General features: G+C 49.7%; 3 protein-coding genes and 1 pseudogene across 3 annotated transcripts; 2 read left to right on the top strand and 2 right to left on the bottom strand.

The window, feature by feature from the left end:
- Positions 1–22,135: 22,135 nt before the first annotated feature.
- LOC149325776 (uncharacterized) lies at positions 22,136–27,500 on the top strand (annotated as a pseudogene).
- A 16,658-nt stretch (positions 27,501–44,158) lies between these two features.
- LOC149325777 (uncharacterized) lies at positions 44,159–60,897 on the top strand. The gene is made up of 5 exons (XM_089564378.1): positions 44,159–45,486; positions 53,253–53,350; positions 54,070–54,290; positions 55,122–56,352; positions 60,889–60,897. The coding sequence occupies exons 1-5, from the start codon at positions 45,441–45,443 to the stop codon at positions 60,895–60,897; spliced, it is 1,605 nt and encodes a 534-aa protein (XP_089420504.1). The 5' UTR covers positions 44,159–45,440.
- A 19,361-nt stretch (positions 60,898–80,258) lies between these two features.
- LOC149325778 (uncharacterized) lies at positions 80,259–81,944 on the bottom strand. Its single transcript, XM_089564380.1, has one exon. It carries the CDS (start codon positions 81,942–81,944, stop codon positions 80,259–80,261), a length of 1,686 nt encoding a protein of 561 aa, XP_089420506.1.
- Positions 81,945–110,572: 28,628 nt separating this feature from the next.
- On the bottom strand, positions 110,573–112,070 carry LOC149325779 (uncharacterized). Its single transcript, XM_089563102.1, has one exon. The coding sequence runs from the start codon at positions 112,022–112,024 to the stop codon at positions 111,026–111,028; it is 999 nt and encodes a 332-aa protein (XP_089419228.1). The 5' UTR covers positions 112,025–112,070; the 3' UTR covers positions 110,573–111,025.
- Positions 112,071–144,179: the final 32,109 nt, after the last annotated feature.

A 144,179-nucleotide genomic window follows, 5' to 3' on the forward strand; every position in this document is an offset into this window, starting at 1 on the left:
TTTAAGCGACTCTAAGAGCGCCTTGCAAAGTTTCGCCAAAAACTCGGTAAGCGCGCTCGCAATGCGAATTCTGCGCAACCTGGCTCTAAATCACAACATCAACCTCGTATGGGTTTCGGCTCACGCGGGTAACTCTGGAAACGAGGGGGTCGACCGTCTAGTCCAAGGTTTAACTAACCGGAGGACGGGATACTTCTCGGGAGCGGAAGCCCCCGCCGAGGCACCTCGCTCGTACGTGGAGGTTACACACTCTTATCGCGAGCAAAGATGCACGTATCCCGCCCCTCACCCCGACCTAGACAGGGCGCAAGCCACGACATTCTGACGCCTACAAAAAAAAGGTAATTCTTAACCCCTACCGATTATGTCTAATCACTAACAGTGAATATGACCCTGCATGTCCGCACTCTGGTGACAACACGCACGCTACCAAAGACCATATTTTATGGGAATGTGCTAGGAAACCCCCTCCGACGACACTTTTGCCAGCTCCCTCAGCAGTGAAATGGGGCCGGCTATTGACCACGTCGAGAAACACAACCCCACAAGCCCTTATCAAGCGAGGTCAAGAGGTCGCCCCCGACTGGAGGCCGACCTTTACTCGCCCCAGCACCAACTAATCCCTTCCCCTTTTTGTGGTAGTAAAGTAGTAACCTACAAGGTATTTACTAAGGTAATCGCTGATAGAGTCATGACAACCTTGGACTTTAGTCAACCAATTGATCAGGCAGGCTTTCGTAGGGATACTCGACAATAGATCACATTCACACTATCAATCAGGTGATAGAGAAATGCGCAGAATATAACCAGCCCCTTTATATAGCCTTCATTGATTACGAGAAAGCATTTGACTCAGGGGAAACCTCAGCTGTCATGCAGGCATTGCGGAATCAGGGTGTAGAAGAGTGCTATGTGAAAATATTGGAAGATATTTATAACGATTGGGGTGGAGCGCATTTGCCAGGTTCTCTCAGATCATCAATGGTAGCTTACCAATATCCCTGAAGAGAAAAGTATACAACAGCTGTATCCTACCGGTACTCACCTATGGGGCAGAAACGTGGAGGCTAACAAAAAGGGTTCAGCTTAAGTTAAAGGGGTTGTGAAAAGAAAATGAAGATGCCTGATTTTAATTTTTGCTGCTTCCATAAACATTAGACATGCTAATTCCGAAATATTTCGACTCAATATTGAGTCTGCATTTAATAAAGCCCGTTCGAAATCGCTGCCTTTTTCAGCTCATGAAACGACCATGCGCCGCCGTCGGCTGGCACACGCACTACTCGACTACGTCATTTTAAGATCTTCAGAAACGTAGAGATATCTTCAACTTTCGTTTGCACTAAAATAATAGATTTATCAGAAATTCAGAAAGTGAAACAAGGTTTTCCAATTATTTGCACGCGTAATTGCACTCTGTTAAACTGCAGTGTGTAATCATACATCAATCACTGACCTGGGGCCAGTTTCGGTTTCGGTTCTGGCTTCAGTATCAGCGGCTCGACATAGCCTTGCTTACGTGAACCTATCTAGGTGGTGTTCCTTGACAGCGGTGGTTTGAGTCAGAGAATCGAGCTGAGCAAGGCCAGCCCATCTCGACGACTCTCTCTTTACATGAACTCGATACGAACGAGTCAGCTATCGCGGCGCGCATCGGCTCCGCGCTTCTGTTCTTTGCTGCAGAAAAATATATTCCAGAAGCGTGAAGAGGGTTAGGCATAATTTGCAGATGGGGCTGCGAGTCAACCCACGCCTTGCGATAGAGATGATGACTCTAGTCCACGACCGGGTTCGGAGGTTAACGGTCGGGGCTCCCGCAGGCAGGTGTGTCGCGGTCTCTCGGCATGACTGCTACTTGCCGGGCGCGCGACGTGCCGTTTCGAGCGGCGTAACAACGACTGACAGCAGCTCGCCGCCTGCGCCCAACCGATGTCAATGACAGGCCGCACGCGGCGCGTCGCACTGACAAGGGGCAGAATGCGAGCGCGCAGAGCGCCAGCGTCATAATGACGTGGAGACGCGTTTCTCGGGGCCGGCCTGTCAGCCTGGAATCCGGCCGCAGGCGTCAGAAAAACACGCTAGTATTATTTTTTCACGCTCATAACAAGCACTGGAATAGATGAATGCCAAAAATGAATCATTTTTGAGGATCTTTGGCTGATGCCGAGTTGCTGGCAGTATTCAATTCGGCGATACAAGCAAATTTCATCCAATGACCGCTTTATTTACTGCCTGGTCGCCGCTCGCATAGCTGGCATTTGCTAGCTCCGCTGGCGTCGCGGAAATCGTGCATATCTATTTTATTATGGGACAGGTTCACAGTTAAAGGGGTGACGAGAGTAGTACCTTTTACAGCGCTGACCAGTTCCGAAGCTCCCTCAGCTGCGGTATCGATAGTATCGATGCAAAACCAGGTAGGCTTAGCGACGACCAGGGCCGCCGGCAAGCCTCGATCGCAGCTAGCTTCATCGCCCGGCGCGTCCGCAGGCGGCGTCGTTTCCGAAAGCTCGGCATGCTGCCACTGCTCGAATATAACAGGCAGCCTTTCTGATAGCATGGCGCTGTTCTGTCTTTTCTGGTGCGAATGTGAAATACAGCGGCTGCAGGCCGGCCGGCAAACCTGGATCCCGTCCGCTGGCGTGATAAAAATGAGCTAAATATTTTTCTTCATGTAAATAATAAACTTTGGGAGCAAGAAGTGTGGAAAATAGATCATTTTTGAGGATCGTTGTACAATGCCGAGTTGCTGGTAGAAGCAGCAACTATAATACGAGCAAATTTGTTGCCACAACCGCCGCTCAGCTGCCGCTGCCCGCGGCCGTTGCGGTCCGGCTTGCGCGCCTGGCGTCCGCTATAAAGCTCCGCTGCCGAGCGCACCGCAACAATGACCATATGTTTTGTTGTGAGACGATGCTGTTGACAGTAAAGCGATGCCAAAAGCAGGCATTTTATAATAACCCAGGCTATTTCCGAAGCGCTGTCCACCGCGGCTTCGGTGCGAAACAGGCCTAGCGACGACCAGGGCAGCCAGAGAGCAGTGCAGTTCGTCGCCCGGCGCGCCCGCGTCCAGCGCCGTTGCCGAAAGCGCGCTACGTGGGCAGGATTGCTTTGTGGCCGCCCGAGTACAGCCGGCAGTCTTTCTGATAACATCGCTATTTTGTCTTTTCTGGTGCGAACTTCAGTAGCCAAGCAGCGCGCAGGCGCTGGTATGCGGTGGCAAAGTGTTACACCGGATGTGGGCCGGGCATGAGTCAAGTGGCGCAAAGATGCTTGCCGCTCCGTGTCCCTGCTTGCTGTAGGCGGCAGTTCGCAAGCGGCGACTGGTGCGGCGCGCCGTCCAAGTTTTCGCGCATGTGTCAGCTTGAGAGCTAGCAGACTCCATTCTGAGCAGACGACGGTGCCACATTCGAGTCAATATGCGTGCTGTAACCTCGGTCAACTATGGCTAAGCAGGCCTCGTTAAGCCGCCATGTTGTGTTGACGACAGAAGCCTCTGATTGGCTTCTTAAAATGACGTTTTCTGTGAGTTGAGGGGGACGCGCGCTGGGAAACCGAAATTTAGTTTTTTTCGCTATTCAATCAACACAGACGATAAAACGAACCAAAGTATACTATAGAATGAAGGGTCAGAATTCCAAATACACACGTCGTTCAAAATTTTCGGAAAACGTTTCACGACCCCTTTAAGAACAACGCAGCGAGCTATGGATAGAAAAATGATAGGTGTAACGATAAGAGATCGAAAGCGAGCGGAGTGGGTGAGGGAACAAACGCGGGTTAATGATATCTTAGTTGAAATCAAGAGGAACAAATGGGCTTGGGCAGGGCATGTAATGCGAAGGCAAGATAACCGCTGGTCCTTAAGGGTAACGGAGTAGGTTCCAAGAGAAAGCAAACGTAGCAGGGGACGGCAGAAAGCTAGGTGGGCGGATGAGATTAAGTTGGCGGGTATACAGTGGCGGCAACTGACAAAGGAAAGGGTTAATTGGAGAGACATTGGAGAAGCCTTTGCCCTGCAGTGGGTGTAGTCAGGCTGATGATGATGATGAAAGTAGTAACCACCACCACCATGTTTTCGCTTCATTTGTGCTGCAAATTTTTCTACACTAATTCTAGGTGATAAAGGTGCAGAAAATGCGAAAGGGTCACAGAAAGATGGCCCCGGGCGTCGGGAAATAACCCGTCATTGCGTCCCTCCCAATTGCCACTCGCTCTAAGAAGTCATCTTTCACGCGCAGGGGCTCACTGAGCCTGTGTGAAGGTGGCTTAAAGTCATCTCTACAGACAAATGAAAATTCAAGCTAGCTACGGCAAACACGACAGTAACTTTGCGCAAGATTGACTGCCGCGGTCTGATAGGACGACATCGTGAGTTCCAAAAGGAAACCTAATGCGTACAGTCACCCACAGACTGAACACGAATAACGGAATGCGTGGCCCGGACTGCCGTCAGCGCCCCGAAGAGATAGTCATCGGTGCGGGATAATGCTCCCTGTATGTTTACGGTGGCTGACGACAGCCGGGAGGAAGACCAGAGATAGGTGGGCGTTCAGTACACGCACATACTCCGCACGCGCTGATCTTACGATGCTGTACAATGAACCATGTCACAGCACAAATAAATGAGTGAATAAACGATGCCGTCACGCGCGGCGACTGTAGTGAGTGGGCGAAAATTGGAACCGGAAGTAGCTGGCAGACTATTTTCCCGTGATTACATGCGTTCACTCCAATAACGCCCCTCAACCATTTCGCGCGTTACTCATTCATGAGACATCGTCCGCCCAGCGTCCCGCTCCAGTCGCCATCCCCTCATCAAGCCAGTACAAAGTCGGTGTTCGCGCAGCGCGGGCACGAAGAGGAGCTTCGCGAGGAGGACGCTCAGCTCAAGTCCAGATGTGGTAAGCCGATGGTTCTGTCCAATACACTATTTCATTCTTATGCAGTGTTCTAAAGACAAAAGTAGCTGTTCTCCCACAACTTCGAGATCAAGTACGTTTGCACCCACAACTTTGTTGACGGCTACCTCGTTGTAAACAAACTGAATGCGCATGGAACTGCGATTTCACTACAAAATTACTGTTCCTGCGCTTCAATCACCTTTGGGGCAGTCATTACCAGCGGTATAAGCTGTATTTTATTTCCTAAGCACGCGGCTAATCAAGTAAGGTTCACGCCTCGTATTAATGCCTCGTGTCCTGACCGTTACTAAACCGCTTTCTCATTTTTCGGGGTTCAAAGTTCTCTCCGTAGAAATACTGTATTTCTCAGCGTGTAAGACGCCCTAAGAACCCCAGATTTCATTTTGTTAGTGTTGACTTCCGTGTGCTGTTTACGACTGCAGTCTTAAGCAGCTCGAGGGAGCGTGCGCCGTCGTGCAGTCGGATGTCGCACTCCGGCTCAGATTCGAAAAGCCGCGGGCGTATTGGTCGCGTGGTAGAGCCGCCCACTGACTTAACGCGAATGACGGAACGCATGGCCTGGTCTGAAGTCAGCGGCTCGGAGTGATAGTAATCTGGTGCGAGATAATACTGTCGGTAAGTTTACTGTGGCTGACGATAGCTGGTGCGAACCGCGGCAGCATAGCGCGCAATTTTTGGTACCGGCGAAGAGCAAACTGCAAAGAGCGTTGCGGGTCGTGGAGGCCGTGTCGGCGAGCAAAAACGGCAGAAACGCCCCCGTGACGAACGCGCTGTCCTCGCGGCGATCAGGCAGAATCGAAAAAGCAGTCAAAGCGAGCTGCGCACCAGCTGACGTCAGCCACCGCGAACATACAGAGAGCATTATCCCGCACCGATGACTAACTCTTCGGAGAGCCGACGGCAGTCCGGACCACGCGTTCCGTAATTCGTGTTCAGTCTGTGGTTGACTGTACGTATAGCGTTTGCGGTTTGAACTCATGACCTCGTCAAATTGGACCGCGGAAATCAATCTTGCGCAAAGTTACTGTCGTGTTTGCCGTAGCTGCCTTGAATTTTCAGTTGTCGGTAGAGATGACTTTAAGCCGGCTTCACGCAGGCTCAGTGAGCCCCTGCGCGTGGAAGATGACTTCTTAGAGCGAGTGGCAAGCTGAAGTAGGACTGATGCAATATTTCTATGGGAAAACTTGGCCCTTTCAGATTTTCTGCATCTTCATCACCTAAATTAGTATAGAAAAATTCGCAGCACAAATGAAGCGCAAACGTGGGGGGGTTACAACTTTACTGCCACAAAAGGGAAGGGATTAGTTGCTGCTGGAGCCAGTACAGGTTGGCCTCCAGTCGGGGGCGACCTCTTGACCTTGAGTGATGAGGGATAGTGGGGTTGTTTTTCTTGAACTGACCGAGAACCTGCCCCCATTCGTCTACTGAGGTAGCTGGCAAAAGTGTCGTCGGATGGGGTTTGCTAGCGCATTTTCATAAAATATGGTCTTGGGTAGTGTGCATCCCGCCACCGCAGTGCGTACATACAGGATCATATTCACCGTTAGTGATTAGACATAATCGGTAGGGGCTAAGAATTACTTTTTTTAGGCGTCTGAATGTCGGGGCTTGCGCCCTGTCCAGGTCAGGGTGAGGGGCGGGGTACGTGCATCTTTGCTCGCGATAAGAGTCTGTAACCTCCGCGTACGAACAAGGCGCCTCGGCGGGGGCGTCCGTTCCCGAGATGTATCCCTTCCTCCGGTTGGTTAAACCTTGGGCTAGACAGTCGACTGTCTCTTTTCTGGAGTTAACCGCGTGAGCCGCAACCCATACGAGATTGATGTGATTTAGAGTCCGGTTGCGCAGAATTCGCATTGCGAGCGCGCTTAATTGTTTTCGGCGAAATTTTGAAAGGCGCCCTTAGAGCCGCTTAGCATCGTTTTGGTGCCGTGATCCGCGATGGCCAGTGCAAGAGCTACTTCCTGTCTCGCGTATAGAGCAAGCGTGAAAGGTTGTGGCGATCACGAGGCCGGGCTTTGGAGTGGCCATACATGCCACGTATGTTCAGCTCGTGGTTCGTTCTCGTACTGTTTCACAAGGGCCTGCGCCCCTGCCTTCCTGCGGGCGTCGTGTTTGTCTGGCACCATGTTCTTCGCTACTGCTTTAACAACTAGTTTTTCGGTAATGTCGACAGATAAATGTGATGTTGCACATACCTCCTCAGCAGGGTAGATGTGGAGTTTGTCGTGAACTACGTATTCCGCAGCAGTGCGCGAAATGCGGGTCATTTGTGCCATCTTATGGAGCTTCTCGAGCTTATGGAGCGAGCGTGTGAAAATATTTCCCAACTGCAGCACTTGATCTGAGTTGGCGCATGCCGGCAGGCCAAGGGCCGCGATGTATGCCGTTATAATGATGCTATTATGAGCGTATTCGTCCCTGTAACGCAGGTGCTAGTAAGGTCAGGCGTACGTGATTCGACTTATCATGAACGATTGCATGATCCGGCACAAGTTGGCTTTTCTCATGCCCCTGTGACGGGCGGCAATGCGCCTCACCAGCCCGCGTATCTGGTGCGCCGTTACGCGTAGAGGGAGGATCGCTTCCGTGTTGAGAGTATTCTTCTTAATACACATGCCAAGAACCCTGAGGGGGTATTGGATGGTTGTCAATGTGCAACTCGATAGGTTCCCGAGGGTCGGGTGCTGCCTGTGAGGCTAGTTTTTTCCTGCTAACGAAGTGTTCGGATTTAGCCGGTGAACACGCAAGGCCGTTCCCCTGCACGAAAGAGTGTACCGTGTAGATAGCTCGGTGTAATGACTCTGCAATCTCTCCATCGGATCTGGAGTTGGTTCATATGGTGAGGCCGGCGCATATAGAATGATGTTTATGTGGGATACCATCTAGCAGACGTTGGATGCCACTCATTGTAAGGTTTATGAGAAACGGGGAAACGGGGGGGGGGGGGTGTGTAGAAACGCGGAAACAATATGCCCCATTACCTTTCTTAGACATGTTGTTAGCGAATCGGGCGGAGGCTCCCAATCCCGAGTCTTTTTCCCGGTTTATGAATGAAAATGATTTAAGGGTGCTTCCATTCGTCGGGGTTGCTGCCTTCTGTGCAATATCTGTTGAAGAGGTCCGTAAGTTCCTCTACTGATTTGTCCTCTACGTTGCGGAACATCTTATTGGTGATGCGATCGTCGCCGCCTGCGAGGTGGTGTTAATTTGATTAAGAGCAGCCGCCTCGGCTACGGTAAAAACCTTATCCATGTGAGCGTTATCCAACGCTGAATACCCATCCGGGGTGTGTATATCCGGGGAGGTGTATACGTACTGATTTTATTATGTGATCATGCGCTCTTCATGGCTGCCCTGGAAAGCTTGCGCGATCCTCTGTGGGGTCTTTTGAGATTCGGTCTTAGTTTTCGTAGCATCGAGTAAATGCTTGAGTAGAAACGATGTTCTTATTGCCCAGTTGCTCATTATTGCGGTCGCATATCTGATGCCACTGATTTCGGCTAAGCTCCCACATGTATGCCCCGATATGCAACCCCGAGTCCCTTTTAGAAATTTTAAAAACTGATAGGAATGTTACCTACGGTGGCCTACACGCTTAATAAATAAGGAGATTAGCAGTAATTGCTAAAACGTTAAAAGCCGATTTTAGTTACCAAACCTACTAGTTAGCTCGTTTCAGATGTATTCTGATGCGCTGGACTGCTCGCACTGGTATGCTGAAAAAAGTGCTCTTCTAACTCAAAAACGTATATTTCAAAGTTGCTCAAGTTCTTAGGTGAAACTCCCATTATTATTGTCGTGTTAAGTTCCTTTATCCCATAACTTTCGCGTAATATTTATGGCGACCCACCGGACCGGCTCCGTGGTTTTAACGTTCGGCTGGTGATCTCGCCCGCGGCCCAGTATTTCGATTGATCGAGGCAGAACACATAAACGGCAGTGCATTGTACAATGTAATTTGTAAATAACCGAGCCCTCCTTCACAGCGACCATCGATCATAGCTGATCTGTCCTTCCGGGTCTTTGTAAACCACGCAATTCGCAATGTTTGCAGCCCCTTAGACCGCGGCATCTCAACGAAAAAAAAAATCAAGGACACAAGTTCCGCCTTAAACCTATGATGCGATAGCGTAATAGGTTAATCCCTTATATGCATAAGGTCGATCCGTTTCTATACACTCATAGATGCCTGGAAGTCCTCATACCCCTCTTCGCGCAGTGGTGCAGCGGTTAAGCGATGCGCCACTGGACTGGGATGGCAGGCGCTTCCAGCAGTGGGCCTTGTGCCGCCCAGGTTTGCTCTTCCCGAGCGACCCGTCATTAATTTAAATTCCACGGTGAGCAGCTTACTCACTATCCGATGGGCAGGTTGCGATGACTCGGTGCAAGGTCACGTGACCTTGCGGCCCACGTGCCTCCTATAGATTGCTCTGTGGGCACCACCTGCCAAAGCCATGCTCGTGAGTTTTCGCTCTCAGCGCCGGCAACGCCGACGCCTGATTTTCTTGGTAACGGGGCCTCAGAACTCTCGCGTTACGATAAAAACTGCCTCATGGTGCACTAACGTAGCAGAGCCTGTACTGGCCTTTTTGCCTTTCGCCTCTATCTAAATGCGGTCGTCCCTGCCCGATTTCTCTCGGACGTCCTTGCGACTAGTAGGCAAACACCACAACCATCAACAACATCAAAGTGTCAAAGAAAAAAATAGAAGCGGACCAACGTCAGGAATATCCGCGACGCTACGCCATCAGCTGCAATGCCTCGCTGCTTCGTCACGCAGTGTTTCACCACTGCTGCGACGGCACGGGAGAGACAGGAACTGCCCCGCGAGTGGGCAAGCGGGGCTCCCAAGACCGCACGAGGAAACACACCCAATCATAAGCTCGACATCACAAACATCACTCTCGTTCAGCCATCAGTTGTGATGCCTTGTTGCGATGCAGCACCAGTCTGGTCCTCCCTGCACATAGCATATTTCCGTGCAGTGCACGATATCTGCCCGTTAGTCTTATATGAAATTCGTTTGTAGGGCTCCCTTTTTTGGTGTTAAACGTGCATATAGCACACAGCAGTGATGTCGACCCCACTGTCGAGAATATGTAGGCATATTCTCGGCGAGCGAATAGCGACAAGGCTGAAATAAGAATCTGTGTATTGCGTGTACTTTGCGACTACTTCAATGCCTGTGATCAACTGCTTAGCCACACTTTGGTGAGCGCATTAGAAAGTACTGTGCTGTTAAGCCACTTCACAGAGGGGTAACCCGCTACGGTGCCTCAGTGGTTATCGTGCTCGAGGTGCGGGTTCGATACACGCCATGACGGTGGAATTTCGATGGAGACAAAATGTTAGAGGTCCATGTACTGTGCGATGTCTGTGCACCTTAAAGAAACCCCTGTGGTCTAAACTATCCAGAGCCCTGCACTACGGCGTCCCTTATTCCTTGAGCAAAAAAAATGGCTGTGGTTTATCTGTGGTTAAACCTGGAGCGACGCGATAGCAACAGCTGGTCGAGTGGAACTCGCTCAGTCGAATTGCAAAACCAGTCTTTCACCGCTCAGTTTCGAAGGGCGTTCCTTCTTCATCTTCTTCTTCCCTGGAGGTGGATTCACTCACTCCCCCCTCTCCACTCCACCCCCACTCGGTTTCGCCGGCGCGCCGCGCCACTGGCAGCTGCTCCGCTCAACGTGACCAGCCACGGTGGCCACGGCACCACCACACTGAAGGTTGGACATGCTAGCATAACGTAGTCGCGCGGCGCGCACTAGATGCGTGATTTGACGTCACTTCGCGCATGCCGGGAGGCGTCTACACCGCCGTCGGCGCAGGGGCGAGGTGCCCGGCGCGCACTCCAGCTGTACGCTATGACGTCTCTCCGCACATGCGCACAGGCGGAGTTGCGGTGGTGCCACGGCTCAGCGCGCAGCCACGCTGACCTCGCGAAGCAACTGGCATAGTGTAGCTATCGCTACAAAATACATAGGTAGCACATAGCTGCAAGCGGTTCTTCTATGGTTAGCGCATCTTTATTAGCGCTAACCGAAACATGGCTTAGTGATGTTAGTCCTGATTGTTCGATTTTTGTCAGCCAGACGCATTTTAACATCTTTCGTTGCGACCGACCGTGCCGGAGAGGAGGTGGTGTACTCTTGGCGAAAAGGGATGATTTGGCAACTGTGCCTCTCATGATTAGTTCTTTTCTTGAGTGTACATGAGTTTCTTTTAAGTGTTGTTCTATTGATATAATTATTGGTGTTTTTTATCGTCCTCATAACATAATTAATGGCTTTTCTTATGAATTTGATCGAATTCTGTGTGAAATATGTACGCGTTTCCCTAACTGTACTATACTCATATTTGGAGACTTTAACTTCCCTAGTATAAACTGGTTCACACAATCCGTCACAGCGAGTGAAACTGAAGCTAACATGTTTCTTCAATCATGTCTTGATTTTTCACTAAAGGAACACATTACCAATCCCACACGTCGCACATCGAGTACTGCCAACATTCTAGACTTAATATTAACAATTAATCTCGATATTTGTTCAGACATTATTCAGTTAGAAAACTTCACCAGCACTGCGACGAGGAACAAAGACAGAATAAAGGACAAGGACAAGGGCTACTAACAAGTGAAAGTTTATTTGAAAACAACCGATTATATGCACACAACTGACAACCCAAAGCGCCTGTGCTTCCCGCAAAAAGCACGCAAAGGAAAGTTACGAATCTAGATAGAAAATTTCACTCATGTATGTTTACAGATGGTGCGCTAACGCACGTGTCGCTGTTCTTGTGAATGTGATAGGCTTCACACAACACCCTAGTCAGCTGATCTTGATGTCTAAATTTAATCTTAGCCCTGTTAAGCAGTTAAAAGCATGCTTTTTTATTAGACACCTTGGGCACACCGGGTGTGTTCAGATGACAATCTCTGTAATGAAGGGACAGATTTGATGAAGGAGCACCATTCAAAGAGGTTTTATGCTGGCGTAAGCGTGTATTTATGCATTTCCCGGTTTGCCCAATGTAATTCTCGCCGCATTTAGAAGGTATGTCATATACCACTCCCTCTGCACATGGCACAAACGGTGATTCATGATCCACCTGGCACGCATTTTTTCTTTTGCCTCTTTTTTGCTTCTGTTCCCGGGCTCTTTTGTCAACAATAGCACAAACCTTGCCTAGTTTACTAGGGACCGAAAAGAGCATTTTAACCCCATATGTATTGCCAACCTGCTTAAGCCTATGGGATAACTGATGAATGTAGGGTATTACCGCATACTTCGTTCTATCTTTACCGGAATTTTCCTGTGCTTCATGTCTATCAAACAACTTCATCTTCTTCGGGACCTTGTTGCTAGCAAGCGCTATCACATCTTTGTGGAAGCCGAAGCTGCTGCCTAAAGTATAAATACATGATTTATTAAGTGCACATCCTAAACAAGACACTGCTATGCCGCATTTAACTATTTTCGAATGCCCAGACTGATAATTTAGCAAAGGCTTTTCCGACCGCTGTAGGAAGGACGAACAAACATGATTCACCTTTTTCTCCAATCTAATATCTAAGAATTGCAGCTGATTATCTTCCGGTAATTCATTCCGGTATTCATTTAGATGGCATTTCGGATCATTACGTAATAACAGGACGCATTGCTGGTTCTTTTAACGCAAAGAAAACGACTGTTCAACAAATAAGACGTTACAACAGAGCTAACTATGAAAAAATACATTCCGAATTATAAATTTTTTCCGCCAAGTTCATTAATCAATGTTTATTGCGCACTGTTCAGCAAAACTGAGATTTATTCAAGGGTACTTTTAACAAACTTATCGAAGACCTCGTTCCTCTATTGACATTTAGATGTAGCAGCAGTGCACCATGGTTTACTCAGAAGTTGCGACGTGCGAATAACAAGAAAAAACGATTTTGCCGGCAGGCAGTGAAAAATGGTGTTCTAAGCGCGTTCTAAGTGTTCTAAGGCCAGGGCCAGGCCACTTTCCAAGTGCAAGTCTCTTGCACAAAGTGCTTGGTGCGCCCCCTCACCAGAGACTGCTCTTGTACCAATTTAGGTTTGGTCATCCTCGGGCTCGAAAGCCCTCCCATCGAGCGTGGCGGACTGGCGAACTACTGCCACCCCGATGGTCGTGTGTGGGTCCAACCCACGAACTTCGGAAAGGCGGGGTCGTTACGCCCCGTGGTGCACCTCTGTGATGTGCACCTCTGCCAGACGCCGAAGCGCCCTCGACTTCGGGTAATCCCTTCGCGCCGCACTGCAAGCGGGAGCCCGATTCTATCAACTTTTATTAAGCGTCTTGGATTTGACGCCGGCCCTGCAAGCAGGACCTACCGCCTACGTACCGGCAGTGCGATTGTGGGCTTCATCCCACACCCGTCCGGTCTCACGACGGTACTACTCACAGACTCTCAACGGACGCAAGCGCCAGTTCTGCTTTCGCTTTGCCCTCGCTCTCTTAGCCTACTGAGACGCCCGAAGGCCTCAGCGTTTCCCAGAGATGGCCCTGGTTTCCCGGAGGGGGAACGAGGGCAGACCCCAGCAGCGCTCCCGAGTGGTCTTTGGACACGGGTTACACAGGGATGCCCCTACCCCTGATGACTTTAGTCAGCGGGGATTTCCCTGCAGCGAATCTGCTGGAGACTTAGCCACAGCAGCCTATCCCTAGACTGCCGCAGCGTATGAACTCTCTCGCTTTAAGTCCTGGTATAAGATCACCACAGACCCTTCCCAGGATCAAAGTCCTGGGATGCATTAGCATCGCCTCCTATTTCACTGGATTACAGGAGTACGCAACTACTCCCAGCGTTTCGCCTCAGGACTTTCATCGCCAGTGCCATCACACCCCGCTAGGTAACAGGAGGACGCTATCCTTCCGAGTGTTAGCCGGCCTGGGAGCAACCCTAGTACACCACAGCCCCAATCACAGCTTTTCAACTGCGACCAGGTAGCCAACCCTCCGGTTGACAGCCGACAGCAAGCGGTTGGTAGAATCGGGCTCCCGCTTGCAGTGCGGCGCGAAGGGATTACCCGAAGTCGAGGGTGCTTTGGCGTCTGGCAGGGGTGCACATCACAGAGGTGCACCACGGGGCGTAACGACCCCGCCTTTCCGAAGTTCGTGGGTTGGACCCACACACGACCATCGGGGTGGCAGTAGTTCGCCAGTCCGCCACGCTCGATGGGAGGGCTTTCGAGCCCGAGGATGACCAAACCTAAATTGGTACAAGAGCAATCTCTGGTGAGGGGGCGCACCAAGCACTTTGTGCAAGAGACTTGCACTTGGGAAGTGGCCTGGCCCTGGCCTAGTCTGTGTATGGCTGGGGGAGGCTGTTTTGGCAGGCCGAAAACTTCTTGGAGATGGAGTTTTGTGTTGCATAAGTTCTCTGTCTCTTCAGCCGGGCTCGGTTGGCGTGAGCCTGTAAAGCAAGCCAAAGGCTGGCTGAGGTTGGGTTCCTAAGCGCATGGGTGAACTCTCACCCGATGCGGCCCTATTAAAATAGGGCTAATCTGTGCTCCCTAAAGGGTGTACGGCGCGACACAACACCCCAGTCAATCCAGCCCTGACACGAGGCTGCTAACGTTTGGGTGGGGCTTCGGCTCACCACACATAAGACAGAAGACAGAAGACAGAAGACAGAAGACAGAAGACAGAAGACAGAAGACAGAAGACAGAAGACAGAAGACAGAAGACAGAAGACAGAAGACAGAAGACCCGAGCATCCCGTTGCAGGCAGCTTGGTCCCACGGTTCGCTGAAACACTCGTCGGCCCGCAGAATGGAGGATCCGGACGCCGTATCCCTCCGTCGACGTACAGAACAAGACGACGAGCCTGGACGAAGAAAACGAGAGGGTTACTGGTCATCATCCTAGCAGTGCCGCCGGCATGCCATGAATTCCGACTGAATCAAGTAGCACACCATTAAGAGTATATACGGGAGGATCACTATTAACACGAGAAATGCGCATAAGTTTGCACTTTTCAGGATTCAGTCATATTCCAAGTTTTGCACCATGTTGAGATAGTGTTAAGGTCAGATTGAATCATGTGCTTGTCATTATCCTTTGTTATTTCCCGAAAGAGGACGGAGTCATCGGCAAAAAGATGTAGAGAAGAAGAAAGATTGCTGGGTAAGTCGTTGATGAATATAAGAAAAAGCAGGGGACCCTTGGGGAACCCCGGAAAGAACAGGGTGAACGGAGGAATTAACATTATTGACGGCAACAAATTGCATTCGATGAGGAAGGAAAACTTCGAGCCATTTTAAAATGTTAGTGTCTAAACCTACCGTGCGCAGTTTTAGTAACAAAAGATGATAGGAAACCTTATCAAATGCCTTCGCGAAATCTAGGAAGATGCAGTCGGCGATCGAGTGACGGTTTAAAATTGCGTGAAGTTTGTGTGTGAATAAGAGTAGCTGTGTTTCGCATGAATAGGACTTCCTAAAACCGTGCTGAGATGGATGAAAAAACGAGTTTGATTCATAGAAATTGACAATATGTGAAAGGAGTATGTGCTCTAAGATTTTACATGGGATGCTGGTATAGATATGGGCCGGTAGTTAAGAGACGAGTGTTTATTACCAGATTTATACACAGGGACCACCTTACCAATCTTCCAATCAGCCGGTAGTTCACCTTTCTCCAATGATTGCTGGAATATTATAGTTAAGGCGAGCGATGAATACATTTTCGTACTTTTCAGGAACTTTGTAGTAATGCAATCAACACCAGCACTGGAGGATATCTTAAGGTTGTCAATTATTTTAACTATACTATCAGGATGAATGACCACGGGGTACATTGGGAGGAAGTTGTTATGATCCAGTTGGGGGAAATCCGTAGTTACACCACTTGAAAAAAGCTCAAAAACACATCATTCAATACATTTGCACAGGTAGTATCTGATATAGGTTCGTCACTTGAATTCGTTAGTATTATTCTAGATGTTTCAGAAGGGTTAATGACGCTGCGAAATTTTCTTGGGTTATTGAGCAACCTACTCGGCAGAGTGCTATTCAAGTAGTTTGCTTTAGCGTTTTTTAGCGCAGAATTGTAAGTGTAAGCTGCAGAGCGATAACGGCAACAATGATGCTCAGTGCGTGATTTTTTAGCTGATCGGAAAAAGCGTTTCTTAATGTTAGACAAGCGCTTAAGATGTGTGTTATACCATGGCGCATGCAGGTGATAAGATATTACGCGAGTAGGTATGAAGCGACTGGTGAGATCTAAAACTTTGTTCTTGAATAAAAGCCACTTTGTGTTCACTGATCGCGAGTCGAATTCGTCAAAAAAGGTGGCCAGGAAAGAACCTAGTTCATTATTAGTTTTGTTGAAGTCAGCGCTGTGATACATGCGTATTATTTTAGTGTGACTCGGAGTTTTTTGTATAGGAATGTTCACAGAAAAATTGAGCAACGAATGGTCGCTTAACTGGGGCATGTAGGTTATTTCTGAACACAGTTCTGGGCGTGTTGTTAGCACAAGCTCTAATGTACTTGCTGTAACTTCAGTAATTCTTGTAGGCTGAGTAACAATTTGGATAAGATTAAACAGTGAGCATAAATTAGTGAATTCCTTGCATAGTGTCGAAGATGAGGATGGTTGCACCGAGGACCAGTCGATGCCCGGAAAGTTAAAATCACCCAACAGAAAGATAGATGACGAAGGGTAACGTGTTACGATGACATTAATGGTATCATGAAGCTCTGCAAGAAATGTAGGAGCTGCGGCTCTTTGCATTCACACCTGGAACAAACTTCTTCACCTTTAGAGGAGAGAGTGTCCATGGAGGAAAGGCCAGAGGTAGTAGTTTCTGTGGCTGATTAATAGTAGGGATGGGCAGGCGCTGCACTGCCTGGCCAAAGCTAGAGTTGCTGTAAGTTAGGTGGACACGGTTCAGGAAGTGCTTCTCCCCTTGAAGAACATGGCGGAGATGGGTACGCATAGTTTCCTGGGCGGCAATCACGTCTAGTGGGAGACATCCTGCCTCCGCTACTCTTCCTGATGCCGAGGAACCCTTTGGGAGGCCCAGGCATATTCGCAGGCAGTTCTTCCGTGCGGCAACGAGAGACTTATTGCTTGATGTGATAATCTTTGAAAAAAGGCCGTAAATTTGCTCGCTTAACCCTTTTCCACAAGCTTTATCACCACCCATCACTTCGCCGTGATTTGTTTCAGTCACCTGATGCTCTCTTTCCACGCCGTGATCATTCTTTCAAAGTTAAACGCGTAAACTGTCATTCATCGTCTTATGCCAATTCATTTATTCCCCGTACTATCACTGAATGGAATTGTTTGCCATAAGTCATCGCCACAGAAACTGACAATAAAAAATTCCAAGAGCTTCTTCGCTGTGACGGTTATGTTTGCTCTTTTTGTCAGTGTTCAATTTTTTTGTGTGATGCCTTATGTTTTAATTAACGTTTTTTTGTTACACTTACTTGTTAAAATGTATCGCGATTACTTATGATTGTACCCCCCCCCTATGTAATGCCCTCTTCTGGAGGGCCTTTAGGGGTAACTTGAATAAATAAATAAATAAGTAACAGCAGTTGTAAACTACTCTCTTTAGAGATATTATTAAACTGCCATTCTTGATCTCAGAGAACCAGCCGTATGCGCTGCACCCCTTTCTCATTCTTACAGTTATTTCCCTCTCCTGATCTTGATCAGCGGTGACTACCTGCCCTAAGTAGACATATTCTCTTGCTACTTCCAGCACCTCGCTACCAAGTGGGAACTGCTGTTCCCTTGCTAGACTGCTGAACATTACTTTGGTTTTCTGTATATTTTTTTGTAAATCCACCGTTCTGTTTTGCCTTCCTAACTCATTGATAGTACTTTGCAGTTCATGTCCTCAATCACTTAGCAAGGCAATGTCGTAAGTGAATCGCAGATAACTTAGGTATTCTTCATTATGTCTTTTCCCCATTTGTTCCCAATTCAGGCATCTCCAGTAAACAGGTGGTGAATAGCATTGGCGCGATCGTGTCCCCATGCCTGACACCATTCTATGGTGGAATTTTATTGCTGACTTCATGGAGGACTATGGTAGCTGTGCAGCTGTTATATATATTGAAGCGGGTAGACGACGACGACAATGAGCGATGGCACGAGTGGGAGGAGTCGAACACGACAACAAAGTTCGGACTGTGTTCTCGGTGCCGCTCGCAGCTGTTCTTTTGACACCGCCCGGGTCTGTTATGAGACCCACGAAGACGATCTGACCAGCTGGGACGTGTGCAAAGAGAAACTGCGCGAATTGTTTGGACGGCCGCTCGGCCGAACGCTTGCCGCTATGAAGGACCTCGCCTCCCGAGCTCGAACTTCTACGGAGTCCTATGTGTCTTACATTCAGGATGTGTTGGCGCTCTGTCACAACATGACAGAGGGCAACATGCCCGAGTCTGACAAAGTCGGCCACGCGTTGAAGGGAATCGCCGACGATGCCTTCAACTTCCTCGTATACAAGAACTTCAGTACAGTCGACGGAATTATTAAGGAATGTCGACACTTCGAAGAAGCCAAAAACAGGCGTATTAGCCAGCTGTACATACGGCTCCCCAACACGGCTGCGACTTCCTCATGTGAAGACCTGGGCACTGGGAAATTCCAGCGCCTCCAGAAAATGTGACCCGCATCATCCGACATGAGCTCGAAGCTATGTCCCCTGCCCCCCCCCCCCCCCCCCCCTGCATCTACATGATGGCGACAACCGCTTGCCTATAATCTCTCTGGTACAAGCCATCGTCCGCCAAGAGCTTGAAAACCTTGGCCTCCAGCACGTCAGCCCCGTACGGCCTTCACCACCATCCGAAATCACTGCGATTCCTCCTGGACAACCTTCGTACTTCACTCCACGTCGGCGAAACCCTAACGACTGGCGGAGAACCAACCACAGGCCCATTTGTTTCCTCTGCCACCGCAGTGGCCACATCTCCCGTCACTGTCGAAATTATTGGTCCCGTCGCAGCACATACCGTCCTCTAAGGTCCCACCACGACAACGAATAGCCCCGCCACTACACGCCCCCTCCAGCCCAGCACAGTGCTACAGTCGACGGCCAGATTCCCCGCTTCAGCCGCTCCCCGTCCCACCTGCTTCGACAGTCTCGTTCACTGCAGCACCGTCGCTCCTCTCCTGGCCCCTACGGACGCTTGCAAGCTGATAAATAGACGCTGCAGTGCCTGGAGGTGATGCTGCAGTAGCTGCAGTACAGCCCCAGTCCCAAAATCCTCGATTAGCCCTTCGCGCACACCATAATTTCCTCGCCATTTATGTCGATGGAGTGCCTGTGAGAGCCCCGATCGATACAGGCGCGCACGTATCCGTCATGAGTTCAACCCTACGACGCCGCCTCCGAAAAGTACTGAGCCCTGCGCCCACAGCAGTTCTCCGCGTGGCCGACGGCCGATGCCTCTTGTTGTTGGACTATGCACAGCCCGTGTGACCATATCCGGCCGCCATACATCCGTTCTGTTCTCTGCTCTGGACCAGTGCCCTCATGAAGTCATTCTCGGCGTCGACTTCCTGTCTGAGCATTCAGCCCTCATTAACTGCGCCACTAATGTTGTTCAGCTTGACGTTCCTCTTTCTGCTGAGTCGCCGTCCCCAGTTGTACCCCGTCTTTGTGCTGTCGACTTTGTCCGTTACCGCCTCAAGCAGCAACTTACATTTCTTTCTCATCTCTTCCCCCTGTGCCTGATGGTCACTACGTAGCCACACCGAAACTTGACGTCGCCCTGACGCGAAGCATTGCGCTTGCACACACTGTATTCACAATGTCGGCCAACCGAGCGTACCTTCCGGTCCTGAACTTTGGTTCATGTATCCAACCGCTCCCGCAAGGCATCTCACTCGCCACGCTGTGCCCTGCTGCCGAATGTGTGATATCAGTGGTGGACAACTGCTTACCTTCCAGTCACCGAAGTCTTTGATCATGAATTAGAATTTTCAAACATGAGCCAACTGTATGGCAGGCGAGGTTTATCATTGCCATTATTCTTCTGGAAGCTATCATCAAACGTATCTATTTAGTACTGGCTAGTAGGAGACATGCGTTGTATTTACCAGTAATTCAGGTGAAAATGGTAATATTTGGAGATGTGCTTACAGGAGGAATTCGTATCGTCATTAAACATGTAACGCATGTAAATGAGAGCTGAGAGATACAAACTCAGCAGCGTGCTGAACCAAATTTTTTTCGAGTTAGGTTCGGGTTCACGCCTTTCCGGTTCAGTTCCGAGTTCGGCTTCAGAGTGACATTCTGTTTCGGTTGAAACCTGTTCGGACCGTATCGAATTGTTTCAAACGTGTTCAGGAAAAAAAATCAGAACGTAGATGTGTTTTAATCAACCTTGTTATGCTGTTTACTTTTTCTGGCCCATTGGAATAAAAAATTAAAAAAAATGAAAAATTTGTTTAATGCGACATTTTCTCACTTTTTCATCTTTTTTTATTGTCCGCGACAAAAAATCGAATTTACGACAACAGCCGCAAAATGAAATGAACTCGATATGAATTTAATTCAGCTGTGTACACATTATAATTCATCTCATGAGGTATGAGGCGAAGACTCGGTGGATTTTGCATCTACAAAAACCTCCAACCTGAGCAGTTTCGGAGACCCCGTCGGGTGAGTAATAGGTATCTTCTGAACCTTGAGTCAGTCGGGATTTTCTCGTACGCAGCGTACTTGCGCGGGCGCGGACACGACCACCGTACGCATTCTCTACGTTTCCGCGCACTATTAATTAACGAAGCTGTCATGTATCGGCATTTATATACAGATAGACACTCTTCCGTCGCCCTGGAACCGACTTGCCAGTCAGGCCCTTCCCACTCTGCCTTTTTTACTACATGGTATGAGCATATACGAGAACCCCACTGTCGCCCAGGAAAGCCTCGGTGGAGCAATGGCTCTCTAAAATAACCAGAGCTTATCAAATATACTTTATTGCAATCTGCTCTTCGATATCGCCTTTCTCACGCGCGTTATACTTGCCTAGTCCCAATAGCTCAGTGTATTCAAAAATACAGCTCATCGTGGCTTCTGGCTAGTGAAGTGAGGAAATGCTATTTTGGCTTATTATGATGAGGTCGGCCTCTTTGTTCTGATAAAAAGACTATGATAAAAAAGCACGCTTAGATGGATTGAGACCACATTGTTTTTGCACAGACACAAATTGGCAACATCTTCGTTGCGACATTGGGCTGCAACATTCTTGCAAGTGCAGCATTGTGCGAGGAAGAACGTATACTTGCACTAAACAAAATTTCGGTCACTTTTCTTGGTGTTCTATCAAAGGCAGCCCCAGTCTCAACCGAATTCGTTACGCCCTTGATGGAGTCATGTGAATCTCGCGTGCACCTTTACAGGCATTTAATTTCAGAGCTACAAACCACTCTTTCAAACAGCTGTGCTTAATAGGCGACTAAGTGATCATCTGTTGTTTCTGGACAATGGTCGTGAGAGAACTTTGTGCTGATGCATTTGATTTTCTGGCTGTTTGATTTTCCTCAGGATACTTGTACGGCCTCTCTGAAGGCAGATGACAAAGACTGGTTGGTCATTACTTCCTGTACCCTTTATTCTAAAACGGTAAAAATTACAAAAAAAACAAAGAAAATTGTGAGGGAAAGCCCGCACCAAACCTGCGGTTATCGCTGGCGAACCATTTGAAAATAAAAGAAAACGGGCTTTTCTTTATACACATGAATTAAAACGAATTCAGCGCATATACAGTAGAGCCCACTCATAACGGCCGCAGATATAACGTACGCTCGCTTATGAAGAACTGATGCGGAGCTACTGTCAAAATATGCACAGGGGCAATGGAAATTCGTCGCAGGTGCATTGATAAATTTGGTCACACCAGTCGTTCATAGTAAACGAAGAGGTGCGGTAAACTACTACCGAAGTTGAAGACGTCGTGCTTCCGGTAAGCGCGATGATGAAAAATGGCCTCACAACCTTGATGACACCACCCAGGAAAGAAAATCACGACCAAAAATGCAATAAAATGGTGGCATTCCCGTGCGCAGCACAAACTGGAAAGTCTGGCGTCCGGTAACACTGTAAGCGGTTATGCGATAGCTCTCTATTGGAACAGTCAGTAGCCACCAGCTGTACCCGCGTCGATGGCCGACGAGGGTGTAGCGCCCCTAGCGCCGTGCTCGGCTCGCAGGCCATGGCACGCGGCGCCGGACAAGAAGGAGGAAGTTGGGCTGGGCCGCCACAGCGCAAGCCGCGCAATTAAACATTTCGAACCTCAACGCTGTCAGAGCTCGTTCCTCCTCGTCTTAGTTCTAACAGATTGGGCGACCTGGCTTCGAACACACAACCCCATTCTCCTATATTGATTCCCCTGGATCTTCTGCCCTTCTTACCTGCCGCGACCCTCACCAGAACGCCTCTCGGTGCTCCGGTGGCCGCGTTCCAGGCAGTCAGCCTGCCACCGTTTTGGCCTAACAGCCCCCCGCGCCTGGCTCCTGCAGGTTGAGGCGCATTTCCATTGCGACATATCACCAGCCAGGAGACCAAGATCCTCCATCTCGTGCCGTCCCTGCCTCCTGACGCCGCTGAGGACTCAGTGAACGTTATCAGCTCGCCGTACTCGGCTTGACCCTTCGACCCTTTGAAGGCGGCTATCATCAACCGCAAGTCAGCGTCCCAGCGCAGCAAACTCCAGCAGCTCCTCAGCGTTACAGAGCTTGGCGACAGCTGCCCTTCGCAGCTCCTCCTTCGCACACTCCAGCTTCTTGGAGACCCCGCTGCTAAGCACGGCGCCCTTCTGCGTAAGTTTTTCCTTCAGCGTCTTCCTCAACACATGGTCCCTATCCTCGCAGCTTCGGGTGATGTTTCATCAGACAGGGTCGCTAAACTCGCTGACTGTGTTTCGGACTACTCAGGGGTCCCCAACGTCAGCTTTGTGACCAGTCCACCTCCAACTACTACCGCAGACCCCCAGCTTGCCAGCATGGAATGTAAATTTGATGCTCTTGCCAGGCGGCTCGATGTTGTCGCGCCCTCATCACGCCGTTCGTCGCCACGTTTCCGGTCACGCCGCCGCTCCCCGCCACCTTCGCGTTCTTCAGAGCCCCAACCATCTGACACGTGGCCCGACACCTTGCACTCGGGTGTATTCTGGTACCACCGTACCTTCGGCAGCTATGCTCGCAGGTGCACCTACACGTGCTCGTGGTCGGGAAACGCTGCGACAGGCCACTGATGGCGGCAAGTGGTGCTGGTGGACAAGCATACCGCTTATTTCGTTTCGGACAAGACTACTGGCGCTTGGTTTCCGATAGACACGGGAGCACAGGTCAGCGTCATAGCGGCCTCTTAGGCAGAGCGCTAGCGCTACAACCAGACCTCCGCGCTTCAAGCCATCAGCAACTCCCCTATTGGCATGAACGGTCAACGGTCCCTTACGCTTAACCTGGGATTGCGCCGCACTTTTCTCTGAATCTTCATTATCGCTGACGTATCGCAAGCTGTTCTCGGCAGAGATTTCTTCAGCTTCTTCAACCTATCAGTCGGCATGCAAGCTCATCGCCTCATCGATCCCAGCATGCACCTCTTCGTCAACGGCATACTCTCCATCGCTGCGGCGACAGGGTTTCGCGCTGTCGTCCTTATATTGCGATATGCGAACGTTCCCCTATTGAAAAATCCGGTATCGCGGCAAACCGGATTTTACCGGAACATATCGGTTTCATACCGGTCCGGTATCACTCTCATACCGGCGAGACCCGTCCGGTTTGATCGCTATACCGGTTCATACCGGCCCGGTATCGATCCCAAACCGGACAGACCGCTCCGGTACGGAGCTCATACCGGACAGTCCATTCCCGGTTCGAAGCTCAAACCGGACAGACCAGTGCGGTACGGAGCTCAAACCGGACAGACTAGTCCGGTACGGAGCTCAAACCGGACATACCAGCCTGTATTAAGAGCGATACGTGCTGGGGTTTTGGTGCTTGGACTGCAGATTGACTGTTGTACGCCAGCAGATATTTTTAAGGGAAAGGGGGGGGGGGGTAAGCGTGCGCATAAGTGCGATAATCAACACATACACGGTTTTGTTGAAAGGGTTAGGAAAAGAAAAGGGCTAAGCGTGGCAAAACATGCAGTTTGTGTATGAAAGGCGGGGGCTGCATGAAGGTGAATGGCGCGCAACCGCCATATTGGCTTCCCGTGCAGCACCCTGACAAAGCCAGGGCTGCTGTGTGCGGGCAAACAGCTAGTATACATCCGCCAGCAGTCTTTGTAAGTCCTGCGCAGATTACTCTGGGTTTCACAGTGCAGAACTTCACGACTGGCTGATAAACATGGCGAGCCTCCGGTGACTGCGCCAGAGGCTCCAAAAGGTTTGTTACTGTCGCGTTGATTGCAGCAGCTTTCTTAATGTTCGCTAGCGGCAGTCTGTAGCGACGCATCGGTGAAGAAATAAAATTCTTGGTTTTCACTTCTTCTTCATCAAGTGGTAGTCCATTGATAACGCAACTTGTCCAAGCGCCATGGCGAGCGGCCCCACCCTTCACTCCATCAGGAAGACATACTAATCACAAATCGCCCAGAACATTTCTATCGACGAAGAAAAGGTTAATTCAACGGAGCCGGCAGCTTGGGTGCTCCCTTAAGGGCGACGCTTCGTGCTAGCTAAAAGATACAGCGCTCGAGAAAACAAAATAAAAACAAAAACCGCCTGTAGAAACCTTACACGAGTAACCCGTCTCTTCGCAATTTTTTTAAAGCTTTTTTTTTCTCTCATCACTGCCTTCTCTGCTTTTCCTGGGTCTGAGAATTCTCAAGGCCTGCGCGCTTTCCTTTCCCCCCCGCTCTGACGTCAGCCACTTTGACCGCTGACCCCTCCGCATTCCTCCGACACTGAGACGTCTCCTTTCTTCCCTCAACCAGTTCTGCACCCTTCCGTAGTCGTGTAGCCGGACATGTCAGCGTGCGCTGCTGCGTTTTATTGCTGTTGCGTTCGTGAGTGCTGGCTAGGAAATTGCTTGTCATCGTGATACCTAAATCTTTGCGTGTCGTGACCTGCTGTTGAAGCAATGGGTCGCTGCTGCGTGCCCAACTGTAGAGGAAACTATGACAACGGACCAAAAGTGCTTGTGTTTTCGTTCCCAAAAGACTCACGTAGGATTACGTGGGAGCGTGCTGTTCGCCGCGACGACGTCGACATACGGACTGTGCGAGATTCTAAGGTACTGTACGTTGTGTCTGCGCATCGAAGCAATCGTTGAAGTCTAATAATTTATCACGGTGCTAAAATATGGACAAGGTGCGGTTCTAAAATTCATGGGACGCGATGTTTGCCCTAGACTGCTGGTATCTGTAAATATATCTTTTTCTCTTATGTACCAGGCAGTGTTCTTGTGTGGTTGAAAGATACAAATTTTCAAGTTCAGGGTGGGCGTTCATGTCATGGTTAAATAAATATGCCTATGAATATCATCGAATTTTGCAGAGAGCATACATACACTAACGAGATATATTCTTGCATCTTGATTCAACGTTTCGACTATATTTAGTGTGCGTAGTGTTTTGGCTAAAGAATGCTCATTATATTTAGGTAATTGAAGCGATTCTATGCATTTGCGCAATGAATAAAGTAATAATGGCCGTAAGTTGCATGTCACAGTGCTCAATGCATTATGTTGTGTGTCAGTGCCCAATTAAATGATCAGCTGGGGGCATTATGTACTACCTATCATATTTACTTTTCAGCCGGTGCTTTTGACTACTTCATTGGCCAGCACCCTGTAGAGACCGCAGCACCGGTAGATCGTCGCAAAGAGTTAAATTATTACCTCAGTGAGCTGGTTCAAGACATGCGAAAAAAATAAACATCTTTTGGAGTTTTTGATGCATTATAATACTCACCAAGCTACCAATACTTGGTAAAAGCTGGGAGCAAATAACACAATTGCACATCGACTGCAATACGAGTCGCTGATAATCGCAGATTACCAGTTTCTGAGGCTCTGTATATTGCAGCATTTGGCATGTACACTTATGGCCCCAGTTTTTGGGCAGATTTAGTCCAAGTGGGATATATTTGAAGCATTTTATTCCTGCCTTTGTCCTGAGATACAGGGCCATCCTGTATAATACGGGCCTAGCCCGTAGAATACAGGACTGTCCTGTATGCCGGTATGAATTTTAAACCGGAACCGCATACCGGGTTATTGTACAGGATTTGCGATACCGGATTACCTGAGTATCCTGTACAAAACAACAGGACTGTCCTGTTTTATACAGGATATTCCGGTAATCCGGTATCGCAAATCCTGTACAATAACCCGGTATGCGGTTCCGGTTTAAAATTCATACCGGATTTTTTAGTAGGGTCTCGCTGATTTTCCCAACCTGATAAAGCCGCACGCCAGAGAGTCACCAGTGAAGCACTCGAACACCCACCACATTGTGGCTTCGGGACCTTCGGTGTTTGCTGGCATATCGCCGCTTGTCTGGAGAACGCTTTGCTATCGCTCGCAATGAGTTCCAACACATCCTTGAACTCGGAATAGTACGCCCTTCCTCAGCAACTGGGAATCGCTACTTCATAAGATGCCAAAGAAAGATCCGGGTGACTGGAGGCCAAGTAGAATTAGCGCGCCCTCATTGGTCACACTTTACCAGACGACTATCTACTTCCTCACATACAGGACTTTCCAGCGAACCTCGCTCAGTATACGATCTTCTCTAAAATTGATTTAGTGAAGGCTTATCACCAAATTCCCGTGGAGCCCACTGATATTCACAAGACAACCATTACCACACCCTTCGGTCTCTTTAAATATGTGCGGTTGCATTTTGGCTTGCGCAACACCGCACAGACAGCGAACTGTCAACGAGGTTAGGCGAGGCTTCGAATTCGTGTTCGCTCACATGATCTCCACGATCTCCTCGTCGCATGTTCATGCGGATCTGAGCATGAAGCCCATCTGCGCGCCCTCTTCCACCGACTTCATGAATAGGGACTCGTCATCAACCCGAACAAGTGCTTCTTTGGCGTAGCTACAATAAATTTCCTGTACCACCTTGTTGCCACTCAACAAGGCATTCGGCCTCTCGACAGCAAAGTCAAAGTCACTCAAGATTTTCCAGCCCCCACGTCACTTAAAAAGCTCGGAGAAACCTTGGGCCTCCTGTACTTTCATCGCCGCTTTCTGCCGAAGTGCGCCTCTTTCCTGACGAATCAGATAGATCTTTTGGCTACTAAAAAAGATTCTGCGGCGCCACTTGAGCGGACCTAAGACACTGCAGCTGCGTTTTCTGCTTCTAATACGGCGCTCTCAGACGCCACTTTGCGCATACATCCAGTTCCTGACGCTCCACAGCGCCTCGTCATCGACGCCTCGGGCATTGCCGTCGCACAGTTCTCGAGCAGCATGTCTCCAGTTAACAGCTTCTCGATTTTTTCTCCGCTGAAGCCACCTGAGACTAAATGCAGTACCTTCGGCGGACAACTGCTGGCTGTGTACCTCGCCATCCAACATTTTCGCAACTTCTTGGAGCGCCGCGAATTCACGTAATCACGGACCATAAGCCCCGGACGTTTACCTTCCAAAGGAACCACAGCACCTACACTGCACGCGAGATTTGCCAACTGTGTTTACAGTGTACAGAAGATCTCCGTCACGTCCATGGCCCGGAGAATGCTGCTGCTGATGCGCTTTCTCGTGTTAGTGCAATGGCACCCGAAGCATCTGTAGACATGGTGGAGCTAGCGGCTGCCCAGCGCTACGATCCACAGCTGCATCGCCTTTGCTTCTCATGCACGTCTCTGTCCTTCGCCGAATGTCCACTGCGGGCAGGCTTGGCGCACTTGCGCGGGACATCACGCTTCCCGCGTAGCATTTAAGCCAATTTTGCAATTCACGTTTAAAATTCTTGGACCCGGATCTGAAACTCCGGCTTCCATCAGGCTTACCACGACGTAGGCTTACTAGCTTTCACCAACCATTACTTTTTCGTAATCGGTATGGCTGACAGCCCTGCATGTGACATCTGCGGGCATGACGAGACTATAATGCACATTCTCTGTGACTGCCCTGCCTATAGCGCCGAAAGGCAGGCCCTCAGCCGTGCGCTGGAGCGCCTTGATCCACGCCCGCTCACGGAAATGAAGATTCTCGGCCACTGGCCGCGGCGATCGTCGTCAGGGAAGGCCTCCAAGGCACTGCTCCGCATCTTGCGAACTTCTGGCCTGCACGATAGGCTGTGACTTCATGGAACTCTGACTTTTCAGTGTACTTCAGTTTTCTGCTCCTCTCTTTCCCTTCCTTTTTTTTATCCCCTCACTCCTTTTCTCCCGTGTAGGGTAGGACTCCGATTCTTCTTTCGGTTAAACTACCTGCCTTTCCTCTTCTACCTCCTCCTTCTCTCCTCCTTCCCTCCTCCTCCCCTCCTCCTCCACTGCCGTTTTCCTCCCAGTTCATTACGTGCTAGACATCCTTTGGTGTATAGCGCCCCTAAGTACCTTTGGCTTTCCATCGCCCCATTGTTGATAAACTGTACCATTGAGCCACCCTGGTATCCGTGCGACACAGAAACTCATCGCATCTCGTTTCCTTTGGCCAAGAAGAAATGCCGACGTTGTTGTTTTTCTTGTTGTGACCGGGAGAAGGGTGAAAAGGACTGCCTACTGGCTCGAGCCGAGCCACCACCACTGCCGCGTGCATATAGAGGAGAAATAAAAGTCAGAAGAGAGAAAGAAAAGAAAAGACGCGCTTCGCAGCAACAACCACGTCCGCCGAAGCGTACGCTGCTGAAAACACCGATAAGCGGCCTAAGCCGCGATCGCTCCAATACCTCTGCCGACGTACCACCGTCAGCACGCTTAACACGACCGCTCGACCGCTTGTATTGCAATGGCATTAGCGCCGCGGGGGGTTGGCCGCTGAGTGTGTGACAATATTTGGGGGGAAGCAGGGGCGACCTGTCTACAACCGCCACAAACACACTGTGCATCACGGTTTGGGACACAGCGTTCAGCGCTCAGGGGCTGTATTATCAGTGCAAGACGCGCAATGAAGCGTTCGTGTTAAGCGTGATGACGACGGTACGCCACTTGGCACGAACCTGCCTTCAATTCCACCGCGTCAAAGTTCACCGGCATACCGTCACGCCTGCCTCTCCTTTTTGGCCGCCTGACGCATGGTTTTTCGACGTTCACATGGACATTTTTGGACCTCTCCCGTTATCACGTGGGGCAACTTATCTACTCACATGTGTGACACCACGTTGCTGACACTACAGCCGATACAGTTCGTTTGACCTTCCCGGCTGGCCGGGTCTCTCGATTCGGCTGCCCGTCTGTCGTCACCGCCGACCGCGGCCGCAAGTATCAATTGTCCTGTTTACTGCCCTTGCCAATATTCTGGGCGTCTGCCTTAACCATACGACCGCCTACCACCCTTCAGCCAATGACTTGGTGGAACGTCTGCATCGACACCTGAAGGCTGCCCTTGCCACTTATCAGCCACGCGAAACCTCGTCCGACCACCTTCTCCTCGTCCCTTTGGGCATTCGCTCGTCACTGAAGGCTGACCTTGGCAGCTCTTCTGCTTAGTTAGTATACGGTGTTCCCCTGCCTCTCCCTGAGGAATTCTTTTCTCCTTCCTCTCCTCCATTCATCCATGACGCTTCCACCTACATCCGAGACCTACGCAACACATTTGGCCACTACTCCTGTCACCCCTGCCGAGCGCCACCCACAGTCCGTGTTCGTCATCCAGGACCTGGCCTCCTGCGCCCAAGTTTTCATCCGCCATGACCACGTCCGTCCGCCCCTCACGCCAGCCTACGATGGACCGTTCCGCGTTCTCCATCGTGCGCTGAAGACCTTAACGTTAGGCGTAAACGGCCGTGAAGACGTAGGGGTTGCTGAACGACTCAAACCAGCCTACCTTGCCCCTCCTCTGCTGTTCGGCTCTCCACTCACTATCGCTTCGGGCGCGCCACCATCGTGCGCATCTTCCTCCAAGCACATCTGCTGGGGTGGTGGTGGTGGTGAAAACTTTTATATTTTGAAAAAGAATTTGGGAGCCACAGAGTGGCCTCGCTACATGGTCGGCGTACCGCAAGACGAGGCCCCGTCTCTCGCCCGTTTCACCAGAGCCCTTTGGGACTCAACCGAGGAGCAGTTGAGGAGGGCAGTCTCCCATGCCTCTCTGGAAGGGGTAGGGGAAGGGGGGAGGTGGGGATTTTGAGTACATGCCCACACCATGTGGAAGATATCACAGGTCTCCCCACAGTGTGGGCATCGCCCATCCGTGTTAGGATAGTAATGTTTTATTATTGCACGACAGAGTAGAGTACCTGTCTGCAGGCGCCTTAAAGTTCGCTCCTCCGTATTACTCAGCCCTTTTGCAGGGGCCGTGTGGATCCTCTGGCTTCGGCTCTACGAGGGGGAGCCCTGTAGCGCCCCTCGAGCCGCACAAGGCACAAGGTGGCATGGTATCGAGAAGCTTACGCGACGATTTCAATATAAACTAAAAGGACCGTAGCTCTTCATGTGATGTTTTGTGCGGTGCAGGCGCTTCTTCCGACTCAAAGAAGAAAGACCAGCCAAACAAGACGAACAGACAAGGAGAGAACAACACAGGACAAACGCTGGACTCACGAACGCGTTGGCACGATTACTCAGAGGTTGACATAAAATGAAATAGCCCACGGTAGCCCCCGGCGTTGTTCTCTCCTTGTGTATTCGTCTATTTGACCTGTTTTTCTTCTTTGACTGCCATACCAACAGGCCGACCATTCTACTTTGTTCCGACTAGACCACGGTGCATATCGCCTATGTCGCCTGCAGTGGCACCTGTTGCAGTTGTTCTCCCTGGTTATATGTTTTTCGTGCGTATGTGCGATTGTATTACCATTGTCTTACCACCTCTCAAGCACAAATGCTCGCTTCATGTTACGATCGCGTAGTTCTGATTCAAAAATTTCATGCGACAGGCTGATATTGCGATGGTGTTCGAGGCGTTTCACGAGAGCAACCGCAAATTCCAGCTTCGAGTACGGACTCAGACGCGCGCCTATATATGCATGTGCTGAACGTGTTTTGCGACGTGTTAGTTCAGCGCGATACAAGAGAGTATTGTCACGTTGTAGTGACGGCAGTCCAGCGGTCAGGAAGACACCAGAAAGACTTGTAAACGAAGCTCTTTATTTGGGCTGACTTGCGCCCTCAAAAGAACTGAATCACTCGGCGGCGGCGTAAGCAACAGGCGTGCTCGGCGGTCGTCGAACTACGAATGCCCACTGCTCGCAGCATCGTTCAATTTAAAGCCGGTAAGGAAACTTCGAGATAGCAGGCCGAGATCATCTAGAGTAATCGGGAAACACGTAGATGCAGCTGTTCACGGCTGTGAACAATCGAGATTAGACCGGTCGCTTCTCGCGTCACAAACAAAAATGATAACACCCCTTTCATGCGGCCTTGCGCGAACGATCAGACATTACAATGATACGTGGCATTACCCCCCTCCCAAAGAAGCAACGTCTCGATGCTTTAAAGTGAAAATAAGCACGGATAATGCAAACTTCGAGTCCTTTAGCGTTCATAATAGGGTTTAAGACGTACGACATGTACGACTTCCGGGCATGTGCGTCGTCGCTGAGATGCTGTCGTTCCGTCGGGGATGACTTCATAGTCCAGGTCACCGATGCGGCGGAGAACCCTATATGGGCCAAAGTAGCGTCGCAGCAACTTTTCACTCAATCCACGGCGGCGAATTGGCGTCCATATCCAAACACGATCACCTGGCTTGTAATGCGTGTCTCGTCGGCGCAGATTGTAGCGTCGGGCGTCGGTGCGCTGCTGGTCTTTTATGCGAAGCCGCGCAAGTCTTCGGGCTTCCTCGGCGCGATGGAGGTAGGCGGCGACGTCGAGGTTGTCTTCGTCTGAAACGTGCGGGAGCATTGCGTCGAGTGTTGTCGTGGGCTTTCTGCCGTATACCAGCTGGAATGGGGTAAACCTGGTTGTCTCCTGGACGGCAGTATTATAAGCGAAGATCACGTAGGGCAGAATGGAGTCCCACTTCTTGTGTTCGGCGTCGATGTACATGGAGAGCATGTCTGCGATGGTCTTGTTCAGACGCTCAGTGAGTCCGTTGGTTTCTGGATGATAGGCAGTGGTCCTCCGATGGCTTGTCTGGCTGTAGTTTAAAATGGCTTGCGTGAGCTCCGCTGTAAACGCCGTTCCTCTGTCTGTGATGAGCACTTCCGGGGCGCCGTGTCGCAGGAGAATTTGTTCGACAAAAAATTTTGCGACTTCTGTTGCGGTACCACTAAGCAACGCTTTTGCTTCGGCGTAGCGGGTCATGTAGTCGGTGGCCACGATGATCCACTTGTTTCCTGATGAAGAGGTCGGAAAGGGGCCGAGGAGGTCCATCCCTATTTGCTGAAAGGGCTTAGTTGGCGGTGGTATGGGGTTCAGGAGTCCGGCTGGTCTAGTCGGAGGCGTTTTGCGTCGCTGACACTCACGGCACGTTTTCACGTAATTAGAAACGTCGGTAGCTAGCCGTGGCCAATAGTACTTCTCCTGGATGCGGTGCAACGTGCGAGCAATCCCGAGATGTCCTGCAGTCGGCTCATCATGACATGCCTGCATAATTTCTTGCCGGAGATTTTTGGGCACGACAAGAAGATGCACTGTCCTGTTCGGCGCGAAGTTCTTCAGGAGGACATTATTGTGAAGGACGAAGGACGACAGTTGCCGCTTGAACCCTCGGGGAGGCGATGCGGTCTTGCCTTTCAGATAATCAACTAGGCTTTGCAAGTCAGGATCCGAGTGCTGCTGCTGCGCGAAACTGCTGGCGCTTACAGGTCCTAAGAAAGCGTCGTCGTCTTCCTCTTCGGGTGCTGCGTCGACAGGAGCTCGTGACAAGCAGTCTGCATCGGAATGCTTGCGGCCAGATTTGTAGACTACAGTTATGTCGAATTCTTGAAGACGCAGGCTCCAACGAGCAAGGCGGCCGGAGGGATCTTTCAAATTGGCCAGCCAGCACAGAGCATGGTGATCAATCACAACCTTGAATGGTCGTCCGTATAGGTAGGGGCGAAATTTGGACGTGGCCCAAATAATGGCGAGGCATTCTTTCTCTGTCGTCGAATAGTTGGCTTCGGCTCTCGACAGTGAACGGCTAGCGTACGCGATAACTTTCTCCTGTCTGCCATTTTTCTGAACGAGGACCGCTCCTAAGCCCAGGCTGCTTGCATCGGTATGAACTTCGGTTTCGGCGTTTTCATCAAAGTGCCCGAGCACAGGAGGGGACTGTAGGCGGCGCTTCAGCTCGTTGAAAGCGTCCTCTTGTGGCCTTTCCCATTTAAAAGGCACGTCAGCCTTGGTAAGTTGAGTCAAAGGTTCAGCGATGCGCGAAAAGTTCTTGACGAATCGTCGGTAATAAGCGCACAATCCAAGGAATCTGCGTATAGCCTTCTTGTCATTAGGCTGTGGAAACTCTGCGATCGCAGCCGTCTTCTGGGGGTCTGGGCGAACTCCATCCTTGCTTACGACGTGACCAAGGAACAGCAGCTCCTCGTAGGCGAAGTGGCACTTCTCTGGTTTCAGTGTCAGGCCTGAAGACTTGATCGTTTCCAGCACTATCCGAAGCCTTCTGAGGTGGTCTTCAAAGCTTGAGGAGAAGACAACAACGTCATCTAAGTAGACTAGGCAAATCGGCCACTTCAAGCCTGCGAGCACCGTATCCATTACTCGCTGGAACGTCGCTGGGGCAGAGCAGAGGCCGAATGGCATCACCTTGAACTCGAAGAGTCCGTCTGGCGTGATGAACGCAGTCTTCTCGCGATCTCTTTCGTCGACTTCAATTTGCCAGTAGCTGCTCTTCAGGTCCATCGATGAGAAGTACTTAGCGTTGCACAGCCGGTCCAGTGTATCGTCGATGCGGGGGAGGGGGTAGACATCCTTCTTCGTAATGTTGTTCAGGCGGCGGTAATCGACGCAAAAGCGAAGGGTGCCGTCTTTCTTTTTCACTAGGATGACCGGTGCTGCCCAGGGGCTCCTCGATGGCTGTATGACGTCGCAAGGTTGTGGCGGTGAAAGGTTGTGGCGTTAACGGGGGCTGACTTTGGAGTGGCCATGCATGCCACGTATGTTCCGCCTTCCCGGTCAAAAAATCCTTCAAAGTTCCTTCAGGGAGCCAACAGGATTCTTGACTGTCACCTCTACATGCACCTGATGGACCTGAAGGAATCTGCATGGATGCTCTGTTTGCAATGGCGCGACTCTGACGGGGCTGAAGGCATCTCCATTAGCAGCTCTGTTGGCACCGGCGCGGCTCTGACGGTCTTGAAGGCATCTCCGTCAGCAGTTCTGTTTGTACCGGCACGACTCTGACGGTGCTGAAGGCATCTCCGTCAGCAGCTCTGTTTGCACCGGCGCGTCTCTGAAGGTGCTGAAGGGATCTCCGTCAGCACGTCTGTTTGTACCGGCACGACTCTGATGGTGCTGAAGGTATCTCCATTAGCAGCTCTGTTTACCGGTCGGCGTGGCTCTGACGGTCCTGCAGAAATCTGCATGCAGCGCTGCTCTGTCTGCGGGCGACGTTAGCTTCGACCGTCACCGGTATAGCTGCGAATCGCTTCGGGAAAGTTATAATACTGGCAAGAAGCTTAATTGTACGTTTTAATCGGTTTGTGTAGCACACATCTTGTAGTACCAGCACAACCGCTCACCGGTGGAGATTTATTTGGCCAGAAAGCAGCTTACGAAATTAGCGGGGACATATCTGAAACACACGTACGTATGCTCAAACATATACAATATTCGTGCAAATTGCATGATTCTTGCAAGCGCGCATTAATGAGCTGCGCATCATTCTTTGCACGGAGGCCATGAATCGCTCTCGATCATATGCTTAGCTTTCAAGGATCATCCGGCCGGCTTCACTCGATCCTGGCTCATTTTCGGCAAAGATGTACACATATCATATATCAATATTGTACGGTAAACGTTGTCTCGTAGTGAACTTGAAAACTGATGCGTACAACCATGCGGTTCGCATAACTGAAGTACTTCTGCGTTTCGTGCGAAGCATATATATGGCCACCCATGCAAAGACGGCCGGCCGCGCTGTTCGGCTTTGCTGACTTTTCTTCACTCGTCCTCGGCGCAGACGATTCCAGGCGCACGGCATAAACTACGGCCAGGTGAAAAAAAAATGTGTGTTAGCTGCGCAGTTAATTTTAATCTAGGGAGAACCATATATTGAGGCGAATGAATTTTTAAAAGGTGCTATAGCTGCACAATTAATTCTAGCTTAACGCGTTTGCGCGCGTTGCGCGCAAAAAGTAGAGCAAATGTGGTATCGGTACGTACGTCGATCATACTTCATACTCAAAACTGATTAGGTTCGACCTTTCCGTTATGCATATGCTGCGCACCGCGTGCAGTGAACCCGCCCGCTATCAGGGCAGATCTGCCTATCTGATAGCCAGTACACGTACGCATGTTTGTGTGCGGCATACACCGGCCAGGAACTGCGCCAGTCGGAATTAACTTTTTCTACTACGCATAGCCTTCCCTCGATCCTCGATCATCCTTTCAGCAAGGTGGAGACGCTGCATGCATGCTCGATCGTCCAGAGCTTCCTCGATCGGGCAACGAAACCAGTGCCCATATTCTACGCGGGAGCGCGCGCCCGCACCGATTTTCGTAGTCACGAGGAATTCATACGCCAGCGCACCTTTCAGTCGGGGATTAAGGTGACTGAATGCAGCGCACAGCGCTATAAGCGCGGCAAAGACGTGCAGCGAATTGCTCGCGCTGAACGACAGCGCAAATATTTTTTTTTTTCCATGGCGCGACGTTTCTGTTTAAATAATTTTCACCAAGCAGGAAAGCGCCCTGCACTTGCATTGACTGTTGAAGCCAAGCGCAGTGAGTACACTGAAGTCCCCTCGAGGCATCTGTGTTGTCATGAGAAGCCGCACAACTCATGTGCGGCTCTCCTTCAGTCTTTATCTCCCAAATTCCCCTCCCTACGCAGAGTAGCATGCCAGCGATATTGAAACACCGGCTAAATTCTCTGTATTTCATTAAAGAGTCTCTCTCACTCTGGCGATGTGTATCATTGAAAACATTAAACTCGCCCACCTAGCACCGCGATGTCAAGTGAACATATTCCTTGACGCTGGATTCATGATCTCTATGCAGTCAATTCCCAGCCCCCTGTATGTCACACTAAGTGAATGGGGATTAACCATCACATCACACCAACTGGCCAGCTCCACTGGCTGGAGGACCTTCTTTGAAAGGCATTTGCGTAAAAATTCTTCGTATCACTGTAGGGTATACGGCAACTTAATTGACAGCAGTAACAGAATTTTGGTTCCCGGAACACACCCATGGAACATGTAACGCTGCATCAAAAATAAGTGCAGCCAGTTTTGAGGCTTTGAGGTTTTGAGGATTGTTCTCGCAATCACTCTCCGAAGGTACCATTCCAGACGACTGGGAAGTGGGAAAGGTCGTTCCCGTCCACAAATCAGGTAGTACTGATTCACCTCTTAATTATCGCCCCATTTCATTAACAAGTGTACCGTGCAAAATCATGGAACATGTCATTTACTCTCAAATCATGCAATTTTTGGATTCAAATAATTTCTTCCATCCATCACAGCATGGATTTCGCAAGGGGTTCTCCTGCGAAACTCAACTAGCCATTTTTCTACATGATATTCACGCCAACCTTGATACTAACCTGCAAACTGACTCCATTTTCTTAGATTTCGCTAAGGCATTCGACAAAGTACCTCATCAACGCTTGCTTCTTAAACTCTCCCAGTTGAAGCATACATCCGAACATAATTGCATGGATTAAAGCTTTCCTCACGCATCGCTCTCAGTCCGTCGTCATTAATAACCAACTTTCCAACCCGCTTCCAGTAACCTCTGGCGTCCCACAGGGTTCTGTTCTCGGTCCTTTGTTATTCCTCATATACATTAATGATTTACCCCAGCATGTCTCTTGTCACATCCGCTTATTCGCCGATGATTGCGTCATTTATCGCTCAGTGACTAACCATTCTGACCAAGAATCCCTTCAGGCAGACCTGCGCCATGTGCAAGACTGGTGCTACCAGTGGATGATGATGCTCAACTCTAACAAATGCAAGTGCATGTCCTTTCCCCGCTGTCGAAATCCTCTTGTTTTCAAATACACAGTCTGCAATTCCCCAGTTGACCTCGTCCAGTCATATAAATACTTAGGAGTCACCATTTCTAATGATTTATCTTGGCGTTTGCACGTGACTAACCTGATATCATCTGCTAATAAAGCACTAGGTTTCTTAAAACATCACCTACGGGAAGCCCCACAACACGTAAGACTACAAGCGTACATCTCATTCATTAGAACTAAACTTGAATACGCATCACCCATCTGGAGCCCTTATCAAGAATATTTAACACACGCTATCGAATCTTTTCAAAACAGGGCTATCAGATTCATGCACTCCTCATACTAGTACGATGTCAGCATATCATCCCTCAAATCGTAGTCAGGTCTAGCTAATCTTTCTAGTCGCCGTCGCATAGCCAGTCTTGTCCTGTTTCACAAGTTCTTTTATTCACCACTAAAACAAGAACCATACATTTGCGCACTTCCACAATGTAAGTCCCACCGCATCGGTCGATCATTCTCTTCCAAGTTTTGCGTCCTTGTGGCCGTACCACTGTTTTTGCCAACTCATTTTTTTCTCGTGCAGCAGCTGACTGGAACGGCCTTCCCCATAATATTACTGCCATAACATGTTCATCATCATTTTCAAGCACTGTTGATTCCTGCATTTCGTAAACCCCACCCCTTATGTAGCACCCTGGAAAAGGGTCTTTAAGGAAAATAAAGTGATGTGATGTGATCTACAAACATGATTTATTACACACACTAGGCCACAACAACAAAGCAGAGGGAGTAATAAATGTTGGACAGGAACGTGCATTATTCTTTACACTTAAAAGCAGCAAACATTTTAAACACATGAAAAAACAAGGATGACAAAGCATCATACTATCAGGCTGCAAGGCCAGGTATATCCTTATGTCTAGAGACCAGATTTTAGGCAAATGCCTATTTTTTTCAAGGCATCATAGGCGCACCATTTTTACATATGAGCATGAATTAGGCGTTCACGACATGTTTAATACATATTTGATGGTGCCATAAATGCCTATTTTGGGCGTCAGCGCCTATAAATGCCGATTTCCAACGTTGGTGCCTAAAAATGCCCTATTTTGAAGAAAATGGCCCTGATATACGTTGTGGTTTTGTTTTCAGATTCTCTTTGTTTTCGAATCCATTTCGGTTTCGAGTTGAACCCACACATGGCAACATTAAATGACTTCGTCACTTGGGTGTGGTGAACACTACTCCAACGCCGACTGTGTAGACAATGTCAACCACATCAGCCAAAAATATCGAAATAACCTTTTTCCTGTTTCTGCCGTTTTGTAGTTACAGCTTGTAAACTCTGGCCATTAAAATGGTAGTTGACCAGATGGTGCTACATTTTGGAAAGTACATGAAGTACGTAAGTTTCGTCCACATAATTCCCAGTGGGTTCGAGTTGACTGCAAATTGTTCCATAAGCTGGCTGGATAAAGTTTAACTGGATAAAATTTGCCATATTGGTAATCTGCCTTATGATCATTCCTTGTGCCTCATCTGCATGTCATCCTAATCAAATAGCCTTTGGCGGCAGTTTTCTTGGAGCAGGCCGCACTGGACAGCTGAGAGCCGTGCCAGTCGTGCGTGCATACGGAACACATTCATGCACTCAAACAATGTTTGATGCTTGTATGAATATCACTCTTTTGGCGTCACTCCTATATGTCATATTATCTCAACCCTTCAATCGAAATGGTTTCCTACAAGCACACTCCTGTAACATCTGTTGGTGTGGAGCGTTCCTTTTCAGCTTACAAGCTTGTTCTCAATGAGAAGAGGCACAATTTTAAGCCCACCAACATGGAGACGTTGCTTGTGTGCTATTGCTTTCATGACTTTAGCAGTGATTACTATATGAACGGTGTTTATTTATTATGAGTCCCCAGTGGATGTACGTAGGCCCATGCTGAACTATATAATTATTTTCGGCATATAAAGCATCACCAGCACTAAGCGGCTACATTTTTAGCATCTCGTACTTATGGTTTCCAGACCCTTTTAATAGCAAGCACCATTTTAAGTCCGCGTGACTTCCGACACTTGGAGCCACTAACTATAAAACGCAGTTTACACAAATGGCGACACGTTTATTAATGTTAAAGCACCGTGCATGCCTGCAATAGATAAGTTTAATTCCTATGAGGATGACTCTGAACACATTTCGGATGCTTTAAAGTCACATTTGCGTCAATTGCTAAATGCACGGCCTCTTGTTTTACTATTGTGCACGACAAGCAAATTGTTTGTTTCCAGGTATGCCAACGCATTTTAAAAGGCTTTGTAACCATCTCTTTTGCTCTGCTGAAGCATGCGTGTTGTACGAAAAGCTTCACGACAGCTTTAAAAAGAGTGCTTTTAAGGTTCGCACACAATGGTTAAGATCTCAAATCATTCCGGCTGTTTTTACTTTATGGCAGATATTGCGTGCTGATGTTCGGATCTGATAAGTGCAATTTTGATGCAGTTTATAGTGCCTATTTTTCTTTTTAGGTGCCTAAAATCAAATCTTAACCACCTATTTTTGGCGCCTAAAACATGCCTTCTTGGTGCCTAAAAATCCGGCCTCTACTTATGTCTTATAAATCCCATCAACAGACTTTGTCAGCATACATGGCAATGTGTTCTCTTTTGCATTATTTGCACTAAATACTTTGAAGCATAAATGTTCCAAGAATAAAAGAAACTTTGAGATTAGTGTAATATTGTCACGTAGTTGTGATGGCTGCAGTTTGGCAGTCAGGTAGACAGCAAAACGGCTTCCAAAGAAACACTGTTGGGCTGTTTCACACCCACAAAGAACTGAACGACTCGGCAGCGGTGTAGCAACAAGCGTGCTTGGCGGTCGTCGAAGACAATGCCTGCCGCTTGTGGCCGTGCTGAATTTATAACTGACGACGAACTTTTGACAATGTGACAATATGGAGCAACCTCCCGTCACAATCTGAAGATTGGTGTAATTGCTGCTAACTGCAATGAATTTCATGGCCACAAGTTTGAAAAAAGTTAAACACACTGAAGAGCTACCTTAAAGGAATACAAAAATAAAAATACACTGAAACTACCTTCTTGAACTGCACATCATACATCACTACCAGACCAATCTCTTTCCTTCTGGTTGGGCACTTCACACAAGTATGAAACATTATTAATACTAAAGAAAACACATTGCAGAGACACATCATCAAGGGAGTGCAAACAATTATTCTGATCAGCCGGTGGGTGCTGACACTGCATGATATGTAGGACATCAAATACAAGTGGTGAAACAAGAAGCCTTTGGGAGTGAAAATATATACAGCCTGCAATCTCATAAGTTCCAAGTACATAACAATATGAGCCGTCTACCATTTTAACATAACAAGAGCTGGTCTTTTTTGGAGTCAAATAATCCGAACTTTGTATAATAATGCTGCCAGTTTGTGCTCGAAAGTACCTAGACATCTGAGGAATGCAGCCAAAGTGTGAATTGAAAATCATTTTTAGCTGCTCGGGAAATGAAGGAACAGGGTGTGGCACACCTAGAGCACATGTCTGGTAGCTGTTTGTGTGCTAAGCGCCAATATTTTTCTTGGCAAAAGCCAAATGAGCTGGGAGCTCCAAATTTCTTTCTGAGCTTCGATAGCACTGCTGCATTATGCACCGTTCAGCGACCTGCATAGGCACCAGCTTGGCTGCTGACACAAGCCGCAGTGCACGGCCAATCCCATCTTCAAAAGGAACCGTGGACACACCCCATAATGGGCCAAACATGCGCGTAGCCTTAGAAAGGTGCAGCAGCTGGTGAACATTATATGTCATAGCTGCCTCACCATAGAGCCTCGCTGCTATCCCTAGTAGCACAGTATGTAACTGCAACGTTGCCACAACATTGCCAATGTTGTACTATGTTGCGCTAACATTCTTCAACATTAGATAATGTTCCTGCAATGTTACCAAGCAACTTGCTGATAACGTTGCTCTGAAGTGGTCTTTTCACATTGCAGCAATATTGTCAAATGATGAATAAATGTTGAACCACATACGATGGCATTGCTATAACATTCATGCTATAGGTTAATCTGCCCTCTCTGGCTATTTCTGAAGCCCAAATAGAAAAGTCGGTACCAGATCACTTCCCCTCACCGTGAGAGTATTAATTTGTTTATTAATTTTTACTTCGATTGCAAGTTTGCATGTGGTGTGTATGCAAATGGTGACACTAAGGTAGAAAGATATATTTCTATCTGAAATATTTTTAAACAGCTGGAATTACTTTGTTTTTAATTAAACAGGCAGACAAAATTAAAACTGCCGAAGAAATTTAGTTCTGGTTTCACTGACGCCCTGCAGTCTAATGGTCCAAATCCAAATCCAAACCGCGGCTACTCGCGGCCGCGCCGAGAGACAAATTCCAATCCTGCGGCGTGCGCTGGTCCGAGAACTCGCGTGTCAGCGGCAGTCATGGCAAGATTTTCACGTTTTTTGTTCTTCTAGTACAGTTTTTTGGCGGTCGTCGTGCCCGCACTGCTGTGTTTCGTTGTGGTTTCACTGGAATTCAGCTGAAACAACAAAGGCTTGCCCAGAGGATGACCTCAATGGTGAGTGATTTCTAGACTTGCATTGTTGTGCTGTGACCTGTGTTGGTTGGCACAAAGCCAGTAATGTATATATGTTACCCATGCCCTGCGTGATAGTTTGATAAAGTGCTACATTCGTTGTATCATGAAGAGAATGAAGTGTTCGCTAATCGAGGTGTCATTTCGGCAACGACGCCGAAGAACAGCAGAGGCTGTTCACGACGAACTAGAAAACTGTTTTCGTCAAGGGTACCCACGATGGTGAGAGCCGGCTTTTGCGGGTACGCATCACGAAATGCTACCCTGTTTGGCAGTTGTCAGTCTTGATAATGGTCATGGCAGCAGATTGTGCGCAACAGGAGCAGAACAGTTTCAAGATGCCTTTTCATCGCATAATGTTATTTTATCCTCTTTATCAGCGCCGGTCGAGGACGCAGTTGAAAGCCGCAGTTCTCACTTGTCAGATTTTAGCACCGCTAGCAGCATCCCTGACATAGAAAGTGCAACGTAAGAGTTGGCGCGAATTTCTGACAATGAGGAGTTGGTGGGTTATGAAGATAGGATGACACCTGAGTCTGGTTCCGCTACTCAATGTCTAGAGCACGACTTGCGCGTGTGGGCAATTAATAGCCAATTGCCTGCTTCTCACCTGCATTCCCTGCTTAAAGTGCTGAAGCCATACCATCCAGAGTTACCCACGGATTCTAGAAAATTACTAAAGACGCAGAGGCATAGTGATCCAGCAGTGATGAGCGATGGTCATTACCACTACTTTGGGATTTTTCGTTCTCTGGAAGAACAAGTTGTGCATGTTCCTTAACGTCTGCACTTTGTGCGAGGGCATTACACCAGTTCTCATGCATTCTACTGGAAGATAGCATAGATCCAGCGACATTGTAAGCAAGGAACCAGAATTTATTCTTTCACTTAACACTGACGCTGCTGCATCATGCCAGTAGTGTAGTATTTGCCCTCTCATTCTTAATCAGATGTATACTCTTATAACCAACATTTATGGGACTGTGCAGCGATTTGCACCAAGGGTAAGAAAAGTGAAATATTCATTGGAATGCAATCATCCTTCATCATCATCAGCCGGACTATACTCGCAGCAGGGCGACAGCCTCTCCCATATTCCCCAAATTAGCCCTTTCCTGTGCTAGCTGCATCCACTTGACCCCTGCACCCATCATCAGTTTGTGATCTAGCTTGTGTAGCCCACGTAGAATCGGCCGTTAGCAACTATGCCTTTCAAATTGTGCACAGCAGTGAGGCTGAAAAAGACTATAGGCTGGGCCTGCCCTCTTCGCTCAGTTTACTTTGTCGGCCACCCGCCATGGTACAATTGAGGGAAGACAAAGGGAGTGATGTGCAACCACCTCCAGCCGGCTACGCCTTCATCTACAAACGCCCTTGTGGGTTTAAGCAATTGAATGGCCGTCCCCATGGCTGACACCAGTAGGTCCGCTTGTAAGGCAGGATTCAAGCGAGACAGCAGCACTGGCCATTGCTGTGAGGTGCGGGAATGAGAATTTTTGTTTGTACATTATTTGCTTGCTTTGGAGGAATTTTAGGTGGCATGAATAGTCGATGTCTTTTATGTAATGAATGCATTTTTTAGCCACTTTCACAACAATTTGTTGCTCAGGCTGTTAAAATATGCTCGCGCTGCCAGGGAAGGGCGGATTTTTTTCTCACTATTTTGGTTTGAGCCAAATGACTGGACATAAGTTCTTTGTACAGAGCTGTCCAATGTCTGTGCTCATTGAGGATTGTAAAAGATTTGTTATTAGACGTGTGCCCACCAAGATGCTTATATTAGGAAATTTTTGGTTCTTTCTTTTTTTTGCAGGGATGCAGCTTTGCTTGTCACATCATGAATTAGAAGAGACCATCATCGTGAGCACCTGGAGGCTACCAGAAGATAAGCATATTTTAGACGTGCTAAATTGTTCAGGCAAATGTTGAGAGTACTTTAAATTTGTAGTTTTCCAGTGCAACGGTGCATGACCAAAGAAGGGAAGAAGGATACTTGAAGAAAACAGCGCAGCAACAGGGACAAGAGAGAAGATGAGACAGGTGCTGACTAGCAACTGAAGGTTTATTGAAAAGGAATGCATAAAATATACTCTCTTCGCAACCAAGAGCGTGCATGAGCTGCGCAAACAACACTGATAACCTGTCAACTTCAGTCATGGTGGTCAGGATACAATAGTTCACAATCATTAACAAGGACGGATGGCCGTTCATGGCTGTGAACTGTTGAATCTTGACCACCATGACTGAAGTTGATAGCTTATAAATGTTGTTCGCGCAGCTCATGCATGCTCTTGGTTGTGAAGAGAGTATATTTTATGTGTTCCTTTTCAATAAACCTTCAGTTGCTAGTCAGCACCTGTCCCATCTTCTTTCTTGTGCCTGTTGCTGCGCTGTTTTCTTCAGCTTGCCGTTTTACTGAAGTTGGGAAGAAGGATAAAACACAGCACTCACTGACAACTGGTTATTTAACGGCGCAGACACTGCTTAAATGCCTTCAGACCAGCGGAGCAGGAAAAAAACAAACTTATCACACCTTTATCATCAAAACTATGAAAGAAACATCATTTCTGTGTTATATGATACAACTGAAGTATTGCTCGCACATTGTGAACCAGCTTTTTTAATATGATGCGTCTCTGTCCCTTCACAAGTGGCTTGCTTCTGCTAAGGATCTTCACACTTGAAAATCTCTGTACAATCACTGCAGTGCTTGACAAGTTTGGAACCTGTCCTCATTCTTTAGATCTCCTGCATGCAGTTTGCATTTACGGGCCTCTAGCATTTTGCCTCCATCGAAATGCAACCACCGCGGCCAGGATAGAACCCGTGTCTTAACAGGCCAGCAGCCGAGCACCATAACCACTGAACTGCCGTGGCGGCTCATGTATGTGTGTGTGTTCCGTAGGGCTGGAAAACTATGAACTTAAATCAGTGATGCTAACCAGGCCAACAACTAACTCTGCTGTTCATAATACCTCTGCTCCTTGTTTCTAAATGGCCAATTAGGTGGCACTGCTACTTTGTTTATTTGTTGCAATTTTGTGCACAAAATGAATGTCTTATATTTGGGAAACACAAAGTCCAGGTGGTGTATGTTTGCAAGGTGTGCTATTGTTGTGTAGATAGTTTACTGAAGTGTTTTGTATTTCTAACATGCCAGTTGAGAGGTGTGTGTGCATTTTCATGCTATGGTAATGTGCCTAGTAACTGTTTAAAACATTAGCTCTGGTTCTTGTTCCTGAGTAGCTCACATGTGTGCTGCTCATCCCTTTTTTCTTAGCTAAGCTACTTCATCAAATTGCATGTTGTAGGTGTCACCATGCATGTATATCTTAGAGCTTAAAGTAAGTGCTCTTGGAAGTCATCTTAAGGTGAATTCGCACGGTGGACTGAATTGCAAATCTTGAGGGTGAACTGTGCATTATGTGGCTTGACGTCGCGAATTGACGCCAACCAATTGGTGTCTGCAGATGGAAAGAGGAGGGCGTTTTTTTTCTATTAGGACAAGATCTGCTGTTTTCATCTCATGTGTGAATGCTTTCAGCATGCGGACACTGCCTTTACTTGAGGTGATGCTAGAGATCTTTTTGCGACCTCATCCGTTGTGTGAATATACCTTTGATGTGCATTTTGGTGTAAGGACATGAACTCTAACTAAACCTAATTCACAGAACTGGCCCCAGCAATGACATCCATCGATGGGGCGAGTGGCAGTGGGCCAGACGAGTTTGGTGAGCGAACCTTCTTGTGATGCATGCCATTTTTTATTTTTCATAATCAAATCGGCCTAAGAAACTGTTCACTGCAAACAAAGGATTTGTCCAATGAGCGCCTGTTAACCCTGTCCTGTGCCACTTGAGGGCGTCTTATCCCCTGAAACTTCTACTCTCATCCTTCCACCATCTCTGCTGTGCCCCTAACTTTGACTGTATGTGCTACATTGACCTTTCTTGAAATTGGTTACATACCCTTCCCAGGCCCCATTTCTTTCTGTACTTTTTATCTCTACTTTGTGTCGCTCTCCTACTCTACTGTGTGATTACATCTATACCTTTCGATAGCTTGCCGTCCTGCCTTCAGTTGCATTTCAAGCCTTTTCATTAAGCTTCATGTTTCTTTCCCATAGTTATCTAATAATTAAAAGCTTTTTAATTGATTGACATCCCCTTTCTTGTGAATTAACAAAATATATTACCATTATTCTGGTTGTCTGGTACATTCACAGTTAGGCGTTGTACCGTGTACAGGTTGAAAAGTTTTCTGGCACAGTGTTCCTGCTGTCCTTCAGCAGATGCGCAGTTAATTGAACCTGACGTCTTTTTTTTTTCTTTTTGCACTGCCTATGAGGCTTGCTGTACTGCCCCTTTCATTTTTGGCAGGATATGCGATTTTTCTGAACTGCTCTCGCTCCGCAGTGTTCTGCTGTGTCTTTAAGGCTCGTTTATGGGGGTTCAACGTCCCAAAGCGACTCGGGCTATGAGGGACGTGGTAGTGGAGGGCTCCGGAAATTTCGACCAGCTGAGTTTCTTTAACGTGCACTGACATCGCACAGCACACGGGCCCCTGGAACTTCGCCTCCATCGAAATTCCATTGCCGCAGCTGGATCGAACTCTCGTCATTTGGGTCAGCAGCCAAGCGTTATAACCACTGAGCCACTGCGGCCACGGTTGTCACTTGTCACTTAGCCCTCATTATTTCACCAGTTATCTTTTTAGCCATCAGTGTTAGTGTAGTTTGAAAGGGTGTGCGCTAAAAAAGACGTACACAGGAAAAAGATAGAGACGACAAAAGAAGCCAGGCGCACATATATATCCGCTGATAAACAGATATGAGCTGCGTGATGGAGCGTGACCCCATCAACCAAACATAAGACAGCGCAAAAAATGCATATCTAAGTGACATTAAAAGAAACCCAAGAAAGTGAACATATCAAACACCTGCCGAGGTAAGGTAAAAAAGTGGGATTCGTATCGGCTGACAACAATGCATAACAACATGGGAAAACAGAGCTGTATGAAAGATGACACTGAAAAAGAGGATAACACCATAAAAAAGGCTAACAACATGACGAAATTTTTAACAAAGAACAAGTGAAAGATGGGGATAAAAACCGTGTAAAGGGTGGTAAATAAAGGCACATTGGAACATCTAAAAGGACACTAAAACATAGAGAGGCGAACGGGTTAATAGTCTAGATGTACCCATCCAGAAAGGCAAGTTCATTTCTAGACAGGTTAATGGAAGGCGTGCTAACGCACTTGTCTTTCCTGAGGTGAATAAAAAAGGCCTCGATTACTTCTCTTTCTGTCTTGTCCTGAGCCTTAGCTAGAAACTTGGTTTCATTAAACTTGGGGTAGCAGTTCTGGCAACTGCTGCAGTGTAACGGAAGGTTACCTCCAGACCTGTTCTTCATGGTGACGTTGTGCCTGCGGGCGCGCTCATTGAAACATTTCCCGGTTTGACCCACATACACTTTGCCGCACGTCAAGGGAATCTCGTACACAACATTGGCAGTGCATTGTGTGTACACGGTTTGATGCTTGATATTACAGGCCTTCTTAACACGCTTCCTGGTCACCATCGGACATAATTTCGCCAGTTTGCAAGTAGCCGAAAAAACCAGCCTAACCCCGTGACGAGACGCAACTTTCTTTAAATTGTGTGAAAGACCATGCAGGTAAGGTACCTATAACCTGCACAGGTTTCCGTTCTGTTTGATGTTTAGCATGCTCCGAGTTTTTAATTTTTTGCAAAAGGTTTTCAGACATGTTCGTGACCAGATTTGCAGGGTAACCTGCAGCAGAAATTCGGTCGATCTGGCACTGGAAACTTTCACCTATCTTGTGGCCGCAGGATTTTTCTAATGCAGATTTCATGCAAAGAGATACTATGCCAAGCTTTACCAGCTTGGAGTGGGCACTATCATAGGGCAAAAGTGACTTCTTTGAGTGCGGCTGATAAGACCAACACACATGATCATTTGTAAAAATAAGCTGTAAGTCAAGAAACTGGAGTCGATCATGATCTGCTCGTTCATGCGTGAATTTTAGACCCCTCGATGAAGAACAGAAGGTAGTGAGAATTTGGACTACAAGTGTATCAGCAGCACAGTATGAAGGTGCGTTAAGAAGGACAAGATAATCGTCGACGTATCTGAAAATACGTGTTATCCCTGTGTCCTTCAAGCTAGCTTCAAGGCGCCGGTCAAATGACGCCAGAAAAATTTCGCATAAGACCGGTGCGACTGAGGAACCTATACAAATTCCGGCTTTTTGCAAGTAAAACTCATCCTGGAAGCAAATAACAGTGGAATCCAAATAAAACAATAGTAGGTCCAGAAATTTTTCAGTTGTGACACCGGCAGAATTTTGAAACCTGACTTCGTCAAATTCTTCCAAATGTTCACGAACAGCATCCAACAACCCGTCGTGAGGCACAGAGTAAAATAAGTCCTCAACGTCAATTGAAAAACCAGTTGTGGCCGATACCTTGCCTCCCTCCAGTACCTGCACCACTTCCTTTGAGCTTCGAACGCGGTAAGGGTAAGCGCCAGCTATTCTGTCCAGTTGGCACCGAAGGAAGTCACCCACAACTTTTTGCCACGTATCCCTTTCAGACACAATGGCACGTGGTGGACAAGCAGGCTTGTGCGTTTTACCTGAAAAGAATATTTCGAGGCATCCGGTCTCAGCTCCTTTGACCACCTCGGAGCATGCTAAACATCAAACAGAACGGAAACCTGTGCAGGTTATACCTTACCTGCATGGTCTTTCACACAATTTAAAGAAAGTTGCGTCTCGTCACGGGGTTAGGCTGGTTTTTTCGGCTACTTGCAAACTGGCGAAATTATGTCCGATGGTGACCAGGAAGCGTGTTAAGAAGGCCTGTAATATCAAGCATCAAACCGTGTACACACAATGCACTGCCAATGTTGTGTACGAGATTCCCTTGACGTGCGGCAAAGTGTATGTGGGTCAAACCGGGAAATGTTTCAATGAGCGCGCCCGCAGGCACAACGTCACCATGAAGAACAGGTCTGGAGGTAACCTTCCGTTACACTGCAGCAGTTGCCAGAACTGCTACCCCAAGTTTAATGAAACCAAGTTTCTAGCTAAGGCTCAGGACAAGACAGAAAGAGAAGTAATCGAGGCCTTTTTTATTCACCTCAGGAAAGACAAGTGCGTTAGCACGCCTTCCATTAACCTGTCTAGAAATGAACTTGCCTTTCTGGATGGGTACATCTAGACTATTAACCCGTTCGCCTCTCTATGTTTTAGTGTCCTTTTAGATGTTCCAATGTGCCTTTATTTACCACCCTTTACACGGTTTTTATCTCCATCTTTCACTTGTTCTTTGTTAAAAATTTCGTCATGTTGTTAGCCTTTTTTATGGTGTTATCCTCTTTTTCAGTGTCATCTTTCATACACCTCTGTTTTCCCATGTTGTTATGCATTGTTGTCAGCCGATACGAATCCCACTTTTTTACCTTACCTCGGCAGGTGTTTGATAGGTTCACTTTCTTGTGTTTCTTTTAATGTCACTTAGATATGCATTTCTTGCGCTGTCTTATGTTTGGTTGATGGGGTCACGCTCCATCACGCAGCTCATATCTGTTTATCAGCGGATATATATGTGCGCCTGGCTTCTTTTGTCGTCATTAAAGTTGGAAGTTGCGCTTCTTTCCTGTCGTCTCTATCTTTTTCCTGTGTACGTCTTTTTTAGCGCACACCCTTTCAAATATGAATATGTACCAACTAGCCCGTCAAAAAGCTTTACTACTGTTAGTGTAGCAGCCGATCAACTCTTCACTGAGATGTGTTTCTCATAGTATTAATGTTTCTACAAGTTTTAATACAGCATAACCCTGCTGATGTACTCCTCACGGGACTAAAAAAAAATTGGCTGTGGCTTAGCTCAGCTATGCCAGACATACGTAGCGAGAGGTAATGGACCTTCATTGGCTAGGCGAACTCGTCGAGCTGCATCTTCACGGCGTCGCTTATTCAGACGTTCTGCATGTTCTTCCTCGGTCTCGTCGCCTTTGCCTTGTTTCGTTCCAACAGCTAAGCTTGGTTTGTTTCAGCCTCTCCGACTCGCTCTCCATCTCTGGCCACAACAGCTTCAACGAACCGCCCTCTTATACAGGCCGCTGCTCATTCATTCATAAATCTTTAATCACAAGGATGACCTGAGGCCCAAGGGGGAAGTGGGTTGGTTAGGTGAAGGTGAGGGTGTCGGTCTCTGACATGAAGTCTAGCAGGGCACTGAGCTTGCGCTTGGCGTCGGTACTGGGGGCCGTCCAGTCATCGTATGTCTGGATGTGGTAGGCAGAGGTGTAGCAGGCGCAGAGGCTCGCAGTGCCAGGACAGGTCCAGATCAGGTGGTGCAAATCAACAGAGTCAGCAGGGCAATCGGGGCAGCCGATCCTGGTTCGGTGCCATCGACTCGGGATGTCCGGGGTGTACGCTGCACCGGCTCGCACCTTGTGAGCGAGAACTTGGGCCGGGCGAGAAAGTCCAGAAGGAATGGATGGAGTAATGTCTGGGACAAAGTCCCACGACAAACCCCTCTGCTCTTGTTAAAGGCGTGTGATGATAGAGTCAGGTATTATGAGCGGGATGGGAGAACAATAAGGGTGGTCCGAGTTGGTCGGCTCACGTTAAGGCAATGCCGACGGTCTTCCTCTAGCTGCGCGCCAGCAGCCTCGTGGGCAGTCCTGTTCCCGGTCCCTTGTGCGTGATTTCTGGGTGTCCAGTGAATGCATACGTAGACCTGGGAGGTCTCTTGCTGTGCCTACTGCTATCTCTGGCTCTCCTCCTCCTCTGACGTTGCACCAGATGGCGCGGCTCCATCTGGCAACGGTTGCTAGGCAGCGGCGCAAGAAGCGGTGTGACCACGGTGTGACCACCGCCGCAGTGAAAATGCTACTTTGCGACCAATAGCTCTTGCTACAAAAAAAAAAAATGCAAGAGCGAGGAAACATTAGAGGCAGGAAGTAGGACAAATTTAAAAATGACAGGAATGAAGAACTAAACACATTTATTGCAGTGCTGGCACTTGAAAAAATCATGCAGCATTGTCTGCTGCATTTTCTTACGTCCGGTGAGGACTACTCATTTCTCCAGAATTTACGGGGCTATGTGGCTGTTACGATCGTTGCAAACATACTTTCTGAGAATGTCTAATGCCGCTACAGTCAACATAATGGTTGGTTCCAGCGGAGGCTAGCCCTCGTCCTCTTTGTTGCCACTGCTGTGTGCATCCAGAAGTCACAAAAGATGTGATTAGGTGCGGAAGGACAAAATCAATCGCGCCAGCCACACTAACACTAGCAGCACAATTACAAAGAAACAAGGATAGGTGAAGAAAAAATTAGCTGTGGTTTAGCTCTGATTAAACATGGCGAGAAGCGGTAGCTTCATGTGGCTGCGCTTTGCAAAGCTTTGTTTGTTTCTAGTTTCTCGGCTTGTTGAAAGATTGTTGTTTCTTTGGACTTTGCCGCACGTAGCTACGTGAAACTACTGCTTCTCACCAGGTTTAACCGAAGCTAAACCACAGCTGATTTTTTCCTATACCCGTGGTGTTAGATTTTCTGCGTGTGGAGCGCTAATCTTCCTCTTTGTATTCTTCGTCTTCCTCTTGTTATTCCTCTTCAAACTCCTCTCGAAATCGCCTGTCACTGATCAATCATGAATCGCTCGAATCACAAATTACCATGATATTGCATGAGCGGCTGTGTAACCTAGCAGTTAGTATACAAGAAGCACATATACAGGGTGTCCCAGCTAAAAGTAACGAAGCTTGTAAAAAAGAGGATGATCCCTAGCCGAGTGAGACCAACTGAGGGTTGTTGCCAGTCGCGTGTCCTAGTCTGTAGTATTTTTTTTTATTATGCAAACATGATTAATTAGCAGAGACTAATTAGCTAACTTTTTAATTATTGCCTACAGGAAGAAAGTGTCAATGCAGGAGTTGTAGATCCCTTTGAAAAATAACCGTTTGCCGTGTTTGCAGCCAAGTACCACTGATACAGCTTCTTTTATTTGACTTAAAAGAAAGCCCGCGAAATACAAAAAGAGCCACGTGATAGGGAAGCAGTTTCAGCGCTCCCAGACGACCAGCCAAGCAAAGACATTCGCTTATCTTTGCAACGTTGTCCCGAACGGGGTTCGGCGTTTTGTGATGGTTGCGAGATATACGTAATTAACTCTCGCATCGGCGCTAGGGCGACCGTTTCTTCAGCGCGTGACGGTGCAAGTTAGCGGCACGGCCACATTCCTATCACTCGAGGCGAGGTTACGCGTGAAAAAGCGCTCCATGCGAGCCGCGCTTCACTTCCTTGAAAAGCAGCACCCGCTCACTTTCCATGACACATAAGCAGTTCCTGGTGCATATCTCGCCACCTCCTCAAGACGCCAAAAGCTGTACGGGACAGCGTTGCAAACATAAGCGGATGTCGTTGCTTGATCGCTCGTTTGGGAGCGCTGTAACTGCTTCCCTATCACGTGGTTCTTTTTGTATTTCGCGGGCTTTCTTTTAAGTCAGATAAAAGAAGTTGTATCAGTGGTACTTAGCTGCAAAGAAGGCAAACGATTATTTTTCTATGGGATCTACAACTCCCGCATTGACAATTTCTTCCTGAAAGCAATAATTAAAAAGTTAGCTAATTAGTCTTTGCTAATTAATCACGTTTGCATAATAAAAAAATACTGCAGACTAGGACACGTGACTATCAACAACCCTCAGTTGGTCTCACTCGGCTAGGGATCATCCTCTTTTTAACAAGCTTGGTTACTTTTAGCTGGGACACCCTGTATATCTCCAGTTTTATTGAATTGTCACACCGTGGGTCTGAAGCTTAGTGGTTAGCGCACCTGGCTCTCGCCCAATGGACCTGAGTTTGAATCCCACTGATTGTGAGGTTTATTTGTTTGTTTATTTTATTTGTGGCAGACTTGAAGGTCATGTTGCGTACATGGCGATCTCAGCCGTGCACCTGTAGCAGTGAAGCTACTGCTTCAAAAAAGTGCAACCACTGTGGATGATGATGGCACAGCTTGTCTGAATGCCGTCTGCCTAACACAGTGGTGCTAGACATGCCAGGCCAAGTAAAGCCGCTTTAGAAGTAAACATAAGACCGCCACCGTTTCTCATTTAGGCTGGCATGGGGTGTTATTTCACAAGTATTACTGTGTAGGAATGTGGCCGAAGTTACAATGCAACGAACAGCAGGGTTTATAATGCATGGAACCCTATTATCATCATGCCAGATCTAGACCACTACAATGTGTAGCAGCCAGGAAAATGCAGCACCCATCAACTCAGCAGCGAGGTTCTACTGTGCAAAGCTTTCACTGTTACCTTGAGAGCAAAATACTTAATTTTTTTCATTTACTTGATAGCCCACAATGTCAAACTGAACTCAGTTTGCTTTTTGCTTATATGTGCTGCTGAGGTGCATTGATATTTGTGTACTTCCTTTTCTTGTCAAAAAAGTATGCTCAGCCGAGGAGATGGAGAGCGCCGCGGACTGCCAGCTCCAGCTGCCTGGTGGGCAGGACACTGTGATAGGTTCTGCTAGGGATGATGGAAAGGTGATTGTGCGTGTTCTTAAGTCATATAGTGTATCAAATACCATAGTAGAGTGAGTGAATGATTCTTAATTAAATTGGGGCTGGTACATAGTGAAATGGGTACAGTTTAGAGGATGATGCTAGCTTACAGTAGAAACTTATACTAGTCCCAGTAAGTGTGCCGAAAAGGGTAGTGTGCAAAGCATAGATGTGTGGTTTCAGACAATATCATGTAAGGCACAGGTCAGCATTTCTAATTTGTCATTTTTGTACTTCATTACCTGACGATGCCATAATGGGTCTGCAGTTATTCTTGTCCTGAGGAAATTCTTAGTACACAAATAATTTTTGATCATGAGGAGGCTGCCTTGTTCTGTCAGGTATGCCTAGTTGTTGGTATGTGAAATTTATTCTCATTTCTGAAGTTTGTTTGAATTGGGGCAGAGAACATTATTTCAACTTTTGGCGGTATTTGACTCGGAATGAAGAGAAGCTAGAACTGTCAGAAGATTGTGCTATATATTTCATGTTGCACGCAAGCAATTTCTTTTTTTTCGAATTATAAGGCTAGAAATAAAAAATCTACTGATTTTGGACACTGCTCGCTGTAAAAGAGTGCATTCATGCCTACATAATTTTTATGTTTTTCAGCTGTTTGTTTTAAGTTATGAAATATTTAAAATCCCTTGATTCACTGCTGTTAATGTGTACAAATGCGAAATTCTCCACGTTTGCTGCAGGTCTATGCAGGCAGTGGGCTCTGGATGGAGCCTGGTGCCTGGCAGATGCTCCTGAGAGCACCAACAGACTCAATGTTCTGCCGCGGTGCTACTCAGGTGTATTGGACACCTGATGAGCTGAAGAGCCGCAGTGTGACTGGCGTGCTTTCAAATAAGTGCCAGTCTCTTGGCAGAACAGAGGCGAAACCGGCACTTACACCGGAAAAAGTCTTCTCTGAAAGGTGCTAGTGCTTTTTTTTTCTTTGCTTTGAGTAACACCTAGGCAATCAAACTTTGCTTCAGCCAAATACAGTCGCGCTCACTTACAGAAAGCGTGATAGTCATGGAGATCCTGTTCATTGTATCCGAGGTTTGTAACAACTGCAATGTCCTTATTGCATCCAAAACTGCAAAGTCGGGCAAAAGTGACGTTTAGTTTTTGCAAGGTGTGTTATGCCCATACGTTTCTTCATGCAGGCTCTATCACAGCACTTTCAGAGATCTCCACACTGTTTGTGTGGCTCTCGCTAAGATCCGTTCTGCCAGTAACCTGATTTATCTATTTGGTTGTGAAATTAGCATTCTCAACGACTGGTGGCAAGTCATTGTGCGCGTTCTCCGATCTTGCTGCGACAAAGATAGTGCAATTGACATATCTGCACAGAATGTATAAATAGCATTGCCCGTTGTTTCGAGTAATCTCTGTCTTTGGTTTTCATGCAAGCATCTCAATGCATCCAACAACACACAGCAGACGCGGAGTGGGTAGGCCCATGTGTCGTCAGCAATCAGAGGTTGCCAGACAAGCAGTCAGTTCGCAAAGGAAACGAAAATCGTTTTAAAGATATCTGCCGCACGGAATCAACTGAAAGTTTTGGGTATTGTAATTTAATGTGTTGGGAATTAAATGCTACAACAAGGGTATGCACGAAAGTAGGCTTCATGGCCCCTTTAATGGCGAACATTCGTTTCTGTGTTTTTACAATGAGAGTGGTAATTCTGAATCTCACTTTTGCATTTATCATGTATCTAGTTGTGTTCAAATGTGGCTTATTTTGTGTTCTATTGTGCAGCTCTGTTTCATATCTACATGGGAGACATACCAAAGGAGCTCGCAGAGAAGAGACTGAAAGCCGTGCGCATGCACCTCTCACATCTCACAGAAGCTGGGGGACGTGCAACGAAAAATTGGAGGTCATGATGTATAAATTTATTTTGCCACTTACCTATGCCGAAGCCGTCAGGCGTCCCCGCCCAGAAACGTTCGTTTCGTACCAGCATCCACCGCAGTCGACACCATTTCGTCCTGCCTGGCCACCACCGCAACGTTTCCGTCCATGGCGGACACCGGACAACCTACCCATTTGTTATGTCTGCGGCATTCCTGGCCATGTGATGCGTCCCTGCCGCCGCCAAGTGTTGTCCCCTGCTGCCAATACTGACCTTCGAGGTTACGCCTATGCCCCTCCCCAGCCTTTTCACCGCACTTCGCCTTCTGAGACCACTGCTTCCTCCGATCTCAGGCCGTCTATTCGCCGCCGTGCTCCATCTCCGCGTCGTCGCTCGGTTTCCCCGATGCGCCGTCGTCCCTCTTCCCCCTTCGGAAAACTAGTGCCCGCAGTTCCGGAGGCAAGAACTGCTTGCTCGTCACCAAGCTCAAGACCTCGACTTTCTCCGACAAATTTGATCGCGGTTTCTGTGGAGGGCACCGATGCTTTCGCGCTTGTTGACACCAGTGCTGCTGTATCTGTACTAAGTGAGAAATTGTGCCGCCAGTTACGAAAAGTGATGACTCCGCTATATGGTTTTATGCTTCGCGCCGCTAATTCGCAACTTATTGCGCCTTTGGGGGCATGTACAGCCCGAGTTACTATTCAGGACGTTCTGTATATTGTTGAATTCATCGTCTTCCCATGGCCGTCTCACGACGTCATCTTAGGCTGGGACTTTCTCTCCCAACATGACGTTGTCATCGACTGCGCTCGTTCCGAAGTCGCCCTTCTTCCCTTCGGCGACGACTCTGTGAACGCTTCCACTAACTTGTGCTCCAAGCTGACTGTGGCTGATGACGTCATGATCCCGCCGTGCTCTGCTGTGCTCGCCTCTGTTCATTGCGACTCTGGATCCAACGGCCCTGTCATCTTCATCCCGTCCGACTCCTCTGCTTCTCGCCACTGTCTACCCCTGCCATTCGCCGTGCTTGCCGTCTCAGCCGGCTGCAGCGCCTTGCCCCTGACGAATCCATTCCTGTGCCCCTCCACTCTTCTTCATGGTGAATGCTTGGGATGTTCAAGAAGAACTCTAGTTTGGGCTAGTTGGTTCATGATTCAACAGGAAAATGGCGCAAAAGACGTGGACAAAAGAGACAAACACGACGCTGGCGCTGGTCCTGTCGTGTTTGTCTCTTTTGTCCACGTCTTTTGCGCCATTTTCCTGTTGAAGCTTGGGATGTGTCCAGCCTTTCGCTTCCGTCGTCGCCTGGGACCCTTCTGAGGACGACTCCTGCCGCCTGCAAGTGTCTTCACTTACTTCCTCCTCACCGTCTCCTCAACCCGTTCCCGAGGCCGTCTTTGTGGGCTCAATCGACACAAATCTTTCGCCACCGGAGAAGACCCAGCTTGCGGCCCTGCTAGATAAGTTTCGGTCATCGTTTGACTTCTCTCACCACCGTTTTGGTCGCACTTCAGCTGTTACCCATCGGATCGACACTGGTGCCCATTCGCCGTTGCGCCAACGCCCATATCGCGTCTCGGCCACCGAACGCCAGGTTATCGACACCCAGGTCAATGATATGCTGCAGCGTGGCGTCATACAACCACCACACAGTCCTTGGGCTTCCCCCGTCGTCCTTGTCACCAAGAAAGACGGCTCTATCCGCTTTTGCGTTGACTACTGGCGCCTCAACAAAATCACCCGAAAAGACGCCTCTCCGCTACCCCGCACCTCCACCAAGATGTAACGGCCTTTATTGACAGTTGTGAAGGCCGGTTAGAGCGGGCAAGGACAGGTCCGGTCCCGGAACAGTTCACGCTCTCGTCTCGCGCCGCGCGTCGGCTCTGCTGCTTCAGCTGCCGATCGTCGTCTTCTCATCTCGCGCCTCGCCTCGGTTCTGCTGCTCTGACTGCTGATCATCTTCCTCTTTACAGGTTTCTATTTTATAATAAAGCTTTCGTTTGCCCTAAATCTGGTTGTCAGTATATATATCGTAGGGCATTACAGACCCTTTTGGCCAGCTTAATTGGAAAATATTATTAGTAGCAGGCGCTGCCTTTTTGCAACAGCTTGCGATGCACTAATCGAAGAAGCTATGTTATCATGCGCAATGTGCAGCACACATTTCTGAGTGATGAAAAAACTTATCTATGGTGCGCCATTAGGACTGGCGTCCCTCATTAGGCCTAACACTATCCCGATACCTGCAAGCAGGATCTGTGCCAACAGGCCGACGCCATTAGAACCAACAGGTCTGACACCGAATGGTCCATCACCATCAGGCCATCACCAACAGGCCCGACAGGCCCAACACCAACAGGCCCGACAGGCCCAACACCAACAGCCGAACAGGCCCAACACCAACAGCCCAACAGGCCCATCACCTAGAGCCCAACAGGCCCAAATTACGGGTTCCTTCAGCCTTCAGACCGATAGGCTGAAGGAATTTTTGACTGGGTTTTATGTGTTGATATGCGTCCGCGACACTGCTCGTGGCTAGTTTTCGTACTGTTTCACAAGGGCCTGCGCCCTTACCTTCCTGCGGGCGTCGTCTTTGTCTGACACCATATTCTTCGCTACTGGTCTAGCAACTATTCAACTGGTAATGTCGACTGATAAATCTCATGTTTGACATACCTCCTCAGCAGGGTGGATGGAGAGTTTGTGGAGAATTACGCGTCCGGCAGCTGTCGCGACAAGCGGGTAACTTGTGCCATCATATGGGCTTCTATTAGATCAGCGAGCGTGCTAACTACATCAGTTGACCTCAGATGGCGTATGCCGGCAGGCCAAGGGACGCCTTGTATGCTGTTATAATGATGCTATTAAGAGCGTATTCGTCCCTGCAACGCAGATGCTAGTACGGTCAGGCGTACGTGATTCGACTTATTAAGAATGATTGCATGATCCTGCATTGGTAGGCTTTTCTCATGCCCCTGCGACGAATGGCAATGCGCCTCACCAGCCCGCGTGTCTGGTGCGCCGTGACGCGTAGGCGGCGGATCCCTTCCGTGTTGAGAGTATTCTTCTAATACACATGCCAAGAACCCTGACCATGGCTACCAGCGGTATTGGATGGTTGTCAATGTGCAGCCGGATAGGTTCCCGAGGGTCGGGTGCTGCCTGTGAGGCTTGTTTGTTCCTGTTAACGAAGAGTTCAGATTTAGCCGGTGAACACGCAAGGCCGTTCCCTGTGTACCCATCAGTTCAATCGTAAATATTATAAATTCTTTCTACAGTGTGCTCGTATGCGATCTGCCACCGTTGTATGCATGTGTTTATTTTATTATTAAGGCGGAAGCCTTTAATGTCTCATCGTTGTAAGCAGCAGTTGTCGACAGAAAATGTCACGCTTTTCAATTGGTGGAAACGGTCGTGACGTCACAGTGCGCGAATTTCAAACGGGGCTAATTGTACTTGTGCTAGTAACCATGCAACCAATTGAAGGGATCGTACAGTGATGCTCCATGTAAGTGGGAGTGAGCTTAGTTAATTGCTTAATTACCCAATTAGCCTAATTAGCTTTACTAGTCAGGCCATATAAATAAATAAAATTGATTAAGAAATTGGTCGTGCTCAGGAATCGAACCGCGGCCTCGGGCGTGAGAGACGAGCATGCTATCCACTCCGCCATGTCAGCTCGATAATTTGTAACGAACAAAGGCGCGTCTAGTGAATACAGTGTCTTCGCTCACTATCATCCTCCCCCCTTCCCTTCCGGCCAGGTTTAGGTGTCCACCGAGATATGAGAGACATACATTTCCTTTCCTCAAAAACCAATTTACTGACGAGCGAGGCGTAGAACCGAATGGGCGATAGCGTTCTATGGACTCCTTGGCAGCGTTGCAAGACGCTGTCGCGTTCCACTCTTGGGGCATCAGTGACCACACTTTAGGTCAAAAAAATGCCCCCCCTGAATTTTGTGAGACAGTTACTGCGTAATTTCCTTTCCTCAAATACAATTTTCATTTTCTTCATTACGGCTCCTCTTTATCTATCTTCTTTCACTCCCAATTCCTCCCTTCCTCCACGGTGCGGTTCAGGTGTCCACCGAGATGACAGAGAATTACTGTGCCATTTTCTTTCCTCAAAAAGCGTTCGTTCAAAGGGCAAGGCATCGCGCTTAACGGGTGGTGTTCCGTGGACTCCCTGGCAGCACTACAACGCGCTGTCGCGTTCCACTCCTAAAGGCGAAGCTTAAGCGTCATTAATTAGCGGTTAATTAGTATTCAGACATTAATCAGTAATTAACCATTAATTACTGATTTGTCATCACTTAGTAATTAGTACTCAATTGTATGTGACGCCAATTGTATGTAAATAAATAAATCTTTTAGACAAAAAGTGCCCATAAATACATGGTCCAAATGTGATTCTCCCCCCAAACCACCTCCTCCAGGAGTGACCCATAAGTCTACCACTGCTTGGCCCATGCCCATTTCTGTAACAACTAATGCCAATGGGGTGCAGAGTGCTTTTCATGTCAGGTGTGATTTTTGTTTTAGGAAGGGGCATAGAACTAAATTTAAAAAACAACCTTTTTATTTTCGTCACATCACATCATTATTTTTTACGCAGCAATTACAAAATGGTATTGTGAACTCAGACATTTTCTTTTTATAGACATCAAAACTTTTTCAAAATAAAAATTTGCTTCGTGTTCGTAGACTTGTGGGTTGTTGATGTTTTCCTGAAGGCACCGAGTTTCTGTAAATTTGGGCTGAGCCCGACAAAAACATTGCTTCTGCAGCCAAATTGTTCAGGCTATAAATTTGCACCACGCTGTATTGGGCGAGTTGGATGCAGTTCATCTTGAAGACGAGCCAAAAGCAGACAAAGGACCGGCAAAAGAGAAGATGACACGGACACTGTCAAACAATTGAAGGTTTAATGGAAAAATCAGAAAATATATAAGGTGAAAACGCATGAAACTTAAAACGAAAGAAAAACAGAAAAACATCAAGAATTACACTGCACAGGAAAGGCACTTATTAAGGAATGCTGTCTCGTTTCTCTGCAAAGCAACAGATGGTTTTGCTACACACGTGTACGAGTTCTTAGCGATGCAACATGCTGTGAAAATTTGCCTGCCTATCTGGTTACTACTCTTGCATGCTATCGACGTGTTATGTAAGTCCCGCACGCAGAGATGATCTTCATGTTCCTTGCATTCGTAGCAGTGTAGCACGAGGTTAGAAGAAGGGGATTTTTTCCTTGTGAAGAAATTTTTCACACTCTTTCAATCTGACGTTTCAGCACCTAGCCGTTTGAGCGCATTACAAAGGAACCCTACACACCACCCCTTCGTTGCAACTAATGAACTTGTCTACATGCGACACAGTGCACCTTTGAACCTCCTTTCTGGAAGAGGCCGGTACCAGCCTCTTATTCACTGCAGCAAACACTTTCTAAACTTTATGAATGGCGGAGAACACCACCTGCACATTGTGTCACGCTGCGATCTTTCCTAGACGATGAGAGACACCGTGCAGATACCCAGATGGACACGACCTTCTTCTGTGTCTCTTCCTGGTGCCCCTGAGGGGAAGGCGTAGCCTTTTTCTTCAGCTCTCCAACGAGTCTTTCCGCCAACCGAGCAAGGTTCTTCTCTTAAATTTGGCACTGCAGGCATACTGAAGTCACTATAACAACTGCAAAATAAGTCATATCAGCACACTACTTTTGGCTCTGGGACTCAGCTAAAGTGCCTTAGAACAAAGATGTTTCAGGCGTTTTTTTTGGTCTGCTCTATCCTTTCAAAGGATAATGAGGATGAGGAAATTAAGTGTTCCCATGCAGTTTTCTGCTCTACCTATGGCACCACTCACCCACCGTATATAACAATTAAGCGTGAATGGGTGTAAATGTCTCCCTACTCTCCTATGGAGAGAAATATACGTTAAGATTCACAAGACTAACTTGAGCTCCCTAGAAATTGGAAAAAAAATTTAATTGTAAACTATGTGACTTAACATCCCTCAACGACGCGTGAGCTATTAGGAACACCACAGCGGTGGACACCAGATTAACTTTGACCAGCTGGGGTTCTTTATGGTGCACGTGCAATGCCCAGCAATTGAGGTTTTCTGAATTTCTGCTTGACTGAAGTCATACTGACCTAGCCACATGCCGCGGTAAGGCTGCTGACCTAGTGGTTCAAATTGGAGGAGTAGATAGAACAGGAGCAGGAAAAACTATTTTGTAAAAAGGACTCGAGAAAGAAAAAAACTTGCAAAGACATAGCTAGGAAAATGCGGTAAATATCTTTACTCTGTTAATATCCTACAAGAATCTGCTCGAGCATTTCGAAAAACAGAACCCAAAGCTATCTGCACCCAGTTTACACATTTTACATCAGTGCATATATCCTCATATATGCAACCAAGATATACAATGCACCATTTCCAACTGCAGTTCTCACTCAGTCAGATAAGAAATAATGATCTAATTCTAGACGAAGAAGGATAGGGTTTTCGCATAGTTCACCTGAACAGACATGTGAAAGCATGTGTTTAGCCTGATTTGCTCATGGTTTTGTTGTGCTAGGTCGTCGGCAAGTCTGGCAAGGATATTAGACGAGGTTAAGCTCTGATCGAGGCTAAGGTGAACCGATCTATTCACGCCTGCAAGCTGATGAAGATGACAATATGCAGTGCATAGTGCAAGAGTGTGTTGTACTTTAACACGAGGCGTGATCGGCTGTGCCGACAGCTGTGTGCACTAGAGAACTGGCCATCGAAGCTGACCTGTTCGTTTGAAAAACAAAAGTAGGAGACTTTTATTCCAGGCCACACTGCTGGAGAGCTTATTTACAGAAACATGCGCAGACATGCACTTCTCTTTATGTGACAGTAACCAATGGAAGCCAGACAAACAGTCTGGCTAGAGAGCACTTCAGGTCTTTCGTATTTGAAGGCTTTATGGAATCTTCATAACCACCAAAAAAACAATTTTGAGGGGCGGGCAGAGAGAACTTTTTTTGCTTTCAATAGCTTGAAGCATCAGAGTGGCATCGAGCACAGTGCGCCATCGAAGCCCTGTATGTAGTTAGAAATTGCACTCGATGAAATTGCTATGCACGCCAAATCTTCTGAGATCCTGCATGATAACTCTTTCCCCCTTGTGGAACAGTGGATAGCTGAGTTAGTCGAGACAGCCTGATGATGACGGTGGGCATGTCCTTTGAATCAGGTGGGCACAGCTGGTGTGGTGCCCAGCCAGAGTACACAAACACATGCACATAGCACACACAACTAGTTACTCCCTACACATAACGCATGCACATGCATGAACACGCACACACATATAGACAGCTGGAACAGAAATGACAGCAGCACAGCGTAAGCTTGGTGGCCATTTCAGTGACTGCTGCCACATGACACCCCCAACCAGTGTTTTTAGAAGTGCTCCTAGTATCGTCGGCACACAGCACCGAACAGCCAGCAAGGTGCTTCTCGATGGTCTCCACTGGGACTCCGATATTACGTTTGCTGCTGTGATCGCGATCCAGTTCCTCTAGCTGGGTGGGAAATGGAGACCCAAACGCCTGTAGAATTTGTCATCGGCGGTGGACTAGAAAGGCCTTGGCAGGAGAGAGCCAAGTGTTCCGCAGTTTTGTCTGCTTGCCCACACATTCAGCATAGCGCCTGATCAAATCGGCGCCATGGAAGGTAAGGGCAGCTTTTCGGTAGCCTTGTGAAGGCCGTAACGGATTTCCAGCGAGCATCTCCACTCCCAGACATAGGAACTATAAACTCTGGGCGAAGGTCTTATTTTCCAAGGTTAATTCTCAATGCGCCGTGTTGCTTCCAGCCAAACAGACAACCACAGTCTTCTTGGAGCTGAGCCGTCGGTTCAAACGAGTAACCACTTCTGGCAGTCGCTCAGCAGAAATTGCAAATCCTTGGCGGGTATTCCACAGGCAGTACTAGATCGTCCGCGAAGGTTTTACCCGGCAGTTAGCGGTCGTCATCCATGCCAGCTGAGGCGGAAACCGATGTGCGACCTTCGCAGCTCTCGCTCGATGCTCACCGACGACAGACACCCTTGGCGCAGACCTTTCTTCACTGCGATGGGGCCGATCGAGGACCCGAAGTGCGCGACGACCGTGTTTTCCTCACAGAGACGTACAATGTCGACCAGCAGATGCTCCGGAGGCCCCAGGTCCGAGTCCGACAGGGAGGTAAAAATATGTGCAAAAGCACGGCATGGGGTACGCTGTCGTACGCTTGCTCGGCATCGAGTATCTCCGTGTGGGCGAACTAAGTCCCTCTGAGCCGACGGTCTGGACGAATTTCAATTCATTTTATACAGTTCATGGGTGCGAACTCCGCCGCAAGCCATGGCCGCCGCCTCGCCTTAACTCATGCGCTTTAAAGACATTTCGACCAAATTTTAAAACAAAACCTAACAGTTGTACTATTATAGGTGATTATTTAAGCTGTAATTGAATATTACAAAAGGTTTATGTTGATTTTACGCGCCCTTTTGTTTAATTATGTTGTCACGTGGGTATCTGCGTGTCACGAGCGATATAGCCCCCTACGTCGCTGTTGACACGCGCGTGTCAGAATCCCTTGGCTTTTTTTAATGATAACTCAAGAGGCAGTGCCCTACTTTTTGAAGCTAGGTCAGGGTGTCTTGGAACGCGCAGCTACAAAAGAAATTTAACGAAGAAGATGACACTTGTGCAGTGTTTGGTAGATCTGTGGAAGCAATTGAACACCTCATAATTAAAAATGATGGTATCCATCCGGATGTCGATGCAAGCACAGTCACTCTTCCTGAGGCCCTAGGGTTTAAAGATAACAATGGTCATGTAAATAAATCTGCAGTGGAAGTTAGCAAAAAGCGATTGGAGGATTGGTGGCTGAAAAGCAGAGATGTGGCATAATGTTAGAATTGTAGGAAACTGTAGGTAAAGATGATAGCGATTCTGAATGAGAATTGCCAACACAGTAAACAAAAAATAATAAAGAAAGAAAAGCTGCGCATGGTGGCAATTGCCACCGCCCCGTTTCAAAGGGGGCGCTCCCATCCATCCATCCATCCGGTTGGAGCGCAGCTGAAGCGGTTGCTGGGCAACGGTAACTCAAGGTAGTTTGGTAGCCGCACCGCCACTAGCATACGTACGCGACGCGCCGAGCTGGGCTCCAGTGGTGTTTTCGCAACAAAAAGTGATCGCGAAAACCAGGTCAAAGGATGTCGAAATGGAAGAAAAGGAACAACTAAATAGTGCTCCTCCAACCGATACAGCCGCCGCGGTGGCACAGTGGTTATGGTGCTCGCCTGCTGACCCGAAAGACGCAGGTTCGATCCCGGCCGCGGCGTTTGAATTTCTTTGGAGGAGAAATTCTAGCGGCCCGTGTACTGTGCGCTGTCAGTGCGCGTTAAAGAACCCCAGGTGGTCGAAATTTCCGGATGCCTCCACTACGGCGTCTCTCATAGCCTTAACCGCTTGGGTACGTTTAACCCCATAAACAAAACCATGAAACCAATACAAATACTATGTTCCGAATATTAAATGAATGAAAACTGGAAACATATGTTAGGATATGCAATAAAAAAAAAGATCTCCTGGTCAAAGAGCATATCGTCAAAGGGACAAGTCCTTGTGGGAAAAATCGCCCACTTTTGCTTCTAAACTGGTTTTGCATGAGTCAATCATGTTCCCGCCGTCTTTCTTCTCCCGATTAGAGACGCCTTGGTAAGAAGAGGGTATGAGTAGTATCCGCATGGCCCTCCCGGTCAGAAGACACATGATTTGCTCGTCACACCAGAGACACGTGCGCCGGTGACGTATGCAGGGTGAGGTGTATTGAAAGTGGGCGTTTTCTTCTTTTGGTTTCTACTTCAGCAGGTATGGAAAGGCGCAGCACAAAGATGCGGCTCTAGATGCACGTGAGAAAGGAAGGAACGGGTGTTGGGCATTCTTGGACACAATTATTATGTGGTGCGCGGCGACTGGTTGCGGGAGGGAGGCGCTCTTGAAGGGGCGTGGCGACGCCTTGTGCTGTTGTGAGCCATACCATTCACTCACTTGTTCTCTATTTCGTTTCTACGAGCTCCGCGGAGCATGAGGCAAGTCTCGGAATGCCGTCCAATGTTTATTTTCTGGGTTAGCTAAGAAGTGGATTGCAACAGTGTAAAACTTCGACTGAAATTTTGGTCATGTTCTCGGGTACCTTTGGGGTCGGTGCAATCTAGATGACCGGTAGCTCCATGCGCTCCCTAAAGAAGCTCCAAGCGTAATTCTTACCCTGCTTCTATTTTTCAGCTTTTTGTTACACCAGTGCAAGTCGTCAGGCACTTCCCTAATGGATTTCGTCCATTAGGTCTTCATCTCTTTCTATTTGGGGCAACGAGGAATATTTATCTGATGAAAAAGATGCCCACAAATCAAGCTAGAAAAATGCATAGCCGAGTGCCCCACTGGAGAGACATTTAATGGATAACAATCCTCGCGTCCTGAAGAGCAAACCATGTGTCCTTACTCTTCTCCGCAAATGAGGGGTATACCAAAAAAAACACGAAATATAAACGCAGATAAAAAATTATGGGGGCATCTGAGCAATTCTTATGATTAGTACCTGCCAGGGCATTGCTTTTTGCTGAGTTGTTTTTGGTGGCTTGGGCGCTGAATGTTCTGTCGTTGCAGCAGCTCGCTTAGCACGTTTCGCTGCTTTAGGTTCGCCACGTATTTCATCGGCAGTGAACTCCCGCCTTCGGCCACGCTTTCCTGCCTTGCCTGTCGATGTAGATGCGAGCGATTGAACTTGGACGACGAAAGCTCCGTAGCACCGCAACCTCAGTCACCGAAAGCTGAACGCCAAATGTCGGCGGGGCCGGGACTTCTCTTTTGTGTAATATCTAGCCACGTTTGCACGAATACGACAGTGGGGCATCGTATTTCCTAGCGTATCTCGCCGAGGCGACCCGCCATCAGGTCAGGCGGTAGAGATATTAGTTTGGGCTTAAAAAAAGAAATAAGAAAAAAGTGCCCTGCCCGCACCGTCATACGGCACAGTGGCATATCGCCCAGTGCCTGAGCCTGTTCTTTGTTATACAGGTGAGGGATATTGTATAACAACGCGAGGCATGCAGTGGGGCGCCGAATTCCTTTTCCGTTCATCACGGAAGTCGTCTTTCCCTTCTCGGAATGGGAGAGTCGCATTGATGATGATGACGTCACTCGCGTGCGCCGTCTCTGCCACGCGTGCCTTCCAGTCTAGGTAGTTCTGGCCTGCCATGGCTTACTGGCTACGTCGGGGTTTCCGCATAACGAGCCTTGTCACACAGGAGGGTTTCGTGACACTTTCACGAAGGGCACTTCTCTTGAACGAATGACACTTTTGGTGCGCGAGCCGCCACGGCGGCTCAGTGGTTATGGTGTTCGGCTACTGACCCGAAAGACGCGGGTTCGATCCCGGTCGCGGCGGTTGAATTTCTTTGGAGGAGAAATTTAGAGCCCGTGTACTGTGCGATGTGAATGCACGTTAAAAAACCCCAGGTGGTCGAAATTTCCGGAGCCCTCCACTACGGCGTCTCTCATAGCCTTAGTCGCGTTGGGACGTTAAACCCCATAAAACCAAACCAAGCTTTTGCTGCGCGCAGTCACACGGCAAAAAGGAGTGTTATTTGGCAATGATGGCAGTGGCGAGAGATGTTGCAGTAGCTTCGAGAAGTTTTTTTTTTGTGTTATTACCTATAAAATACAATTTTTTCGCAAGTGTAGTTACTCCGAGTCAATTTTCAGATTTATTTCCACATCTGACTACATGTTCACGACGAAAAGCGTCACGATCCGTTACAAGTAATACCCCTGCTACACCGGGGTTTGGAATGATTTCTAACTGAATGTCAATCGACTCGACTGCCGCATTGTGCTGCTAGACAAATTTTTTTACAGCATTCGGCTGAGATACATTATAGTCCAGGGAGCTGCGCGAATTCATTCGAGATATTGGGATGCCTCCAAAGCTCGAACACAGCCCGCACTACCCGCACTGACCTACAGCCGTCGCCATCGCTTCGCCCCCCCCCCCCCTCGGCCCTCCCGCCACAGCAACACCGGAGTGCTCTGGTTTTGTGGATGTTGATTTTAATAATAACAACGCCTCTATTCGTGTATCACACGGTACAGAACCGTGGAGGCCGACTGTAAAAGTTGTCATAAATGACAGCTTGACAAAGGCGCATGCCCCAAGCACTAGACAGCGGTACAGTGGTATTGCGTATTAAAAACAGAAAACACAGTACACAATACGCCCTGATCAATGAAATTCCACTCTTGCAGAGTGAATAGAGCACATGGAATTAGCTTGTTATCAGGCAGAAAGAAAAGACAAAACAAATTCACTGAACGCAAAAAAGTTGCAAAACTGCATACACAATTGTAGTAGAGTTAGGCTGGAGAGAACAATCGTAATTACCATCCACTCGCCCTATGGAAAGGAGGTTATATTAAAACTCCCTATGGAAACAACTTGAGTGCATATACAATTACAACGGCTAAGCCAAGCAAGGTCACAAGGAGAAAGGATTTAACGGAAAGAGATGTAGGTTGAGAACAAAAAAAAAGCCTACAAAACAGGCCTCAAATGAAGTAGTCCAATGCGGCTCGTCACTGACGAAGCCAAAGACAATCATTCGGAAATGCAATATTTTCATGTGTGTTGTTCGCTTTTTTGCTTCTCTTTAGCAAATAGTTTGTGCACACGCTAAATGAGTGCTTGAAGACCATAGTACATGACTGAACATTAACTGTATAAGCGCGAAATTTCCCCGGAAATGCACAGGTGAGGACGACTGGACTCCTTTGCTCTTGTTTACGTCGCTGTGTACACACTGCTAGTGCTCGGTTGCATGACATAATACACGAGCTGCGCACCACTTATCTTAATTGTTCACTTCTGTTAATGGTTCTAACTCTACAATGGCCCATGTCACATCTGGTGTGCCTCAGGGGAGTGTGCTTGGTCCCCTGCTCTTTCTAATATTTATTAATGACTTGCCAAATTGCATTTCTTCACAAATTAGACTGTTTGCTGACGCCTGTGTTGTGTATCGAACCATTACAAATGACTGTGACCGACAATCCTCACAAATTGACCTCGATTCTATTAACACTTGGTGTCAGTTGTGGCTTATCACCCTAAATCCCTCTAAGACAAAGCTCGTCTCCTTTACTAGAAATTCGTATCGCATACCAACCGCATACTCTCTTAATGACATAACAGTTGACCAAATATTTAGGGGAATCCCCCAAGGTGGAGTAGATTTCTAATAAGGGAGTAATTACTCATTGAGCGCAGCCATACGGCCTTTGTGGCCGTATGGCTGCGCTCGGGTGGACGTCAATGAGTAATTACTCCCTTATTTGACATAACAGTTGAGACAACTTCCACTTACAAGTATCTAGGAGTTCACCTTCAATCAGACTTAACCTGGAACTATCATATTAACTTGATTCTAGCAGCTGCTAACCGTTCTCTTGGCCTTTTAAAACGTAACCTTCGACTTGCTCCGGCGCATGTGCGTAAACTTGCTTATATTACATTAATTCGACCTAAAATTGAGTACGCTTCCGCCATATGGGACCCAGATCAAGCCTACATCAAAGATAACATAGAATCCAACAAAACCGTGCTGCTCGTTTCATTTATTCTGACTACTCACGTTTTACTAGCGTCACGGCTTTAAAAGCTCGTGCTGGACTTGACAGCCTTTCCCATCGTCGTAAACTGGCTCGCTTAACTCTTTTTCACAAAATTTACCATCATCCGTTGCTTCACGACGATTTCTTTCACTTACCCTCAGCAGTGTTTCCACGCCGTGACCATCCTTTCAAAATCAAACGCATCACATATCGCACTTCAAGTTACGCTAAATCATTCATACACAAAACCATTATTGATTGGAACCGGCTGCCGTACACAATCGCAACTGAAACGAATGCGACATCATTTCATGAACTTTTAAAAAATCAAAGCCATGTGTAGTTTTCTACTAGTTCTGTTCTGCTCACCGCAATGTGTTCGAGTTTTGCTTTTCGTTCTGTTTATTCCGTTGTTTTTATCTTTGTGTTTTCTTTTCTTGTTTATTTTTTATTTTGTTTATTTTGTGTCTTGTTGTTCCGCCACATTTCGATTCTTGTAAGGGAGTAATTACTCATTGGCATCCACCCGAGCGCAGCCATACGGCTACAAAGGAAAGCTATAACCGTAGCCGTTTGTAGCCGTATGGCTGCGCTCGGGTGGATGCCAATGAGTAATTACTCCCTTATTAAGGCGGAAGCCTTTAATGCCTCATCGTTGTAAGCAGCAGTTGTCGACAGAAAATGTCACGCTTTTCAATTGGTGGAAACGGTCGTGACGTCACAGTGCGCGAATTTCAAACGAGGCCAATTGTACTTTGGCTAGTAACCATGCAACCAATTGAAGGGATCGTATAGTGATGCTCCAATTAAGTGGGACTGAGCTTAGTTAATTGCGTAATTATCCAATTAGCCTAATTAGCTTTACTAGTCAGGCCATATAAATAAATAAAACCGATTAAGAAATTGGTCGAGCTCAGGAATCGAACCCCGGTCTTCGGCGTGAGAGACAAGCATGCTATCCACTCCGCCATTCCAGCTCGATGGTTTGGAGTGAAGAAAGGCGCGTCTAGTGAATACGGTGTCTTCACTCACTCTCATCCTCCTCCATTCCCTTCCCGCGAGGTTTAGGTATTCACCGACAAATGAGAGACAGATACATTTCCTTTCCTCAAAAACCAATTTACTGACGAGCGAGGCGTAGAACCGAATGGGCGATGGCTTTCCATGGACTCCTTGGCAGCGTTGCAAGACGCTGTCGCGTTCCACTCTTAGGGGGCATTCTGGACAAGTGTTCCTTTCTATACTCAACCACCGCCGGGTCGTACTCGTGTTCTATGATGTCGCGCGGCGTCCAGGAATCGTGATACACCACCATCTGCGCTTCTCCTCTGAATCTGCTCACTGCAATTTCGATGTCGGGGGGATCCACGGTTGACGGGATCAAGCTAGTACTGTACGGGTAGGGACGGCCCCAAATCTTGCACGCGTGTTTCTTCATGTCGTCCGGGTAGACCAGATCCACGTACAACCTCACCGGGTTGGACCTCGATTGAAGAAACGTCGTGTACACGGACAGTACCACGTTTCGCAGCATGCCGGCGCTTCCCCTGACAAAGTATAGATTCGTTTCCGCAAGAAGACGCGCCATTTGCTTGAGATGGTAAGAGCACTGCTTGGGCACCATACACTTCGGGAAGTTGTTGAGTGGAGAAATTGCCTCGGCAAATCCCTGACGTTGGTAGCGCCACCAGTCGTTATAGCGACAGCGAAAGGTTAGCTTCTCCACAACGTCTGAGTCTAAGGGAGGAATAGCGGGAATGCCGCACTTCCTAGCGACCGCCGCGCACGCCCTACCATACGCAGGGCTGTCATCGCGCAGCTTGTGCAACGCAGCAAACATGCTGCCACCGCCTCCGTCGTCGGCTGCAGCGGCAGAACTAAGTGAGGCGCAGACTGCTCGTCGACCTATATATATATATGTATATGCACCTCAGTGTGGCGCTCCGAGCAGCGGCAGCGTCGTCGCCGACGTCAGCGCTCGCTCAGGATGCAAGACCATAACCGGCGGTGCGATAAATGGAAGGAAGTCGTGTGACACATATACAATCATCTTTATTGATTCATCTTTCTTTCTTTCTTTCTTTCTTACCCACTGTTGGACTTGTACGAACGATAAAAGTCTTCACTGATGAGTCCGGTGCGGTTGTAGTTGCAATTTCGCACACAATCCTTACACACACACTTGTTCTTCACTTTTGAGGAGATGTATTTGCCCGGTCTATATGCGGTGCGCACACCTTCTTCAGTCCACTTGGAACCGATCACGTAGTCCCTGAATGCCGCGTGTGGGTCTTCCACCGAAGTCATAAAGTCTCGTAGGCACTGTACCGAAACCGATGCTGCCAGCGCATTGTCGTCGATCATGCCGCCCAGCAGCATGCGCGTGAGGACACTTTCGTTGTGTGCCCCGTTCAGGACGTCTTCGTTCAGTCTTTGGCCCACGAAATGGTTGGGAAACACTTCCGACGAGTACGGCTGCTCATTTACATTCTTAAACATCCGCAGTCGCTTGACGGACGTCTTCTTTGAGAACTTGGCCACGCACGTACTGCACTTTGTGTCGTTGCCGATCTCCGCCAGCATGTTGACAAGTACGGCGCCAGCGTCCATGCTGTCTCTAATGATTGCCCAAACGTGAGGCAGAGCCGCGCACACACTGCCTAGCTTGATGCTGCCGTCGTCTTTCGAGCAGTTTTCGCAGTCGCAGGGTCTGTTCAATCTGTACTACAGCGCTTCTATGCTCTCGGCAAACGCGTCGTAGCAAACATTGCTCACAGCCAGATCTATTTCATCCCTGGCATGACCGTCGGTCAGAATCCAAGACTTGCACGTGCGCCGAATGACCAGCGGTAGGTACGGATGATCCTTGTACGCCATCAAAGCAAGCGGGCCCCACTCGTACAAATCTCTGCCGTGCGACAAGACGTACGCAGCCGCTCTGTTCAGTTCCGTCGCGTTTCTGCGGACGGCGTTCATGATGGTGTCGTATGCGGGCGCGACTCCCGTGCTGCTAGTCATTGTGCAGAGCTCCACCAGTCTGTGGTTGCGTCGCACAAACTCCGCCATGCAGAGAGAGTTGTAGAACTCGTCCGTGGCGAACCGATCGGTCCAGAGCGTGAGGGAGCATAGTTGCTGCCGCGAAAGGTCCGCCACCCACTCGGCGAGCGCTCCGACCGTAAGAATGCTGCACACTCCAAACAGCCGCAGTTCCGTCAGGCGCGACGTTACATGACTCGAGAACAGCGAGCTCATTATAGAGTACTCTTCTCCCCTGCACAACCTCAAGCCGTTACACGCGACTTTGCGCATGTTGTCGGCGACGTACGGACGCCAATTGCACGCCAGTCCCCACGTATTGGAATGCACGTCGTAAGTTCCGAGGCATAGAGTGTCCACCTTTAGGGTTGGGTTGTTCAGAATTATGCTGATGGTGTAGCACAAGTTGTTGCCGCGGTTGCAGTCTGGAATCATGGGTGGCAGTATCAGGGACAATTTTCCAATGTACTCCATGTTCAGCACGCTCGGATCCATCAGTCCCGTTACTTGGACTTTGCACTCGGTGACTCGATCCACGTTGCGGTAAGCGTAGTCATCCGCTTCACACTCGAACGCTTCTGGTAGCCCAACAAACAGCTCTTTCATCTCATAATACTCTTCGCTGTCGCGCAACTTCCGCACGTAAGCAGTGATAGAATTGCGCACGCTCAGAGACTTTGTCTTTATCCGCAGCAGAGAACTGTACTGATGCTGCTGCAGCAACATCTTCCTCTTATTTTTCACAGCGTTCCTTTTCATGGAGGCCTGGTGCAAGCGGGTCTCTCCGACCGCAATGACAAACTCTCGGTGGTCGACTCTCGCGTCTGCAACGTCTATAATTCCAGTCTCGAGCACTTCCAAAGAGTCCCGAAAGTGTCTAATGATCCGCGTCCACTGCTTACTGCAGACAGTGATGATGCTGAGACTCAGCGAACGAGTCGGAACTAAGGCGAACCTGCGCAGCGGGACAGTCACGTTCTCGCACACGAAATTCACGTCGATCTCGCGGATCGCGCGTACTCCGACGATGCGCAAAATCTCCAAGTGCTTCATGTTCTTGACGTTCATGCACTCGAACATATGGGACGCTGAGACGTGAACGGTGTATAATTCCACCACGTTGGAGCCGTACCTGTCGTCAACCAACTCCAATTGCTTCAGCTTCTCGTGACACAACGCCGCCGCACTCATGAACATCCTGATAGCTTCCATGTCTTGAGGTTCCACCATGATCAGAGATGTGAGGTTCGGGTGAAACACGAGTTGGTCTGGGTTACAGAGCAGACTTTGGTGCATGGCCCGCTGATTAATGAAGTCGGACGAGTGCTCGTTGCTGAAACATTGCACGAAGCATCTCTTCATGTACTCTTCGGGCCATTCGTCCTCGTCGTCTTCTTCGCGCCGACACACGGTCGCAGTTCCCGCAACGTTCAGTACTCGCTGCGTCCAGTGCATGGTGAGGCCGGATGCCGCGATAGAGCTCTCTCTCGACACGCACCCATTGGCGAATGGAGCGGCGCAAGACGCGTCGGGCCCTTTCACTTGCATGGCTCCTCTGATTTTCACGTCCAGTATGTTGATGGTGCTGCCCATGCTGGCCATGCACGCCTCGGCCAGCGCCGTGTCGGCAGCCTCGACGACTTGCACGCGAGTGCACATGCGCAGCGCTCACAGAAGCACGATAGAGAAGACGTCGTCGTTGGCGGGATACTCTCCGTCGGAGCTCGCAACCAGTACTTCCAGTTTCCTCACGTGGTGGCCGTGCAAGTGCATAAACACGTATAACGCGCACAGCCCCAAGAGCTTGCGGGCATCTTGGCACGCAAACGTGTCTGCATCGGAGATGCCAGTTATGCGGAGACTCACTCCTCCCGTACCGGCGCCGTGCCACTGTTTCCTGGCAGTTGCTTCGTCCACGTACGCGGCACTTGCGTCGTTCAATTCAACCGATGGCTGAGGCGTGCCGGGATCAAACGCCTTCTCTCGAGCTCGGCGCCTGATCTGCAAGAAGTCTACGTGACTCTTGTCGTCGTCGGCGGCGGCATCTGGCTGCGCTTCGGCGGCTGCTTCATTTTGTGGCTGCTCGCCTTCGCCATCATCGCTGTCTTCTTCGCTGCTGCTGCTACTACTGCTGCTGCTGTCGCTACTACTGCAACTGCTAACAGTATTAACAGTGCTATTACTGCCGGTGCGGACTAATCTGCTGTTGCTGGCTGGATTTGATGAGTGATCATCGTCAAATCTGGATATACGTTGCATACGTTTCACGGCAATGGGATCGTCGTCTTCGCGGTCGGGATCCGAACTGATGTTGCCCATGTCGTCTTCATCACCATTCTCAACTCTTTCCTTGTATTCCCTGTATCTGTTTAGACGTTTGATGCCAGTCATATTTCTCAGGTTGTTCCAATACATGACCATGTGAACCGGCAGCCTCGTGGCATCCGTTAGCTTGAACTTGCGATGCACGAAAGGGAAGAATTGATGGTGTCTCTGTTCGGAATGCCTATTTCTTTCCGCTTTCTCTTCCTCGTAAGTGCCCACGATTTCAAAGTAGTACTGAATCGAGGCTCCACACAGCTTGAAGAGACTGTTCCAAGCACTCATGACGGCGTCGCAATCGGGAGTCGCACTCCACGCGCAGTCGGGGGGCAAGGCGTCCGACACCAATCGATACACTTCGAGTACGTGCGTCGCACACTGACGAAGCACGATGTCTATCAGAGACAGTCGTTCTGTAGTCTTCTTCATCTTCTTCTTACTCGGAGGATCTTGTCTATTTTCGCCATCGACGATAGTATCGCTGCTATTACCACTGCTGCTACTGCTGCTGCTACTGCTGCTGCTACTGGTGCTACTACTGTCGCTACTATTACTATCGACGCTGCTCCTGCGCCGTTTCCTACCGGATCCACTCTTATGTTGCACGGTGACTTCTTGCACGGCAATGTGTACGGCACGGCTGCTGATCCATTCCGAGTCCATGTTGTGAACGGGTCTCTTCTCCAGCACAACGTCCATGAACTCCTTGCTTTGGACGACTGACAAATCCGCGTCGCACCTGGGTATAGACGTGGCCGGCAGCAGCAACGTGGTGTCTTTGGAGATGCGCGTCGCGTTGATCCGGGACAGCAGCAGAGTCAGGCCGACGGCCATGCGTCGGAGGAACGGCAATCCACCGGGTGGGACGAACGGCGCGAAGGTGTAGTGCTGAGCCAACTCCATTAAAGTCATGCCGATGTAGTGGTTCGGCATTGGATGGTGATGGACGCGACTATAAACATTCTGAAAGTTACTAACTTCAGTTTGCAAATGTCCGGCTATCATCCACGGAGTCGCAGGTAATCCGCAAGTAACTTGCGTGGTGTTATATTTAACTTTAGTAGTGGCATCTCTAATTTTACAGTCGTAAACTACACCGCGCCTAGGCCAGCCGCCCCAAACAGACATCTTCACTCACTACTCTCAAGTGTGTGTGCTGCATTCACTCAAGTGCGCTGCTGTATATATACACTAGTGCCGCTGCTGCCGCTGCCTCCGCGCGCGAGCAGTCAAAGCTCAAGGTCACCCATCCGTCTTATCGCTCGTTCGCTCGCTCGCTCACGCGTAGTTCCTTGCCAAGAGAAACACAATGGAAGCCCCGGAGGCTGTTGACGGCTCCGTGAAATGGTGCGAGAGTCCCCTATCGTACGGGTACATGTTTACGTCCTTCAAGATAGCAGGTCGCTCTGCATGGAGATTGCGACAACCATCGTCGTTGTCGTTAGACGCGTCGCGAACGCAAGAGAAGGACTTGATTGATGCGATTACAGCCATGAGCGGATATTGGTGCGAGCAAATTGTCTCGCACTATATCGTTTCAGAGCGATCGCCCAACAAGAGTACGCTCGTTGAGCTCACCGAAAACATTCGCCAAATGTATTTGGACTTTGTGGATGCGTGGTTTCCGAAAGACAGTGTCGTCGGAGCGAAAGCCGAAGTTACACGAGTGTTAAGAAGCTTTGCAGAGCGAACAGACGGATTCCTGCCGCCGCCAGCATCCACGTTTGTGCCGAACGAAATCATGATGCATCCCGGAGTAAAGATCGCATACAACGACCTCATCACGCAAGAAGCGGTGCGTCTCACAAACACTAGCGCATCCATCGCCCTGGGACCGGTCTTGTGGGAGATTGTGCGCCTCATCTACTTGCTCCGAGCCAACGCCGGACAGTGGCGCGGCGAGGCAGACGAACTGTCGCTCATTTACTGGGTCGGTCGGCTGTTTACGGTGTGCGTGTGTGGCCTGCACGCCAGGAACTACGTGATCCGATACATGACTCCCCTTCTGAAGAGAGCGGAATTAGAAGCCATTGAGAATTCCCACCCGAAGCCGATGCGCCCTCGCGACTTTACCGAGCGCATCGTTAACGGCGCATTTCTGTCTTCATCATCATCATCATCTTCTTCTTCTTCTCCTCAATACATTCACATGAGCATGATTAACGCGTTACACGAATCCATTAGACAGAACGCTCGGTCGTTGGACGGGCAGGCGCGACACGACACGTTCGGACTCGCTGCTCGCACGCAGCAATTCTCGGACGCATATTACGCGACTCTTTGCCTTCATTCGGTTCCCATTCTGTCTGCAGCTGACTTGGAGGACGTGCTGTTTTCTGCCTGCATAGCACCGAACGACGGTGACAAACAGCGGCTGCGTACGGTTCGCAGTGCGTACGACATAATCAGAACAATTTCGGCATCGTGGAAGAAGACAAAGTCTTACGTGGATATGAATGAGGACAATAATTTCGACCCCACAGTTCACCCATCCCCTTACATTACCGTAGCACACGAGGCGACCCAGGTGATCGAGAAGTCAGTGTTCGAGTATCACCAAGTGAAACGCGCGCACGTCGCCCGCTCGATAGTCAACCTCCACGAACAGACTAGGTACATGTTGAACACACAGACGACTTGTACTACTAATGTTTCCGCAACTACCGCAACGTTGTCTCAACAGGAAGGTGTTCCCAACGACTGGTGGGCATGTTTCCTTCTGTTCTGGTCGATATACAGCAGCAGACTCAGTCCGGAGTTCTGCAAGACGTATATTGGTAAGACCAGCATCATCGCTCTATCCATGTCCAACTTGCAACGAGCTGCCATGCCGTCCAGCGACGGCAACAGTAACGCTCACTACTCTCATGTCAATCCCACCAGCGGCAAGCGCGCGCCAGTCGGGATGCTTGCGATTAAAGACTTCCTGACTTACGCCGCGAACGCGCCGTCGTTGCGCCGACACAGATGTGCTGAGGTAGCGTTCGTGACTGCCATAGTGCAATCGTACACCAGCGATCCCTCGATGGACACCATGTTAGTCGTGCTCAAGGCGTGGCTCTATGCTGAAACTGGCATGACTATGTGCGACCTCATCCACGACCGCGTAAACGTGTTTGGGATTTACAATAAACGGTAATTAACGTTGTAGCGCACATATGCGCGGCGTCACATCTCTCCCAAGTGCTTCTGTAACTGCACATTGTTGTTGTTGTCTAGTAGTATGGTAAATGTCAATAATGTACAGAATGAATCGGGAGAACAGATGGCGGATTGGGTGCATATGACGCCAATATGGACCGCGTTGCGCGTGTATGCATTCTTCAATACGTTAGGAGAAGACAACGTTCCTTACTTCAAATTGCAACGGGACGGAGGTGGTCGGATCGCTGGATTCGAACGGTTCGAACGAGCGACGGGGGTGATCGGAACGTGGCTATTCCCGGAGTTCGACGGCGAATGTGAAGGCGCTCATCTCGCGTTTGTGCAATGGCTAACTCGAGCGGTGCAAGAATTTATGAGGACTCACTTTCTGATCGCGGAAGACAATAATAATGGGGAGCGCTATCTGTATTACGCGCACAGACCTACGGCTGTGCCCGCACTCGGAGGCGCGGCGCACACGTTTGTGCTGCCCAGTTTGGCTGCGAGCATTGCCGCGCTCGCGCGAAATATTGAAGGAGACGAGTACACCATAGAATTGCTAGCAAATTCAACTTTCTCCACGCTGTCCCACGCTTCGCCTACCGTGCCACCAATCGTCGACGACGTGCAAGCGACGTGGGTGCCCGGCGAGGGACTCAAAGTCATCGTGTACGAGCCCAACGAAACGAGCCGCACTGTAGCCGAAGTAATGTTCGACAACTCCGCCATTTCGTTCATGTCGCTCAATATTCTCGAAACGTTACTGTCTCTAGAGCACGCGGAGAGCATGCGCTACGCACTGTTTGTCAGCGCTGGCAAAAATTCCAAGATGCTTTCGGCAGCGAGTGCCAAAGAGCTGGCGGTCGTAGACGTCGTGCCGCGCATGCTGGTGCTTCGCGAATGGAAGGATCCGCTCGACGCGTTGCGCGAGGTATTGCGCGTGGCTCCGATAGTGTATTCTACGTATGCAGACGCCTCCTCGTACGCAGACAAGGCTCCGTCTGCCTCAGAAATGTTCGAGTGGCTCAGCGACAAGCCGCGGCGCGAGCAGGACGTCTCAAACGACGGCGGAATATACGTCGCCATGGCAAACAGAATGCTCACCGTGTTGGAAAACATGGCCACAGACTTTCTGTACACTTGTTCAATGCTCAATGATTTCGATATAACGCACGTAACTACGCCCAGATTCTCGTTCCAGAACTGCGACGCGCCACCCATGCATTCGTGGTACTACAATCTGCGCACGAAGCACACGCTCAAATTACGCAGCCGTCGTCATAATGCACAGTCAGAGGACGAACTGCCGCCGACGAGCTACCACTTCTTTCCGAGCGGCCGTCTAACCGCGTCCGACGCTCTAGTCAGGAAGGTATCGATGGCCCTATTCAATGCAGCGGCCGCAGACACTAAACATGAGGACGCTAAAAATTAAGGTTGTGAAAAAAAGAAAGAAGTTGTTAAGTACTGTGCAAAATGGCGTCGATAGACAACAACTACCACAAGTACAGGTTCCCTTCCAACGTTCAAATGGTCGCGGACGTGCTCCGCATGACCGTACTGAACACGCACATTCCCGTAAACTGCTCTCCCGTCGTGGAATCGCCGAAAGGGACTGGAGGCGGGCCGGTTCGAAGGTTCTCGCCCGACACCGCACACCCCGTGCAATTCACGCAGTACCTTAACAAGGCGTTGCGCGCGGCGAGATCCAGTCCCAATCAGCGGCACTCTGCATACTTAGCGACTTTCAATACCGGCGTGTCCCCTTTGGTCTCGTATCAACTAGTAAACTCTCACGAGATACCCGCAGAATTTGCTCCCAACAATGTTATATACAATCCCATAACAGGCGAGCTGCGTTTCATCAATCGCGGCCTCACGGATCGCGAAAAGCGCACCATCGCTCAAAATAAGCGCGCTCGTCTGGAGGCGGGAGATCTCGGCACCGCACTTCCCGACCGCGCGTACTACCAGCGCATGATAGAGAACGGAATCTGTAACGTAGACGCGTCGGGATCCCGCCTGTCTGCCGCGGTAGACTCGTGTTTCGCAGACACTACTATGGACTTGCCCGGATATTTACAGACTCATCCCCTGTTCAGAGGAGTGCCGTCCAAGTATGTCCTCCCGACTCGCGGCCGATCGATCGGCGTCAACGACTTCGAGACGTGCAGTCGCGTCAAACCTCCCGCCGGCGTTGTCATCGGTTTGGACTCGACGCTCAGTCCCATCAACATGGTCGCTCGGCAGATGGCCACCGGCAACACAGTGACCAGATACGTGTCGAACGGGGTGTACACGCGCACCTGCGAACCCGGCTCGACCGACCCCAACTGCCTGAACACGACGGCCGCGACCGCCGGTGGAACGACGCTCGCTCCCAACGTGGCCGATTCTGTCGCCGCGATCGTGCGCGCTTGCATACGCGAGAGCGAACGCATAGGCGGAGGATCGCTCGCCTCGACGGCGTTCGGCGTGTCCAAGAGCAGCACCAACGAGACCGAGTTGGCCATTCACGATATTATTCGCTCCAGCTCCACTCCTAGCGCTCTAATCGGACAGACCATGCAACATTTACGCTCGCTACCCGACACTCCAGTCAACACGCGTGCAGCGAGATACTTCATGGCAATTTTAGTCAACATTGGCCATCTGAACCCCAACGACAGCGCGGTACGCAGAATACTTTCGGCAGACGCAGACATTTCGCTCGCCGCGTCGCAACCACCGAGAGGCGGTCGCGGTTCGTGGTGAGTGAAAAAAAGAGAGAGACTCACAAGACTCGCAAGAGTGAAGATGAATAAAGGTATCTTTTCTTTATTGAAACCCTCCCAAACCTTTAATCTAGACCGTCCGTATTTGTGGCTATGCGCTCGACGTGCTCTTTCGCCTGGATCATTGCAATGCGATGAACCTTGGTCATAGTCGGAGCGGCGGTGGTCCTTCTTCTCACGAGTTCCGAAGCGATGAAGTGTTTCTTTATATACTCTACATGACCCAGCAACGCTATGGGGTCCATAAACATCGGGGACGACACGCCGTCGGCGGAGTAGTTGGCTGCGCGAGGGGGACTGGGCGTTCCGAAGGCGCGTTCGCTGCACTTGTTCAACGCCATGTTCACTAGCGCGCAAGGAGAGATCTCCTCTTTCTTCCAATTGTAACACAGGGTGAGGCACTTGGCGTCGGGTTCTATCGTGCGCTCAAACAGAGAGCGGTAGCGCAGTGGCACGTCGTACAGTTCCTGAACGCCCGGGATCGTTTCCAAGAACATCCGAGGGTCATCTATGCCGGCAATGTTCGCCAGCGCGGCAAACACATTGCTGTAAGTGATCTTCGCCAGTGTGGGAGCAGACTTGACCGGCTTGCACAGCGCCTCGCGCGCAGCCTCGCGTACATCTTCTCGCTCCTCGTCCGTGGTTGTCTTGTCGTCAAACCCGTCCATGACGTACTCACTGACACGACTGCACTCGCTATAGTCCCAGCCCTCGAACACGTTCACGTACACTACACAAATCTTGGCTCGAGGAAATGGCAGAGACGGTTCGTGTAGCGACAACAGTTGCAGTTTCTCCAACATTGCGTCCGCAAACACTGCCGACGTTTGCTTAACACCCACGGTGGCGTCTCCGACCGAGGCAAGCGCCGCCACCGCGCTGTAATCTTTCCTTTCATGGCGCTTCTTCTTTCTGGACGAAGAAGTCTTTCCGCCGTCGTGAGTGGTGAAATGTTTCTCATACGTGGGATTCAACTGCTGAGGACAACACACGTACGAATAGACACCCCCGCGAGGTCTATATCCCACGTCGGTAAAGTACTCCATCTCCGCGATTATGTCGTCCGCAGCGCTGCGGTCCGCTTTCTCTTTCTTCTTTCTGAGCGCGGCGGTAATCGGTCTAGAAGAAGAAGATTTCCCGTCATCGCCGCTGTCTATGACAACGATGTCATCTTCTTCGTCTTCTCCCTCTTCGCGTTCACTGCCGCTGTAGCTGGGAAGGATGTTTGCCGCTGCTATGACATCTTTGTAGACGATTTCGTCGTCGTGGTGACTCGCAGCTTTCTTGCGCCGCTGCTGCGTTACGGTCCGTCTAACTGTCCCTTTCTCCTTCTTATTGCTATTATTAATTTTCCGTTCTTCTTCTAAATCTTCATCGCCTTCGTATTCTTCTTCATAATATTCTTCATCTTCATAATCCTCTTCTGCTGCTCCTCCTTGCTGCGGTCTTGCTGTTACCTTCGATTTCACTTTCCGCGGTGGTTTGCGCTTGTTGGACGCAGTCGTCTCTTTATTGGAACCTTTTAAACAACGCTTCGTCGACGTCGTCTTAGCCCGTCGCTTCGACGCAATTGCCGAAGACGACTGTTGTTTAGAGGTAGCAGAAGATTGCTGCTTAGCAGCAGCCGCTGCCGCGCGTTCTTCTCTGATTCTCAGCACTTCTTCCATAGGAACTAGGAATCGCTTCATAGAGCCGGCAAGAGTTGTTGTTGCTGCTGCCGTTGTCGTTGTCTTGGGAACAGTTGCAGACATACCTCGTCGTCTGTCCGTCCGCCTGTCACAAAAAATAATGGCGTCGGCCGACGTCGAGATACACAAGCCGCCCGAGTTTCAGCCGACGCAGGAAGATGTTATTAATGCTGCGATATACGCGGAGTATCGGATGAGGGAGAAGTTCAAGACCCAGTCGCCGGTCGGGGCAGCGTTCGCCAGCAGGGGATTTGTAACGTGGAAGGAGCAGAGCGGTGATCTCAACAAGCCCGTTCCGTATCCTTGTATCTGGGACGAGACTATGCCGGACGAGAACAATCGAGTCGAGATACGTCGTAAGAAATGTCCGTACGGCAAGTACGTGTTCACCAAAGAGGGTTGTCTCGCAGTCAGTTGTCGGGCCGCAGTGGACGGGGTACCTGTAACGAAAGAAGCGTTTCTTAAGGAACAGAACGCCAGGGTGGGTAAATACACGTGGGGAGAGTTCTGTTACTTTAATAGCACAAATGTGGGCGTAAAAGATTATAAGCACCCTATGGACCGCATGCTCGAGCAAGACCCAGACTACAAGACTACTCGAAATCCGCCGTCGGCGGGCACGCACTCGTCTCTCACGTGGTGGGACGAAGAGGCCGGCGTCTGCAGACTGGCGCCTGCAACACTTGCACTCACTGACCACGAACTCGTAACTGCAGACTCTCCAAAGTACGATAAAGTGTACCAGTGGTATATCGAAACTGACAAGGACTGGTTCGGGCGACCCGAGTTGACTCGGAGCAAGAGATACTTGAAGAAGGGAATGCCGCTACTTAAATACGATAGGCCCTACTGCGAGGGTAAAGTCAAGATATCGTATAACCCAGAATCTATGGAGTGTTATAGGAAGCCTGGCCAGTTCATACTGGAGGAGTTCGTTATCGGGGGACTTTATCGGGAGATGTTCGGGTTCCACACTGATGACTGGAGACGTCGAGTGCCTCCGCGGCTGCCGTCCGAGTGAGAACTAGCTTCAGTCTATGCCTGGCGTCGCTCGGAAGCGGTAGCATGTCTCCTCGCACAGCTACGACAGCAGCGGCAACGGTCCTGCAGCCGGTGCAGCAGCGGCGACGACATTCGATCTAGCTTCCCATCTGAAGCAGATTCGTCGCCACCATCAATCACCGCGGAAACTCGATCACATCGCTAGCAACGGCGGCGGCAGCGGCAGCATCAACGGCAGCAATCAGTTAGACGTGACATACAGAAGATCAAATTGGACTCGCACTCGACAAAAGCTCGGAGACATCATCAACTCGTTCGCGTTTCGCATCGAGGTCTGTGCTGCGCACATCGAGAAACTGCTGGGCCTGTCTGCCACGAATGTTCGACGAACGTGGTACATCAACTGTTCCCGAAATAATCAGTTGGTTACGGTCGAAGACGCGGTGGCGCTAGTAGAGTCCCCCGACGGTTACAAATATTGGGTCAGTGTGGTGCCGACGTCAGACTGCAAGTACGTCGTCAGTGCCTCGTCTGGAGCGTCGGCGTTACATTCGATCAAACGCTACTGCAACGTGAAGAAGGAGCGCAGGACAGCTTTCGCGGCGTCGCTGGATTTCGTCGGCAGCCCCGTGCGTTACAACAGATTCAAGTTTGCTGCTCGCCTGCTCTGGAACAAAGACCGGGTCGGGCCGCGCTGCCCGGACTGCGTCAAGAACTTTGTGTGGAGGACGTACCGCCGCGGATACGTGGAGTACATCGGTCGACGGCTAGCGGACATTTCGCCTCCACCAGTGGCACCCGGCAATGAAGCGGCGATCGACGCGTGGAACGACTTCTTCCGTCATCTATAATTGCATCGAGTGTGGTCGCCGCACAACCAACTCCTTGGACGACACTCTAATATCGCTAAAGGAAGCAATGGAACGAGTATCGGAGTCGACGCCTTATTTCGTGGATGGGTACCTCGCGAACAACAGTGCCGCCGGCAAAATTGACGACGGCATAGACGCAACGCCACCGTGTCGTCTGGCAGACCAGACAGCCGCCGCTGCGATCGAAAGCGTTGGACCTGCTTCTTCCTCCGACGGCGTTCCAACAACGAAAGCAACGGCACCACTAGCCGAAGACGGTGGCAAGAGGTTGCTGGACGGGTCACAATTGAAGCTGTTGAATACTTTACTCGCCGGAGCAACTGCGGAAGAAGTGATTCACTGCAAGAGGAGACGTGTTGAAGCCTCTACTACCTACACCAGCAACAAACGGACAAGTAATGCATGCGTTATGCCTCATACGGGTGGTAGCGTAAATTCTGTGATGGACTCTATTGCAAACTCTTTAGACAAGGAGAACAACTGTGGACCAAAGAAGTTACCGTTCCTTTTCATTCGAGAGATGGTGTAATAAATGATGTATCTATTCACATCCTGTGTGTGTATGTATGTATTGTCTTTCTGAGTTACGCACACCACACGTACCTACATGGAACCCGAGTACGTACGGCTGCTGCTTTCGCAGCCTACACCGATACTAAAGGACCTGTGCTCGTACTACGGGCTGGCGTTTGCATACCCCGACGTGGATCCGGCGCGAGACTATCCGCTAGTGATAGAGCTAGACACTAGGTGCTGGCTATTTGAAACGATACACTCGTGTTTGCTGAAACATTTAAACGACGATCACTGCACGTACAAGTTCTGGGTCTACATACCGTGGTCGGTAGACGAATGCATGCGATCCTTTAGGAGTTTCATGGGATTCTTTTACGTGCGCGTAGAATACCCCGAGTACGGCACTTGCGTCGACGTGTTTCATGGCATCAACTACCTTCCCCTGGGGCCGTTTGTGCGAGACGACGTGGGTATGGGCATACTGGGACGCATAATGGTGAAGGGCAAAGAGAAATTCTTTACTGCGTTTGAGAGCATATCTCCAGACGTGCCGTGCATCAGTAGAGACAACGTGCTTACCACGACCCGATACCGAAAGTATCTGCCGAGATGTCGCGACAATAACAGCAATAACAGTGGCAATGTTGGCAGTGGCAACGAAACCACCACGCGGCTCTGGGGCGCCAGTTCGTACGACGGGAAAAGGCCGCTGGACGATCGGGCCAAGCGCTCGATATGCTGCGTGTTCAAGTCGTACGCAACGACCGAATACGTTCCCGTGAACATAGTTAGAGGATACCTATCCGGAGCCACAGTTCCAATTACCGTGGTATCCGCATATTCGCCCCACAGAGAATGCACGGTATTAGACGAACGCGACGAACAATTTGTGGCTAACTACTGCCCTCGTCTCGCAGCCGCGTGTAAGATGGTTCGCATGCAATTGGATAGCTGCATCGCGGGCTACAAAGGAGTCAGTAACACAAATCCTTACGCGTACAAGACGGTAAAGCAACCGTCGCACGTATTCATGGATCACGTTCAGAAACAGCTAAGAAAGAATATACGCACGCTGCAGTGCTTCATTCTACCACCGCCTCAGCGCGGCAGCAATAACAGCAGCAGTCCGTACCATCACCTAGGACTGCTGGACACGACCATCCGAGTAGAGCATGCCAACGCCAACGTCATGACGCCGCACTACTCCCGTTTCGTGCTGTCCGCTACGTCCGAAAGTCCCGTAGCTAGTCTCATCAACGAATATCGCGTGATAGTCAATTTTCACAAGACTACCAAACAATCCTACATGCGCCAAGTACAGACCTCGCAGTACGGCTACGTGTCTCCCATCGCTACGCCGGATGGATCCGAGATTGGAATGACCAAACATCTCTTGCCAGAGACGGAATTTTCGTTCAGACTAGTGTCCCACGCGACCCAAATCGTGCGCAGAGCCGCGCTGCGATCGTGGGACCGATGGAACGCAGCTTCCCGCGATGCAGCCGCCGACGACGACAATGACGATGTGGACGTGGTCATGTGTTGCTTCAACAACGAACCTATAGACGGCATGACCGCGAGAGTAACGCAAGGGGCACTCGAGTCATTCTGCACGCAATTCAGACACGTCGCGGTACACTACGAATCCCGAGTCGCTCTGCTAATGTCCGTGTCGGGAGGCACACTGTACAACGCGAAGCGAGGCGGGACGCTATGCCACCCGAGCAGACCGAGCGACAACGACGTGGATTCGAGCGCCGGGTACTTTGGGAGACACAACGACGCTGCGCGCAATACGCTGGGTTTCGGCATGGTAAAGCAGGCCATGTCTCGCGGAGGCATGTGGATACGTAACGGGGAGACTAAGGCGCTGCTACTGGATCCTGCCCCATCGTATTCCACGGAAGCGGTCGTGTTACCCATGGCAATCGGGTCGTGCGTCGAGGACGGCATCGTGCTGAGGTCTTCGTTCGCGAGACGCGCCGCGTACATGCACGTCAAACGTCTAGTGGTCCCGGCGAATTCGTGCGGCTGCCTAACTTTTGCGGAGCGACCGGCCGAGTGCTCGGTGGCGTACGAGAAAGACGTGTGGGGCGTTCCTCCGGGCACGGCCATAGTCAAACGAGACCAGCCCATCGTGGTGGTGCGGACGGACGCAGACACGTACGTTAGCGTGTTCGCGGGGAAGCGAGGAGTCATAGGATACGCCTTTCAGCATTGCTACTGGATTCTGAATCACCAACAACGACTCGCCATCGCAGTGACAAAGTGCGCGATACCTACCTTGGGATACAAGTTCGCCACGCCGCACGGACAGAAAGGAGTCGTGTGTCGTATACTTCCCGACTGCGCAATGCCTCGCGGTGAGATCGACGGTCTGGTACCCGACGCAATAGTGCATCCCGTCACGATCTTATCGCGTTTGACAGTCGGCCAATTGAAGCGACCTGCGGGCACTCTGCAGCACTTCACGCTTCCTCCCGCGCTGTCATCGGTCGGTTCGAGGACGTTGCACGCCATTCAGGCGCACTATACGCCAATGTTTCAGCAGCGGAACGTTCCGGAGGATAAGTTTCACTTTAGAGATCGAATAAATGTGTACAACATTTTCACCCGACAACCCACTGAAGGCCGCGCCAACGACGGTAGCGCTCGCATGGGGGAAATGGAGTGTTCTGCCATACACGCCACGGGCGCGACTCAATCATTGCTCAAGCTGGGCATGCACGTCGACACCATGAACAAGGCGGCTAACGTGTGTTTGGACTGCGGAATGATTTCTATATTCTGCGACTCTTGGCTGGGGGAAGGCCGTCGTGCGCGTTGCAAACACGTCAACTTAGCGAGCAGCGTGCACATAAAATACGCCGGCATTCTCACCGCTCACATTCTGGCTGCCATGCGCATCGCGGTTACGATATACGCCAAAGAATAATGTATATAGTAATAAATCTGACTCGGTGATTGAGTGTATCATACTGAATAAGGTCTCCGTCGCCTCTGAGATTCTCTTCACACAGCGACGATGAACTGCAACATCTGCAGCATAGTTCATCACATTCAGCAGTACACGACTGCTCCCATCGAGCGATCCTACATGCATCGCATGCAGGGTGGCGATTACGACCCCGAGCAATGCAAGGATGTGCTACGTCTGACTGCCATCGGCCGCAAGTTGCTGTTCTCAAACCTGGGAAAACTGGGGGAACGCGAAACCGGCGGGAAAGCCGACGACGACACCACCATAGACTTGAGCGTAGAGTTCGAAGACCAGCAGCATGGATACGTCTCGCTCGAGTCCCGCCGCCTGTGCACGCTGGATTACGTGATATGCTCCTTTCTACCAATCGAGTCCAACACTCCTGTGCCGCTTCCGCAGCGATTGTCCGAGATCGTCTTTAGAGATTCCGTCCACACTGTGCTGCATTATTTTGCCGCAAGTCAGACTTTGCCGGATGATGTGTCCGCAACTGCCTGCGCGTACCTATACGCGTTCGCTCAAACGACCAGCATGAGAGAAAATTTGTGGTACTCCGAGTCGTGGGTGTCTCGGTTCCGAAGGGCGTTTGGTCTCAACAACGTTAGTTTGTTCACCTCTGCTTACGATGCTGCCACCACGGCCGTGGATATGTGGGTTGGTGACAATGCCTCGCTCGAGCTTATTGCCAAGATCGGCGTCGCAGTTGCAAATCGCGACGTGGACTTTGTTCTGACACAACTCGCCAAAGAAAACAGAAACCTGGTGAAGAGTATGGCGCTGCTGCACGCCGCGGCAACACTTTGCATCAAAGCGCAACAACAGCCTGATAAGGACCTCTCCGAAGGAACGCAATTCTTACTGAAACGCATTCAGAAATACAGCCCCACGCCAGAGGACAGAATGGCTGCTCTCGAAGTCGGGAATGTTCAACGGAGACTGGAAGACTCCATAGCAGACTACGTTATAGAACTGTTACTGAGGAATCATTCTTTCAAGAGTGGAATGCTCAAACAAATGACCACGAACTCACCGCCTCGTCTTGAGGACATTCTGCAAGTGTTCCGTTCGTCGTTTCGACTCGGTAGTTACAACAACGGTACGGAAGAACAAGAAGAAATAGTAGCGCAAGAAGAAGACGACGAGAGCGATGAAGAAAAAGAAGTAGAAGCGTTAATCACAGCACTGGATGAGCGCAGACGAAACAGGGAATGCAGCTACACGGACTGCATGATCACGCTGTCGGCACTCTTCTCAGACTCTGTACTGTCCGGGGACTTGGCGTGCGAAGGAAACATGGATTCCCGCGGCAGGCTAGCCAAGGCAGATCCCTTGTTGTGTAGAGCATTGAGCAAACTGAAGCCCGCTCCACAAAGAAGGATGGCCCTGCTGTACGACCTCGCGGCGTCAAAGAACAACAATGTCCACACGTACATGACCACTTTCATCGGCACGGACCCCCTGGACGCTTACATGTTGCGAGAACTGATGGATATATACGGCCGCTCGACGGGAGATACCAGTTCAAACAGCGACGACGAGTTCGCGCGCATCATATTTTGCGACCGCGCTCTAACGCTCAAATGGTCCAAGCTATTGTACGCTGTATTGCGATGCCAGAGCAAACGATCGCATTTCATGATGCGCATGGCCAACTGGGCGTTGCTCGACGTAGCAGACACCGTATCGGTAGCGTCGTCTCGCCAGCTTCGCACTTCTGTCGTGGAGTATCACGCGGGCGAGGAAAACATCGTGCCAGTGGACGAAGACAACACTCGGGACTGGCATTGGTTCCGAGATGCCGTGTGGACTAGATACGCGACTCTGCTCTGCAACATGTCTGACATGTCCGACGGGGACGGCGTTCTCGTGTCGCGTGGCGATGACACCCACTCGTACGCGATTTTCGGACACGAACGAATGGACTTGCACGTGTATGAGTCCGGCATCGTTACCACCGTGCTGGAATACAGCAAGCCCACGTGCGAGCACTTGGCGCTGCAGTGGGGTCGCTTCCCGTGCAGCAGTAAAGATACGATCACTTGCAGCTTTGACGAACATAAGGAAATACATCCCATGTTCTTACATTTCAAGAACGCCGTGCTGACACACACACTTTACGAAACGCATCGCGACCGAGCCGACCGACCGTGGAGATGGGGAGGAGCGCATCAAATGGCGATGGATCGCTGCGTCGCCGTCGCTTGCGAACTGTTGTGTTCGAAGGACGTGTTCGTGGACCCGTTGTTCGTCAAATGTTCAAATTCTAAAGTTAAGGTGCGCGGATCTTTCCGTCTGTTCCCACCTGCTCACCCAGACAACCCGACGTTGCAACTGTTCAGAAACATTCCCGGCGGAATCGCGGTGTCCGTACCGTTTGTCGTTCCGCGAAATTTGTTCCCGAGGACCGCGAGTGAACTGTGGGACAGAGTGTTTCGTCCAAACTCCAAGTGCAGAGTCACCAAGGAACAGTTTGTGTGGTACGTGCACCAAGTGGCCCAGTGCATAAGCGCCGAACTACACGCCGTCGAAAAGAAGCAATGGGATAGGGACAATGAATACAGCGGCAGTTACGACGAGGAAACAACTACCGCATCTGCCGGCGTGTTCGTGTACGCAGCCAAGACCTATTGCCCCGCGTTCATGCGAGACGATTTCTTCGTTCAACCAGAAAGTGAAGAGGAGTTGCGTCAATACAAAGAGTACGACCTCATGCTACGCACCATCGCCTGCGGAGCACTATGGCTTCCTCAGAGTCGGAACAGGTACGAAGAGTTCTGCGACGCAGTTACTGCCGTGCGCGACTACGTGGCCGTCGCATTGAACGACGAAACCATGGAAGTTGACGACATCCGAGACGGGTTGGGCGATGATGATGATTATGGTGTCAAAGAAGTAGAAGGTGATGAGCGTGCCGATGGCCAGCAGGAAGAACAGAATGAGAATAAGAAGAAGAAAGCCGATGATGCGAGAAGAAGAGCGGAGGCCGAAGCGGCCGACGAGCGTTTCTATCACGAACGCAAGAACAACGTACCCGCCGGAGCAATGGCGTGCTGTTCGAGGTACTGTACCGTGTTCGGCAAGGGGAACGCTGTTCCCGAGATAAAGATATTCGTGGATGAGATCATAGCACCCGCGTTCCCGTCACTGTTACCACCGACGACGCAGCAACAAGTAGATGCGGCGTCGACAGCAGTAGAAAAAGATGAAGAATATGAAGACGACGACGAGCAAGGAGTCCGAGACCAAGAACAAGAAGAAGAAGAAGAAGAAGAAGGAAAAGATGATCATAAAGAACGACACTAGACTCACACGTAGCACACACATTCTTTATTGAATAAAGATATGGTTGTTGTTGTTGTTGTACCTTGCGTAGAGTTGTTCTGTCCTTATATTAAGCACTGAATGCGCGATATCGCTTTCGCTCCCTTGGCATTTTGGACGTCTGCCGCAATTCTAGCAATGGCCATGCTTTTATCCGCGCCACCGCCCGTGCTGGCTGTTGTAACGGGAGTGGTATTGGCGTCGATGACTTTCCGTAACGCGGGTTGCATGTGTGGAGCCCAGATGCCCCACCAATCCTCCGTGGATATGGGAGGCGAGCGTTTAGGCACCACGGCTGCGTATCCCAGACAACTGCGCAACTTGGTCAGGAAGCCGCGAGACGGGCCCAATCCAGGCTCGGTAAACGCTATTACCCACGGACCATTAGTCTTGTTGGAGATCTTGCTTTCCGGGTAATTAATGTTCTGAGTGTGGGTAATGTGCGGTTCCGCCCATTTCAAAGTAGTGTTGTACCTATTCACGGCGACTGCTAAATTGTGTTCCAGTCCGATTGGTGGATGTACCTCGTTGGACAAGTCGGCGTACGGATTATTCCCCTGCATGCATCTTCGTCGGGCGTGATTGTAGAATGTGACGTTGTCTTCATTGATCCCGCGATTGCAAGGGTCGGGAACACACACGGGCTTGTTGTGTTTCATTGCCATCGGACATATGTATTGCAACTCGACAGTTTTGAATGCAGGACCAGGACAGGAAACGTATCCACGCGGACACAGGCACGTTGTGTTGACGTCTCCAAACGCGTCGCGCTCGTACTTGAGCCAATCCACGTTAACATTCTCGGCTGTCTTGCCGTACACCGCGCGCTTTATCGAGTCCGCGCGCCACTTGCGGACGCCCGGATAGCAGCTGTCCTTGGCACATCCCGTGCGTGTTTCTACGAAGCCCGGCGGGCATTGCGTGCAGATACATGCGGTAGGGTCGTGATAGCCAGGTATGTACGGAGTCGACGTCAGTTCGTGAATGAATAGACCCTGTCTACACGAAATGTTAAGTCCGTAATTGTTGACGAGACTGGGGTATTTGGATACCCACGTCCAGTGCACCACACCGTCAACGATGTGGGCCACATTATTGCCGAATATCGAGCTGCACAGTATGTACGGAATGGGCGTCTTCTTCTCCGCCACTCGGCCGCACACGCCGGCGTTCAGGTGCTTTACCGTCACCCATTGAGGATGTATGCACTTGAAAGTCTCGGCGCCGCAGCTCTTGGCGCAGTCGCTGTCGTATGTGCATTTCACAGGCTTAAAGTTACAGTTGCGCATCTTGCTAACCACATCGTCTGTGTGTGGTATGCTGCCGCCTTTCGCGGTAGTTACGTCCTCGTCTAATATCGTGTCGTCTTTTCTAGATGGCGCACTGCTAAACGCCATAGTTCCATGTCTCGCGAGTTGCGGCTGTCTTACCTGCTGTTGCTGCTGTTGTTGTTGTCGCGAGAACACGACTACGCGTTTCGATTCTGATTTAGGCGAGTGTCCGTATGTATAGAGCGCTTGCGGTGTGGCAGTAGGCGGAGGACGAGAAATATTAGTGAATGAGACTCGAGTTCTGCTGCCATCCGAGAATATAGACCTTTCGTGTTTGAATGTTCGCCTCAAGTACAAGACGTCTCCTAAAGTTCGAGAGACGTCTATGTTTCTGGTGAGGTCCACGTAAATAGTGAGATCAGTCATAGTCTCGACGACAACCAGTAACGGTCTTTATTGGTTTCCAAATTCGGTGTAGTTACTCTTGCAATCACACGTGGGATAGCCTACCGTTTTGCTAAAGTGAGAGACTATCGTAACGTACGTGGCATGAAACAGCAGCACGCTGAAAGTGTTGCTGTTGTCAGCGAGTGCACACAGTAAGAAAATCATAAAGGCGCGCAGCCTTCCGAAGAGGCTTCGGTTCTTTCGCAGCGTCTTGTTCTCTTCCTGCCGCCTTCGATCTTCCAGCCTCGATTTTATGATCGCGTCGGCCATGTCAGTGTACGAAAAGGCAACGGGTGTCCGTTGTTGTTGTTGAGACGAATACCTCGAAGTCATCAGTGGAGTTCCGTCATCTTCATCATTATCGTCGTCTTCCTCACTGCTGTAGGTACGCCGACTTCTAGACGAAGTAGATGCTGTGGGTATTGATGATGATGGCGGCGGTGGCGGCGGCGGCAACACCAAGCTGTTTGGAATTGTAGGTGCCTGGGTATCTCCACAGACGTCAGTTTGTTCCACGGAAACCATCTTCGTTGTTGCTGCCGCTAGGGTTGCCGGTGTTTCTGCTGAAAACGTTGTTGTTGTAGTAGTATTAGTAGTTTCTCCGTATGTGAACCCACTGCGTAAGATCATTACTGTTTGTCACCAAGTTTTGAACTGATATGGGTGGAGCGATAAAAATTGCGGTCGGAAAAGCGGCGCTGGCGCTCGTTCTGGACGCCGCATACGGCGAACTGCTACACAACGACTGTGGTTTGGTGGTCGACGTGGCCACGCTGAACAGGGATCACGGAATCATGCTCAAATGCGTCATGTGTCCGTACACGGTTCCTCTGTCGCAGGTGCGTCCCGGAGCCGCTAACCCGGCCGACGAGATTGCCAGCGCCTTCATGGCGCACAGACAAGCGTCCATGCACTTTGATAGGGAGTGCAGCTTCGTAGTGGCCAAAGAGACTGCTGCAGCCGCGGCAACTGCGGAAAAAAGCTTCACCAAGTTGCCCGACGATGCCGTGACGTTCCTGAAAGACTACGACGTGCTGACCACCGTGGGTGCTAGTAGATGCAAATAAAGTTGCGGACGTACTGCTATTAGGAGCATTTCTTTATGTAGTATTAGTAGTAGTAGTAGTAGTGTTATTAGTTCGACACAATAATTGTTGTAGGAATAAGTAGTATTAGTAGTAGTACGATGTCAGCACTGCTGCTGCAGTTACCAGTAGTATCATTGTTATTCATCGGCGTTACCTGCCACACGTACCCATACCATCCAAACCCACGCTTCTCATACTCTGAGATCGGCGCGAAACTTAGAGCCGTCACGTCGCAGACATGTCGCTCGTACTTCACATCTCACGTACTTGGCCTAGAGCCGGATGTCTCCAACACGGGGCTGTACTTGACGGACCTGAGTCTCATGCGCCCCTCGATACCAACCGTGTTCTTGCGAGCGTACTATTATTCGTTCGCCAAACGCGCGACTGGTTACTGTATCAACTCCAACAAGGATGACCCTCCAACTTTTCGAGACTACGAGAACTTGCTGCGGACAATAATGCCCTTCATAATGCTCGGTAGCAACACCGATACATGCATGCCGGACACGTACACTCAACCTACTAATAACGAAGTGTGCTACTTTCCGTTCGATTCCAATCCGATTGCACTGTCCCAAAGCGTGGATACATATATGACGAACTGCATGAAACCGTTCGACGATCGCGGTGCCGATCGCACGAACATGAAATTGGCAATGTACATCTTACTGGCGTACAATGTTATGACTTACACGAGAACAGACATGAAGTGCACTCCTAAACTCTTGGAAGGTCGGTTCATGGCTGCACACGCGACTCAGTACGTCCCGCGCTTCGAGTATGCACTGCGATACGTTCTGAAAATGTTTGACATAGGCGTTTTACCAACGTACGCGGTTCACGCGAAACAATGTATCGAGCTCGACGCGAGCAACGGCAGATTTTCTTGCTTACACAACGTGCAGTTGCGACGCGAAGGCCTGCTTCTGACGGACTACGAGACGTTCGCCACGACCGACCTCTCGCTGTACAGACACTACCCGTGGTTCCCCAAGTACTCGAGTTTGCTGAAGGACGTGATCCTTCCTCCGGCGGTGACGATGAACTTCGACGCGTCATACACGGATGCACAAACTATTGCAATGCTCAGCAATTACACTTTGCTGGAGTATAATCCGGATACCGTCGTAGACCCAATGTCTCGATTGTACGCGTTGAACACGTTGAACGAGTTTGTGCGATTGGACGAGTCGGACGCAGTCAGTCTCGTCGGTCTGAGGGAGGAGAAATATTACAACTACCTGTTCCTATTCGAACCTCCGAAACAGCTTCCATCGGGCGTCGTGGACGGCAGAAGCAGGTGCAGAAACGATTACCAAGACGAATTCATAACGCGAGTCGAGTGTGATACCCGTGTAAAGGAAGAGCAGCAGAAACGCCGAAAGGCGAGTACGTGCGACGTTACTAAATTCCTACCACGCGCTTGGTGCGAAGAACAAATCGAAGCCGCTCGAACTTGTTCACCGAACGAATACATCTCGCACAAACGTTGCAACGACACCATCGACTACATGATGATGCATGGGTGTAAGGAAAAGTGCAGTACCGATTTTAAGGACGAATTCATTTCAGTAGACCTCCTAAACGCAACTTGTATGAAGACATTTCCTCCACCCGATATCAACGATTACAGATACAAGTGCACCACGGATCTCAAAGACGAATTTGTGCCCACGTCTGATTTCAATACGACGTGTAAGCTCAAATGCGGCACCGATTTCAGGAGCGAGTACGTCCCGATCACTCAATTGGAAACTGAATTGAATAAGAAATGTAAATTGAAGTGTAGTACAGATTACAGAAGCGAATTTGTTCCCGTTAGTCAGCTTGAAACTCAATTGAATAAGACGTGTAGACGCAAGTGCAACAGTGATCTCAAGAACGAATTCGTATCCATGAAACAGTTGAATGCGACGTGTAAGAACAAGTGCGCCACAGAATTCAAAGACGAGTTCACTACAGTCGCGCAGTGCGACGCGAACTGCAAGGGTAGATGCGGCACAGACTTTAAAGACGACTTCACTACAGTAACACAGTGTAATTCAGACTGTAGAGGCAGATGTGCCACAGACTTCAAAGACGAGTTCACTACTGTAACGCAGTGTGATTCAAATTGTAGAGGCAGATGCGCCACAGACTTCAAAGACGAATTCACCACAATCGCGCAGTGTAAAGAGGACTGCAAAGACAGATGTATAACCGAATTCTCATCAGAGTTTGTGAGTGTACAACATTGCCGTTACAACATCAATCAAGAAAAGCAGAAGGCAGTGGACAACGTGGACTGTAAGAGAAAGTGCAGAGCGGACAGTGAATTTGTTACTGTGCAGCAGCGCGACGCCGATGTGCGTGCGGAGAGTGACCGTTGTAAGGACAGATGTGGTACGGAATTCATAGACGATTACATTAGTACTACAAAGTGCGACAACGATATAGACGCCGAGAAGCAGCGTTGCAAGAGCCGATGCTCGACAGAGTTCAAAGCGGATTTCGTGACGGTGGCCGACCGTAACCGAGACGTAGACGCCGAGAAACAGCGTTGCAAGAGCCGATGCTCGACAGAGTTCAAAGCGGATTTCGTGACGGTGGCCGATCACAACCGTACTTGCGACGAGAAGGTGGAAAAGGCAAAGACGAGCGTAGATTGCAAGAGTAAATGTACTATAGACTTTAAAGAATTCTTTGTGACCAGAGAAGAGTACAACAACAAAGCGTGCAAATGTCCCGCTTGTCCCAAACCCATCAAGTGTGCATACAACAAGCACACTTGCAAGCGAATCATACAGTCCGAGTGCAACTTGAAAATGCGCGATTTGAACATTACGTGGGTTTCAGACGCGAAACGGTCTCGCTTCGACATAGAGACGTACCTAAATCAGACGTGGAGTCTCTTAGTTACGGATCGCGAAATGAAGCTCAATAACACGTGGAGCACAAATTCGTCGCTAGAACTGCAGCGTCTGAGCGACGAGTTGAATCGTACGTGGAGCGCGGCTATCACGAATCACGAGAACGAATTGAACGACACATGGAACAGAATGTGGGACGAAAGAGAGACCGCTCTGAACGCATCTTGGAGTAGCGCATTACTGAGCGAAAAGTCGGCGTTGAATTCGTCTTGGTTAGACGACATGTGGGACGGCAACAATTCGTGGCGAAATGCGTTGATTTCGAGAGAGACTGCGCTCAACTCTTCTTACTACGATAGAGAAGTCAAATTGAACGATTCTTGGCGAGCCGCGCGGTTCGATTGGGAAGTGAAGTTCAACGAGTCATGGAAGGCGTTTCACTATGACTGGGGCGTCAAGCTGAACGAGTCATGGAGCGACGCGCAAACTGACCGCGAGACGACTCTGAACATCTCGCGATTGCATTGGGCCATCGCGCTGAACGATACGTGGCTAAATCGAGAAGTGGCGTTGAATGATTCGTGGAGAAACGCGCGGTCGGCTCGAGAAGTTGAGTTGAACGTGTCTTGTACAAACTCGCTAACCACTCGAGAAGTTGCGCTGAACGCGTCGTGGGAAAATCGCGAGATTGCACTGAACAAATCGAGACTGAACAGAGAAATCTTGCTGAATGAAACGTGGAGAAACGCGCAGGCGGCTCGAGAAATTGAGTTGAACGCGTCTTGCTCGGCCACACTAACTACTCGAGAAACTGCTCGAGAAGGCGCGTTGAACGCGTCTTGTGCAGCCGCACTAACCACTCGAGAAACGACGCTAAACGCTTCGTGGGAAAATCGCGAGATTGCGCTGAACACGTCGAGTCTGAACAGGGAAATTTTGCTGAATACAACATGGAAGGAACGAGAAGCTGCGCTTAACGTGTCGTGGGAAGATCGCGAAGCCGCGCTGAACAAATCGAGACTGGACAGGGAAACCTTGCTGAATGTGACATGGAAGGGTCGAGAATCGGCGCTCAACGCGTCGTGGAAAGATCGAGAAATCTCAATACAGACGTGGTTGAATGAGTCGTGGATAGGAGACTGCACGACGCGGGAGATCGCTCTAAACGCTTCGTTACGCGACTGGGGAGTAAAAGTGAACGAGTCGTGGATGGAATCGCTGGCCACTCGTAACGCGTCGTGGATGGTAGCGTGGACCGATCGCGAATTGGCCCTCAACGCGTCGTGGTCGGCCGCGTTACTCGCTCGGGAAACGAAGTTGAACGAAACGTGGAACATGCGCGAACTAGTCTTGAACAATTCGTGTCTGGTTTCGCAGCTTCACGCGAACGACACTTACGAGCGAGAATTGGCGGTCCTGTCTCGCAGTTCCGTCGCGTCTCACAAATGTTCCAACCTGATAGACGCGTACGAATTGTGCGTGCATTCTAGACGAGTGTGCGATTGTGGCTTCAAAGACACCGAGGTCCTCAAGCTGAGCAACGCCAGCCGTCACTTGCAGCAGGACGTGGACGAACTGCGTCGTAAAGTGAGCTCGTTGGAACTCGAAAGGGACAAGCTGTCCAAAGACTTGACCGACGCGAGAAATCAGTACATGGAGCATCTGGTTACGTATCACACTCTAAAGCGGGAGTACGACGATCTTGCTATTAATGAACGTTCGTTGAAAGCAAAGTACAATGATTTGGAGCGAAGGTTCCGCGACAAGACGTCGACCACTAGCAGACCCAATATCAGCGTTACGACTCTAAAGTGCGACGACAATGAATTGAACAAGAAGTACAGAGATCTCGAAGCGAAGTACGACGCTCTCGCCGGCAAGTCATCCGTGTCCAAACTGAACGAAATCATTACGGCCAGTGTTATAGTGGAAAAGGTTAGAGACATAGTAGACGACATCTCTAAGCGAGGCATTTCAACTGCGCAGTACGTTTCCCGTCTCACTAACGTGCGCACGATTTACGACCACTTGGACGTGTTGCGCGACGCGGTCCTCAACGTGTTGAGCCAGCTCTCGCAGCAGCAGTCGGACATGAAGGCGATCGAGGAGAAGCAGAAGAAGCAAGGAAACTGCAATTGCTCCAAGTTGACCGAGCTGAACAATACCGTAGAATATTTGCAATCCGTACTTCGCGACAAGAGTACTGTTACCAATGCAAAGTCGTCCGGAGACGACACTGAAGACGTGAAATGTGAACTACAGGACTGCCTAAACGAAATCAAGTCGACTCAGGCGGTGTGTTCCGAACGCATATACAAGTTAGAGCAAGGAGACAGCGCAGAATATCAAGAAGAATCCGTCGAGTACATTGGCAAACGCGGATTTCGCGCAAAGTCTACGGGGGAGACGATGAAGGAATTGTACAAACGCCTACTGCAATGCACCGTTGCGCGAGTCAGAGACTGGGACCAGCGCTACGGAGCTTTGGGATCTTTGAACCGGTCGCTGCAAGACGTGGTGAACATGGGGAGTCGCGAATCGCGTCAGAACGCCGTGAACACCGTGACTTCGGTAATAGGAACTCGAAGACGTCAGGCTCAGACTGTGGCGTACGAAACCGTGCGCGCCTTCCACACCGACTGCTTGTGCTCGGAGAACCGAGACATTGCCGGATTTCCGTGCAGCAACGATTCGTTCGTACAGTCAGTCTACAAACGCAGCTCGGCGGCATTCACTAAGCAACTCTTGACTGCATCCAGCGTCGCGGCCGACGACGAAACGAAGAACAAGTTGTTGAACGCTTGCATCTTTGCGCTTGGCAAGAGAACGTCAGCGTCTCCGTGCGCCGTGCAGTGTCGCTTCAGCGCGTTACGGCCCGTGACTCCTCAGTCCAGTTGGCATTCTATGCTAGCGGACATCATAGACAGATCTGCTTTGGAAAACATTCGATTGAATGGTGGCGACCGAGACGACAAAGAAGAAGACGACAGTAGCAACGAACACGTTATCCCAACTATTACGACCACTTCGTGCCCCAGCGCTCCACCGTGCGTTTGCAACTGCAATAACAAGGATGGCGGCGGCAACGGCGGTTGCCGAAACAACAAGGGTGCTGATGATGACGACGATGGTAATGATGATGATGAGGACGATGATGAGGACGACGCCGATGATGACAAGACCGAGAATAAGAACAACGCGAATAGGCCGGACTGGAAATCTTTATTGAGCAACTCGGACGTGTATAAGATCCTGGCCGCCGTAATTGGTGGCATGACAGTCGTGTTCAGCGGATGTTGCATGTTTTTCAAGCGAAAGTGTTGCAGGAGTGATTTAGACGAGTATTGACGACGATGTGTGTGACGACGAGCGCGAATAAAATGTTGAAACGAGTGAGCGTGTGCAAGATTTTATCTTTCATTACCGGGTCAGACAATGGAGTTACGGTGGAAACTATTTCCAACCTCGATAAAGTATTCGACGCCAAGTGTCACTTGACGCTCGGCATCGCGCGAATACGCGAGCTATACGCCAGCGAAGAAAGTGCTACTGCTCTAGAATGGCAGAAGAAGCAGAATATACACGTATCTCCTAGCATACACGCACAGCATCAGCAGCGTAAGTACGACGAAGTAGTCGTGGTGCTGGTTACGAACGCCGACGACAACATTGAGAGAATGTATAGCTCATTCGAGGAATATTTATTTGGAACGGTGTATCCACACAACGTTTCATACAAGCCACTACCCGTTCTTCTCACACACTTTTACATGCACAGACTTGCGTTAATCAGTACCATGAGTTCGCTGTTTGCTCGGTTACAATTGCAGCAAGTTCCGCCACCAGAAGAGCCGTATACCATCGAGAAAATGCTTAACGAAAGCGGCATAGAAGCCGACGACGATACAAAGGTCGTAGTGGGTGCAGTACCGTTCGCGAACGCTCTGAAATTAGCCGTCGAGATTAACGTCAGCGTCACCGTGTACAAATTCTTGACCGTCACGTTCCCGCAAGTAGTGAAGTTGTTCTCGGGACACGCAGTGGGACATTCATTGCAAGAGGAGCAGATTCAAAGATACAAAGCCATCGTAAATGCGTGTGTAATCGCGTTAGGCGCAGATGGGTCGACGCCTAATCGCAACGCGGACGTGTTCTCGCTTTCGGACGATGTGTGGGTATCCAAAGTTACTAGATGCGTATTTGTAGAGAGAGGACAATTCTTCATAGACGCGCCATTAATGTGGTATCTGCGACTGTTCGCGTCGCCTTTAGGACTCACGCGAACCTTTTCCACTCCTTTGCCGCGCATATGCAAACGAGTCATTGGAGAACTTGAAACCGACGACATGCTCGTACAGTTGGCGTCGTACTACCTACTTAGAATATTGCTTCCTAACATACTTAAGCCTGTCACAGTACTTAACATATTCAAGATAACAGATGCGTACAACAGCCTTTTCAAAACGCAATACATTCCAGAAATTAGACAAATCGCAGTGAAACGCGAATTTGTAGACGTGTACGCTTCGTTCACTACGCACGCAGACAAGCGCGTGCCTACCCCATACACCGAACCAGCCGACGCAACCGAAGTGTCTGACGCTACGACATTGGTGAAGCCGGCGCTGTTGCCGCACTCTGACTGCATGGAGCGCGCTTTCGGATCCGCCATCCAAGAACAGAAGACGGTCGTTCTGTCGAAACCTGGACTGGTTTCGTCACAAGTTTCTAACTTTACACACGCGTACATCGTCGCTCCTCTGAAGTTGGGGTACGTGAAACGAGTTTAGAACTTTATTGTCTTGACTTGTCTCATTGGGAATATGTTGTTGTAGTGGGGAGTAAGTGCCATGAGTTGATCAAACAAGCGATGTCCGCTGTTGCTAGTGGCGAATGCCCCCGTATTCGGTCTCTGGCCGGGGAAACACGTAAAGTAATACACCGGAGTGTGTGACGAGCTGTGCGGCATCTCGATCCGCAGAACGTCGTTCTCGTCCTTGCAGCGTTTGGTTCCCGTGCTTTTGTCGATCTCATACATGCGAGGAAGGAAGTATGGACTACTCGTTATCTTGTGCTTGGGCGTGCAAAACAATTCCAGCGTGCCACCCTTGCGCATGATGCGAAACACGGCCATTTCGTTCGCGTCGCACTTTTTCCTTCCGTCGGTCTTACTCCCGTCTAACACTTTAGCGCAACGACGGATACCGCCGCCGTAGTCGAAGCACGTCCAGCGCTTACTGTTGTCTCCTCCGCCGTTGCAGCGCTGCGGCGAGCAGTCGCCGTCGTTCGTGCACGGCAAACTTTCTCGGGCGCAGTCCCACTGCGGCGTGTTCACGTAGGTTGCAGTTGCCATCATTATTTTAAACAACGAACAGATGTGTATATATGTATGTATCGATAAGAAGAAGAAGCAAGTAGAATTAGAATGACTACTCTACTTTCGTACCGAGCATCCTACTTGGCCACTTTATATATATTCGCTACCCTCCAGAACGGACCCTTTGACCATTTCGTCGGAGACAATGCAGAGCTGGACGCGCGACTCGCCTACTCCGACGGTATGGACGATTTCGAACCGGACGAATCGTGGTTCTGGCGCGGAGTGTGGAACGAGTACCCCACCGCAGTAGCACACTCGGTGTCGGACGTCTCCAAGATCGTGGCCAATCGTGATCTCGTAATCAAAGCGTGTCAGTTGTTCGACAACAACACTTTGCTGGCGGGAAACGCTCTCGAAGACACGATCCCTATCGCGCCTGGCTCGCCGTGGACTAGGCAGACTCACGCAATATTCAAGAAATCTCAATACTTGACGTTGGCGTGTGCTCTGAGAAATGCTACTCCTAAATTTATGTCGTTCCTGGCACGTCCCGCGCTATATTCGGCCTATCTTACTTCCAAGTACGGGCTGGGAGGCGAAAACGACGTTACGACCGTAGAAGCTTTCATAAACAGATGCGGCTTCTCCAAGGACTACTGCGGTCGGTTCGATAAGGCGGAAGAGCACGACATCGACCGCATAGTGCACAAGACCGCGGACGAAATGTACGCCCGAGACATTTACGTGGGTAGCGTTCGCCACGCGACGAGCTTGCTGAAATTAATGTTGAAGAGAAATTCCGAGTACCTAAATTGTGCGAAAGTGAACACCGTGAGCAGCACGACTTTCCGAATGGACAATCGCATCGTTAGGTACGACATGCACGTTTACGCGCGAGACGCGCACAACTCTACGTCAGTAGTGTACAAGCACACCACGGTCTTGAATCCGTCCGCGCCGTACTACTCCCAGACGATGGGCGGGATCGGCGAATTCACCAAGGCGCGAATGGTGTACAGGCTGACCAGTCGAACCGACGGACGCGTGATTTCGCTGTGGCACCGAATCGGCACAAGTGAGACGATCGCTATCATGGAAGGACACAATTCCCGCATCGCGACTAAAGTGTGCACTTTCGACCATCCCGATGACAACGAAATCACCTCAGCGTGGCGAGCTGCGTCGTACATGGCGTACCCCGTACTCCCATCGGCGATCGCGTACGTCAGTGAAAAGCGCACCATGCTACTCACTGTAGATTTCTCCTCGTTGTGTCAAGCGTTTCTAGCGATGAATAGGAACCTCACCGATCTAATCTCCGCGCACATGAAGAACGCCTTCGCATGTTTAGACGGCGACTCGTATCTCAGTCCGTGGATCGAGCTGGGTAAGGACGTGGTTCGTAAGGCGATGGACGCTCACGTGTACGATGTGTACGAAGAAAGTGATCATCGAGAAGTAGACCATGTCGCTACTACCCACTCTAAAGCCTCCGCTGCGGAAGATTATTATTCAGATTCTTCTTCAGCTCCTACCAATATTTCTGATGATACTACTGAATCATCTACTACTGATACTACTAATACTACTGCTTCTTCTTACAAAGAATACGAGTCAAATAGTGAACCACACTATAGCAACAGCAACAACAACGAAGAAGAAGTTGATGATGCCGTTGTTGCTGATGCTAAAGACGACGAATATGCGGGACTTAACGACCTCACAAATAGGACAGCGTTTAGGAAAAGTTACAACGAATTAAGTGATCGCATTAGAGCCATGGTACTGAACAGGACCAACGGCATCGACTCGAACGAGCTGAGACGTCTCAGGGACCGTCTCAATCTCACTCGCGAACTCTACGACAAGACATTCGCGAAAGAGAATCAATAAATGTATGAATCTTTATTCATTCAACAACTCGTGCTGGCTTCTGTGTCTTCTTATTACTGTTGTTGGTGGTGGTATTGCTGCTGCTGCTGCAGTTGTTCTTCTGGTGTACGAAGTATGCCTTGCACGTCGTAGGGCATCTCCTTAGCCTGTTCACACAGTCTATGTACATGTTCCGGAGTAGCTGCTCAGCGTTCAACACGGCGTCTAGGCGAGCACCGACGTGTTGAAGCGTCATGACGTCTCGAGGGTCGTGCGTGCAGCGGCTGTTCACGGAACACACACACGACTCGTCGTACGTCTCCAGGACTCTTTTCAGCTCGAACGCGTTAGTAGCATCGGTAGAGTCGAAATGATCGCTGAACATGCAGTATAGATACATGGCGTTTAGGAACTTGTTGCACGTGACAACGTCAGACGCGTTGCCGTCGAAGCGAGTGGTTACGACGGCGCACATGTCACTGCACAAGTTGATGCGACGCTCCTCGGGAACGTCGGCCTTTAGGTAGTCTAGAACGACGGTCAGAGGAAGTGGGCAAGCGTGAAACAGTTCTCTAGACTCGCACAGTGCATTGCACACCGACGGATCGGCGTACCATCTGATCTTCTTGTCTCCGCAAGCGTACAGCGTCGTCCAGTAGTACATGCGCAGATACGACTCGACCATGGCTGGAATGCACTCTCTGCTCGTTCTGCTCCTCTCCAGCTTTCTCGCGCGCTGAAGCGTGGTAATCCGCTCGCTGGGCACAAACTGTTCAAGCGTCGCCACCAAGCAAGCGCGAAACTGCCCTTGGCGTCTCGCTTCCCGAGCACGTTCCTCAGCCAAGTCACGCTGCCGTTGCTCCTCCTCTTGCCCTCCATCGTCTTGTCGTCCAGCAGCAGCGGCGGCGTCAGTGTTAGTGGTTGTGGTGGTGGTGCAAATAGGTTCCCACGTTTCCACTCCCGGAATGGCGCAGCATGCAGCGATCGCCTTCCGCAGGGAGTTGAGTCTCTCTCCTTGAGCGGGAGCCATGTTTGGCAGAACTTCCATTCCTCCAAACATCAGAAGAGGTACAATCACTTGAAATGGATGAGAGTAACCCGACTGGGACACGTTGAGTGTGCGAATTAGAACGTCGTCAAACAGATGAAACAGTCCGTTGTGCGGGTGCGGTCCCTTGACCGTTCTCAGGTCCACCGGGGACGTCGTTCTACCGTCCAGTTCCTCCGGCAGCAGCACGCTAGAGGCCGAGCTGGCTTGCCTGTAATCCGCTTGCAGCTGGGACATCACGTACAAGTCTGATGTGTGGCCGCAACTTGTGCAGTCGACCCACGGCTTGCACGAGCGCGTCAGAGTCGTCGGTCAGCATGATGGCCACGTCCCACGGAGTGTTTGGACTGTTGCGAAGTCTGGCGTACTGTACCACGTCTATCATCTTAACTTCTCCATCTCCGGGAAACGAAGGTGGTATGACGGTGAACGAGTCTACCGTGGTTGCGAGAGATCGCGACAACTGAGTGTCTCCTCGGAGCAACACTTCGTTCACGTAGCTAGAGAAATGCAGCATGCAGTCTCCGCAAGCCGTCAGCTTGCACGCCTCCCACATGCGCGGTGGGTTGGCCGGGGCGTTGTTCCTTGCAGCAGCGCACGCCGCGTCCGTGATGCAGCCTCTCCTTCGTTTGATCTGCGCTCGCCACTTGAACACGTTGGGAATGCCGTCCATGACGACCACCACGCTGACGGTTGCGTTCGCGGTAGATCCCAGCACGCCGCTCTTGATCACGTACTCGATTTGACTGAGTATAGAGTGGAACACGGCGTTGAAGAATTCGTCGTACGTCGTGCAGCGAGTAGCTTTGACGTTGCTGCTGCCGTCTCCTCCTTCATCTCCTTCTCCTCCGGCAGTGCGAAACTTGCAAGTGAATAATTTGTTGGCAGCTTCCACGCGTTCACGCACTATAGGCGCAAAGGACACGACGGTACCGTCGGTAGACCACGTTATCATGGCGTCCTCGTCTTCTTCGGTGCGCATTCTCTTGTTACCGCCGCTGCCGTCACCAAACTCGTCCGCAGCAGCGTCATCGTTGTTGTTGCCGGCCGCCGGGTCCCCACACATGAGCGCGTCCAGTTTCACGTTGGCCGCGTGTAACAAGGGCAGATGCTTGTACAGGAAAATGTTACCGTCTACCACTATTAGTACGCTGGTCGGATCTCTGTTGGACATTACAGTGGTAGAAACGTGCACGTCGTCAGTCAGACTACCGGTTGGCATCGCGGCAAACGCGTCCGCCGACACTCGCTCGATGTCTCCTCCTTCGGCGTGGCGCAGCGATAGTCTTCTGTGCGACGGTCTCTCGAAGGGGCATTTGCGCACGGCTATCCGGATTTCCTCGTCGACTCGAAACTCGTCTCTGTCGGGGCGCGTGTCTATGCCGAGCAGGTCCCTCTTGAAAGCTTCGATGATTTTCACGCGAATGGCGTGTCGAACGAGGGACCATAGCTGATGGACTCCCATTGTATTACGCGACTTTTACGCGGCTGAAGGCAACGGGGGAACAATCAAGGCGTACAGGATCCGCAGGCACTCGGACGAAGTCAGTGGGATCGAGACGGGACTCGTGCTGTTCACAAGGGGATTTTTGCCGCCTCTGCCGTAAAGGGACGCTGCGAAGTAACTGGTCACCGAATTGACGGGCGGGTGGTAATATAGGCACGGGCGGTAAGTGAAAGGGCAAACGCCGATAGCATCTAGCACGTCTCGCGGAAGCCCGATAATGGGCGAGGGCTTGAATTCTATCCACCCTCGGGTTGTGTCACGCGACTGCTTATCCTCGAGCAGCTTAGTGATGACATCAGCTGCATTGTGCAATGCGAACAAATTCATCTGCACTACTTGTCGCACTACGGCGTCGGCATCTGGCACGTCTATCCAGCGAAGCAAAACTTCGGCTGCGAACGTGGGCAATCGCAATTCGTCGGCGACTGGAATTAACATCGCCGAAGCATCAATATGCAGAGCGTCAACCGCGACTTTCGTCAGCTCGGCGACGTCGCCGCTCAGAATCGGTAATCTGTTGCGAGAGTATTCTTTGTCGATACTGTCGTGTGCGCCCAGTGGAAAGAACAGACACCGGGAGTACACGTGATTGTACACTATGTTTGTGTGTTTGGCGTATTCGTTACCCCGCATGAAATTATTGAGCAGAATGAAGGTCATGGCTCCGATTGCCAGTGGAGGAACGTGTCCACTCGGGATGCCCGAGATGGACGACATGCACAACTGCCACATATGGAGCAATGCGTCGGCGCAGAGCCACGTCTCGTTGGCGAACTGATTTCGCTCCGCGTCGTAGGGGAACCTAACGGACGGGTGCCAAGCGGGTATCCGCTGCAGCGGCGCGTACACCCAGAAGTGGGCATATCCGGGAGAGACCTGCAGCAATTTCTTGACGATGGCCAGATTGATTTGGTTGGGAAACAGAACAGTGGGGTAGCGCTCGAACAGCACCTCGGCGGCGTGCTTGCCGCCGATGCGAACTGTGACCGGAACGGCCGAGTACTCGTGCACCAACTCTATGCAGCAGTCGCTCTGTGCTGACACCAAGTCGGGAAACGCGCGCTGAGCGACCACGTACAATTTCTTTTCCACATTCGACAGGGATTGCATTTCTTGAGGATCGTTGCCGCCGGAAAACACCGGACCTTTGTCAACGGTCGATCCGACGACGTTGAAATAGTACATGTTCTTTGTCGAGTTCCATATGTACTCTTCGAGAATGGAGAGTAATTCACCCACCGCATGTGGATCTGGTTGTTGAACGGCAGCCATAATAATAATTTTATACACAACAGTGCTAACAACAGACTCTGCACCAATATACATACACACGCAAAGTATCTTTATTTTCAATTCCACATTTTACAATCGAGACATGTTGCGACCGGCTTCGATGGAAGCCTTAGTGGCGTTGCTGATGATGGCGTTGAGCGTTCGCGCGTTTCTCTTGCTGGGCTCGCTAATGTCCAGCTTTGTGCTCGGCTTCAGCAGACGCAGCAGGAACTCGATCTCGCTGGTGGGGCACATGAATCGAATGCCGTCTCCGTACATGTTGTAGTAACACTTGGACAGAAACAACCTGAAGCTAGCGGCATCTAGGAACCGACAGTGCGTCAAGTAGCTGCCCTGGAATCTGTCCTTGTAAGGAGCCAGAAAGTCCGACTCGAGCAGCGACTTTGGTAGGATGGTCACTTCGGAGTCGTCCTCGATCATGTCGCGAATGGTCTGGTCCACGATGGCCCCGCACGCGCGCTGCTCCATCACTATTCTCGTGATCTGGTTGTTGTTCTCGGCGCCAGCGGTTCCGTCCACGATGCGCGGCATGTTGGACGCAAAGAGCAGCGCGCCCGACATTTTTTTTTTTTTTTTCGTTTTTTTCTTCCTAGGGCGCAGACTAAAAGGCAAAAGGATGCCTGACAAAGAGTCCACGCCCTTCTTGCTCCCATTCGAGAGCACAAGACATTCAGCGAGTAAAATAGACATAAAAACGAAATGGAAATACAGAAAGTATTGGTTAACAGTGAACTGAAGTAATTTCATCTTAAACATTTATCTACAGTTGGAGAAGTACTATGAGAGACAACAGAATAAAAAAGAAAAAAAGAAGTGGTTATGCCTGGAGTGACAACAGATACATGGTGATGCAATTTTTGAAAGCTTTCAATGATTTGCTTTCTTGAATAATGTTTACAGCAGGATGGTGATCGTTTAAAAAACTGGAAATTCTGTAGCTAAGTTTCTGGGCGCCGTAGTTAGTACGTATTTTTTCCTTATTATAACTTATGTGCCGTATGTGTTAGCTGTGTGGTTTCGTGAGATACTTATGACAAAAGGCGGCAGGATCAGAATGCATTTGTTGGTAAGTGGCTAACGCTATCTTTTTGTTTATAACATTCCACAGTGTAAGCAATTGGTGTTTCCTAAACAATGGGGCAGTGTGGCTAAGGTATGGTGCATTATCCATTAGTCGCAGAAATTTCTTTTGTAATAAGTATATGTTTTCTATGCTTGTTTTAGGTGCTGTGCCCCAAACAAGAAGACAATAGTGGAAACGCGAATGTACCAGTGTGTAGTATAGTTGTTTCTTTAGCCACATAGGCAAAAGGTCCTTTAATTTATACATGATACCAATGGACCTAGAGATACCTGTGCGAACTTTTTCAATGTGAGGGGACCAGTCGAGATGTTCGTGAAATATGACGCCAAGAAATTTATGAGATATTGCACGTTCAATAGATTCATCACAAAATTGAATCAGTATTTCTTGTTTAATGCACTTGTTACGTGCGCGGAATATAATGTACTTAGTTTTTTTAGTGTTTAACTGCAGTTCGTTAGTGCGGAGCCATGTGGATAAGTTTTGCAGCCATATATTGGTTTCTACTTGGAGGGCTTCCAGATCTTGTCCGCAGAAGAATACATTGGTATCGTCAGCGTACAGTACTATTTCTGGTGTAGAGGGCACGTTAATTACATCATTTATATAAAGAAGAAATAACAGCGGCCCAAGGATTGATCCTTGCGGAACTCCATAATGTATCAGACCTAAGCTGGACTTTGCATTCGGAATGTTCGTGTACTGTTGACGATTTGAGAGGTAATTCTTTATTAATGTGAGAGCCGTTCCTCTAATGCCATATTTATATAACTTGTATAACAATATCGGGTGCTTGATAGAATCGAATGCTTTCCTAAAGTCAAGAAAAACACCTATTGTATATATTTTCTGCTCAAAATTGTCTATTATCTTATCCTTAATTTTTATTAGCGCCATTTCAGTAGATTTCTCTTTCTGAAATCCATATTGCTGTTCTGCGATGATATCGTTTCGCTTGCAGAAGTTTAGTAGTCTGATGTTTATAACCTGTTCAATTACTTTCGAGAGGACTGGTAGTACCGAAATTGGCCTATAGTTATTTATATCATTTCTATCGCCTCCCTTGTGTATGACGGAGACTTTTGCAATTTTTAGTTTGTCTGGAAATATTCCGCTACTCAAAATAAGGTTGCATATATGCGTAAGTGGCTCACTAATCATGTGACTAACGGATTTTATAGGTTGAACTTTAATATCATCAGCACCACATGCACTGCTACTTTTTAAGTTTTTGATTACTGTGCAGATTTCCAATTCTGTAGTTGGAAACATGAACATTGAGCTTTCGATGTTGGATGTGAGATACGATGTAAAATCACAGTTACTTGCCTGAGATTTACTTGAAGCCCCTGATATGAGAAAATGCTCATTAAGTTTGTCAGCAAGCGACGCCCCTGTGTAAGGCACACCATTTATAACAAGTTCAGAGATGCCGTCTCTTTCATTTTTGGACATTAGCTTGTTTACGGTATTCCATACCTGTTTAGGGTTGTTGCAGATATCAGTAAACTTATGTTCGTAATAACTGGTCCTGGCTTTTTTAATATCAGAGCTTAACTTGTTACGAATTCGTTTATACTCAATCAAACTGTCTATATTTTTCGTTCTGATAAAAGAGGCAAATAGTCTGTCACGATTTCTAATTCTTTTCAGAAGTTCAGCATTTATCCATGGTTTTCTGGCTTTTTTGCACTTTTTGAATTGCACTGTAGGAAAGGCTTGATTATAAAGCTCGGTAACTTTTTTAATAAAGACGTCATATGCTGTAACGGGGTCAGATAGTTGAAAAACCTCTGCCCAACTTGTTTCTGCTACTAAGTTTCTAAATATTGTGGTCTTTGCTTCATTAATGATTCTATATGTAATCGGTGCACTGATTTTGGAATGACTCTGTGTTGTAAAGTATGGTTTAAATGACAGGAAAATCGGCAAATGGTCACTAACATCAGCTATCAGTACACCTGCTTGCACATCATCCTTTTTGTAGCTTGTGAAGCACACATCTAGTAAAGTACGGCACATATCAGTCACTCTAGTTGGCATATGTATCACATTTTCACAACCAAACGAGAAAAAAATATCAAGCATCCTTTGCTGATTAGATTCAGGCAATAAGAGATCGATATTGAAATCACCACAAATAACTACAGGCGACTTAAACTGCATGCATTGTTCTAACATATTTTCAAGAAATACTAAAAACATTGCCTGTGATCCAGAAGGCGGCCTGTATATAACGGCAAATATGGTACCAACACATTTTAACATGACACACTCAAAGTGCTGATCTATGACACAGAAATCTTCAATGGTGACATAGTTTAGGTGGTTCATTACATAAATGGCCACACCTCCCCCTCTCTTATTACTCCGTGAAACTGATGCGCATTTGTATCCTGGAAATTGTATGACATCATAATCATTGGTAAACCAAGTTTCAGTGAAAGCTAAAAATTCAAATTTATGGTCTAGTGCATTTAGGAGGGTTTCTACAGAATCCTGTTTATTCCGAAGGCTTTGCGCATTGAGATGGAATAAGGAAAGTTGATTTTTTTCTCGTAGAGGCTTGGAATGTTTAAACGAATCAGCATCATGATAAGAATATGCGAACGAGGCTGTCATTTTCAAGGGTGCTGCTATCAGTTACCGTGGTGTGCATACGGCCTGTTACTCAACGTATCTTATCCAGATCGTTAGTCGTCCTAATCCTGATAACTCGGCTGCGGGGGCCACGACGAACAAACATTTTTCCATTCTTCAACCAGGCAAACTCATACTCTTTTTCCTTGGCCGTTTTTTTCATTTTCCAAAAGAGCGCCTTGTTCTGTGCTGTCAGGTTTTCATTGAAGAAGATTTTAGATTTCGCTTCCTTTAGCTGTCCCTTTTTTGCGAGCCATGCGTCTCTGGTTGAACGGGATAGGAAGCGTACAAGAACAGGTGTAACCTTCTTAAAACTCTCCTCGACCTCACTGTCACTACTAGCACTCGCGTTGTTAGTGCTCTCCTTGATAGACCGTGAGGGCAATCGATGAACAGCCTCAACATCTGCCTCGGAAAGCAGCGGAAGTTCGAGATCAGTGGCCAAGACATTAAGCTTTTCCAGTAGGTTTTCATTTTCATGATGGGGCAGCCCAAGTATTTCTAAATTTTGGCGTCTGCTGTACTGCTCTAGTTCGTTAACTTGTTGCCTTAATTCCTGGTTTTCTTGTTCTGCCACCAGAACCTCGAGTTTTTCCACTCGCTTTCCGAGGGCAGATATATCTGCATCCTGTTGCTTCATTTTCGACAAAACTTCGTCGTATTTTGTGGACATTTCCTGCATAAACTGCTCAATACCATCCACAGTGGCCTTTATCTCTCCTAGTGCGTCGATTTTCGATTTGATCTCAAGTACTTCTGTGAGCACGAGACGAACATCTGTAATTTCACTTCCAAGATTCATTTCCGGTTCCTCGCTTGTTTTCTTGCCACTATGGTTGCTTCGAGCCTTAGCTGTTTTGCATGTTGGGCATTTCCATGCTTTTTTTGCAGTTTCTGCCTTTTTCTTGTATGTGGCTTCACTTACCCCAGAACATGTGCCAAGATGATACACATAACAACACTCTGAGCATGTCAGAAACGCTTCATCCTCAGAAAACTGCTCGTTGCATGCAAGACATGTGTCAGCCATTTTTCACTTGTCACGACAGACCGAGCAGTCAGCAGCAGCGGCTACCAGAAAAAAAAAATAGCTAAAGTTGCATTTCAAGGGGAAAAGGAGAAAAAAAAAAAACCAACCTGTAAATTAAGGTGATGTTTTTAGGGCACGGATAGTAGGTCCTGCGGCGCCACTGCTGCTGAATGCTTGTGAAGCAGATCCCCGGTGGCAAGCTGCTTTTATAGCTGTTGGGCGGTGACGTCACGAGCTACGTCGATGTTAGCAGCCAGTTTCCCAGCCACGTTTCCGATCGCCAGTCATTCTGCGGTAGCTCATCCGGGGCAGACGTACGCAAACGGCTCCTGTAAATTAAGGTGATGTTTTTAGGGCACGGATAGTAGGTCCTGCGGCGCCACTGCTGCTGAATGCTTGTGAAGCAGATCCCCGGTGGCAAGCTGCTTTTATAGCTGTTGGGCGGTGACGTCACGAGCTACGTCGATGTTAGCAGCCAGTTTCCCAGCCACGTTTCCGATCGCCAGTCATTCTGCGGTAGCTCATCCGGGGCAGACGTACGCAAACGGCTCCTGTAAATTAAGGTGATGTTTTTAGGGCACGGATAGTAGGTCCTGCGGCGCCACTGCTGCTGAATGCTTGTCATCAGCAGCTGCGCGTGCTTGTATGCTATGGTTCCCTGAATAAAGTCTGTGCCCATCCACCAGTTGTTGAATGAGCCGAAAAAGTTGTTGTCCCAGCAATGCATCACCGGGTTCGTGGAGCGAGTTTCGGACATGTAGTGTTGGTAGAATATGTTCATAGCCATTCGCAGGCACGGTCTACTGTGCAGCAACGCCAGAGTCATGTCGGACGGCCGCGGAAGTCCGTCGCAAGACTTCATGGCTTCCACGATCGTCGCGAACGTGTGCGAGTCCATCATTTCAAAATTGAGACATCGCATAAAGAGGGAAATGTTGCTGGGGGACACGCTGCAGCCCTTGACGTAAAAGTTCTGCATGTCTTTGGTGTGCGCGTTGTGCTGGTAGAAGTAACGCTCCTCTCTAGACTTTGTCTCCCCGTTCAAGCCGTGAACTATGAGAGGAAGCGCCGATATGGTTCCAGTCTCGGCGTTCATAGTCTTCAGTTTAAAGTAATTGTGGTTGGACGAGAACACTGGTATGGTGTCTTGGGAATCTAATATCATCATGTTGTGCATGTACAAAGATGTGGAGGTAGCCGGATCGACTATGTTGTGCATTAAATTCTCGTTGTTGCCGACTCCCGCTGCGGCGCCCATCATAGAACTGCCGCCGTCGGCGACCACCGTCGAGCACGGCATCTCCGACTTGATTGTGGGGAAGTTGGTATCGCAATGGCCGGGCATGAGACCCGACATGATGTCGTAGTCCGTGGACCTGCAGTCCGCAGCAAGTCTGTCCAGGATACTGTTGACGTCGTAGATGCTCTTGCATTGAGCCAGCATCATCTTGGTGTCTTGGGAGAGGTAACTGTTGTCTAGCATTCCTTCGTCCAACAATTTGCTGCGAGTTAGAGTGTCGTACTTGAACAGAATGTCCATCATGGTGCGGTGACTGCACACGGTACTCATGGGAATCGACTGCTTGGTTCCGCCAGTGGCCATCTTGTTGATGTTGTGTACGCATTTCAGGAGAGCGTACTGCGTGGCCATTCGCACGCGGTCCAAGTCTCCGTTCTGATACGTGTCGAACCCGCTGAGCAGCATGCTGCGGATCGAGTCCTCGTGCTTGATGAGCACGCGAAGTAGCGCGGTTCCGAACGCGTTGATGTACCTGCACATGTCCACCACGTAAGATCTGATGCTGGTACTAGTCTTGTCTATGGAGAATTTGCACAGCCACAGACACCGGGACAAAGAGAACAGAGCTCCGAATATTTCTCCGCGACCGTAAAGCCGGTCCGTATCTTTGCCCGATGGCGTGTAGTTTGCGTTGCTCATGATGAGCAGGCATCGCGAGGCCACTTCCATGGCCGAGAATGCCCATCCCACGACTTTTCGCACCTCTTGCGAACTCGTTCCGCTGGGCGAACTGTTCACCAAGAGCATGAACACGTCGCATATTCCCTTGTACACGATTATGCCCAGCAACTGCTTGGTCCTACTCTCCAGCACAAACACCTGTTCGCGCTTGTGATACTTCTTCTTGTCGATGATTCCTCCTCCGTTCGCATCCAAGTAGTTCGGCACGTCGTTAAAGTTGTACAGAAAGCCGGCGTACCTGGTCATGAACGGTGTTATGGACAACATCGCTTCTATGTCGGACTCTAGCGTTATGGACTTTCCCCTGGCTCTGCTAGTGCCCGTGATTGGCACGATGCTCGGATCCACTCCCGATTCCACGTCCGTAGTCATGTCTATGTCGTCGGTGTCGTCGATAAATGAGCGCGCGGTCGCCGCCATCATACCGCCGCCGCCACCGCTCATTGTGGGAACAGTGCCAGCGGTGCCCGGAGCCGGCATCGCCTTTGGTTCTGTGCCACCACCAGCAGCAGCCATATTTTGTGTGCTGTATGTTTACTGACTACATATTAATAGAATAGACGCTATTGCAACTATTCCCGTTGCGGCGATTGCCAAATCCGTTCCTACCCTACCTACCATCGCAACATCATCCTTCTCGGTCGCGCTCGAGAGCTCGGCGTGCAATGCCAGTTTGTTCAGCATGAGGGCCAGCTTGTTACGTATGGGGAACGCCAGTTCGTACGTGCCGTGGCGCGTTATTCTGAAACATATGGTGTACACGAGAGACCCGTGGTTCTGCTCGCAGTCCGTGAGCAGCGACTCGCGCAGCTCGCTCGTTTCACGCGCGAGACGAACTCTTTTCTGCTCTTTACTTTCGGCGACAGCGGCATCATTCTGCTCTTTCACGTCGCCACCCACCGCGGGCCACGCGATCCATTCTTTACACACGCGTCGCACGCACTCCACAACGTGGTCCTGCGACGGGGCGTACAGCGGCTCTTCCGCGAGGTGCCGCGCGACGCTCTCGTCGTGAGTGGCGGCGACGTCGTGGTAGCCTATGGGCAGCGTGGCCAGCGTGCTAATGTCGACTCCGCGTCGCAGAGTAGCACGCGTGTGCATCTGGAAGCCATACGCAGCTTCTATGGTCTTTGCGAGTCTGTCAATGATGGAATCCATATTATTTTTGGTCGGTGTATGCAGTGTGGAAAAATTATAATTTATTTGCACTCGTCGCGCATCCTCACACAATGTGCTGGTTGTGAAAGTACTGGGGCATCACGAACATGTTAGCCAAGACGCACTCTTCGGGCGGCGCCAACTCCTCGCTCAACGCGTCCGCGTCCGTCAGGTAGTCGATGATCTCGGGCGAGCTGTAGTAGCGGCATACGGTGCTCGGGCGCGACAGCACGACTTTGGCCTTGCGTCGAAGGGACCGCTTCACTGCGTTGCGAATCATGGTCATCGCATCGAAGGCGCGTTGCGCGATGTAAGCGTTCTCCTTCTGCACGCTCATGTTGTCGGGAATCTTCCAATCCGAGCCAACAATCTTGGTAACGTAAGGAGTTGAAAAAAGACAAAAGCAGTACTGCTGATTGTTGGTTGCCTACTGTTGTTGATGATGGTGTCTATTGTAGACGTCTCTTTCATCCACTTCTTCTTCGTCAAGAATCCTTGCGTTCTGATGCTGCGTGCGACGCAACACGTCCTCGTCGTACTCCGACAGCATTGGGAAGTCTGACGACGATTGTATCATTAGTCTCTTGGCGTACAATTTCTTGTTGCCACTGTTTCTCCGAAGCGTTCCACCGCCACTTCCGTCTCCTATCTGAATTACGCTCTGCAGTCGCTCGTGGAACTCTCGCGCAAGAGTCATGAGGTACACCGAGGATTGAATGTCTGAGACCGTGATGCTCTTGGGGAAGGTGCTGCCTTTCCAATCGAGCCATTTGATCACCTCGGGGAACACGCGTTGATGCGCGGCGTATGCCACTATAGACGACGATGACGTTGACGCCGACAGCAATGAAGAAGACGATAAAGACATTGGATGGCAGAAACTGTCGCGGTGTACATCGGCAAAAAGCACCTTAGACACGACGTTGTCCGGCGTGCAATCTACGTAATCGTAGTCGTCGGCGTCGGCATCGCATTGCCCGTAAGCGGCGATGCGCAAAAAGTCGGAGCGAGACCAGCGTTCGGGTCTGAACACTCGGGCTGGATATCCGAACGCGCAGAGCATGGGGCCGATGTAGGACCAAGTCCGCGGGAACAGCGAGGGTCTGTGTGTGTACAGTCGTATGGCGTCGAACACGTTCAGGTCGGAATTTCTGGACCAATTCTTGACTTGCGCGTCCGTAACGGCCATGCAGCTGACGGGTTCCAGAATGCGCAAGGTGGCGTACGCGACCGGGTCTATGAGAGGACCTTGCATTGAATTGGGTAGAGTGTGATCGTAAAATGGATTCTTCGCGTAACGCGAAAAGACGCAGTAATCGAGTAGCGCGACTTTGAGGGTGGAATACGCCAATGGCCCGTAAGCGCTGAGTGCAAAGCACACGTCGTCGACAGGTAGAACTATTTCGCACGTTTCGTCTTCATAATCTTCTTCGTCATAAGCGTCGTAATAATCTTCTTCGTTACGACGTTGCAGTCTGCGCCTGCCCACGCGCCGTTGCTGTTGACAGCGACGGTACTCGGACGACGAGGAGGGTGGAGGAACAGCAAACATGCAGCACGAAGAAGATTGTGCCTTGGGAACGGACGTTAGCGAAAGCGAATACTCCCAGGAGTTGGAGATTTCGTCGTGCGAAGACGATAGGAAATATTTGGACGGCATGGCAAATGCTGCCATCTTAAGAGCTGCTGCAGTCAGCATGTTCATGAACGTCATGGGTTTGGACGAGTACATTTCGCACAGAGCCAGTTCTCGTTTGAGTTGCATCGCGTCAACGTTAGTGTCGGACTTTGAGCAGATCAGTCTTGCATACTCTTCGCTTTCTGCTCCGGTCAGGCACTCGTAAAGCGGTCTGAACGACGGCATGTTTTCGATGATGGGTACATCGTTGGCATGCACGGTCACGAGAGCGCAAGGAGCGCACATGTCCACTGTGTACGTAAATTTCACGCGGTGCCAAGAGTAGCGATCCGATTTCCTATCTTACGGAGTCTGCACGAAATTACGCACAGAGATATTGTAATGGAGAACACCAATATTATACTGACTGCTATCGCGAATAAAGTTCCCGCAGACATGGCGTATGTTGCGATCGTCTCGTGAGTAGCGGTGGAGTTAGCTGCCGTCAACAGAGATACGATGCCCATGACGAAAGTTGATGATCACACAAAATGATGAACGTTGTCCCGTCCGATGTTCAACGGCAGCGGCGGCAGCAGCAGCAACAGCAGCAGGAGAAAAGGCAACGTCGCGACGTCCGCGCCAACAATGCTTTGACTCGGCAGTTTTCTGCACCGACAGTGGCGGTGGCTGCAGTACCTCCGCAGCAAACCCAATACGAGGATGACGGTCGTGGTAACGTGACGTACCGTTTCAACGATCAAAACACTTCGGTCGACTACTTTAAGTGACGGGATTCAGAAGGGAACGAGGAATCTGAGGGTATGGACGTCGTAGTCAGGCGGAGTAGGCGGCGGCGACGGCGACGTCTCGAGGACGACGACGCGGATGATGATGGTGACGACGATGGTGACGTGCAGTACGCCAGTAGTAGCAGGCGATGGTCGAAAATCGTTACTGCTTCCGATCGTCGCGATGACATAAATGACATAAATAAGCTGCTCGACGTGTCGGGTATATGGAAGACGGTACCGCAAGCTCTAGCGCGCATGATACAAGGCGGTTGCTCGGTTGATTAATAAAGATATTGTATTCTTCTCCGTTTCGTTGTGCTCTCTTCTCTTTCTACCGTACCACTACGCTTGCGCGGCGTGACCTTTGCCACCGTGTGTACGAGTGTTTCTAGAACGGAATCGAATTCAAAGTCCTTGAACAAGTGTGCGTTCGCTTCGTGTGCGTACGGGTTGATGTATTCGCTGGATCCAACTGGCTGTAGGCCTAGTAAGTGCCGGCGATCCGAAGACATCTCGGGATAGGTGAGATCTATCCACGCCACGAACGGAATATTTTCCTTTACGTATCGGATACACTTCAGTAAATCGAGTCTAAATTGTAGTATGCCGGCCGCTATTGTCTGTTCCTTACTCGCTGAGCGAGTAGCAGACGAGCCGCCGCTGCGAACGTTCAGCCAAGTTGTACAATTGTAGGTTAGTGTGGCGGTGCTGTCGTCTCTATCCGCCAACAGCAACCGTTTCTCGTCCAAGCTAGTTGCGTCGTCCGGAACATGTAATACGTTGTTTCGCAGGAACGTTATACTCGCTGTGTCAAATTCTGAATCGCTAGTGCCCATAACGATGGTCTCTGGTGCAACGTTCTTTCGCTTCAGTGTGGTGTATGCTTCGTTAACGAGCATGACTTCGTGTGCGTAACGCGACTCTACTGTATCGAAACGAGATGTTGCGGGAGACACAATTACTTTGAGATCGGTCCGCGAAAAGAAGCGTTTGCACCTGAACGACCACCGATTTCCTACGCATATTGTGAACGACTTGTCTTCATCGTCGCAATAGTCTATAACGCGCGCGTCACCACCGTTCCTAACGATAGCGCGAAACAACGGAAATAGCGCGCCTCGCACCCAATAATGACACTGGTGGTGAGTACGTCGTGGCTTTTGCACCAGCGAGCTAAGCGCTTCGTACGCAGCATCGTTGCTTCTGTTCCTGTCGACGCAACGAAGTATCAACGTCAACTCGGTCATTGGACCACATCGGGGGAACAAGTGGTTGTCTTCTTTCTGAATAAAGTGTAACACATTGCGCGAATACGTGGACCATTCCTTTCGAATGCAATACTCCAACAGTTCGTCGGGATTGAAGTACAGTACATCGTTCAACGCAGCGTCCCACATTTGTAGCGCATTAAGCGCGATGGAATTGTTCAATCGCACCTCGCGACGTCGAAAAGTGCATACCCCGGGCATGCAGTGTTTCTGCCACCACGAGGTGCGATTGGCTACGATTATAGTGGTCGCCGCTAGCGTGGACAGCGTAGTTTCTTTGTCTATTTCGTCTATTCCATAACTCAAATTCATCATCTACGACGGATGAATTTTGGTCCAGTTCCAATAGGGCGGTAAAGAATTGTTTAACGTGCTTCACACTAATGTTCGTGATGACTTGATCATCTATAGACGAATCTTTCATTCGCATAAACAGTGCGCTTGCGATGTCTTTAGGTTTGGCACCAGTCGCATAAGACAAAGTTTGAATAACACACATGGCAATGCCGTTTACGGTATGTTCCGTTGGGGTCCATGTGTCATCTCGGTCAGTGCTACCGGCAGTCTGTAAAAATTTTCTGAGAGAGAATACAACGTCCATGAACGAATGAACGTTAAGTAAATCTGCACACTTAGATTTCAAACAAGCCGCTACGCTAGCAATTGCATTGCGTTTGTTAATGTTCTCGTTATACAAATCGACCGCAGACTTCGCTTCTTTCAACTTAGTGGCATGCTCTTTGAGTGTCTTCGCTGTTTGCATATATTCATTACGCGAATCTGTGTATTGTGATTTTGCAGATTCATAAGCTGCATACGATGACAGTGCAGTGTATGCAGAGCCAGTTATTAAGGTGTCTATATCGTCAATAGTGGTTGTGCCCCCGTTATTACTAGCATCTGTATCAACTGTGTTTGGTATTGCAACCGTTTGTTCCAAGTCAGGATTAGATACGGATGGCGTAACAATAGCTCCGGGCAACTGCAATATATGTTGTATTACATTACTAAAAGCGCAACATACTTCGACGATAACACCGATACGTGACTGCCTCCGAAAAGAAATTGTTTCACGTTCTTGTTAAGAGCCGTGGCGCATATTATGTTTTCGAAAGCGTGTTGTAAAATTAGAATGTTGGTTGGTACGTGCCTGGATGTTAGAGTTTGATCTTTATACGTATTTGCAAATGTAACAAACAGAAGAGCGGATTTCAACCACGAATGGTGTATTTCACCCGACGCTACTTTCTGTAGAATAGAATGTACAACGCTCGTTCCGAACGTTCGGTCTGTAGCAGTATTTAACAATCGGGCGAACCAATATTTATGTTGCATTGCATCTAAGTAGCGTGCCGCACATCTCAGTGTACAGTAATTGTATAGCACGTCGCTCATACGATCATCGGTTTCCATCGTTACTCCTTTGGGGGTCACTGGTGTTGGTAGCACAGTCCATAATTGTTTTCGCAAGGTATCGAACGTTAGTACGCGAGTTGCGATCTGTGCAAAATTCAATAACGAGTACTTTCTACGTTCGATACCGAGTTGAGTACGTTTCTGCGAAGGAAGTGTTATAGCGTCGCGCTGAGCATCTACACTTTCAACCCACCAATTTGATGCGTTGATCAACAATTCATTGTTGAAATCATCGATATTACTCACCGGCAGTATGAATACCGAAATATAAGAATCGCGCAAAGTGTAAACTGTGGCAGTTTGGTTTGGTTGAGGTTGACTTGTGGCAGGACCGTTCGTAATGACTGAAAATTGAGATGACCACGGGGTTATACTATAATCATTATCCTGATTGTGGGCTTTCACTTCATGACCATTTCCAGTAACAATCGATATCTGTATTCCTACAATTTTATGGGACTTCGCGTATCTTTCTCCTAGAATATTTATAGCAGCCTTAGACAGGCGAACGTCACTGAAATTAGAAATTGTAACAGTCTTCTCATTAGTAGACTTATTATGCGCTGCTGCGCGTAACAATTCATCCAATTCGTGAGGAATTGCAATGAAAGACTCAAAGGCGCGTGCATTTAGCAATTCAAACGCCATATTTTATTCAATCATCCCTTCTTATGGTGTTGGGGAAGCGCTTTGTTTCTCTTGTTCGATCGTTTCCTTAGCAGCTGTGTAAGCCGCCTTCTTCTCTTCGAAGTCAGCCTTATCTTTGTCGTATGTAGACTTGGCCGAGTCGTACGACTGCTTTAATTGTTCAATTCGCTCCTTCTCGGCTTTATTATTTTCATCACATTTAGCCTTCATTTCTTCCAACACTTTACTCAATTTCGGACGCATCCTTTCGACGTCACCAATCTCCACATTCACTTTACACTCTTCCAACTGTATAGGTTCGCCCATATTTGGTATGCTTTCTTCATTTACTTCGTAGTTTGCTACGTGTAACGGTAGTATAGCGCGGCAGTGCACGTCGTATGTCAATCCGTGTAAGGTGTTGCGAAGCGCATTTACAACGGCTTTCTTTTCGCCTGGCAACACATCTCGCTTTGTGGGACTATTACCTCTTGTGTACGTTATTTGATATTTGGTAACGTTCGATTCAATGACGGTCCTCAGTCGCTCGGTAAACTTTGCATTTTCGGCTAGTTTGGATAATGAAAGTCTAACCAGATCAGAGTAGGGAGCTTCGAAGTCGTACGACTCTTCATAGCTGTCCAATGCGCGTAGATATTGCCAAACGTTTATAAGGTCTTCTACCGTCTTGTTTGTCACGGTGGTGCGTTTTAGCATTGTAGCAAGGAGGATGGTATACACTATATGCAATAGCATACCACATACATTGACCGAGTTGTGTGGATGCGTGAGCATAAATTTTGCATCAACTTCACTATTTAACATGACATTCACCAAATTGTACATCTCCGCCGATGGAGGCGGAATCGGAAAGTTCTCCAACATATCTTCACCCTTCTGCACTTCATTCTCTTCAAGTGGAATAGATCCTTCATTGGAATAAATGAAAATCCAAATTGCCGCTTCTCGCGAAATGTGCATAAGTCTGGTACATTCTGCCACCATTGCAATGATACGGGCCGTTGCTTGTTCCGCAGACAACAATTTTACGGCCTCATTCTTTATCAACCAGTCGCGATGGGGGTTGAACACCGCTTTCAACATTGCACTCTCGTGGTTAGCATCAGATATCAAGTTTGAATCCAGTGTGTGCTTCCATTCCAACTTAGCATTGAAATTGTCGTATTCAAACAAGGTGTGCGTAATTGTTTTCAGACCGTTGCCGCCGTTCTTGGTATACACGGTGTAGGTTAGCTCTTCGATCGTTGGCTTGGATGCCTTGTCTTCAGTATCGGTATCTTCGTCCAGCCAGAAACAGTTTGCCAACGCCTCCCCGAAATTCTCCGGAACCCCGATCTTGGCCACGTACAGCTTCTTCTCTGCCTCGGTCTTGTCTCCATCGGATTTCACCTTAACGCTCACGCTCTTGACGGTGGATCTGTACTTATCGCTGCCGGTGTACCGTATCGCCTCAGCGACGTATTTCTTCGCCGCGTAAGTCGCCTTCACGTTGCCGCAAAACAGGACTCGCGCGAGTGCGAACATCGCTTCGGGGAAGTGCGTCTCCTCGAACGACTTAGACAGGAGTTGTGCGGCGATGGCGGATGCGGTGGGAGTCTCTGCAGTTACCATCAACATTTGGTAGTTAGTAGACAGCCACATTTTCGCCTCCACACCCAGCTGCTGCCGCCGCACGTGCCGAAGAAAGCCAAGGCACCCAAGCCCCACGTCTGAACGGGAGCGTCATCGGCTTTGGTCGCTGCCGCTTGTCTGGCGTACTCCGCTTGAAACGCCTTTGCAACCTCAGAGGCATCTACCTGTATCGTGACTGTAGGTTGCGTGGAGGTGAATATCCAACTTGAGGTGAATATTGAACGTAAGGAGAATATTGAACGTAAGGTGAATATCCAACTTGAGGTGAATATTGAACGTAAGGAGAATATTGAACGTAAGGAGAATATTGAACGTAAGGTGAATATTGTACTTGAGGAAAATATCTAACTCGAGTTACATATTGAACTTGAGGAGAATATCTAACTCGAGTTACATACTGAACGTGAGTTACATACTGAACGTGAGTTACATACTGAACGTGAGCTACATACTGAACGTGAGTTACATATTGTCAAGCTCGGTGAATACTGAACGTAAGGAGAATATTGTCCTTGAGTCCAACATCAAACTCTAGTTACATACTGAACGTGAGTTACATGTTGTCAAACCTCGGTGAATACTGAACGTAAGGAGAATATTGTCCTTGAGTCCAACATCAAACTCTAGTTACATACTGAACGTGAGTTACATGTTGTCAAACCTCGGTGAATATTGTACTTGAGGAGAATATCGTACTTGAGGAAAATATTGAACGTAAGGTGCATTATTATAAGGTGCAATATTACCTTACGGAAACTCGAAGTGAGAGAATGACACGAGAAACAACCACCACTATTGTAGCAAGATCTTTTATTCGCCAATTTCATTTCGGAATGCTGCGCAAGTTCACGTTGCTCAAGTCGATCACGTCTCCAGATATCTCGCTGACGTTCAAAGTGAATATTCAATTTGAGGTGAATATTGTACTTGAGGTGAATATTGAACGTAAAGTGAATATCCAATTTGAGGTGAATATTGTACTTGAGGTGAATATCCAATTTGAGGTGAATATTGTACTTGAGGTGAAAATTGAACGTAAGGAGAATACTGAACGTAAGGTGAATATCCAACTTGAGGTGAATATTGAACGTAAGGTGAATATCCAACTTGAGGTGAATATTGAACGTAAGGAGAATATTGTACTTGAGGTGAATATCCAACTTGAGGTGAATATTGTACTTGAGGTGAATATTGAACGTAAGGTGAATATCCAACTTGAGGTGAATATTGTACTTGAGGTGAATATTGTACTTGAGGTGAATATTGTACTTGAGGTGAATATTGAACGTAAGGAGAATATTGAACGTAAGGAGAATATTGAACGTAAGGTGAATATTGTATTGAACGGTGAATATTGTATTGAACGTAAGGTGAATATTGAAATATTCTAGGAGAAAGATACGCGAAGTCCCATAAAATTGTAGGAATACAGATATCGATTGTTACTGGAAATGGTCATGAAGTGAAAGCCCACAATCAGGATAATGATTATAGTATAACCCCGTGGTCATCTCAATTTTCAGTCATTACGAACGGTCCTGCCACAAGTCAACCTCAACCAAACCAAACTGCCACAGTTTACACTTTGCGCGATTCTTATATTTCGGTATTCATACTGCCGGTGAGTAATATCGATGATTTCAACAATGAATTGTTGATCAACGCATCAAATTGGTGGGTTGAAAGTGTAGATGCTCAGCGCGACGCTATAACACTTCCTTCGCAGAAACGTACTCAACTCGGTATCGAACGTAGAAAGTACTCATTATTGAATTTTGCACAGATCGCAACTCGCGTACTAACGTTCGATACCTTGCGAAAACAAATATGGACTGTGCTACCAACACCAGTGACCCCCAAAGGAGTAACGATGGAAACCGATGACCGTATGAGCGACGTGCTATACAATTACTGTACACTGAGATGTGCGGCACGCTACTTAGATGCATTGCAACATAAATATTGGTTCGCCCGATTGTTACATACTGCTACAGACCGAACGTTCGGAACGAGCGTTGTACATTCTATTCTACAGAAAGTAGCGTCGGGTGAAATACACCATTCGTGGTTGAAATCCGCTCTTCTGTTTGTTACATTTGCAAATACGTATAAAGATCAAACTCTAACATCCAGGCACGTACCAACCAACATTATAATTTTACAACACGCTTTCGAAAACATAATATGCGCCACGGCTCTTAACAAGAACGTGAAACAATTTCTTTTCGGAGGCAGTCACGTATCGGTGTTATCGTCGAAGTATGTTGCGCTTTTAGTAATGTAATACAACATATATTGCAGTTGCCCGGAGCTATTGTTACGCCATCCGTATCTAATCCTGACTTGGAACCAACGGTTACAATACCAAACACAGTTGATACAGATGCTAGTAATAACGAGGGCACAACCACTATTGACGATATAGACACCTCAATAACTGGCTCTGCATACACTGCACTGTCATCGTATGCAGCTTATGAATCTGCAAAATCACAATACACAGATTCGCGTAATAAATATATGCAAACAGCGAAGACACTCAAAGAGCATGCCACTAAGTTGAAAGAAGCGAAGTCTGCGGTCGATTTGTATAACGAGAACATTAACAAACGCAATGCAATTGCTAGCGTAGCGGCTTGTTTGAAATCTAAGTGTGCAGATTTACTTAACGTTCATTCGTTCATGGACGTTGTATTCTCTCTCAGAAAATTTTTACAGACTGCCGGTAGCACTGACCGAGATGACACATGGACCCCAACGGAACATACCGTAAACGGCATTGCCATGTGTGTTATTCAAACTTTGTCTTATGCGACTGGTGCCAAACCTAAAGACATCGCAAGCGCACTGTTTATGCGAATGAAAGATTCGTCTATAGATGATCAAGTCATCACGAACATTAGTGTGAAGCACGTTAAACAATTCTTTACCGCCCTATTGGAACTGGACCAAAATTCATCCGTCGTAGATGATGAATTTGAGTTATGGAATAGACGAAATAGACAAAGAAACTACGCTGTCCACGCTAGCGGCGACCACCTTAATCGTAGCCAATCGCACCTCGTGGTGGCAGAAACACTGCATGCCCGGGGTATGCACTTTTCGACGTCGCGAGGTGCGATTGAACAATTCCATCGCGCTTAATGCGCTACAAATGTGGGACGCTGCGTTGAACGATGTACTGTACTTCAATCCCGACGAACTGTTGGAGTATTGCATTCGAAAGGAATGGTCCACGTATTCGCGCAATGTGTTACACTTTATTCAGAAAGAAGACAACCACTTGTTCCCCCGATGTGGTCCAATGACCGAGTTGACGTTGATACTTCGTTGCGTCGACAGGAACAGAAGCAACGATGCTGCGTACGAAGCGCTTAGCTCGCTGGTGCAAAAGCCACGACGTACTCACCACCAGTGTCATTATTGGGTGCGAGGCGCGCTATTTCCGTTGTTTCGCGCTATCGTTAGGAACGGTGGTGACGCGCGCGTTATAGACTATTGCGGCGATGAAGACAAGTCGTTCACAATATGCGTAGGAAATCGGTGGTCGTTCAGGTGCAAACGCTTCTTTTCGCGGACCGATCTCAAAGTAATTGTGTCTCCCGCAACATCTCGTTTCGATACAGTAGAGTCGCGTTACGCACACGAAGTCATGCTCGTTAACGAAGCATACACCACACTGAAGCGAAAGAACGTTGCACCAGAGACCATCGTTATGGGCACTAGCGATTCAGAATTTGACACAGCGAGTATAACGTTCCTGCGAAACAACGTATTACATGTTCCGGACGACGCAACTAGCTTGGACGAGAAACGGTTGCTGTTGGCGGATAGAGACGACAGCACCGCCACACTAACCTACAATTGTACAACTTGGCTGAACGTTCGCAGCGGCGGCTCGTCTGCTATTCGCTCAGCGAGTAAGGAACAGACAATAGCGGCCGGCATACTACAATTTAGACTCGATTTACTGAAGTGTATCCGATACGTAAAGGAAAATATTCCGTTCGTGGCGTGGATAGATCTCACCTATCCCGAGATGTCTTCGGATCGCCGGCACTTACTAGGCCTACAGCCAGTTGGATCCAGCGAATACATCAACCCGTACGCACACGAAGCGAACGCACACTTGTTCAAGGACTTTGAATTCGATTCCGTTCTAGAAACACTCGTACACGCGGTGGCAAAGGCCACGCCGCGCAAGCGTAGTGGTACGGTAGAAAGAGAAGAGAGCACAACGAAACGGAGAAGAATACAATATCTTTATTAATCAACCGAGCAACCGCCTTGTATCATGCGCGCTAGAGCTTGCGGTACCGTCTTCCATATACCCGACACGTCGAGCAGCTTATTTATGTCATTTATGTCATCGCGACGATCGGAAGCAGTAACGATTTTCGACCATCGCCTGCTACTACTGGCGTACTGCACGTCACCATCGTCGTCACCATCATCATCCGCGTCGTCGTCCTCGAGACGTCGCCGTCGCCGCCGCCTACTCCGCCTGACTACGACGTCCATACCCTCAGATTCCTCGTTCCCTTCTGAATCCCGTCACTTAAAGTAGTCGACCGAAGTGTTTTGATCGTTGAAACGGTACGTCACGTTACCACGACCGTCATCCTCGTATTGGGTTTGCTGCGGAGGTACTGCAGCCACCGCCACTGTCGGTGCAGAAAACTGCCGAGTCAAAGCATTGTTGGCGCGGACGTCGCGACGTTGCCTTTTCTCCTGCTGCTGTTGCTGCTGCTGCCGCCGCTGCCGTTGAACATCGGACGGGACAACGTTCATCATTTTGTGTGATCATCAACTTTCGTCATGGGCATCGTATCTCTGTTGACGGCAGCTAACTCCACCGCTACTCACGAGACGATCGCAACATACGCCATGTCTGCGGGAACTTTATTCGCGATAGCAGTCAGTATAATATTGGTGTTCTCCATTACAATATCTCTGTGCGTAATTTCGTGCAGACTCCGTAAGATAGGAAATCGGATCGCTACTCTTGGCACCGCGTGAAATTTACGTACACAGTGGACATGTGCGCTCCTTGCGCTCTCGTGACCGTGCATGCCAACGATGTACCCATCATCGAAAACATGCCGTCGTTCAGACCGCTTTACGAGTGCCTGACCGGAGCAGAAAGCGAAGAGTATGCAAGACTGATCTGCTCAAAGTCCGACACTAACGTTGACGCGATGCAACTCAAACGAGAACTGGCTCTGTGCGAAATGTACTCGTCCAAACCCATGACGTTCATGAACATGCTGACTGCAGCAGCTCTTAAGATGGCAGCATTTGCCATGCCGTCCAAATATTTCCTATCGTCTTCGCACGACGAAATCTCCAACTCCTGGGAGTATTCGCTTTCGCTAACGTCCGTTCCCAAGGCACAATCTTCTTCGTGCTGCATGTTTGCTGTTCCTCCACCCTCCTCGTCGTCCGAGTACCGTCGCTGTCAACAGCAACGGCGCGTGGGCAGGCGCAGACTGCAACGTCGTAACGAAGAAGATTATTACGACGCTTATGACGAAGAAGATTATGAAGACGAAACGTGCGAAATAGTTCTACCTGTCGACGACGTGTGCTTTGCACTCAGCGCTTACGGGCCATTGGCGTATTCCACCCTCAAAGTCGCGCTACTCGATTACTGCGTCTTTTCGCGTTACGCGAAGAATCCATTTTACGATCACACTCTACCCAATTCAATGCAAGGTCCTCTCATAGACCCGGTCGCGTACGCCACCTTGCGCATTCTGGAACCCGTCAGCTGCATGGCCGTTACGGACGCGCAAGTCAAGAATTGGTCCAGAAATTCCGACCTGAACGTGTTCGACGCCATACGACTGTACACACACAGACCCTCGCTGTTCCCGCGGACTTGGTCCTACATCGGCCCCATGCTCTGCGCGTTCGGATATCCAGCCCGAGTGTTCAGACCCGAACGCTGGTCTCGCTCCGACTTTTTGCGCATCGCCGCTTACGGGCAATGCGATGCCGACGCCGACGACTACGATTACGTAGATTGCACGCCGGACAACGTCGTGTCTAAGGTGCTTTTTGCCGATGTACACCGCGACAGTTTCTGCCATCCAATGTATTTATCGTCTTCTTCATTGCTGTCGGCGTCAACGTCATCGTCGTCTATAGTGGCATACGCCGCGCATCAACGCGTGTTCCCCGAGGTGATCAAATGGCTCGATTGGAAAGGCAGCACCTTCCCCAAGAGCATCACGGTCTCAGACATTCAATCCTCGGTGTACCTCATGACTCTTGCGCGAGAGTTCCACGAGGGACTGCAGAGCGTAATTCAGATAGGAGACGGAAGTGGCGGTGGAACGCTTCGGAGAAACAGTGGCAACAAGAAATTGTACGCCAAGAGACTAATGATACAATCGTCGTCAGACTTCCCAATGCTGTCGGAGTACGACGAGGACGTGTTGCGTCGCACGCAGCATCAGAACGCAAGGATTCTTGACGAAGAAGAAGTGGATGAAAGAGACGTCTACAATAGACACCATCATCAACAACAGCAGGCAACCAACAATCAGCAGTACTGCTTTTGTCTTTTTTCAACTCCTTACGTTACCAAGATTGTTGGCTCGGATTGGAAGATTCCCGACAACATGAGCGTGCAGGAGAACGCTTACATCGCGCAACGCGCCTTCGATGCGATGACCATGATTCGCAACGCAGTGAAGCGGTCCCTTCGACGCAAGGCCAAAGTCGTGCTGTCGCGCCCGAGCACCGTATGCCGCTACTACAGCTCGCCCGAGATCATCGACTACCTGACGGACGCGGACGCGTTGAGCGAGGAGTTGGCGCCGCCCGAGGAGTGCGTCTTGGCTAACATGTTCGTGATGCCCCAGTACTTTCACAACCAGCACATTGTGTGAGGATGCGCGACGAGTGCAAATAAATTATAATTTTTCCACACTGCATACACCGACCAAAAATAATATGGATTCCATCATTGACAGACTCGCAAAGACCATAGAAGCTGCGTATGGCTTCCAGATGCACACGCGTGCTACTCTGCGACGCGGAGTCGACATTAGCACGCTGGCCACGCTGCCCATAGGCTACCACGACGTCGCCGCCACTCACGACGAGAGCGTCGCGCGGCACCTCGCGGAAGAGCCGCTGTACGCCCCGTCGCAGGACCACGTTGTGGAGTGCGTGCGACGCGTGTGTAAAGAATGGATCGCGTGGCCCGCGGTGGGTGGCGACGTGAAAGAGCAGAATGATGCCGCTGTCGCCGAAAGTAAAGAGCAGAAAAGAGTTCGTCTCGCGCGTGAAACGAGCGAGCTGCGCGAGTCGCTGCTCACGGACTGCGAGCAGAACCACGGGTCTCTCGTGTACACCATATGTTTCAGAATAACGCGCCACGGCACGTACGAACTGGCGTTCCCCATACGTAACAAGCTGGCCCTCATGCTGAACAAACTGGCATTGCACGCCGAGCTCTCGAGCGCGACCGAGAAGGATGATGTTGCGATGGTAGGTAGGGTAGGAACGGATTTGGCAATCGCCGCAACGGGAATAGTTGCAATAGCGTCTATTCTATTAATATGTAGTCAGTAAACATACAGCACACAAAATATGGCTGCTGCTGGTGGTGGCACAGAACCAAAGGCGATGCCGGCTCCGGGCACCGCTGGCACTGTTCCCACAATGAGCGGTGGCGGCGGCGGTATGATGGCGGCGACCGCGCGCTCATTTATCGACGACACCGACGACATAGACATGACTACGGACGTGGAATCGGGAGTGGATCCGAGCATCGTGCCAATCACGGGCACTAGCAGAGCCAGGGGAAAGTCCATAACGCTAGAGTCCGACATAGAAGCGATGTTGTCCATAACACCGTTCATGACCAGGTACGCCGGCTTTCTGTACAACTTTAACGACGTGCCGAACTACTTGGATGCGAACGGAGGAGGAATCATCGACAAGAAGAAGTATCACAAGCGCGAACAGGTGTTTGTGCTGGAGAGTAGGACCAAGCAGTTGCTGGGCATAATCGTGTACAAGGGAATATGCGACGTGTTCATGCTCTTGGTGAACAGTTCGCCCAGCGGAACGAGTTCGCAAGAGGTGCGAAAAGTCGTGGGATGGGCATTCTCGGCCATGGAAGTGGCCTCGCGATGCCTGCTCATCATGAGCAACGCAAACTACACGCCATCGGGCAAAGATACGGACCGGCTTTACGGTCGCGGAGAAATATTCGGAGCTCTGTTCTCTTTGTCCCGGTGTCTGTGGCTGTGCAAATTCTCCATAGACAAGACTAGTACCAGCATCAGATCTTACGTGGTGGACATGTGCAGGTACATCAACGCGTTCGGAACCGCGCTACTTCGCGTGCTCATCAAGCACGAGGACTCGATCCGCAGCATGCTGCTCAGCGGGTTCGACACGTATCAGAACGGAGACTTGGACCGCGTGCGAATGGCCACGCAGTACGCTCTCCTGAAATGCGTACACAACATCAACAAGATGGCCACTGGCGGAACCAAGCAGTCGATTCCCATGAGTACCGTGTGCAGTCACCGCACCATGATGGACATTCTGTTCAAGTACGACACTCTAACTCGCAGCAAATTGTTGGACGAAGGAATGCTAGACAACAGTTACCTCTCCCAAGACACCAAGATGATGCTGGCTCAATGCAAGAGCATCTACGACGTCAACAGTATCCTGGACAGACTTGCTGCGGACTGCAGGTCCACGGACTACGACATCATGTCGGGTCTCATGCCCGGCCATTGCGATACCAACTTCCCCACAATCAAGTCGGAGATGCCGTGCTCGACGGTGGTCGCCGACGGCGGCAGTTCTATGATGGGCGCCGCAGCGGGAGTCGGCAACAACGAGAATTTAATGCACAACATAGTCGATCCGGCTACCTCCACATCTTTGTACATGCACAACATGATGATATTAGATTCCCAAGACACCATACCAGTGTTCTCGTCCAACCACAATTACTTTAAACTGAAGACTATGAACGCCGAGACTGGAACCATATCGGCGCTTCCTCTCATAGTTCACGGCTTGAACGGGGAGACAAAGTCTAGAGAGGAGCGTTACTTCTACCAGCACAACGCGCACACCAAAGACATGCAGAACTTTTACGTCAAGGGCTGCAGCGTGTCCCCCAGCAACATTTCCCTCTTTATGCGATGTCTCAATTTTGAAATGATGGACTCGCACACGTTCGCGACGATCGTGGAAGCCATGAAGTCTTGCGACGGACTTCCGCGGCCGTCCGACATGACTCTGGCGTTGCTGCACAGTAGACCGTGCCTGCGAATGGCTATGAACATATTCTACCAACACTACATGTCCGAAACTCGCTCCACGAACCCGGTGATGCATTGCTGGGACAACAACTTTTTCGGCTCATTCAACAACTGGTGGATGGGCACAGACTTTATTCAGGGAACCATAGCATACAAGCACGCGCAGCTGCTGATGTCGGGCGCGCTGCTCTTTGCGTCCAACATGCCGCGCATCGTGGACGGAACCGCTGGCGCCGAGAACAACAACCAGATCACGAGAATAGTGATGGAGCAGCGCGCGTGCGGGGCCATCGTGGACCAGACCATTCGCGACATGATTGAGGACGACTCCGAAGTGACCATCCTACCAAAGTCGCTGCTCGAGTCGGACTTTCTGGCTCCTTACAAGGACAGATTCCAGGGCAGCTACTTGACGCACTGTCGGTTCCTAGATGCCGCTAGCTTCAGGTTGTTTCTGTCCAAGTGTTACTACAACATGTACGGAGACGGCATTCGATTCATGTGCCCCACCAGCGAGATCGAGTTCCTGCTGCGTCTGCTGAAGCCGAGCACAAAGCTGGACATTAGCGAGCCCAGCAAGAGAAACGCGCGAACGCTCAACGCCATCATCAGCAACGCCACTAAGGCTTCCATCGAAGCCGGTCGCAACATGTCTCGATTGTAAAATGTGGAATTGAAAATAAAGATACTTTGCGTGTGTATGTATATTGGTGCAGTGTCTGTTGTTAGCAGTGTTGTGTATAAAATTATTATTATGGCTGCCGTTCAACAACCAGATCCACATGCGGTGGGTGAATTACTCTCCATTCTCGAAGAGTACATATGGAACTCGACAAAGAACATGTACTATTTCAACGTCGTCGGATCGACCGTTGACAAAGGTCCGGTGTTTTCCGGCGGCAACGATCCTCAAGAAATGCAATCCCTGTCGAATGTGGAAAAGAAATTGTACGTGGTCGCTCAGCGCGCGTTTCCCGACTTGGTGTCAGCACAGAGCGACTGCTGCATAGAGTTGGTGCACGAGTACTCGGCCGTTCCGGTCACAGTTCGCATCGGCGGCAAGCACGCCGCCGAGGTGCTGTTCGAGCGCTACCCCACTGTTCTGTTTCCCAACCAAATCAATCTGGCCATCGTCAAGAAATTGCTGCAGGTCTCTCCCGGATATGCCCACTTCTGGGTGTACGCGCCGCTGCAGCGGATACCCGCTTGGCACCCGTCCGTTAGGTTCCCCTACGACGCGGAGCGAAATCAGTTCGCCAACGAGACGTGGCTCTGCGCCGACGCATTGCTCCATATGTGGCAGTTGTGCATGTCGTCCATCTCGGGCATCCCGAGTGGACACGTTCCTCCACTGGGAATCGGAGCCATGACCTTCATTCTGCTCAATAATTTCATGCGGGGTAACGAATACGCCAAACACACAAACATAGTGTACAATCACGTGTACTCCCGGTGTCTGTTCTTTCCACTGGGCGCACACGACAGTATCGACAAAGAATACTCTCGCAACAGATTACCGATTCTGAGCGGCGACGTCGCCGAGCTGACGAAAGTCGCGGTTGACGCTCTGCATATTGATGCTTCGGCGATGTTAATTCCAGTCGCCGACGAATTGCGATTGCCCACGTTCGCAGCCGAAGCTTTGCTTCGCTGGATAGACGTGCCAGATGCCGACGCCGTAGTGCGACAAGTAGTGCAGATGAATTTGTTCGCATTGCACAATGCAGCTGATGTCATCACTAAGCTGCTCGAGGATAAGCAGTCGCGTGACACAACCCGAGGGTGGATAGAATTCAAGCCCTCGCCCATTATCGGGCTTCCGCGAGACGTGCTAGATGCTATCGGCGTTTGCCCTTTCACTTACCGCCCGTGCCTATATTACCACCCGCCCGTCAATTCGGTGACCAGTTACTTCGCAGCGTCCCTTTACGGCAGAGGCGGCAAAAATCCCCTTGTGAACAGCACGAGTCCCGTCTCGATCCCACTGACTTCGTCCGAGTGCCTGCGGATCCTGTACGCCTTGATTGTTCCCCCGTTGCCTTCAGCCGCGTAAAAGTCGCGTAATACAATGGGAGTCCATCAGCTATGGTCCCTCGTTCGACACGCCATTCGCGTGAAAATCATCGAAGCTTTCAAGAGGGACCTGCTCGGCATAGACACGCGCCCCGACAGAGACGAGTTTCGAGTCGACGAGGAAATCCGGATAGCCGTGCGCAAATGCGCCTTCGAGAGACCGTCGCACAGAAGACTATCGCTGCGCCACGCCGAAGGAGGAGACATCGAGCGAGTGTCGGCGGACGCGTTTGCCGCGATGCCAACCGGTAGTCTGACTGACGACGTGCACGTTTCTACCACTGTAATGTCCAACAGAGATCCGACCAGCGTACTAATAGTGGTAGACGGTAACATTTTCCTGTACAAGCATCTGCCCTTGTTACACGCGGCCAACGTGAAACTGGACGCGCTCATGTGTGGGGACCCGGCGGCCGGCAACAACAACGATGACGCTGCTGCGGACGAGTTTGGTGACGGCAGCGGCGGTAACAAGAGAATGCGCACCGAAGAAGACGAGGACGCCATGATAACGTGGTCTACCGACGGTACCGTCGTGTCCTTTGCGCCTATAGTGCGTGAACGCGTGGAAGCTGCCAACAAATTATTCACTTGCAAGTTTCGCACTGCCGGAGGAGAAGGAGATGAAGGAGGAGACGGCAGCAGCAACGTCAAAGCTACTCGCTGCACGACGTACGACGAATTCTTCAACGCCGTGTTCCACTCTATACTCAGTCAAATCGAGTACGTGATCAAGAGCGGCGTGCTGGGATCTACCGCGAACGCAACCGTCAGCGTGGTGGTCGTCATGGACGGCATTCCCAACGTGTTCAAGTGGCGAGCGCAGATCAAACGAAGGAGAGGCTGCATCACGGACGCGGCGTGCGCTGCTGCAAGGAACAACGCCCCGGCCAACCCACCGCGCATGTGGGAGGCGTGCAAGCTGACGGCTTGCGGAGACTGCATGCTGCATTTCTCTAGCTACGTGAACGAAGTGTTGCTCCGAGGAGACACTCAGTTGTCGCGATCTCTCGCAACCACGGTAGACTCGTTCACCGTCATACCACCTTCGTTTCCCGGAGATGGAGAAGTTAAGATGATAGACGTGGTACAGTACGCCAGACTTCGCAACAGTCCAAACACTCCGTGGGACGTGGCCATCATGCTGACCGACGACTCTGACGCGCTCGTGCAAGCCGTGGGTCGACTGCACAAGTTGCGGCCACACATCAGACTTGTACGTGATGTCCCAGCTGCAAGCGTCCCAGCTGCAATCTTGTACTTGAGGCGAACATTCAAACACGAAAGGTCTATATTCTCGGATGGCAGCAGAACTCGAGTCTCATTCACTAATATTTCTCGTCCTCCGCCTACTGCCACACCGCAAGCGCTCTATACATACGGACACTCGCCTAAATCAGAATCGAAACGCGTAGTCGTGTTCTCGCGACAACAACAACAGCAGCAACAGCAGGTAAGACAGCCGCAACTCGCGAGACATGGAACTATGGCGTTTAGCAGTGCGCCATCTAGAAAAGACGACACGATATTAGACGAGGACGTAACTACCGCGAAAGGCGGCAGCATACCACACACAGACGATGTGGTTAGCAAGATGCGCAACTGTAACTTTAAGCCTGTGAAATGCACATACAACAGCGACTGCGCCAAGAGCTGCGGCGCCGAGACTTTCAAGTGCATACATCCTCAATGGGTGACGGTAAAGCACCTGAACGCCGGCGTGTGCGGCCGAGTGGCGGAGAAGAAGACGCCCATTCCGTACATACTGTGCAGCTCGATATTCGGCAATAGTGTGGCCCACATCGTTGACGGTGTGGTGCACTGGACGTGGGTATCCAAATACCCCAGTCTCGTCAACAATTACGGACTTAACATTTCGTGTAGACAGGGTCTATTCATTCACGAACTGACGTCGACTCCGTACATACCTGGCTATCACGACCCTACCGCATGTATCTGCACGCAATGCCCGCCGGGCTTCGTAGAAACACGCACGGGATGTGCCAAGGACAGCTGCTATCCGGGCGTCCGCAAGTGGCGCGCGGACTCGATAAAGCGCGCGGTGTACGGCAAGACAGCCGAGAATGTTAACGTGGATTGGCTCAAGTACGAGCGCGACGCGTTTGGAGACGTCAACACAACGTGCCTGTGTCCGCGTGGATACGTTTCCTGTCCTGGTCCTGCATTCGAAACTGTCGAGTTGCAATACATATGTCCGATGGCAATGAAACACAACAAGCCCGTGTGTGTTCCCGACCCTTGCAATCGCGGGATCAATGAAGACAACGTCACATTCTACAATCACGCCCGACGAAGATGCATGCAGGGGAATAATCCGTACGCCGACTTGTCCAACGAGGTACATCCACCAATCGGACTGGAACACAATTTAGCAGTCGCCGTGAATAGGTACAACACTACTTTGAAATGGGCGGAACCGCACATTACCCACACTCAGAACATTAATTACCCGGAAAGCAAGATCTCCAACAAGACTAATGGTCCGTGGGTAATAGCGTTTACCGAGCCTGGATTGGGCCCGTCTCGCGGCTTCCTGACCAAGTTGCGCAGTTGTCTGGGATACGCAGCCGTGGTGCCTAAACGCTCGCCTCCCATATCCACGGAGGATTGGTGGGGCATCTGGGCTCCACACATGCAACCCGCGTTACGGAAAGTCATCGACGCCAATACCACTCCCGTTACAACAGCCAGCACGGGCGGTGGCGCGGATAAAAGCATGGCCATTGCTAGAATTGCGGCAGACGTCCAAAATGCCAAGGGAGCGAAAGCGATATCGCGCATTCAGTGCTTAATATAAGGACAGAACAACTCTACGCAAGGTACAACAACAACAACAACCATATCTTTATTCAATAAAGAATGTGTGTGCTACGTGTGAGTCTAGTGTCGTTCTTTATGATCATCGTTTCCTTCTTCTTCTTCTTCTTCTTCTTGTTCTTGGTCTCGGACTCCTTGCTCGTCGTCGTCTTCATATTCTTCATCTTTTTCTACTGCTGTCGACGCCGCATCTACTTGTTGCTGCGTCGTCGGTGGTAACAGTGACGGGAACGCGGGTGCTATGATCTCATCCACGAATATCTTTATCTCGGGAACAGCGTTCCCCTTGCCGAACACGGTACAGTACCTCGAACAGCACGCCATTGCTCCGGCGGGTACGTTGTTCTTGCGTTCGTGATAGAAACGCTCGTCGGCCGCTTCGGCCTCCGCTCTTCTTCTCGCATCATCGGCTTTCTTCTTCTTATTCTCATTCTGTTCTTCCTGCTGGCCATCGGCACGCTCATCACCTTCTACTTCTTTGACACCATAATCATCATCATCGCCCAACCCGTCTCGGATGTCGTCAACTTCCATGGTTTCGTCGTTCAATGCGACGGCCACGTAGTCGCGCACGGCAGTAACTGCGTCGCAGAACTCTTCGTACCTGTTCCGACTCTGAGGAAGCCATGGTGCTCCGCAGGCGATGGTGCGTAGCATGAGGTCGTACTCTTTGTATTGACGCAACTCCTCTTCACTTTCTGGTTGAACGAAGAAATCGTCTCGCATGAACGCGGGGCAATAGGTCTTGGCTGCGTACACGAACACGCCGGCAGATGCGGTAGTTGTTTCCTCGTCGTAACTGCCGCTGTATTCATTGTCCCTATCCCATTGCTTCTTTTCGACGGCGTGTAGTTCGGCGCTTATGCACTGGGCCACTTGGTGCACGTACCACACAAACTGTTCCTTGGTGACTCTGCACTTGGAGTTTGGACGAAACACTCTGTCCCACAGTTCACTCGCGGTCCTCGGGAACAAATTTCGCGGAACGACAAACGGTACGGACACCGCGATTCCGCCGGGAATGTTTCTGAACAGTTGCAACGTCGGGTTGTCTGGGTGAGCAGGTGGGAACAGACGGAAAGATCCGCGCACCTTAACTTTAGAATTTGAACATTTGACGAACAACGGGTCCACGAACACGTCCTTCGAACACAACAGTTCGCAAGCGACGGCGACGCAGCGATCCATCGCCATTTGATGCGCTCCTCCCCATCTCCACGGTCGGTCGGCTCGGTCGCGATGCGTTTCGTAAAGTGTGTGTGTCAGCACGGCGTTCTTGAAATGTAAGAACATGGGATGTATTTCCTTATGTTCGTCAAAGCTGCAAGTGATCGTATCTTTACTGCTGCACGGGAAGCGACCCCACTGCAGCGTCAAGTGCTCGCACGTGGGCTTGCTGTATTCCAGCACGGTGGTAACGATGCCGGACTCATACACGTGCAAGTCCATTCGTTCGTGTCCGAAAATCGCGTACGAGTGGGTGTCATCGCCACGCGACACGAGAACGCCGTCCCCGTCGGACATGTCAGACATGTTGCAGAGCAGAGTCGCGTATCTAGTCCACACGGCATCTCGGAACCAATGCCAGTCCCGAGTGTTGTCTTCGTCCACTGGCACGATGTTTTCCTCGCCCGCGTGATACTCCACGACAGAAGTGCGAAGCTGGCGAGACGACGCTACCGATACGGTGTCTGCTACGTCGAGCAACGCCCAGTTGGCCATGCGCATCATGAAATGCGATCGTTTGCTCTGGCATCGCAATACAGCGTACAATAGCTTGGACCATTTGAGCGTTAGAGCGCGGTCGCAAAATATGATGCGCGCGAACTCGTCGTCGCTGTTTGAACTGGTATCTCCCGTCGAGCGGCCGTATATATCCATCAGTTCTCGCAACATGTAAGCGTCCAGGGGGTCCGTGCCGATGAAAGTGGTCATGTACGTGTGGACATTGTTGTTCTTTGACGCCGCGAGGTCGTACAGCAGGGCCATCCTTCTTTGTGGAGCGGGCTTCAGTTTGTTCAATGCTCTACACAACAAGGGATCTGCCTTGGCTAGCCTGCCGCGGGAATCCATGTTTCCTTCGCACGCCAAGTCCCCGGACAGTACAGAGTCTGAGAAGAGTGCCGACAGCGTGATCATGCAGTCCGTGTAGCTGCATTCCCTGTTTCGTCTGCGCTCATCCAGTGCTGTGATTAACGCTTCTACTTCTTTTTCTTCATCGCTCTCGTCGTCTTCTTCTTGCGCTACTATTTCTTCTTGTTCTTCCGTACCGTTGTTGTAACTACCGAGTCGAAACGACGAACGGAACACTTGCAGAATGTCCTCAAGACGAGGCGGTGAGTTCGTGGTCATTTGTTTGAGCATTCCACTCTTGAAAGAATGATTCCTCAGTAACAGTTCTATAACGTAGTCTGCTATGGAGTCTTCCAGTCTCCGTTGAACATTCCCGACTTCGAGAGCAGCCATTCTGTCCTCTGGCGTGGGGCTGTATTTCTGAATGCGTTTCAGTAAGAATTGCGTTCCTTCGGAGAGGTCCTTATCAGGCTGTTGTTGCGCTTTGATGCAAAGTGTTGCCGCGGCGTGCAGCAGCGCCATACTCTTCACCAGGTTTCTGTTTTCATTGGCGAGTTGTGTCAGAACAAAGTCCACGTCGCGATTTGCAACTGCGACGCCGATCTTGGCAATAAGCTCGAGCGAGGCATTGTCACCAACCCACATATCCACGGCCGTGGTGGCAGCATCGTAAGCAGAGGTGAACAAACTAACGTTGTTGAGACCAAACGCCCTTCGGAACCGAGACACCCACGACTCGGAGTACCACAAATTTTCTCTCATGCTGGTCGTTTGAGCGAACGCGTATAGGTACGCGCAGGCAGTTGCGGACACATCATCCGGCAAAGTCTGACTTGCGGCAAAATAATGCAGCACAGTGTGGACGGAATCTCTAAAGACGATCTCGGACAATCGCTGCGGAAGCGGCACAGGAGTGTTGGACTCGATTGGTAGAAAGGAGCATATCACGTAATCCAGCGTGCACAGGCGGCGGGACTCGAGCGAGACGTATCCATGCTGCTGGTCTTCGAACTCTACGCTCAAGTCTATGGTGGTGTCGTCGTCGGCTTTCCCGCCGGTTTCGCGTTCCCCCAGTTTTCCCAGGTTTGAGAACAGCAACTTGCGGCCGATGGCAGTCAGACGTAGCACATCCTTGCATTGCTCGGGGTCGTAATCGCCACCCTGCATGCGATGCATGTAGGCTATCAATTGCTCGATGGGAGCAGTCGTGTACTGCTGAATGTGATGAACTATGCTGCAGATGTTGCAGTTCATCGTCGCTGTGTGAAGAGAATCTCAGAGGCGACGGAGACCTTATTCAGTATGATACACTCAATCACCGAGTCAGATTTATTACTATATACATTATTCTTTGGCGTATATCGTAACCGCGATGCGCATGGCAGCCAGAATGTGAGCGGTGAGAATGCCGGCGTATTTTATGTGCACGCTGCTCGCTAAGTTGACGTGTTTGCAACGCGCACGACGGCCTTCCCCCAGCCAAGAGTCGCAGAATATAGAAATCATTCCGCAGTCCAAACACACGTTAGCCGCCTTGTTCATGGTGTCGACGTGCATGCCCAGCTTGAGCAATGATTGAGTCGCGCCCGTGGCGTGTATGGCAGAACACTCCATTTCCCCCATGCGAGCGCTACCGTCGTTGGCGCGGCCTTCAGTGGGTTGTCGGGTGAAAATGTTGTACACATTTATTCGATCTCTAAAGTGAAACTTATCCTCCGGAACGTTCCGCTGCTGAAACATTGGCGTATAGTGCGCCTGAATGGCGTGCAACGTCCTCGAACCGACCGATGACAGCGCGGGAGGAAGCGTGAAGTGCTGCAGAGTGCCCGCAGGTCGCTTCAATTGGCCGACTGTCAAACGCGATAAGATCGTGACGGGATGCACTATTGCGTCGGGTACCAGACCGTCGATCTCACCGCGAGGCATTGCGCAGTCGGGAAGTATACGACACACGACTCCTTTCTGTCCGTGCGGCGTGGCGAACTTGTATCCCAAGGTAGGTATCGCGCACTTTGTCACTGCGATGGCGAGTCGTTGTTGGTGATTCAGAATCCAGTAGCAATGCTGAAAGGCGTATCCTATGACTCCTCGCTTCCCCGCGAACACGCTAACGTACGTGTCTGCGTCCGTCCGCACCACCACGATGGGCTGGTCTCGTTTGACTATGGCCGTGCCCGGAGGAACGCCCCACACGTCTTTCTCGTACGCCACCGAGCACTCGGCCGGTCGCTCCGCAAAAGTTAGGCAGCCGCACGAATTCGCCGGGACCACTAGACGTTTGACGTGCATGTACGCGGCGCGTCTCGCGAACGAAGACCTCAGCACGATGCCGTCCTCGACGCACGACCCGATTGCCATGGGTAACACGACCGCTTCCGTGGAATACGATGGGGCAGGATCCAGAAGCAGCGCCTTAGTCTCCCCGTTACGTATCCACATGCCTCCGCGAGACATGGCCTGCTTTACCATGCCGAAACCCAGCGTATTGCGCGCAGCGTCGTTGTGTCTCCCAAAGTACCCGGCGCTCGAATCCACGTCGTTGTCGCTCGGTCTGCTCGGGTGGCATAGCGTCCCGCCTCGCTTCGCGTTGTACAGTGTGCCTCCCGACACGGACATTAGCAGAGCGACTCGGGATTCGTAGTGTACCGCGACGTGTCTGAATTGCGTGCAGAATGACTCGAGTGCCCCTTGCGTTACTCTCGCGGTCATGCCGTCTATAGGTTCGTTGTTGAAGCAACACATGACCACGTCCACATCGTCATTGTCGTCGTCGGCGGCTGCATCGCGGGAAGCTGCGTTCCATCGGTCCCACGATCGCAGCGCGGCTCTGCGCACGATTTGGGTCGCGTGGGACACTAGTCTGAACGAAAATTCCGTCTCTGGCAAGAGATGTTTGGTCATTCCAATCTCGGATCCATCCGGCGTAGCGATGGGAGACACGTAGCCGTACTGCGAGGTCTGTACTTGGCGCATGTAGGATTGTTTGGTAGTCTTGTGAAAATTGACTATCACGCGATATTCGTTGATGAGACTAGCTACGGGACTTTCGGACGTAGCGGACAGCACGAAACGGGAGTAGTGCGGCGTCATGACGTTGGCGTTGGCATGCTCTACTCGGATGGTCGTGTCCAGCAGTCCTAGGTGATGGTACGGACTGCTGCTGTTATTGCTGCCGCGCTGAGGCGGTGGTAGAATGAAGCACTGCAGCGTGCGTATATTCTTTCTTAGCTGTTTCTGAACGTGATCCATGAATACGTGCGACGGTTGCTTTACCGTCTTGTACGCGTAAGGATTTGTGTTACTGACTCCTTTGTAGCCCGCGATGCAGCTATCCAATTGCATGCGAACCATCTTACACGCGGCTGCGAGACGAGGGCAGTAGTTAGCCACAAATTGTTCGTCGCGTTCGTCTAATACCGTGCATTCTCTGTGGGGCGAATATGCGGATACCACGGTAATTGGAACTGTGGCTCCGGATAGGTATCCTCTAACTATGTTCACGGGAACGTATTCGGTCGTTGCGTACGACTTGAACACGCAGCATATCGAGCGCTTGGCCCGATCGTCCAGCGGCCTTTTCCCGTCGTACGAACTGGCGCCCCAGAGCCGCGTGGTGGTTTCGTTGCCACTGCCAACATTGCCACTGTTATTGCTGTTATTGTCGCGACATCTCGGCAGATACTTTCGGTATCGGGTCGTGGTAAGCACGTTGTCTCTACTGATGCACGGCACGTCTGGAGATATGCTCTCAAACGCAGTAAAGAATTTCTCATTGCCCTTCACCATTATGCGTCCCAGTATGCCCATACCCACGTCGTCTCGCACAAACGGCCCCAGGGGAAGGTAGTTGATGCCATGAAACACGTCGACGCAAGTGCCGTACTCGGGGTATTCTACGCGCACGTAAAAGAATCCCATGAAACTCCTAAAGGATCGCATGCATTCGTCTACCGACCACGGTATGTAGACCCAGAACTTGTACGTGCAGTGATCGTCGTTTAAATGTTTCAGCAAACACGAGTGTATCGTTTCAAATAGCCAGCACCTAGTGTCTAGCTCTATCACTAGCGGATAGTCCCGCGCCGGATCCACGTCGGGGTATGCAAACGCCAGCCCGTAGTACGAGCACAGGTCCTTTAGTATCGGTGTAGGCTGCGAAAGCAGCAGCCGTACGTACTCGGGTTCCATGTAGGTACGTGTGGTGTGCGTAACTCAGAAAGACAATACATACATACACACACAGGATGTGAATAGATACATCATTTATTACACCATCTCTCGAATGAAAAGGAACGGTAACTTCTTTGGTCCACAGTTGTTCTCCTTGTCTAAAGAGTTTGCAATAGAGTCCTTCACAGAATTTACGCTACCACCCGTATGAGGCATAACGCATGCATTACTTGTCCGTTTGTTGCTGGTGTAGGTAGTAGAGGCTTCAACACGTCTCCTCTTGCAGTGAATCACTTCTTCCGCAGTTGCTCCGGCGAGTAAAGTATTCAACAGCTTCAATTGTGACCCGTCCAGCAACCTCTTGCCACCGTCTTCGGCTAGTGGTGCCGTTGCTTTCGTTGTTGGAACGCCGTCGGAGGAAGAAGCAGGTCCAACGCTTTCGATCGCAGCGGCGGCTGTCTGGTCTGCCAGACGACACGGTGGCGTTGCGTCTATGCCGTCGTCAATTTTGCCGGCGGCACTGTTGTTCGCGAGGTACCCATCCACGAAATAAGGCGTCGACTCCGATACTCGTTCCATTGCTTCCTTTAGCGATATTAGAGTGTCGTCCAAGGAGTTGGTTGTGCGGCGACCACACTCGATGCAATTATAGATGACGGAAGAAGTCGTTCCACGCGTCGATCGCCGCTTCATTGCCGGGTGCCACTGGTGGAGGCGAAATGTCCGCTAGCCGTCGACCGATGTACTCCACGTATCCGCGGCGGTACGTCCTCCACACAAAGTTCTTGACGCAGTCCGGGCAGCGCGGCCCGACCCGGTCTTTGTTCCAGAGCAGGCGAGCAGCAAACTTGAATCTGTTGTAACGCACGGGGCTGCCGACGAAATCCAGCGACGCCGCGAAAGCTGTCCTGCGCTCCTTCTTCACGTTGCAGTAGCGTTTGATCGAATGTAACGCCGACGCTCCAGACGAGGCACTGACGACGTACTTGCAGTCTGACGTCGGCACCACACTGACCCAATATTTGTAACCGTCGGGGGACTCTACTAGCGCCACCGCGTCTTCGACCGTAACCAACTGATTATTTCGGGAACAGTTGATGTACCACGTTCGTCGAACATTCGTGGCAGACAGGCCCAGCAGTTTCTCGATGTGCGCAGCACAGACCTCGATGCGAAACGCGAAC

Source organism: Amblyomma mixtum, chromosome 10 (assembly GCF_055824585.1).
Source record: "Amblyomma mixtum isolate Tamu chromosome 10, ASM5582458v1, whole genome shotgun sequence".
Taxonomy (NCBI): Eukaryota; Metazoa; Arthropoda; class Arachnida; order Ixodida; family Ixodidae; genus Amblyomma; species Amblyomma mixtum.

Coding starts and splice junctions, on each gene's coding strand:
- LOC149325779 (XM_089563102.1), bottom strand. CDS start 112,024: ATGGCTGACACATGTCTTGCATGCAACGAGCAGTTTTCTGAGGATGAA.
- LOC149325777 (XM_089564378.1), top strand. CDS start 45,441: ATGACATCCATCGATGGGGCGAGTGGCAGTGGGCCAGACGAGTTTG. Junction 45,487..53,252: donor CAGTGGGCCAGACGAGTTTG/GTGAGCGAACCT, acceptor TTGTCAAAAAAG/TATGCTCAGCCGAGGAGATG. Junction 53,351..54,069: donor CTGCTAGGGATGATGGAAAG/GTGATTGTGCGT, acceptor CGTTTGCTGCAG/GTCTATGCAGGCAGTGGGCT.
- LOC149325778 (XM_089564380.1), bottom strand. CDS start 81,944: ATGTCTGCAACTGTTCCCAAGACAACGACAACGGCAGCAGCAACAACA.